Source organism: Brassica napus, chromosome C3 (genome assembly GCF_020379485.1).
Source record: "Brassica napus cultivar Da-Ae chromosome C3, Da-Ae, whole genome shotgun sequence".
Taxonomy (NCBI): Eukaryota; Viridiplantae; Streptophyta; class Magnoliopsida; order Brassicales; family Brassicaceae; genus Brassica; species Brassica napus.
The window spans coordinates 42,350,149-42,486,087 of record NC_063446.1 but is presented as its reverse complement, the minus strand read 5'-3'; the positions used below and the strand labels follow the sequence as shown (position 1 = coordinate 42,486,087).

Here is a 135,939-nt window from a genome sequence, read left to right as displayed (position 1 = left end):
GCCTGCAATGATTAGCTTGTCCGGCGGAAATCAACCCATGAATCACGGAATCTGCAAATAATATTATTCAACAAAGAATCAGGAAATCAATTAAAACAATTATGTTAAATAAGTATGATAGTTCAAAGATTGACTTACCTTTTCATCAAGGAAGATAACCGTGATTCCCAAAAACTCAGTGTCTTTCTTGAAGTTCAGGGAATCCCAGAAGCGGATGAGGCCAACAGCTATGCTCTGACTACTTTGACCAAGACGGAGAGACTCAAAGGTTGAGTGATGGATGCCGGGGATGCCACTTTGAGGAACTGGAGAGCAAGAGAGACATCTTCTAGAAGATGGTTAAAGCTAAGATGAATCAATGAGTTTTGTGGAGATGCAGATTGGGTTCACAAAGATGAGAATCATATATATAGGGTTTACATAGGGGCTACAAATCAGGAATATTTATGATCAAGTGATTTAAGATGGGGAGATGAATAGTTCATAGGTGAAAAAATAGATTACGAACAGACACACGACACAACTTTGTAGCTCAGACATATCTGAGACAATGATGAAAAAAACATAACTCGTGTTAAACGACGACGGTTTACAATATGGGAAAACTATATTTGTTGCAAACTTGAGTTTTTTCTTCATATAACATGATGAATCCCATTTAAAAATGAAACTCATAATACAGTTGCAGGCCCGACCCTCAGAGGAACCCGGAGAAGCAAGGGCTTCCGACCTTCATAAATATATATTAGTTTCGGCCATCAATGTATAAATTATCCTTTAGTTTGGTGGTATAAATGTTGGTGTTTGTATCTCAATAATCCAGATTCGAACCATGGGTTTGATACTTTTTCACATTTTTTTTAATTTGGACCCACCTGATGCTGACGTGTCGCCTTCATGAAAGAGTAATTCTCTCATTATAATATATATATATATATATATATATAAGATTTGCATAGGAGTTTTTTTTGAATTGTACATGGGAGTTATTGATCCAAGATTTCTATCAATAAAAGATAAGATGTGAACATGTCTTTTTCTATTTCATAAAGAGTATTATTTTGTTATACAAACAATGTCATTTTACAATTTCAATCTAGTTTATACTTATTTTAAGTTTAAAATTAAATTTAAAATATATTATTTTTTTAAAATAATTTTATTTATTTCAAATACTATTGGTTAAATATGTATAATTAACAAAAAACATACATTGTAATCATTTTTTAATTTATGTGAAAATGTTAAAGTGACATTTTTGCGAAACCAAATGGGTAATAATGTATTCTAGGTAGCACGGAACCTTCATCAGACATCCACTTTCCGCTTCGGAATCAGAATCGGAAGCTTTCGGAATCTCAATTCTAAAACATTTTCAAAATAACCTCTTTAAAATACGTTGGAAGCTTACTTCCGTTTTGGAATCACGCTTCTGTTTCTAAAACCCAATATCATAAATAAGTAAAAATATAAAATTATGTTATTATGTTTATACTTTGTATTAAATCTAAAAATTAATATTATTAAATTATAAAGAACATGAAAATATTAAAACTAATACAAAAAAAAATATTTGTGCATAATAGTATTTAAGAGATCTTGCATCTATATATATATATATATATATATATATATATATATATATATATATTCAAAGTAGTGTGTCAATTATTTGTGAGATATTAAAAATAAGTAATTTGATTAGTTGGATAATTTGTTATTATAAACTTAAATTGTTAATATTTTTACAACTATGTATGAAATCAGCTTAAGGATATAAAATTACTAAAAATGAATTAGTGATTTTTGTTTTTAATTCAAATTATATAATTTTTTTGTCATATGTTTTATAAAATTATTCTTATATTTTTAATATATATAAATATGTGTTTCCAATACGAACATGCTTCCTAATCTTCTTAAAAATCTTGCTTCTGTGTTTTCATACGATTCCACTTACGTATACATGGTTCCGATTTCATGTAACATAGACGGTAATAGATAGATGGCTAACAACTATGATTTGGAAACATTATCAAAGACGTATAAATAATTAAAGAGTATAAATATTTGATATTTGCCAGTTAGCTTCCCAGGAGCAGTTATCCTTAAACAACTTTGTAAAATTTAGACCAAACAGGTTTTCTATATCATTGTTAATAGTCTTAACTCATTGATAATGTTTTCCTCATACAAACTTTATAAATACCACACCAACATAAAAAAATGCGTCCACCAACACTAAGTCCAAATACATATGACTGCAACGAAAACATGAGAATATAGTTTCATAAAATTATTGGATAAGGGTTTCTCAGTTACCTTGAGTAAGCCGACTCATGCAAGTGGGTAGAAAGCAAGTCTGGCCAAACCACACATTCCTTCTGGTGCATCAACGTCTCTCTTGATTCTCATGTAACCATTCTCTCCCCAAGATTCTCCCCATGAGTTCTTCACCAACCAGTACTTAGTCCTTTCTTCACTTATCCCGTAACCAACAATCGCAACCGCATGACTCATCTCCGTCCCGCATTCACCATCAAACACCCCACCTGAGTAGTACTTAAACGCATACCCTGGCCCATCTATCACCGTGGAAACAGGCTGTTGCGACACAGCGTTTAGCAATGCTTCCTCGTCATTACTTGGAATGGTTTCGTATCAGCTGATTGTAGCAGCAAGGTAATCAGATGATTGGGTGTTTGAATCACATGTATGTTGTGATCCCTGGTAGGGATAGCTATCTTCTGTGGCGATTCCTTGATTGTTGATTATTTACTCGAAAGCTTTCGACATAATCTGTAACGGCCCGATCCTCCGGCGTCTGACCGGGGTTATCGAAAGGGCGTTATGGACACGTGTCTACTCATTTAGACAACCCTACGTGTCCCGTTACTGGTCCCAGGAGTCGACAGATGCATAACCTTCTTTGAAATACCGTCACACCCACATCCATATACTTCTACTTACAGTCCTGCGTACAGAGAAAAGGAAAAGGAGGGATGAGCAACAAGTTACTCAGTGAAGTGACTCTAGACCAGCCTGCCCGCAAGACACTCTATACTACTCTATGCGGGAACTAGGACTGACTAGCCACCACAATCAGTTAATGCAACTAAACATTTCATATCATCATCATTTCCAAGCATTCACAATTCTCGACGTTTCTAACAACCTAGCGATCAACCAATACAATGACCTCACTCATTGCCACACACATCAGACCATAGACTTAACTGACTCGACATACAAGACTGACTCCATCTTATGACACCTTTAACACCCAAATACCCGACCATGAACTAAGACACCTACAATGCACGTTTTTATATCCTGCCTCTCGCGGCTAGCTCGTCTTCTCGTTCTCCGTGGGTAGCTCTCGCTAGACCACTACCCCATATTCCTGTGGGTTTCCACAGCTCCTATGGGTGCCTAGCGTAGAACTACTACCCCACGTACGCCCTCTATACTCTATATGATCACCCAATCCCATATTTATCCTTAACGTCATTCACTTATCCATTCACATCACGTCTCATTCTCATTCACTTTCTCATTCCTTTACACTTAGACTCGTACTCATACTCGTTCACTAGACGCCACCCGTTATCGGTGTCACACACAATACACATTGCACTCAAGTTCTACTTACAATAACATTAACAATCAATACTCACCTATCATCTTAGCATTCGCTTCTTTCTAGCATCCTAGCTTTAATCACAAACAACACATGGGACTACACATCCAATCATACAAGCATCACCCATCAACCAATCAACATCACAACAACATAAATCAGTTCATTAAGTCCCGTTAACAATGTGAGGGTCCTTATGCATCATGATCCACTCATCTATCATCCTAATCAGTAAACATGTTCTATTAACCTAGCTCTCAAACATGGACTACTAAATCCTAACTCCAACATAAAGGAGTATACATAATCATGAGAGAAAGTTGGGTTCAAGACACTCCACCTTAGCCTAGATCTGGATCTGGATCTGGAACAAGAGACAAGGGGGATGGGATCTGAACAGATCTGGAACAAGGGAACAAGAGAGAGACGAGATCTAGTCACCACCACCAATCGGCTGCAACCACCACCACCACCATACGGCACCCGCGAGGAAGAGGGAGAGAGAGCGACAGCAAGGAGAGAGAGAGACGTGAGAGAAGAAGAGAGAAAAGGAAAAGAGAAGCTTGACGGCTAGGGTTTCCTAGTTTCTCTAAATCTCTGCAGGGCTTCGCTCAAGTTTCAAAATGAGAGAAAACAGAGAGGAGGCAGCTTTATTTATAGAAAAAGGAGGGAACCCTAGGTCATTTACCCTAGTGGGCCGCAATCCCAACGGGCTCTCCTTAAGAAATTTTTGGGCCAGAAACTGGGTCGTTACAATTCTCCCCCTGTTAATCGGAATTCGTCCCCGAATTCCAAGCCCTAGGCTTCCGAACTTAACTTCCGAAATTGAAATGGACTCACACAATCACACATCAATCAAGGGAGGCATACAAGACGAGAACAACTTTGCTCGGGATCTTTAAAAGAAAACAATGAATGAACTATTCTCGGAAGAAATTCTGCAAGTAAAATGGATCTGATCAAAACCATAATAGACGTACATATATAGTAGGTGGTTTTGAAATCGTTTCACAACTTTTAAAAGAATCAAAACTTTCGCAACTCTTTTTTTTTTTTTTTAATGAAAACATCGGAAATGCTGATCCCTTAGGACAGAACTAAGGATCTTAACCCGCTCTGATACCAATTGTAACGGCCCGATACTCCGGCGTCCGATTGGGGTTATCGAAAGGGCATTATGGACACGTGTCTACTCATTTAGACAACCCTACATGTCCCGTTACTGGTCCCAGGAATCGACGGACGCATAACCTTCTTTGAAATACCGTCACACCCACATCCATATACTTCTACTTATAGTCCTGCGCACAGGGAAAAGGAAAAGGAGGGATGAGCAACAAGTTACTCAGTGAAGTGACTCTAGACCAGCCTGCCCGCAAGACACTCTATACTAATCTATGCGGGAACTAGGACTGACTAGCCACCACAATCAGTTAATGCAACTAAACATTTCATATCATCATCATTTCCAAGCATTCACAATTCTCGACGTTTCTAACAACCTAGCGATCAACCAATACAATGACCTCACTCATTGCCACACACATCAGACCATAGACTTAACCGACCCGACATACAAGACTGACTCCATCTTATGACACCTTTAACACCCAAATACCCGACCATGAACTAAGACACCTACAATGCACGTTTTTATATCCCGCCTCTCGCGGCTGGCTCGTCTTCTCGTTCTCCGTGGGTAGTTCTCACTAAACCACTACCCCATATTCATGTGGGTTCCCACAGCTCCTATGGGTGCCTAGCGTAGAACTACTACCCCACGTACGCCCTCTATACTCTATATGATCACCCAATCCCATACTTATCCTTAACGTCATTCACTTATCCATTCACATCACGTCTCATTCTCATTCACTTTCTCATTCTCATTCACTTTCTCATTCCTTTACACTTAGACTCGTACTTTCTCATTCCTTTACACTTAGACTCGTACTCATACTCGTTCACTAGACGCCATCCGTTATCGGTGTCACACACAATACACATCGCACTCAAGTTCTACTTACGATAACATTAACAATCAATACTCACCTATCATCTTAGCATTCGCTTCTTTCTAGCATCCTAGCTTTAATCACAAACAACACATGGGACTACACATCCAATCATACAAGCATCACCCATCAACCAATCAACATCACAACAACATAAATCAGTTCATTAAGTCCCGTTAACAGTGTGAGGGTCCTTATGCATCATGATCCACTCATCTATCCTCCTAATCAGTAAACATGTTCTATCAACCTAGCTCTCAAACATGGACTACTCAATCCTAACTCCAACATAAAGGAGTATAGAGAATCATGAGAGAAAGTTGGGTTCAAGACACTCCACCTTAGGCTAGATCTGGATCTGGATCTGGAACAAGAGACAACGGGGATGAGATCTGAACAGATCTGGAACAAGGGAACAAGAGAGAGACGAGATCTAGTCACCACCACCAATCGGCTGCAACCACCACCACCACCATACGGCACCGGCGAGGAGGAGGGAGAGAGAGCGACAACGAGGAGAGAGAGAGACGTGAGAGAAGAAGAGAGAAAAGGAAAAGAGAAGCTTGACTGCTAGGGTTTCCTAGTCTCTCTAAATCTCTGCAGGGTTTCGCTCAAGTTTCAGAATGAGAGTAAACAGAGAGTAGGCAGCTTTATTAATAGGAAAAAGAGGGAACCCTAGGTCATTTACCCTAGTGGGCCGCAGTTCCAACGGGCTCTCCTTAAGAAATTTTTGGGCCAGGAACCGGGCCGTTACATAATCCCTCCGCCGCATCCTTTGTTGTAGTCTCTGCTGCAATCCACAAGTTGCTGCTCTGAAAGCGATATGAGCTCTCCTTTAGCAATCTTTGTTATGCCTTCCACAGCCGCCACGGCCGAGAAAGCCCAACAACTTCCTGTGACATTTTCATGATTCGTTTTCTATACATTTTTGAAATGTAAAGAAGAAAGAAAAAAAACGACCATGCCATGTAGCCTAGTGGTTTATATGTCGTTTGTTACTATATTTGGAATTAAAATTGAACTAGGTTCTCATATGCGTTTTTAAAGAGTGAATTATCTTTTTATGTAGAATTTAATTTAATGAAAACAAAATATTTAACTTTAGTTTTTGTTTATATTTATAAGCCAGTTTGATTTTTATGTAACGCTTTCCATATTTTTGAAATGTAAAGAACAAAAATATAATTTATGGACCTACCATGTAGCCTACTAGTTTTTTTTTTTTGGAATGAAATTCATGTTGTTAAAAGAATAATAAAGAGTATTATGATGATTAGTTACCACATTGGCCTTGGTACTTAATGGATGTAACAGCCCCCTCTCTCCAATCCATGCTTTCACCGGTTTCACTGACATCTTCATATCTATACGACAACGTTTTTTCTGAATTTATACTGGTCATACCTTCCGGTACCACTAGCACCATGTACCTCGCCCGAAACTCCTCGTCGGTGAGATCAGAGAATTGGTTGACATCCAACTTGAACGTTATGTTTGTATTCATGTTGAAGTTCTTGACGAACTCCAAGTTCTTCTTAAAGATCTCAAACCTATTTGTTTTTTCAGACTCATCGGAGTAAACACGATGGAAACGAGACATCCATTGCTCATGTTTATCCGTGGCAGCAGAAGCTTCAAAGAGTCCCCCACGAGAAGTGGCTCCTGAAGTTCTAGAACTCAAAATAATTGCTAGGATCAAGAATGTGATCGAAGCCATTCTTGCAAAGAGAAAATGTATGAAATGTTTTTTTTTTATTACAAAAAGGTATGGGTTTGTATGACTTTGCCGATAAAAGTGTATTAGAAGCTGGTGTTATATAGACTATGAACTGCGTGGTGGCATATTTTCTTGAATTTTCTAACGCGAGTTTTGCTACAATTTCGTTGGAATAATTTCTACACGATACGAAGTCAAGTAAATGGCCAACAATTTCAAAAGTGTTAGCGCAATCTGCAAACGTTTTCTGGGGGTTGGGCCATAATTTCCAATGGGTTAGCGCATATCATTCGCATTGTTCGGTCCAATTATTTATCCGACGGTGAATCTTTTAATCGAACCTCATGATAACGAGGCTTGGTAAAGTGTGTAGTCTGATTAGCTGGATTTTTTTTGCTTGGTAAAGTGTGTAGTCAGATGGATTTTTTTTTCTCGGCTGCGTAAGTTTATGTTTATTAAGTTATAATTTTTATTATCTTTATTATGTTTGTTATATGTCTTTTTTTTTTTAAACTTGTTGTTTTTACCGGACTTTTAAAACAAATACATGAAGATTTATAGAAATAACTATAAAATGAGTGACAATTCAGAGTATTTGGATTTTAATGAGTTTTAAACGAATTTATGTGTTTCTCATAAGAATACAATAACATTAGCTTGTTGACATTTAGCACGTAAGCTATTTTCATAAGACAAGAAGAGTGAGCAGGTGGAGATGTTGTTGCCGCCTTTATGTTTGTCAAGATTGTCTCTTGTATCTCTTGGTGTGCCAGTGTTTGTTTCTCTTTTATTTGATGGGTAACATGTAAACAAAAAATTGTTATTAGTTGTATTTATCAGAGTTCGTAACTTACTCTGCTTTTTTGTTTAGGTGATTTTGCTGATCTTGGTTGTTGTTTTCGTCTTCTTCGTAAGCATCTGCGAAAGTAAGTTTGTAAATTGTTAAATAGTTGGTCGTGTAGTTTGTATTTGTTTAGCTGATTCAATGTATGTGTCGTTGAGTTTTAGTTGAGGTGATTGGTTTGGTATATTTGTTTTGAAGTTTATTTGTAAGATTAGACAAAAAGAGAGGTGATCATTAATGATTCATCTTTTTTGAGATTCTAGTTTTTCGTGTTTTGATTGTTTGGACTGTTGTGGTTTCTTTTAAGTTGTAAAATAAAGGTTTGTGTGAAATTAGTTTGATAAGTAAGAGAGATAAATAGACGACCACATGGGTAGGAAATATTTTTGATCATTGATGTTAGCACAATATAGACAGTAATATGAAGAAAATTTGTGTTGATTGTTTCTTACGGGTCAATGAGGAGACGGATAGCGACTCGAGTTGTTTCTTTGGTGAGGTCAGAGCCCTGGACAGAACGGATTTTCCCAACCACATCTGCGAGTTTAAATATCAGTTATAATATAGAAACATAATATAAACTCAGCTGCAATATGATAATATACATGGGAGTTCTAGGTTTGTGTTCGCAATCACTTGGAGATTGTCGAACCGTCTAATCATGACTAGAGATTGATCTCAGAAGCACTCGTGATGACTTCATCAATAATGGTTGGTGGGATGAAATGGATGAGGAATGGATGATCAATTATCTTGTACATGCTTGAGCACCTAGCAACCTCAAAACGAACTACTTTCACAATGGAACCGGCTTTCAAAGATGGCCTGCAATGATTAGCACGTCCGACGGAAATCAACCCATGAATCACGAAATCTGCAAATAATATTATTCAACAAAGAATCAGGAAATCAATTAAAACAATTATGTTAAATAAGTATGATAGTTCGAAGATTGACTTACCTTTTCATCAAGGAAGATAACCGTGATTTCCATTAACTCAGTGTCTTTCTTGAAGTTCAGGGAATCCCAGAAGCGGATGAGGCCAACAGCTATGCTCTGACTACTTTGACCAAGACGGAGAGACTCAAAGGTTGAGTGATGGATGCCAGGGACGCCGGTTTGAGGAACTGGAGAACAAGAGAGACATCTTCTAGAAGATGATTAAAGTTAAGAGAAATCAATGAGTTTTGTGGAGATGCAGATTGGGTTCATCAAAGATGAGAATCATATATAAAGGGTTTACATAGGGGCTACAAATCAGGAACATTTATGATCAAGCAATTTAAGATGGAGAGATGAAGAGTACATAGGTGAAAAAAATAGATTACGAACAGACACACGACACAACTTTGTAGCTCAGACATATCTGAGACAATGATGATAAAAACCCTAACTCGTGTTAAACGACGACGTTTTACAATATGAGAAAACTATAACTTGAGCTTTTTCTTATATAACGTGATGAATCCCATTTAAAACTGAAACTCATAATACACTTGCAGGTCCGACCCTCAAAAGGACCCGGAGAAGCAAGGGCTTCCGACATTCATAAATATATATTAGTTTCGGCCATCAATGTATAAATTATCTTTTAGTTTGATGGTATAAATGTTGGTGTTTGTATCTCAATAATCTGGGTTCGAACCAAGGTTTGACACTTTTTCACATTTTTTTAAAGTGGGACCCACCTGATGCTGACGTGTCGCCTTCAGAAAAGAGTAATTCTCTCACTATAATATATATATGATTTGCATAGGAGTTTTTTTTGAACTGTACATGGGAGTTATTGATCGAAGATTTTTATCAATAAAAAATAAGATGTGAACTTGTCTTTTTGTGTTTCATAAAGAGTATTATTTTGTTATACAAACAATGTCATTTTACAATTTCAATTTAGTTTATACTTATTTTAAGTTTAATATTAATTTTAAAATATATTAGTTTTTTAAATAATTTTATTTATTTTAAATACTTTTGGTTAAATATGTATAATTAACAAAAACATACATTGTAATCATTTTTTAATTTATGTGAAAATGTTAAAGTGACATTTTTACGAAACCGAATGGGTAATAATGTATTCTAGGTAGCACGGAACCTTCATCAGACATCCACTTTCCGCTTCGAAATCGGAATCGGAAGCTTGTGGAAGCTTTCGAAATCTCGATTCCAAAACGTTTTCATAATAACCTCTTTAAAATATGTTGGAAGCTTACTTCCCTTTTGGAATCATGCTTCTGTTACTAAAACCCAATATCATAAATAAGTAAAAATATAAAATTATGTTATTATGTTTATACTTTATATTAAATCTAAAAATTAATATTATTAAATTAGAAAGAACATGCAAATATTAAAACTAATACAAAACAAATTATCTTTCTGCATAATAGTTTTTAAGAGATCTTGCATATATATATATTCAAAATTGTGTGTCAATTATTTGTGAGATATTAAAAATAAGTAATCTGATTAGTTGGATAATAGGTTATTATAAACTTAATTTGTTAATATTTTTATAACTATGTATGAAATCAGCTTAAGGATATAAAATTACTAAAAATGAATTAGTGATTTTTGTTTTTAATTCAAATTATATAATTTTTTTGGCATATGTTTTATAAAATTATTCTTATATTTTTAATGCATACATATGTGTTTCCAATACGAACCTGCTTCTTAATCTTCTTAAAAATTTTGCTTCCGTGTTTTCATACGATTCCACTTACGTATATATGGTTCCGATTTCATGTAACATAGACGGTAATAGATAAATGGCTAACAACTATGATTTGGAAACATTATCAAAGACGTATAAATAATTAAAGAGTATAAATATTTGATATTTGCCAGTTGGCTTCCCATGAGCAGTTATCATTAAACAACTTTGTAAAATTTAGACCAAACAGGTTTTCTATATCATTGTTAATAGTCGTAACTCATTGATAATGTTTTCCTCATACAAACTTTATAAATACCACACCAACATAAAAAAATGCATCCACCGACATTAAGTCCAAATACATATGACTGCAACGAAAACAGGAGAATATAGTTTCATAAAACTATTGGATAAGGGTTTCTCAGTTACTCTTGAGTAAGCCGACTCATGCAAGTGGGTAGAAAGCAAGTCTGGCCAAACCACACATTCCTTCTGGTGCATCAACGTCTCTCTTGATTCTCATGTAACCATTCTCTCCCCAAGATTCTCCCCATGAGTTCTTCACCAACCAGTACTTAGTCCCTTCTTCACTTATCCCGTAACCAACAATCGCAACCGCATGACTCATCTCCGTCCCGCATTCACCATCAAACACCCCACCTGAGTAGTACTTAAACGCATACCCTGACCCATCTATCACCGTGGAAACAGGCTGTTGCGACACAGCTTTTAGCAATGATTCCTCGTCATTACTTGGAATGGTTTCGTATCCGCTGATTGTAGCAGCAAGGTAATCAGATGATTGGGTGTTTGAACTACATGTCTGTTGTGATCCCTGGTAGGGATAGCTATTTTCTGTGGCGATTCCTTGATTGTTGATTATGTACTCGAAAGCTTTCGACATAATACCTCCGCCGCATCCTTTGTTGTAGTCTCTGCTGCAATCCACAAGTTGCTGCTCTGAAAGCGATATGAGCTCTCCTTTAGCAATCTTTGTTATGCCTTCCACAGCCGCCACGGCCGAGAAAGCCCAACAACTTCCTGTGACATTTTCATGATTCGTTTTCTATACATTTCTATACATTTTTGAAATGTAAAGAAGAAAGAAAAAAAACGACCATGCCATGTAGCCTAGTGGTTTATATGTCGTTTGTTACTATATTTGAAATTAAAATTGAACTAGGTTCTCATAAGCGTTTTTAAAGAGTGAATTATCTTTTTATGTAGAATTTATTTTAATGAAAACAAAATATTTAACTTTAGTTTTTGTTTATATTTATAAACCAGTTTGATTTTTATGATCCGCTTTCCATATTTTTGAAATGTAAAGAACAAAAAATAATTTATGGACCTACCATGTAGCCTACTAGTTTTTTTTTTTTGGAATGAATTCATGTTGTTAAAAGATAATAAAGAGTATTATGATGATTAGTTACCACATTGGCCTTGGTACTTAATGGATGTAACAGCCCCCTCCTCTCTCCAATCCATGCTTTCACCGGTTTCACTGACATCTTCATATCTATATGACAACGTTTTTTCTGAATTTATACTGGTCATACCTTCCGGCACCACTAGCCCCATGTACCTCGCCCGAAACTCCTCGTCGGTGAGATCAGAGAATTGGTTGACATCCAACTTGAACGTTATGTTTGTATTCATGTTGAAGTTCTTGACGAACTCCAAGTTCTTCTTAAAGATCTCAAACCTATTTGTTTTTTCAGACTCATCGGAGTAAACACGATGGAAACGAGACATCCATTGCTCATGTTTATCCGTGGCAGCAGAAGCTTCAAAGAGTCCCCCACGAGAAGTGGCTCCTGAAGTTCTAGAACTCAAAATAATTGCTAGGATCAAGAATGTGATCGAAGCCATTCTTGCAAAGAGAAAATGTATGAAATGTTTTTTTTTATTACAAAAAGGTATGGGTTTGTATGACTTTGCCGATAAAAGTGTATTAGAAGCTGGTGTTATATAGACTATGAACTGCGTGGTGGCATATTTTCTTGAATTTTCTAACGCAAGTTTTGCTACAATTTTGTTGGTATAATTTCTACACGATACGAAGTCAAGTAAATGGCCAACAATTTCAAAAGTGTTAGCGCAATCTGCAAACGTTTTCTGGGGGTTGGGCTATAATTTCCAATGGGTTAGCGCATATCATTCGCATTGTTCGGTCCAATTATTTATCCGACGGTGAATCTCTTAATTGAACCTCATGATAACGAGGCTTGGTAAAGTGTGTAGTCTGATTAGCTGGATTTTTTTATCCTAAACATTGTTATACAGGACTTTGGGAAGTGATAACTGAATCACACATTAGTTCATATATACGACAATTGTTGTGTAATAAAGGTGAGATATTTATATATCTGAATATTAATTATATTATTCTTTTATGTGTTTAGTATATAAGAAAGAAGAAGGAAACCATAGTGGGAGATAAGGAGAAATGAAAGTGATGGTTTTATTTGTTACGAGGGAGAGAGATAGGTAAAACTAATTGTTCATATATATTATTACAAGTGAAGATGAAACCCTTTATATAGAAGAGAGAAGTCGGTTAAACACACAAAAAGACAAAACCATTTGATTGACACGTGCAGTGGTGATGGTGCAAAGCTGATGAGGGGAGAAGGACAAGTGTCCAAGCTGGATAATCATCCAATTTCCATATTTATCTTCTAACACTCCCCCTTGATTATCCATCTTGTATTACGTAGCGCCTCGTTAAAAACCTAGTCATGGAAAAACTCATTGGGACAAAAACCATGAAAAGGAAAAAAGAGTACATTGTCGTAATCTCCCCCTGATAATAGTAGACATAGCTTTCTCGTCACAGGTCACGCAAATGCCGCATTCTGATACCATAGACGTGTTTTCGGAATGTTGTAGTCGGAAGAGCTTTTGTAAACAAGTCAGCCGGATTGTCGCATGACCGTACATACTCGATGTCCACATCTTTATTTTTCTCGAGCTCCCGAATATACGAGAAAAATCTTGGAGGAATATGCTTTGTCCTGTCGCTCTTGATGTAGCCTTCTTTGAGTTGAGCAACACAAGCTGAATTGTCTTCAAATATTTTTGTTGGCTCTTTCTCGTTGACTATTCCGCTTGATTCTTGTATGTGGTGACTCATTGACCGAAGCCACACACATTCTCGACATGCTTCGTGAAGTGCAATAGTTTCTGCATAATTTGAAGATGTCGCAACCAGAGTTTGTTTCTGGGACCGCCAAGAGATCGCGGTTCCACCAATTGTAAAAACATAGCCGGTTTGCGATCGAGCTTTATGAGGATCTGATAAGTATCCTGCATCTGCAAAACCAACCATACCAAACTCGGGTTTGCTCTATCTGGAGTTCAAGACAAAACTTTGTCTTGCCGAGATCTTTTATTACGAACTCCTCTTTCATATGAGTTCGAGCATCATCAACCTCCTTTTGAGTTCCAATTATGTTCAGGTCATCTACATATACAGCAATGATCACAAAGCCAGATGACGATTTTTTTATAAAAACGCATGGACATATCGCATTATTTACATATCCTTTACTCAAAAGATATTCACTTAAGCGATTGTACCACATGCGTCCAGATCGCTTTAATCCGTAAAGTGATCACTGTAACTTGACCGAACAAATCTCCCTGTATTTTTCTTTCAATGCCCCTGACATTTTCAATCCCTCAGGGAGTTTCATATATATATCGTAATCCAACGATCCATACAAATATGCAGTCACAACGTCCATGAGATGCATTTCAAGACTTTTAGATGCCATTAGGCTCATCAAAAATCTAAATGTAATTGCATCCATTACCGGGGAATACGTTTCCTCAAAATCAATTTCCGGTCTCTGAGAAAAACCTTAGGCAACAACTAATCGGGCTTTATATCGTGTTACTTCATTTTTCTCATTTACTTTTCTCACGAATACCCACTTATACCCAACATGATTTATATTCTCAGGTGTTATGACTATAGGTCCAAAAACATTTATTTTATTCAGGGAGAGTAATTCAATTTGAATGGTCTTCTTCCGCTCCTCCCAATCATGTCTTTTTTGACATTCCAAAATGGACCGTGGATCGGGATCATCATTTTCATGATCGATCTCTTTGGACACAGAAAAGGAGAACATTCCATCAACATCTTTTATCTTATTTCTGATCCATATTTTTTCATCTCGGACGTAGTTGATGGAAATCTCATACTTTTCTGTTCCCTTCTCGTCATCTGGATCATCTTTATCTATGCCTTCTTTCAGACATTTTTCACTAACATATTCTTCTGGAACCTTTCCATTTATGTCTTTTTTTCAGACATCTTTCAATATTAGGTTCTTCTGGAACCTTACTATTTTGCTCATCCAATTTTTTTTTCTTTCGAGGATTTTTATCTTTGCCGCTGGCCTCCCCCTCTTTGACTGAACCCTAGGTTCATTCATTTTATTTCCATCAGTTTGTTCTTTAGGAACATCAACTCTGGATGGAACATTTTCTGTGGGTATACATGATTTCGTCACCCTTCTCGTATCTGTGAACGCATCTGGTAACTGGTTTGCCAAATTATGCAAATGCACAATTTTCTGAACTTCCAGCTCTCTTTGATTCGTAGGGGGATCAAAGTGTAACAACGACGGTGTACACCAAGTAATCTCTTTAGGAATTCTATTAATTCCTCCCCCTAACGCTGGAAATTCATCCTCATTAAAATGGCAATCGGCAAATCGTGCCGTAAACATATCACCAGTTACCGGTTCCAGATATCCTATTATACTTGGTGACGTATAACCCACATATATTCCCAATCTCCTTTGTGGGCCCATTTTTGTTCTTTGTGGCGGTGCTTTCGGAACATAGACCGCACACCCAAAAACAAGGAGATGGGATACATCTGGCTCTTGTCTAGATGCCAATTGTAGTGGGGAGTACTTATGGTATGCACTCGGTCTTAACCGAACTAGTGCAGCCGCATGCAATATAGCATGACCCCATACAGAAATTAGGAGATTTGTTCTCAAGACTAACAGTCTTGCAATCAACTGCAACCGTTTTATCAATGACTCGGCCATGCCATTTTGTGTATGCACATGGGGAACTGGATGCTCCACATCAATCCCCATTGACATACAATAATCATCAAAGGCTTGCGATGCAAATTCACCATCATTATCAAGCCTTACTTTCTTAATGACATACTCTGAGAACTGCGTTCTCAGCTTTACTATCTGGGCAATGAACTTTGCGAAAGCCTTATTTCATGTCGTCAAAAGAGACACACTTGACCATCTACTAGATGCGTCGATCAATACTATGAAATATTTAAACGGCCCGCACGGTGGGTGGATCGGCCCACATATATCACCATGTATTCTTTCTAAAAACATTGGTGATTCATTGCCTATTTTTGCTGGTGATGGCCGAGTTATAAGTTTTCCTTGAGAACATGCATTACATGTAAACTCGCCCGTTTGCAAAAAATTTCCGCTTTTCAACGGATGACCATTCAAATTTTACACTATCTTTCTCATCATGACTGAACCAGGATGTCCTAGCCTCTTATGCCAAATTTAAAATGTATCAGTAAACTTCATGTTTACCACGGCATAGGACTCAGTCATGGTTATTTTCGTACAATATAGTCCAGAGGATAACATTCTCAACTCTTCCAATTTATGTTTCCTCTCGGACTTAATGCAAAGAAATTCAATGACATCTTTACTCATAGTTTCAATATGATATCCATTTCTTCGGATGTCCTTAAAACTTAACAAGTTTCTATGAGACTCGGGGGAATACAATGCATCACTTATTTCAAATATTGTTCCCCCTGGCAATGAAAATTTCGCTCTTCCAGAGCCCATAATTTCGCTCTTCCAGCGTAATCTCTTATTTTGAGACTGGAGAAATATTTCTTATCTTTTATTATCGTGTGCGTTGACGCACTATCTGCCAAACACATATCTCCATCCAAAGTCTCAAAGTTTGGCATTTTCTGAATATAAAACATATATTATTCAACATGAAACATAACAAACATAACATATATCTTACAACAAAAGATATAAATACTATAATACAGTCTACTTATATCACATCGATTTATATCACTTATCGATACTCTCTGGCTCAACCAGAAAGTCTGATACGTCGAGATGAGTATCATCATTTAAACCATGAAAGGATGGCTCGGGTTCATCAGAGATGAAGTTTGTTTCACCTCTTCCTTTCTCTTTTCCCTTTTGGGATTCTCTATACAGATCGGCTAAGTGTTTTGGAGTACGACAATTACGTACCCAATGATCTTTCATGCCGCATCTGTAGCAAACATTTCCCGTTTGCCTTTTATCATCCCGGTTTTTTTCATTCCTTTCATTTTCGTGGAAGTCTTTATTATTTCTTTCATCATAGGGACGAAATCTTCTTCCTCGTCCTCTTCCACGACCATGATAAAGATTTCCACCACGTCCACGACCTCGTCCTTTCCTATTATCATAACTGGATGATGCAACATTCGCTTCCGGGAATGGAGCAGATCCAGTGGGACGAGCTTGATGGTTTAAAGTCACGAGTTGATTATTCTGCTCTGCTACAAGGAGGACTTGCATCTCCGAATAACGGGTATATCCATTCACCCGGTATTGTTGCTGCAGGATTACATTTTCAGGATGGAACGTGGAGAGAGTTTTCTCGATCATATCATAATCACTTATTTTCTCTCCACATAACATCATCCTCGAAGTAATTCCGAACATCGCGGAATTAAAATCACTAACACTTTTGTAGTCCTGGAACTGGAGATGGATCCACTTGTGTTTAGCTTTCGGTAAGATCACATATTTCTGGTGATCGAACCTCTCTTTTAAAGATTTCCAGAGGTCACAAGGATCCTCTTTCATAATATATTCATCCTTTAAACCATCATGGATGTGGTGTCGTAAAAATATCATGGCTTTTGTCTTTTTCTCATCCGACACCGTTTTCGAACTATCGATAGTTTCCAAAAGCTTGTTTCCTCTCAGGTACAACTTTGCACCCACTGCCCAGGTCATATAATTATTTCCTGTAATATCCAGGGCATTAATTTCGAGCTTTGTCAAATTCGACATGATAACTGTATTCATAGAATAATATATAAATATAGTAAAGACGGGAATTTAAATGCATAATTTAAATGCAGAAATTAAAGGCATAAAATAAAAGCATAAACTTAAATTGCCGAAATTTAAATAGCATAAATAAAATCGGGAGGTTCAGCCTACCACATGATCCGAGGAGTCATAGACTAACATATTGATCATTTTTCAAAGTCCGAAGAGACATGGTCTACCATTTTGACTTTTACTTATTTCAAGGTCCAAGGAGACTTAGTCTACCATTTTTGACCTTTTCTTTTTGTTCACAGAGGCAAAGCCTACCACGTGTGTAGAACCTAAAATCTACACTAAGTATTTGATAGTGATCGGGGTTTGATCTAGGGAAGACAAATGATGTAGGCAACGATATCTTTAGAACACAACGATGTTAAATAGTTTCCAGTAGGTGAAAATGGACTTTATTGATGATTAAGATCGAATACAATGAATTGAACTAGATCGAGTGATACTAACGAGATCGGTAAAGAAAGAATCTAAAAGTGGGAAGACAACAAGATCGATGTAAATGTGTACCTCTCTCTAGGGTTTTCAACGTGTCCTCCTCTGTTGCCACTCCTCTTCCTTTATAGTAAGTCGACTTCGAGATCTCTGTGGTAACTCCGCGATCTCAGCTTCTTGTTGCACGATCTCTGCGACCTCAGCGACTCCTTCTTGAGCTCGTATTCTTGCTACGGGCTCCGGCCTTTTAAGGCCCATACCTTTGATCGTGGCCCATTATGGTATTGACCAAAATTGGATCCAACATTTGTCCCCCAGCCTATTATGGTATTGACCAAAATTGGATCCAACATTTGTCCCCCAGCCTTTTTGGTTTATTAGGAAACTGAAAAGGCGAGAAACTACCGTTACTTTGCGGTATCGCAATTCTCGGAGAATGGGGTGCCACGCGCGTCGTCTTGATTTGACTTGTCGGCCATTTCAGGATCATGTGGTAGAGATCGAAAGTTCGTGGCCGGTTAGATCCTAGCGTTCTCGGGAGCTGTTTTTTTTTTAATTTTATGGTATATATTTTACCTATGTAGGACGGGGACGTCTATTTAGGTGCCGTACCGGTACCGGAAACATTTCGGGGACGGGTACTTCACGGGGACAGCACTGGTACGGCTTGGGGACGGTTAGAGAACATAGCTATGAGTGAGACTAGTTTTCACGGGACATAATGCTTGTGCAATGTTTTTTAACTGTCACTGTTATCTTGCTTCTAATTTTAGTTGGCAAAAGACATATTATAGTAAATTATATCTAATTATGGTAGATTCACTATATAAATTTATTTTTTTATAAATATTTTATATTTTTTACTAGTACATATTTGCCGTACCCGTACCCATAATTTTTAAATTTTCCCCTTTCCCGTCCCCGCTTCCGTCCCCGTTTCTGTCCCCGTATCCGTCCCGGTGCATCATAGTATTTTACTAAGTAGATCGTCTTCTTCGTCACTTCGATCCTTCTTCCTTTTTCGCCATTTTCCTCTCTCTTTCGCGACACTTCTTCTTAATTTGAAACTATGGCTGCCAAAAAATTTGGTCTGCATCACTAGACGATTCTTAATGGGAAAAATATTTACGCCATTTACGAGCTCTGGGAGTCAGCTACGACGTGGAAATCAAACTCCCCGAGGACGATGAGACTCCGGAGAATGTGAGACCGGGGTACTGCGGAGCTTACGCGTCTCATTTCGAGGTCGGCGGCTTATCGTTTCCTCTTCCTCGTTTCCTTCTCGAGGTGCTGGAGGAGATCAAGATGGCGTTTACCCAGATGGCGCCTAACTTCTTCCGGTATTTCTTGGGTTGCTGGGTCCGAGCTCAGGAGGAAGGTCTCGAATTTGGTCTCGGGGAGTTGAGGTAATTATTTGCCATAAAGCGAAACAACGGCTTCCCTGGCACGATGATTCTTGCTCCTCGAGGTGGCGTGGTATCATCGAAGGCATTCCTAATAAGGATGATCGATGGAGGGAGAAGTTCTTCATTTTTAAGATAAACCTGGCGTCGGTCGGAGACTTTGATTTCGAGAGGATCCCTCGGGAATGGTCCGACGATATTGGTCAGTATTTTTTTTATTATCATTATCATTTCCTCTTGGTAAACGATGTCTGTTGTTTTTTTTTTTAAAAGAGAATTCCTTTTATCTATAGAGCCTTTTGGATCTGCGCCTATGTCTCCCGAGCTTCGTGGGTTAATGGAGACTTTGCGTCGAGGTAACACTCGATGGCTCTCCTATACTCCTGACCGAATTCGAGCCGCCTGCGCTCTCCCACCGGGTGCGAATCGTGCTACTCATGTCGCCTTGGTGGCCCCTGTTTGGCCCAAGAGAGGTCGAGGCACCAAAAGTAAGTGACTATTATATTGCTCTTCTTTCTGGCATGATTTGGGGCGCTTCGTTGATATGATCCTAAGTTTGCTTTGAATTTTAGGGAAGAAGGAGAAAGAGGGGTTACTCGATCGTCCTGACGAATCTTATGAGGCCGGGTCATTAGAGCGAGCTCAGAAAATCCAGCGGGGGCGGGTCCTTAGACCGAGGTCGCAGGCTCAGTCTCCTGGTCTTCTTGCTAGGCCAGTGTCGGTCGCTATTCCATCTGGTGGAGCTCGTGAGGCACCAGATACTTCGGCGAGCTCTGCTGGTGATCGAGCTCTTAACGACGAGATCGATTCGTCGTCTCATCGATCTCGACGTCGGGTCTTGGAGGAGATTAACTCTGTGACTTCGGATTGTCGAGCCCGAGACTTTCTCCGCTGTTACGTGCTTCTGGTGGAGGCACTTCGCGGGTTAACCCCGGTGTCCTTCCTTCGAGCATGCCCAAAGCTTTTTCGTGGTCGTTTAAGTATGACAGCGAGGTCCCTATCCTTGAGAACCCCGACTCCCTTGCAGCGATTTGGTGTAAGGTCAGAGCAGAAGGATGCGAGATCCCTTCTTTGGAGCACATGCGAGAGCGCGACGTTTATGTTCGGATGGCGGTCGCAAATGCCAAGGTACGTTGTCTTCGCTTGATTTTTTATGGACTGGGATGCTTAGTTTTGACGCTATCGTTTTGCTTAGGCTATGGAGGCGAGCAACGATTATGCCGCTTTAATGGAGGGACGATTGGCAAATTTTCCTAGTAAGGAAGAGATCGCGGGTGACCTTCTCACGATTCAACAGCTTCGGGGTGAGTTGGATGCTGCTCGGGAAGCGGAGAGACAGCGCGAAGTGGAGATTGAGGAATTGAAGAAGAAGTTGGCGGCTGCTGAGGCAGAAAAGGTCGTTGTTCAGAGCGACCTTGACTCCATGAAGGAGAAGTATAGGCGAGAGATCGAAGGTCGGAATAGGAAAGCTCGCAAAGATCTCCATCTAGCTCGTGTCTCTCTTGCGAAGGAGTACGAGGGGTTTTGGCTGTGGTCAAGGGTAAGTTGGAGAAGAAGAAGAAAGAAACGGCCGCGGAGATTCTTTTGCAAGAGACGCGAGCTTGTATCGAGGCTTTGACCGAGTATAGTGAGGGCGGCTTCGAGCTCGAGGCGGAGTTGGAGCGTCTTAAAGACCTGGAGGTTTCGCTCGACGTCGATTACGACCTTGCTTCAGTGTCAGACCCTTCTCTTGGTCGTCTCGATCTCCCCGAGATCTCCGGAGACTCGGTCAACCAGGATTGATGCGAGGGTTATTTCGATTTAGTTTGAAGTTTGCTATGTTTTATATGTATGTTTTTTTTTTGTGTTTTTGTTGTTGGAGAAACATATATATGTTTCCAACAGAATTATGGGATAATACCTTTTTAATCGTATGTTTCCGATTTGTTTTAAGCCTCATTGAGCTTGTTGTTTTATCCTTTGGAAGGCGTGAAACGGAGACTGATCAGGAATCTGTTTTGTGGGCCTTTATATGGCCAGATAGCAAGTTGGTAAATGGGCTATGCTTAGGAATTAGATGTTCAAAGTGATGAAAGAAAGGCTAACGGCTGTTTGTTCGGTTGTTTGGGCTGCGCTCGGTGACGAGCCGCCTACGTACCCCTTTTGAGGGATCAAGCCATATCGTAGTTCCATTTTTGACTGAGCTGTAGGCATCGATGGCCCCCTAGCTCGAAGCTTTGGTAGTTATGATCGAGGTTCGGGTTTGCGTTATTTGTAGTATTTCTTTAAGTTGTAGGCGTTCCAAGGTCTCATTTCTGGGAGGCCTGTTTTGCATTTTTCTAGCTCATAGACTCCTGTTCGGATTTCTTTAGTTACTTTGTATGGTCCTTCCCATTTTGTTCCTAGCTTTCCTGCTCCCGGTTCTTTCGTTCCGTCGAACACTTTCCGGAGAACTAGTTTGCCTACGGAGAAAGCGCGGTTTCTTACGTTGGAATCATAATAACGTGTCGCGGCTTGTTGGTAATTTTGTACGCGTATTGTTGCTTTTCACGTCGTTCCTCGATCATATCCAGCTGATGGATTAAAAACTCTTCATTGAGTTTGGCGTCTTTTGGACATATTCTTCGTCGCTGACTCGGAACCTCAATTTCGGCAGGGATTACGGCCTCGATTCCGTAAGACAATGAAAACGAAGTTTCACCGGTTTCGGTGTGGGGGGTTGTTCTGTAGGCCCATAGGACACCATGCAGCTCTTCTCCCCACCTCTCCTTCTTGAGGTTGAGCCTCTTCTTGAGATTGTTCATTATAGTCTTATTTGCGGCTTCGGCATGACCGTTGCATTTTGGGTATCGGGGGCTCGCGGCCTTAATCTTGATTTTCCATTTCACGCAAAATTCGTCGAACATTTTGGAAATGAATTGTGGTCTGTTGTCGGTTACTATTTCGTATGGTAGACCATGTCGACAGATGATGTTTTTCCAAATGAAGTTGGTTACCGTCGTGGAAGTGACATTTGAGAATGCTTCGGCCTCGATCCACTTGGTGAAATAGTCGGTTAATCCCAGAAGAAATTGCAGCTGGGCTGGTCTGGAAGGTACTAGTGGGCCTTCCACATCCATGGACCATTTCATGAAAGGGTGTGGTGATGATATCGTAGACAGTTTTTGAGTCGGTTGATGTATCATTGGTGCGTGCCTTTGGCATTTGTCGCATTTTAACGCGAATTGCTCGCTATCATCGGCGATTGTTGGCCAGAAGTAGCATAGTTTCTTTATCCTGACTGCTAGGGATCGTCCCCCGGAGTGGCTTCTGAACGCTCCCCTGTGAGTTTGTTTCAGGATTGTGAACGGGTCCTTAGGGGATACACCTAATAGTTAGGGCTCGTCTAGACTTCTTTTGTATAGTTTTTCCTCCATGATACAATAGCTCGAACTCCGAGCTTTTATTTTTCGAGCTTCCCATCTCTCGGCGGGGAGCTCGCCGTCCTTTATATATTTAAATATCATGGTTCAATCTAGTATGGCTTCTAGCTCCTTCTTGAAGGCTTCGTGTGCCTCGTTGCTGGTTTCATGGACGGCCTCTTCAGGGATAGCTGCGGTGATCGCTGTTCTTCTGGTCCCGACGCACGATGTGTTTGGGGCCGATTGGTTGTCGGGCTCGTCGCTGTTTTCGTTGTCGAGACCCTGGCTTTCTCTTCGTGTCCTACTTCGCTTAGTGATTGCATCAATGCGCGGGGGGCTATTTTCCTGAAGGTCGATTCCCTTACATGGGAGATTTATGCTTGGTTTATCTATTCCTTCAACTGGTATTATTCTTTTTACCGCCGGATTGGAAGTTGAAGCCAGCGCGGCCAGCGCATCCGCTGACGTATTATCTCCCCTTGGGATATTTGTTAGTTCGAACTTGTCGAACTGTTGAGCGATTTCTTGCAGGACTGAAAGGTATGCTTCCATTCTTTCGTTTTTTCCTTTGTATTCTCCGTGGAATTGGCTTGTGACTAATTGCGAGTCGCTGAAGGCACTGATTTCTCGGGCACCGACGCTTCTTGCGAGCCGTAACCCCGCGATCAGGGATTCATATTTGGCTTCGTTGTTCGACGCGCTGAACTCTAGGCGAAATGAATGTTCGATCATTTCTCTCGTTGGGGATTCGAGCTGTATTCTGATTCCGGATCCTTGTTTCGATGATGCCCCGTCGACATGTAATCTCCATTTTTCAGTATTCGAGCTCGAGCTATCCTCTTTTGGGACGAGTTCGATGACGAAATCTGCTAGTACTTGTGCTTTCGAGCTCGTTCGTGGTTTGTATTCTATGTCATATTCGTTGAGCTTGATTGTCCATTTTGCGAGCCTGCCGGATTGGCTCGGACTGTGAAGTATTGTCCGAAGGGGTTGCGACGTCATTACTATGATTGAATGAGACTGGAAGTAGGGTCTCAGTTTTCTGGTGGCAGTTACTACCGCTAGTGCGAGTTTCTCCATTACGGGATATCTGGTTTCGGCGTCAGCGACCTACTCACGTACTATATTGGTTTCTGTTCTCCGCTTTCTTCGCGGATCAGGACTCCGCTCACCGCGTGTTCGGAGGTCGCGACGTATAGAAAGAGGGTTTCTCCTACGATCGGTTTTGACAACACGGGCGGTTCGCTGATGTACGCCTTGAGCTCTTTTAGGGCCGAATCGCATTCGATGTTCCATTCGAATTTCTTATTTCCTTTCAAAAAACGTAGAAAGGAAGGCATCTATCGGTCGATCTGGATATAAAACGGTTTAATGCGGCTATTTTCTCGGTGAGGCGTTGTACTTCTCGGACCGATCTTGGGGGCAAGGTATCGACGAGTGCTGCGATCTGCTTTGGGTTGGCTTCGATTCCTCTTTCGGTTACCAAGTAGCCGAGGAACTCCCCATAGGCTAATCCGAACGTACATTTCGTTGGGTTTAGTTTCATTCCGAATTTGTCGAGGATGTTGAAACATTCTTGTAACTAGGGAACATGGTTGCTTGCTTTCGACGACTTTACTAGCATGTCGTCTATGTAAACTTCCATTGTTTCCCCAAGTTGCTTGGAGAACATTTTGTTTACTAATCTTTGGTAAGTGGCTCCGGCATTCTTTAACCCGAATGGCATCACTTTATAGCAGTATGTTCCTCGCCGTAATGAAGCTCATTTTTTCCTGGTCTTCGGGATTCATGAGGATTTGATTATAGCCAGAGAATGCGTCCATGAAGGAGAGTAGTTCATGTCCGGCTGTGGCTTCTACTAGCCGGTCGATATGCGGCAATGGAAGCTTTCTTTCGGGCATGCTTTGTTGAGATCGGTGAAGTCGATACACACTCTCCATTTTCCATTTTTGTTTTTAACCACGACTGGGTTTGCTAGCCAGTCGGGGTATTGGACTTCGTGAATGAAGCATATTTTCAGTAGCTTATCCACTTCGTCATTCACGGCTTTGGCTCGCTCGGGACCCAACTTCCTTCGCTTCTGTTTGATGGGTTTAAATGTGGGATCGACGTTTAGGTCGTGGGAAGTGACATTGATATCGATTCCTGGCATGTCTCCTGCGGACCATGCGAACGTTTTGATATTTTGTTCGAGGAACGACAAGAGATTGCGCCTTAACTCTGGAGGTAAACCGTTCCCGATGTTAACGCTTTTTTTAGGGGAACTTTCGTCCAGAGGGACGGTACTGGATAGATCTTTAGCGGGGTCTTTGACCGAGAGGTCGCGTGCGAGTGGGATATTCTCCTCCTTCTGTGGCATTTTTCGGAATTCGGACATGTAACAGGCTCGAGCTTATTTTTGGCTTCCGAGTATGGTCGTTTCTCCGGTTGGAGACATAAACTTCACGCATTGGTGATAAACTGAGGGAACTGCCCTCATCTGGTGTAACCAGGGGCGTCCTACAATGGCATCAAAAGGCATGGGAAGATCGACTACAGTGAATTCTTTTTTTCGCTTCAGGTCGCAGGCTTTCGTAGTTAATAATACGACCCCGAGCGAAAGGATCGATCTTCCTTCGAAACTGGCGACGGGGGTCGCTTCTCGTCTGATCTTTGGGGCCGGTTGTTCGAGCGACTGTAGCGTTTCTTGTGAAATGACGTTAACAGCACTTCTGGTATCGACGAAAATTTTCGAGAGGGCGACGCCTCCTACTTCTAATGCGATCACTAAGCCGTCATCGTGGGGCATATCGAGCTTTACAGTTTCATGCTCGTGGAAAGTCAAGATTTCCCCTTTCTGCGGTGTATCCTCGAATGCGGTGATAGTGGGACTGTTAATCGTTCCTCGCGAGGTATGGGAGCGTTTATCGAGATTATTGACCTCTCTTGACGTGATCGATTTGCCCGATCTGAGTAGTTCGAGATCGATAGATCCGAAGCAATCAGGTCAGACTTGGTTGGAATCCATAGTCGCGCTTAGGAAACTTAGATCGGTTTCTTAGGAAAGATGTTTTTCGTTTATCTTCCCCACAGTCGGTGCTAAAATGTAGAACCTAAAATCTACACTAAGTATTTGATAGTGATCGGGGTTTGATCTAGGGAAGACAAATGATGTAGGCAACGATATATTTAGAACACAATGATGTTAAATAGTTTCCAGTAGGTGAAAATGGACTTTATTGATGAATAAGATCGAATACAATGAATTGAACTAGATCGAGTGATACAAACGAGATCGGTAAAGAAAGAATCTAAAAGTGGGAAGACAACAAGATCGATGTAAATGTGTAGCTCTCTCTAGGGTTTTCAACGTGTTCTCCTCTGTTTCCACTCCTCTTCCTTTATAGTACGTCGACTTCGAGATCTCTGTGGTAGCTCCACGATTGCACGATCTCCGCGACCTCGGCGACTCCTTCTCGAGCTCGTATTCTTGCTACGTGCTCCGGTCCTTTAAGGTCCATGCCTTTGATCGTGGCTCATTATGGTATTGGCCAAAATTGGGTCCAACAACGTGTTTCTCTGATCGTGAAGGCATAGCCTACCATAACGATCAGTCGGGAAAGGCAGCGCCTATCATCCCGAAAAATAAACGGAGAAGGCCTAGCATCTCACTCCGGAACAATAATAAAATTTAAATAAATTAAGTATATTGAAATACATAACTTTAAACATTACCTCGGCTGGTTTAAGAACTTTCGGATTGATAAGCTTCGGTTGGTTAGAGCTTCCGGATTGATTGACTTCACCGGTATATGAGAGCTCGTACTGATAATGTGTTGTGTAATAAAGGTGAGGTATTTATATATCTGAATATTAATTATATTATTCTTTTATGTGTTTAGTATATAAGAAAGAAGAAGGAAACGATAGTGGGAGAGAGGGAGAGATGAAAGTGATGTTTTTGTTTGTTATGAGGGAGGGACATAGGTAAAACTAATTGCTCATATATATTATTACAAGTGAACATGAAACCCTTTATATAGAAAAGAGAAGTTGGTTAAACACACAAAAAGACAGAACCATTGGACTAACACGTGCAATGGTGATGGTGCAAAACTGACAAGGAAAGAAGGACAAGTGTCCAAGCTGAATAATCATCCAATTTCCATATTTATCTTCTAACAACAATAACATTTTTCCTTTTGAATAATAAAATCTTGTGTTCCTATAACAATATAAGACGTCGGAAAGGTCAGTTAGCTTTTTATTAGATTAGGCAAGATTATTTATGTTTGATTTGAGTTAATATGTATAATATATACACTTAAACATATAGAGAAACTTCGAATTTGAAACCTTGGGGTTTTTTCACTTCTCTATATTCTAGAAATCGTATAGTAAGCGAATCTGACATATAATCAGTAATGTCTTTGTTGTAGTAAATAGCCCAAAAACAATACATTAACTATATATTGTAAAAGTGTAGCATTGTTGTAGGTCGTCGTCCTATATGGTCGGAGTCCTTACATATGAACCCTTTAAGTATTTTGGGTTTTCTGCAAAAAAACCCTCAATGTGGTTTTTTTTTGCAAATTAATCTGCGAACTCAAAAACCCACAGGTCAACCCTTCAAGTGCCAGTCAAACCGCAATATAACCCTCGGCCATATTTATGTGTATTTGACTGTGTATAATTTTAACATTTTTTCAATACTAGGTCGTTTTGGCGCTAATTTTTTAATGAAAAAAATTTGTTGGACTCCACCTTCATTGTGCATTTACGCAAGCTCCCATGTCTGAGAAAAACAAGGTCATTTCGTTTTAGAAATCTATATAATTGCGTTTGTTAAGTAAACAAATATATTTGTTGGCCGAGATGGTTATATAGCATGCACATGGTATTTAAGGTTCAAATTTCAAACCACGAGTTCAACAAAATTTTTTCATTAAAAAATTAGCGCCAAAACGACCTAGTATTGAAAAAATGTTAAAATTATACACAGTCAAATACACATAAATACGGCCGATGGTTATATTGCGGTTTGACTGGCATTTGGAGGATTGACCCGTGGGTTTTTGAGTTCGCGGATTAATTTGCAAAAAAAAACCACATTGAGGGTTTTTTTTCAGAAAACCCATTTTTTAAAGTCGTGTTCTGTTATTAATCATCTTAGGAGACTTGCATATTCAACAAGTTGCGGTAAGTACCAACTAATTATACGTGTGAGTTTATTTTGTTCTTCTCTTTAGGCCTGGGCGTTCGGGGTACTTGTTCGAGTACCCGTTCGAATTTTCGGATTTTCGGGTTTATGCTCCTAAGTCATGTACTAAAATTTTATTAGTACGGATCGGGTTCGGATAATAACACTTCGGGTTCGGTTCAATTGTATTGCATCTTAAAACCCATAAAGTAACCATATATCGTTCGGATTCGGGTTATATCGGTTTGGTTCGGATATAACCGAAGTAAAAAATAAAATTTTAAAACAAAACATAAAAATGCACCTAAATTAAATAAAAATTAATCTATCACACATAAAATTACTAAAATAACAATAAAAAATTAAATCAAGCATGAAAACAAACATCATTTGTAAACAATATGCATTACCTTATAGAGAATAGACTTGTTATTTTAACGAGCAGATTATAAAGTACTTATTTATAACTAATTATATACTTAAAGTATTTATTAAAATTTTAATATTTATATTTTATATATCATATTACCACAAATATTGAATTTAATAATTGAAATACTTATATATATTTCAAAATATTTATATTGATTATTAATTTTGGATTTTTCGGATTACCCGTTCGGATTCGGTTAATAACACTTCGGGTTCGGATATTTTTTATACCACCCTACAATACCGGTTTAGGTATTTTTACATTTCAGATCGGATAACGGATCGAGTTTTTCGGTTCGGGTTCCGAATTTTATGTCCATGCCTACTTCTCTTCAATCGTCTGGTCAAGGAGCATAGCTATAGCTCCAAAAATGTTTTAGATCCGGTCTAAATCAACCAAAATTCTGTTTGCTGACACTACAGTCTAACAGTAATAAATAAAGCTCTAATATGGGTGGTGATGCCTCCACAAACCTGGAAATCCCGATTAAATTTTCAATCTGTTTTTTCTCCTACTTTTTCAAAACCGGGTTATAAAACTCCGGGGAAAATTAATAGTCAGCGGGACGTATAACAGGTTCGAAGTGGATGTTATATTATTTAAGTTTGGGCTAATCTTTTTTACAGCTCAATGTTAATTCATTAAGTAGTTGTAGGTCATGTGTCGATGTGATCCATTTCTATGAACTCAATCAAAACTTACACCACATGTGAATACAAGTATAGTCTTCGAATCATATTAAGATGCTAGATATTGAAAGCAATCTTAGAAAATGTCATTAAAATGTAATTATGTAAAAAATGTTATCTTGAATAATTACTTATTTTTTATTTTATTACCAAAACATAAAAACAAAATTTAAGGGGAAGATGCTAGATATTGAAAGAAATCTTAGAAAATGTCATAAAAATGTAATTATGTAAAAAGTGTTATCTTGAATAATTACTTATTTTTTATTTTATTACCAAAACATAAAAACAAAATTTAAGGGGATTAGTGATAGTTAGTTGATATTAAAGTTGAGAGATCTGTTAAATTTTAAGAATTGAAAATTTTGTTAAATTTGTAAAGAGTTTCAAAGATTCTTACATATAAAATTTATGAAATTATTAAAATTAATACATTCTGGAATGAAGTTAAACCACTTAAATTTTGAACCACTAATATATCTTTTGGAATACAGTAAGTAGTTTCCATTCCTTTTCATTATAAATCAACATAGATAATTTAATAGAGATGACTTCTCAAAATTTATACATTGATGATGATCCTCTAAACACAATTTGTAAAGTGATTTTTAATCAAGTTAAAATTCTGTGGATAGTTAAATATCTGAAAATTTGGGAGTAAAATTATTAAAAAGTCTAAAGAAACAGTTAATTAAGTTTTCAGTTTGTTTAATTTTCTCAATATCATTTTTTTTAATGAATGTTAAATTGGTATTCATCAAAAAAAACTTTTTTACATCCAAGTGTTTTAGTATCTATAGATTGTTTTTTATACTTACTTTTACTCTCTACTGCCAAATCAAAAAGAAAGAGTTCCTTTAAACTTCTTGGGTCCATTTTTTCTGTTCAAGCTAAGCTTGTTTCTTATACTCTTCTCGACAATCTTCTTAAACACTTGGACCTGAGTATGAGGCTCTCCATGTCTACTTTTATTTCTCTCCCTCCACAACGCATGGATGGCGCTTTGCATAGCATATCTAAGACAAAAACCTTTCTCCACTGCCACAGTATTGTTCGAGACAATCTTCTTGACTTCAATCCACTTAGGAGAGTAGGATCGTTTTAGAATTCCTTTGGTGAGGTACTCCCACACTTCAGAGGAGTATGAGCAATCAAAGAACAGATGATCTCGTGACTCCAGGGAGGAGTTGCAGAGAACACACCCTTGATCCACCCTATTTGTCCATCGCGACACTCTGTCCATGGTTTATAGGCGATCCAACATTACTAACCAAGTGATAAAGGCAAATTTGGGCGTGGCTTTCGAAAACCATACCCCTTGAACCCAATTACATTCCTCTTTCACCTCTCTTATAAGACATCAGGTCTCTTGTGGAGAGAATTGAGTCTTATAACCAGCGTTACTTCTCCATAGACTAGTATCACCTTTCTCCGAATCATGTGTTAGCCTCAATGAACTCAATACTTCTTCGACCTTGTTTAGCATCTGTGTTCTCTGGCGTCTCCTTCTCCCATCAGTAAGTAAAGCTTCTTCCACTGTTGCACTTTTCCTGATTCCCATATCAATAACATCTCTGTCTCCTAACAGCTTGGATACTACACTTAGCTCAGACCAGCAATCATACCAGAAGGAAGTGTTTCTTCCATTACCTATCTCCACTTTATAGAAGTTTTGATCGCTATCCCGAAGCTTTAAGCTTCTTCCACATCCAGAAACCCAACTGACTCTTACCATTCAACTCCCAAAAATTCCTCCATTTGATCAGATTCTTATGAACCCACTTACTCCATAAAGATTTTCCTGATAGTATTCTCCAAATGAGCTTCAACTCATTTACAATGTTTATTTCTTTCAGTGGTCAGAGTCCCAACCCACCCTCACACTTTGGTTTGCAAACCTCCTTCCACGCCACCTTTGCACCTGAAGTCTTTAACTCCAGTCATGTCCAGAGAAAAGCAGAGCATAGACACTCTTTCTCTTTTAAACATTTTCCAGGAAGTCTATAGGCTGACGACCATAAGTTGATTATACTCATTAGTTTAGAGTGGATCAATTGCAGTCGTCCTGCATATGAAAGGCATCGAGTATTCCATGGGCTTATACGAGATCGTATACTTTCTATCAGTGGAAGATAGTCATGGTACGTCATCCTCTTCGTCATCAGCGGTAAGCCAATATATCTCACAGGGAGCTCGCCCTCTGCGAATGGGAATTTCTCTAAGATAGAGATGCGTGTATGCTCTGGGACACCCACCATATAAACTGTCGATTTCTCAATGGTGATATTCAGACCAGACCAAGTGGCGAACTCATCAAAGACAGAGATAGCACCCTCTATTGAATGTTTCGACCCCTCTACAAAGACCATCAAGTCGTCTGCGAAGCATAAATGAGTAAGGTATAGGGACTTACACCTTGGGTGGTACTGAAATTTCTGATCCTCCACGGCTTTGTCGAGTTTTAGTGAGAGAACATTCATACATAGCACAAACAAGTATGGGGAGAGTGAGCAACCTTGTCGTAATCCCCGACCACTCCGAAAGTATCCAGCTAGCTCCCCATTTACCTGCACTGAGAAGGAAGGCATAGTAATGCATAACCTGATCCAGTGAATGAACACTTCAGGAAATCCCATAACCTTTAGACTTTTCAGTACAAAATCCCATTGAACAGAGTCAAAAGCCTTTGAAATGTCGATTTTCATAGTGCATCTTGGACTGATATCAGCTTTGTGGTAATCCTTAATCAGTTCAGTGGCTAGTAGGACGTTTTCCATCAAGAGTATTCCCTTGATAAATGCAGATTGGTTCTCAGTTATCATACTCGGGAGCACCACTTTGAGCCTATTAGCAATAATTTTGGACACCACTTTGTACAACATATTGCAGCATGCAATCGGGCGATAGTCTTTCATACATGGTGCTTCCGTCTTCTTTTGAATAAGCGCAAGAATGGTAGAGTTGATTCCTTTAGGCTAAAATCCCATCTGAAAAACCGACGGAACAACATTAGTGAAGTCATGAGCACGTGACTTCACTGATCATGTTCTGAGCTTGGCGAGTTCTGACTGAGTTATGGAATGTCTTGTTATTCTGATCTCCCACGCTAACCAATGAAGTTTTGATCTCTGTTTGAGAAAATCCTCTTCTAGACTAGAAACCGTTAACCAATTTTCATACGCCTCTGCTTCCTCCTACATATCATCTTGCGATGAAGTAGTTAATGTTTTCTTTTCTTTCTCAAACAGAACTTGATGGGCTTCTCTAGCTCTCTTTGATAAATCCCCCAACTGCTGTCGACCAATATCACTTATCAAAGGTTTCAAGGCCTTGAGTTTTTTCGAGAATCTAAACATGGCAGAAGTTGAACGGAAGAGCTTTTCTCTGGAAGACCAATATTCATCCATTATGGGAAGAAAACTTGGTAGCTTACCAGTGGCATTTACATATTTGAACAGACGTTTAATCTTGGTTGTTCCTGGGATGAGTTTGACTTTGCATCTCATTTGTTCATAGCAGCCCCCAGCCTCAAAGACAGAGTAAGCATTAGCGAATCTGATATATGTCACATCATTTAATAGAACTCTATTCAAATTTTTGCAAATTATTCCTTCATCTCTTTTTTGCACCATGTAAACAAAGGTCCTTGATAACAACTCATATCAGTGAAAGAGCAATATCGAGCCACCCTTTGAAAGTTCTTCATACCAATAGGCAGATAGGATCTTGGGAGTAGCGAGAGTGTTCTTCACCATCCAGAATCTCATTAAAGTCATCCATTAGTATCCAAGCTCTGTTCTGAAACAGAGGGGAGCTTTAATGATTGCATAAATCCTCTCATACCATCTTCCTCTCCTCAACTCCATTACTTGCATACACAAAGGTGCAAAAGACTCCTCTTCATTCTTTAAACATACTGAGCAAGTAATCAGTTGGTCTGACTTATATATTTGATTCATACGGACCGTATCCCTTCACAGAACCAATACTCTCCCTCTTTGATTGTGTTCATAATTGGCCACTGAAGACTGAAATAGACTTTTCAAGGGTCCAAGGTTCAAATCAATGTAGTATTTTAGATGTCAATCCATTTCTAAGTGTTTCAATTCAATGAGAATACAAGTTCATACTTAAGCTAAGTGCATCCAATATAGTGAAGTGATTAGATCAAACTATCAAGACTCTAACACAATTAACTAGCAAACTTTCAAGCAAATGGATAAAAGAGGAATCATGGGTATAGGAATTTGATTTCAAATGACTAAGATTCAATCTAAAATGGCAAGGTTTCAATCAACACATTTCTCTAACTCTAGATAACAATTCTAAGCAAGTTCTTTGTCAAGACAAATGCTCATTTACTCTCATTGATCAAACATCAAATGTCTTTGGTTTGTGTCAATCAAGCAATTATTAAGAACAAATCATTCAACTATCAAAACTCCCCTAACATCAAATGTCTTTGGTAGGGTAAGTTAAGAGCATGTTTAGTTGGCTCAGACATTTCATCGAACACCTTTCAGACAATGAAATATCTAGATTTCTAATCTGAAATGGCCAACTCAAGATTAGCATTAAGATCACTCAATCAAGCAAGGAAACATATTAATCTACTCTAAACATTCTAGATCATCACTTAATCATCCTAATCATCCTAACCCATGAATTCAAAGATGACTACTCACTCATTATCATGATAGACACTAAATCATTAGTTGATCTAAGTCTAAACATGATTAATGATCAAAGCAATCAAGCAAAATGATCAAAGCAATCAAGCAAACACAAAGATAATGATCAAGATTATATCTTTCACCCCAAAAGTGGTTCTGATTAGATAAAACACAAGATATGTCCCAACTTTGGGATAACAAGGCTATTTATACAATCCCTAGAAAATCTAATGGTTTCCATTAAAAAGTCTAAAATCCCTTTAAAAACACTAAAATTCGACCAAGAGAAAAAGCGCCCCTGGTAGAGGTCGGGTCGCCCAACCCGCGCTGGTCTACCCGCGCTGGGTCGTCCTGGGTCGTCCGCGTGGGTCGTACAACCCGCGCTGCTTCTTTCGTCCAGCCTTCTTCGCCCGCGCGGGTAAGGGAACCCGCGGTGGTCTACCTGGGTTCGACCAGAGTTGATATGCCTCTAGTAAATCGATCATAACGCCTCCAATACAGCTTCAAATGACTTGAAACCACTTCCATTAGAAAGCTAACTCAATTTACTATGTCTTCCCAAAATATTAGCAACAGAAGATATTTTAAGACTTCCATCCATGTTCATCTTTCACCCTTTTGCACCAGAAATGTCTCTAAACACCTCCAAGAGCTCCATAGCACACTCCAGCCCCTAATAAGACTCATGTATGCAAAATGCAACCTAAAGATGACTAAATCCTAGTCTATATGATCAAAATGTACAAGGATGAATGACTAAAATCATGCAAATTCATAAGATACCAGCTCCCCCACACTAGTCCTTTACTTGTACTCAAGTAAACTTTTCAAAAACTCAAGAAGGAAAGAAATAAAGATGGGAGCTTATAACCAAAAGAAACACTTTCTAGTACTCAACTTGACATCCTAAAGAAACATAGCAAAAATCATGAGCAAACTCTCTTATTGTACTCTAACTTCTCTAGGCCTATCAATACTCTTAAACCTCTACACAAGTTGCAATGCTTATCAACCAACAAGTTTTTTTTAACCAGCTCTTACATTGATTCACACACACTCACACAAGGTGAATTCTCACAAATGAGCACATGATCTCATTCATTTGGCTAGGTAAGCAAATAGTCTAATGTGAAAGAAGAGGAGGGTTCAAATGCATCATTTCAAGGTGGTTATCACTCAAGAACAAGGAGCTTGATCATTATGCAAAATTTATCTAAGACTAGAAGCAATTCATGCATACATAGATCCATTCTCATCATTATACCCTTTTCCTAAGTGATTACAAGCTCTACCCATTTCATCCCCATCCTAAAACCAAAATAGCACCCACTCACATCACTCACCCAATGAACAACTCTCTTTTTCTTTTGACTCAACCAACTAGGGACTTTTACTCACTTTTTACAACACTAGCTCTAACTCTTTCTCATTTCCCTTGCCACCTTTTCATTGATTCTCTCTCTCTTTTTTTAAGGGGGAAGATTCTTTTGTACACAATCTAGAGATTCATTCTTTTCTTTTGGCCCTAGGGTTTTTCTTTTCTCATGACACTCTTTTTTTCATCTTTCTCATCTTTCTCACTCCCCAAACCCAAGATATTAACATTTAGAACACACAAACCCACTCACCATCCCAAATGCTAGCTCAAATGAAGTCTTATACTAGCAAGAGATGAGAACAAATCTATGTCGCCTCCAATACTCTCAAGATTTTGCACATGACAAGCTATCAAAAGAGGTCTCACTCATGCATATCAATGTTTGATCTCAAAGAATGGCTAGGGTTCAAGGGTGGAAGTGCCATTTGGGTTAACAAGGATAATGAATGGAAAAGATAACCCAAATGTGTATGAGATCCATGATCAAGTATGCAAGTGCCCATATACAAGAGAGATTAAGTTCATTCAAGTCTAGATTCAGGTTGGAGTTGGATTCAAGAACAATGCCAATATCAAGCAAGCAAACATGTTTCAAGAAGAGTTTTCAAGGCTCGAAGCATGCAAGTCTTTCAAGAGATGCTTAAGCTACTTGATATGTTTAGCTAGGGTGTCAATTTCAGTGCAAGACAAGTGTTCTTTACAAGGCATTTTCAACTGCTGCTCCATATGCAAGTGAATGCAACTTATGCTCTATACTCAATCCTAAGAATGCAAGTGATGCAACTACATGCTTCTTTTTGTGTGTTTTTTTTCAAATTTTTTTTTTCATTTTTTTTGTTTTTCTATGCAAATATGTATGTACAATGCAAGACTCAATGCAATATCATCAAAGCAAATATGATCAAATACTTGGTACCTCCCCCAAACTTAGTTCACACAGTCTCTGTGTTAGTAAGTTGAAAGAGATACCTAAAAGAGAGATAAATGCAAAGAAAAACTGGTATATACAATGGAAAAGTGGTGGACTGGTACCTCAAGTGGAGAATGGAGAAGGAGGATCCTTCCCACCTTCAAGAGTGATGATGAGGACCTGAGAGAGGAGCTCTTGAAGCTTGAGTTGATCATCTTGGAGCTGAGGAGTTATGATGGCCCTTGCACTTGAGAATGGTTTAGACTCTCCCTTGCACTTGATCTTGTACTCAATCACTCCATCTTTGATCTTCATTGGATAAAGAGTTAGAATGTGTGAAGATTTCTCAATAGGAGCGGGATAAGGTTCTTTGATCATCTTCTTCTTGTGATGAGTAGCCTCTGTGGCTCTACCCACCTCCTCCTTTGTAGAACTTTCCAAGTGCTCATCACATATCTTGTTAGAGGACTCTCCATCAAGAATTTATTTTCCACTAACAACCATTTCATCCTTGATCTTTTCAGTGGAAGGTTCTCCACAAGTGATAGTTCCACAATACTCAACATTCATCATTGCAGACTTGATTGGGTAGGAGACAGCTTTGTTCACATTGAGGAGTGTGACCTTCTTGTTGGCAAAGTCAATGCAAGCTCCTACTGTTGTTAGAAATGGTGTTCCAAGGATCAATGGGACTCTCTTCCCAGTTGCCATCTTCAAAACAGTGAGGTCAATAGGAATGGTGCAAGCTCCAATCTTCAAAGGAAAGTCCTTGATGAGACCAATTGGAGTTGTAGAAGAGGAGTCCCCCAACATTAGTAAGGATGTGTTTGGCTCCATGTTTTCAATCTCAAGACTCTTCACCATCTCTATTGAGATCACATTCACACTTGCACCAGAATCAACAAGAGCATCATCAAGTGTGAACTTACCAAGGGAGCAAGACAAGGTGAACTTCCCTTGGGTTTCTAGTTTGGGAAGGGACTTTGGTGTGACTGGTGGATCAAGCTGCATAGTAGAGATGTTTAGAAGCTCTCCTACTTCTTCTTTGTGAGCTAGAATGTCCTTGATGAGCATCATTTGGACATGAGCATCATGCATATTCGTTATCTGTGGAAGGTTGACTGCTACATCACCCATGTCTTTTCTAAACTTGGAGATCACCTTCTTTTGAGCCTTTGTGAGAAGCCTTTGTGGAAATGGAAGCTTATCATAGGGTGACTGCTCAACCTCATGGGTCTCTTCCAGCTTAACCTCCTTCAACTTCTTGACAACATTCTCAATAATTGGTTTCTCAGCTTTGAGCTCAGCTCTCGTCACAATCTTTGCTTCAACCCTCTGTCCAACCTTCTCCACAATCTGTGCTTCAGCCGTGGCAACAACTTCTGTTCCATACATGGGTCTTTCAAGCTCATTTACTTCTTTCCTATGATCACTCAACTCCATCTCAGAAGTAGTAGAGAGGATAGCATTGCAATACTCTTTAGGGTGTTGCTCTGATTTCCCTGGTAGAGATCCCATTGGGCGCTTGGAGGTTGAAGGCATAGAGGCAAACTGATTCTTCAAAGCCTTGAAGTGAGAGGAGAGTTGTAGGAACTTGTCGCTGAGGTCATTGTAGTTCCCATCAATCTTGGTCTGGAGAATCTTCAATTCATCTCCAATGTTCTTTGCAGTGTTATTCTGAGACTCCAAGATTTGCTTCAACATAGTATTGGTGCTACTCTCTTGAGGGGCAGAAGTGGAAGACCCAGTTTGGCCTTGTGTAGACTGGTAACCACCTTGTTGGTTGTTGTAGAAGGGCTTTTGCTGGTAGTTGTTGTGGTACTGAAAGTTAGGCTCCTTCTTGTACCATGTCCCATTAGCATTCACAAAGCACAACTCTTCTTGACCTTCTAGACCATCAACTTCATTAACCACAGCAATCTCCTCTTGTTTCTGCTCACCAACAGAGTTCATCTTCTCTTGTTTAGCTCTATCTGAGAGAATCTTATCCAACTTGTCTTGTAGAGCCTTCAATTCTTTCCTTGTGTTCTGATCATCTCCTCCACTCCCTATGTTGCTTCTATGAGACATGTTCTCTACAAGTTTCTCAGCATCTTCTTCAGTTCTCCCCAAGAAGAACCCATTGCTATCAGTATCCAGCTGGCTTCTGAACTTAGGTAAAATTCCTCTATAGAAGGTACTGAGCAGACTCTCCTTGGTAAAACTATGATGTGGGCATTGAGACCAGTAGCTTCTGAACATTTCCCATGCTTCACTAAAACCTTCAAGATTCCTCTGTTGAAACCCAGAGATCTCATTCCTAAGCTTGGCAGTCCTTGAGCTAGAGAAGAACTTGTTGAAGAAGGTTGTCTTGCATTCATTCCAAATGGTGATAGAGTCACTTGGAAGGTTCTTCTCCCATGTGTGAGCTTTGTCTCTCAAAGAGAATGGAAACAATCTCAGCTTGAAGGCATCTTCAGAGACACTATTTGTTTTTGACAGGCCACAATACTTATCAAATTGATCCAGGTGATCAAGTGGATCCTCCAAAGCAAGACCATGATATTTGTTGTTCTCTATCATGTTGATCAAGCTGGATTTGATCTCAAAGTTGTTGTTCTCCACAGTTGGTGTCCTGATACCCAGCCTACTACCATGTATATTGGGTTGATCATAGGTGCCAATAGCTCTAGCTTGGCGCTGATTCCCCTCCATCTCAAGCTCAACTCTGTCCAAATGAGCTTTCCTTTCTTTTTCTCTTCTCTTCTTTGCAATCTCCCTTTCAAAAGCTCTAATATCTTCAACTCCTCAAGTTCATGTACCTGACATTCAAAAGAGCTAGGAGAGAGAATCAGTACCTAGATACAAGAAAATAAGACTTAGTCTCAAGCAAGGACCAAATCTCAATGTCAAAATCAACTTAGAACTGGCAACGGCACCAAATTTGAAATGGACTTTTTAAGGGTCTAAGGTTCAAATCAATGTAGTATTTTAGATGTCAATCCATTTCTAAGTGTTTCAATTCAATGAGAATACAAGTTCATACTTAAGCTAAGTGCATCCAATATAGTGAAGTGATTAGATCAAACTATCAAGACTCTAACACAATTAACTAGCAAACTTTCAAGCAAATGGATAAAAGAGGAATCATGGGTATAGGAATTTGATTTCAAATAACTATGATTCAATCTAAAATGGCAATGTTTCAATCAACACATTTCCCTAAGTTTAGATAACAATTCTAAGCAAGTTCTTTGTCAAGACAAATGCTCATTTACTCTCATTGATCAAACATCAAATGTCTTTGGTTTGTGTCAATCAAGCAATCATTAAGAACAAATCATTCAACTATCAAAACTCTCCTAACATCAAATGTCTTTGGTAGGGTAAGTTAAGAGCATGTTAAGTTGGCTCAGACATTTTATCGAACACCTTTCAGACAATGAAATGTCTAGATTTCTAATCTGAAATGACCAACTCTAGATTATCATTAAGATCACTCAATCAAGCAAGGAAACATATTAATCTACTCTAAACATTCTAGATCATCACTTAATCATCCTAACCCATGAATCCAAAGATGACTACTCACTCATTATCATGATAGACACTAAATCATTAGTTGATCTAAGTCTAAACATGATTAATGATCAAAGCAATCAAGCAAACACAAAGATAATGATCAAGATTAGATCTTTCACCCCAAAAGTGGTTTTGATTAGATAGAAAACAAGATATGTCCCAACTTTGGGATAAAAGGGTATTTATACAATCCCTAGAAAACCTAATGGTTTCCATTAAAAAGTCTAAAAAGCCCTTTAAAAACACTAAAATTCGACCAAGAGAAAAAGCGCCTTGGGTAGAAGTCGGGTCGCCTAACCCGCGTTGGGTCGTCCTGGGTCGTCCGCGTGGGTCTTTTAACCCGCGCTGGTCTATCCGCGCTGCTTCTGTCGTCCAGCCTTCTTTGCCCGCGCGGGTAAGGAAACCCGCGGTGGTCTACCAGGGTTCGACCAGGGTTGATATGCCTCTAGTAAATCGATCATAACTCCTCCAATACAGCTTCAAATGACTTGAAACCACTTTCATTAGAAAGCTAACTCAATTTACTATGTCTTCCCAAAATATTAGCAACAGAAGATATCTTTAAGACTTTCATCCATGTTCATTTTTCACCTTTTTGCACCAGAAATGTCTCTAAACACCTCCAAGAACTCCATAGCACACTCCAGCCCCTAATAAAGACTCATGTATGCAAAATGCAACCTAAAGATGACTAAATCCTAGTCTATATGATCAAAATGTACTACTTTACCCTCATGCAAATTCATAAGATATCAAAGACCAATCCTTGAAAATCGATTTAATAATCCCTACTACTTTACCCTCATTTACCCTTGTCTCCAATAGACAACCAAACAACATATCTTTACCTTGCGTCTACTCTTTTACAACGGAATGTTTAAGATGTTTGTTGAAACCGCGAACATTCCAAAAGAAACTTGACATTAAAGATTTTTGCGAGAGGAGGACCTAGTACTCATTGCCACCGGGGTTGCACCTGATAGCTGAGTTGTGTTCTCCATAGCCTTTGTTTGTTTTTTCCTAGACTCATGTGGTGGCAGTTGATTCTGAACTGCATCAGTCATGGACATGTTCCCCAGCTCCTTTGTTTGAATGTTTGTAACTCTGTGTTAGAGAGAATTGTCTCAGGTACTATTGTCTCTTCATTATATATCTTCTCCTCCTCTTGAATTTCTCCTTCTTCCTCCTCATCTAGAATGAGAACAGAGAATTTTGAAGCTGAGATGATTAAATCTGTTTGTTTCTCCGCAGTATAGCGCAATGGAGAACGTCCAACCTTTCCAGGCGAAACATTCAGCCAATTCTCATTTACTTCTTCTCTTTTTTTACTACTTTCCTGATCATTTTCTTCGATCACTGACCTTTCTTGCCTCTCCAGCTCTTCAATGTTATTTTCTCCAGTGCATGCATCATCTTGCACTTCTCCTTTTTCGCTACTGCCACAGTTGTTTTGACTCTTAGGCGTAGTTACCTCCCTTGTTTTCTCCGTTTCTTTCTTTTTAATCACACATACTTCCTCCTTATGTCCCTATTTATCACACAAACTACACCTCGTGGCAGCCATGGATAGATAAACTCAGCAGTGAATTCTTTCCCATTTTTCTTGAACGTGATTACTCTAGGAAGGGCCTTAGTAACATGAACATTCACGAACACTTTTGCTTTCTCAAAGGATGAACAAGCTATCATATCAAGATGAAGTCTCACTGGAAAACACACAAGACTTGTGACAAAGCTGAGACCTTACCATGAAAACATGTGAAGTGGTACATTTTTGACGTGAACTCACGTGGGGATTGAGTCTTCTTCATGCTTCTCATCTTCCGCTTTAGGCATCCATTTAGTTACCACCATTGGCACACCCGCAATATTCCACATACTCCTTTTCACGATACGCTCACGAGATTTTGGGTTTTTGACCTTAAATCTTATCGTAGTAGAATTGACTTCAAATACCTCTGTATTTTATGAAGAATCACCATAGCTCCAAATCTTATTTAGGATCATATGGACCTTTGCTAAGTGGAGAGCTGAGTCCAAAAATTTTCCAACCAAAAAATCCTCACTTCATCTGGGATTTCCATAAAATATAATTCATCCTTCGTTGACACATCAATTTCATACTTCTTTAAACTCTACTTATCCTGCGCTACTGAAACCCAACTCTACGTAGGCTTTGTAACTTGCACCGACTGAACCGTCACCAAGTCCCCCTTTGGGGCCTCCGAACTTGCCATCGAATCCACCGGAAAGTCTTGCCGGCAACGGCAGGAAGCCTTGCCAAAAACGAAACCTCAAAACTCTAGATCGGTAAAAAAATCGCCAAAACCAAAACGGTGTGTTTTTACTTTTTTTTCTTCCCAATATCACTTTACTTTACATTATCTAACTTATGCAACTCAACTTTGACTCTATACAGTTTACAACCGCTACATAGATTAGTATTGAGCATCTACACTAATAGGAGGATAGTGTGTGTGTTTTGTCGAGAATAGTGATGGTAGTTAAGTTTCCAATGTGTGTAGTGTAAAAGTTGTATTGTATCTAAAATGGTCGATTTATTACACCTCCAATACCAAGGAAACCAGAACCGAACAACAACAACCTATCCATTTCTTTCTATAATCTATACAATCCGGAAATTAAAGAGAAAAATAACTTACAAAAAAAGAAAATTTCTTCTTTTGTTTGTTTGGTTTTTGATTTTGGAATGTTTCCTCTTGGAAAACAAAATGCTCAATACAATAGAGGTACCTTTGTTTCCAGTTCAGGTGTGTTTTGTCTTGAAACGACAGAGTATGATTAGGTTTGAATTTGCAAAGTTAGAAGTCACCTAATAGGTCTCGAGCTCGAGCTTCGAACAGTCACACCGTGCAAGAATTTTGCATATCCCAAGAAACTCAGCTTTCCATCAGAACTCCGGATCCAATCCTTGAGCAGAGGATGCGCATTTGGTCCCAAACTCATCTCCTGCATATGCGCAAAACCCAAGATTCATGAGAATGATCGTGGTGTTACGGTACTATATTGAAGTCTCACCATACCTCAGCGAGTTCTTGGACAGAGATGGCTCGGCTTCCTTCACGTTCGAAGTCGTCAAACGCTATAGTTGCGATCTGTTCCCATTCTTCAAGAGCCTCTAGTTGATAAACGCTAACCGCAGCCGCACAAAACTCTTCAAAATCAAGTTTCCTATGTGCTAAGGGTTGCATCTAAGGAAGAAAAAGAAGAGTATTATGCATACAGTTATACAGAGACTAGACAATGCTGAGACTCAAGAAGATCCATGTGCTAGTGCGTGCGTACCAAGTTCAAAATGTCAGGAAGCCTAGATTCGATCATAGCATCCGTAGCATATCTTGTCAAAGCCTGCATATTACCACAATAGTTTGAAACTAAGCAGTTTGAATTACCAACTGAAAGATTAGTGTAGAAATCACACACTGACCGTAGTGAAATTGCGAAGATACAAGGCTCCATCTTCTGGTTCCAGGAGCATGAACTGTGCTTTAAGGAACACGAGTTCTTCTTCTGGTATAGCTTTGGATAGAGACTATGGTACCAAGTGACATCAAAATAAATATTTACACAAGCAACGAAAGGATCTGATCACATATGTCAGACTGTTACCTTAAGTGCTGCTCTTCTGAAAGGTGAAGCACGGATATAAGACTTCACCAATTTGTATATCGAAAAATCAAGAAGCAAACCAGGGTTTTCATCTCGAAGCCATGGATGAGCTGCAAAATATTTTAATCATACTCATGTTTTTTTCATTTCACCTATCAGTTGTCTCTAGTTTATAACACTGGTGATCAAAGAATTTACCTAAAGCTTGAGCAGCCGTCATTCTTTTCCTATGGTCTTTATTCAGAAGCCTTTTCACAAATTCTTTAGCAATAGGAGATATAGAAGGCCACGGCAAGTCATCAAAGTTAGGGTTCGCTCTAAGCACACAGCGGAAAATAGCAGACTCGGTTCGTCCGTAAAAAGGTCTACTCCCACAGAGTAATATGTACGATATGACACCGATGCTCCATATATCTGCTTCAGTGCTGTAATTTCTGTGGAGTACTTCAGGTGCAACATAGTATGCACTTCCTACCACATCGTTGAGACGCTGATCTGATTAAAAAAGATCAAACACAAACACACACCGTTCCATCCTTTGTCAGTTCCCTAATTACGACTCTACAAGCAGAGAATCAAAGAGGAACAAAGTCATTACCGAATCTGGAGAAATCAGATAAGCCAAAGTCTATGACCTTGAGTACTGCATCCTCGTTTTTGCTGGTAAAGAGAAAATTCTGAACACAAAAGAGTAGAGGGTTTGTTCAGCGACTTGTGATATTCTACATAGTGGTGGAAGTAGAAGATGTACCTCTGGCTTCAGGTCACGGTGCACCACACCTTGAAGATGGAAAAAAGCAGTTGCAGATAGAATCTGAACAAGGATACGCTTAGCATCTGCCTCTGGATACCGACCACCTCTGCAGTAAAAAAGATGTGGTCAGTAAAAGTTTATACATCCATATGCAATACAAAGCTAAGCTAATTAACCTGATTAGGCCAAGATACAAGGTGGAATAGTTTTGTTTACCTCGCCAAAATTCTATCCAATAGCTCTCCACCTTCACATATCCTATAACCATATTACATGGTAAAATATCAAAATCATTTTTCAAAAAACCATTGGTGTATATAATAACAACTCCAACGTTCATTGCTCTACAAGAAACTACTTGAAAAGAGACTGTATGTAACTTCAGCCCAAAAAACAGCCATCATTAGAGAAAATCTTAACCATTGGTACTACTATATAACAACTCTAATCTTCACTGCTCTAGAAAAAACTATCTTAAAGGTAACTGTATGAAACTTAAATTCACAAAAGCAGTCATCAATAGAGAAAATATAAACTTTGTCCTATATAACCCAAAAATTCATTTAAAACAGAACACATTGAAACACATTAATAAACGCACAACAAAGAGACATACTTACTCCATAACAACAAAGACATTGTCCGCATCCTCAAACACATCGTAGAACTTAACCATATGCCTATGCCCAGACAGAGCTTTCAGCAGCTTCACCTCTCGACGAACATCTTCAATGGATAGAGCTGATGTCATCTGAAACAGAACAAAACCTCACTTTATTAAAAAGAACATAAGTACATGTTCCAAAGTCAAGATTTCAGACAGAGAGACAGACCTTCGCTTTAGCAATGATCTTGACAGCTACGGTTTGTCCTTTGATCTTGCCTTTCTTGGCTTTAGCCCAACAAGTATGACCAAAATGCCCTCGACCAACCTCTTTCCCCAGCTCATACTTCCCTTCGAAGTTCTTCGAGAATCCGAAGTTCTTATCTAACCTCTCTCCGCTTCCGCCGCCTCTTCCGTGATCATGTACTTCTTCACTCTCCTCAGGGATCGGACCGTCTCGAGGCTGCGGAGCCGTACCTCTTCTCCGTCTCAGAGCCGCCATGATCGGTTTCGCAGGCGAAGGAGGCGGGAACGGCCATTTGAACTTTCTTCCCGGAGTTCTCGCCGGTGACGGAGCTACTCCCGCCGGCAACGGGCTTTGAAATGGGCTGATGGTGTAAGGGTTGACTTCGGAAGAGGAGGATGCAGCCGGAGAATTGGGAATTGAAGTCCGGTGGTGGTTATCAGTATGATTCGGAAGCTGGGCGGCTCCGGCGGGAATATCTCCGTCGTTATCTTCGACGGTGGAAATGCTCCGGCTGTAACAGTGACCCATCGTTGCCGGAACGCTGAAGTCAAAGAAATATGATCGGTTTAAAAAGTCAAAGCATCGGACGGTGAGGAGAAGAAGTTGAAGAGTAAGCTTTAGAGAGATCAACACGAAAAGGAAAAACAAGGCGATGATTGAAAATTAATTAAATCGGAAAATAAAATAAAAAGGGAGTTGGAGATTTTAAAATAAAAAAAATAACGGCGTTGAATGCCGGTGGTTTGCTAAAACGACAGCGGAGGAAACGTGACTCCTACGACAGCCATGTTACGTGTGACAATTATGATTTACTTTCTGTGTTGCCTTCTGAAATTTCCTGCTGTAATTAAGTAACAAAAGGACAACACAAAAGAAGCGTTATAGTGGTGTTAGACATTGATGGTATCGAAATTAGTAGTAGTAAATAACTATTTATAAGAAAAAAATGTTTAAATACAAAATCACAAATGTCTTTGATAGTTTTTAACTAAAAATGTTTATTTGCTACAATCACATAATTTTGGGAGGGATTAAACAAATGATTATAGTATTAAAATCCTTTTATGGAATAATATGATGTAAAATAGTTTAGTACATTAATTCAAGGAATTTTTTTGCAACTTGTCAATTGTAAAAATATAAACAAAATCCAAAATGGTTCACTGCAATTTCGACGAAGAAGAAATATGAAGAAATATTTCATTTTTATATTTTATTTATTTTATCTCATTCATTTTTATTCTATATACTATTTATAATTTACCAACATAGTTTGACTTTTTTTTTTGCTAAAAGATATTAGTTTGACAACTGTTTGACCCTGGGCACAATTTTAAACTTTTATTGGAATATAAAGGTTTATGTAATAACGTATTATTTACTACATTGTATATTATAAATAAATGTATGTGAGGGACAATATGTGTTTTTTTTATTAAATGGCAGTGCTATGAAACACATGTTATTTTTTTGATAATCATGAACGAAGACTTACAAACTTCCACTTTCAAATAGTGTACATGTGAAAATGGAAAACAAATGAATACGGCTACCTACTAATCCTCTCAAATACAACCGGTTAAGTCCATTTGGTACAAAATTGTGGATGTTAGAATATGTTTGACATCGAAATAGTCACGCTGTTTGAGCATTGAAGAAGTCTAATTTGGTAATTGGTCGGTGCTCACAAGAAAGAGAAAACAACTTGGGTCAAATTAATACATACTCCCTATCCCTATGTTCCCTGAAATCGATTTTATAAAGTGTTCACGTTTCTTAAGAATTCAATAAATGTTATAATTTAATTTTTTTTATTTTATTATACACTTTCCAATAACTTTTCACTAATGAAATTTAATCAATTCAAATATTTTCATTTAATGTTTCTTAAAAATATAAAAAGTACCTTAAACATATAAAAATCTATCTTTGTGTAATAAGTAAAAAAACTAAAACATCTTATTTTCGAGAACGAAAAGAGTAGTATAATATTCTCTCAGTTTCAAAATACATCATGTTTTGGAGAGTTTTTAATGTTTCAAAACGAATGATATTTTCATATTTTTATATTACTTTTAGTTTTATAGTTTTATTGGAAATTGCATGACCAAAAATGCTTTATAATTTTTTCTATGATTGGTCAAAGTAATTTTAATTTATATTTTTAACATTACTTTTTAGACTAAAAATGGATTTCTTAATTTTTGTGTCCTCAACTAAAACTTCAAGGATATAAAATAAACTATCTTTGATCGTCGACTAAAACTTCCAAGTATATAAAATAAACTATCTTTGATCGTCAATCCGGATCAATTGCCTGACCGATTGGCTAATTTAGTATTGCAGAACCTCATGAGCACGGTTTTCTTGTCGTACCAAAAGTAACCATGCGATTGCAGATTGTCGTTATGAAATTACAATCACTTTCTAACCAAATATAATTTTGGTTCGTCGTTATCTAAACTGATCCGGTTTGATGTCTGCCTTGGTACGCTTCGTGGCCGGTACCTAGCCACGGCTGAGGCATGTGCTTTTTTTTTCGGTAGTAGTTTATTTTATTATTTTAAAATTCTTTCTTTAGTAAGAAGAAATATAGAATCATGAAAATAAACTTGAAATAGCTAAATTTCTCAAAATAATTATCGGAATAAAAACTTACAAAACATTTTTTCGGCAGAAACTGTAATCTTTATCCTATGTAAAAGACTCGTGCTGGAAGTTAAAAACAGTTAAAAAAGGATGTGATGCCAAAGAAAATACAAAGAAGAACAAAAATCAAACTAGACCCGAAAGAGACAAGATCAAAGTGAAATAAAGAGAGTAAAAATTGCACCAAATTGTCTTAAACCGTTCATAAAAGAAATATCCAAAAGGGTATTTCGACAATAATAATAACAAAAGGAAAAACAGTCTTTGGTTTTTGAGCGACTCTATAGAAAGGAGAAAGTTAAAAGACCAAAGTTCTTAAAGTTGTTCAAAGATACCGGGCAGGCAGGCAGGGCTCTGCGACTCCGAAGCAAACTTAAATTTAAAAAGACTTAAAAACATTTTGATATATATATAAACACATAACGCCTCAAGTACCTTCTTCTTCTTCTTTAGACTTCTGCTTCTTTCTCTCTTTCTCTATAATAGACTTGATCATTTCAGTTGCACTCATGGGCGGTGAATGTGCGGCCTCACTGGTGTCTTTGATGGGCTTACCCTTTTAAACACACCAAATAAAATGAACACAAAGATGAATACAAGATTCTCCAAATTCTGCTATTAATTTATTAACATATGTAAAAAGATGTCACATTTTATGCAAATGAATCATAAATAGAATCAAGTAAAGGAGCAAGCAATCTAACAACATTTTCATTAGCTTCTATTCAAGTTTGCGTTTAGTGACGCCTAAAAAGTGACATCAAGGGGATACAAAAAGAATGAAAAGATAAAAATCTTTTTTACCTTATTGGGAGTGCGCCCAAGACCATACCACTGCAGTGAAGTGCAGTGATTGCACTATCCGCCTGAGACATCAGAACAAAGTATTGAATTTTCCATTAACAATCATAGTCCATAGCTGAAATGAACCTTTATCAAAGTGAAACTAAAAGATTAAAGTTTGAAGCTTGGACTCCTTTATGCAAACTCCATATTAAAATTTATGCATCTAACTCTTGAGGTTCAGAGAATCTCAGAGACATTATTTTAAAAGTAAGAAGCTTTATGCAATGCAGTTGCAACTGAAACTATTCAATCACCAAAACAAAAGTCCAAAACGGGAACAAGTTAACTGCAAAACTAGGCAGAGAGAGAGTGAGAGAGTTACCATGGCAAACTCAACAAAAGCAATGCGGGTATGGTTGTGATAGTCTCCAAGCCTCAGACGAAAAACCTACAACATATATATATATTTAAAAAAAAAAATTTGATTGTAGAGCAGAAACACAAAAATACACAATGGTATTCCAAAACCAAATGCTTACCTCTCCGCAAATCATTTCAAAGAAGCCTTTCAACTCAACTTGACTAATCTGCAGTATTTAAGAAACAAAAAGACATTGATGAATGTTAGTTTCTCCAAATAGCTGAGCAGTTAATTGTAAAATGTTTACCCGCTTGTCAATGTTGGTACAGTAGACAGTCCTCAAGCACATCTCACGCTCACCCTCAGACTGAGAAAAAGAACCATCATTACGCCTCAAGATTTGACTAAAACTGTTTAACCAATGGTCATGTGAGCTTTTACCCGGGGAAGGAAAGTCGGATTAACAGGGGCGATAGCGGTCTTGGAAGGAAGCACCTTAAGAGGGTAAAAACCAAGCACTGTTCCTGACATGCTCAAAGCAGCTCTAGCTCCCTCTGCAGCAACATTGCGTGATTAGTGGGGGGGAAAAAAAAAAACTCAACTAGTAAAGAGAGGTTTTCAGGCGAAAAGTACCTTCATTGGTGAACTCAACGAAAGCAAAACGGAGGACGGAGTTTGGATCACCGCACACACGACAATCAACAACCTTTTGATTCCCCAAACAAGATCATATGAGGAAAACAGTTACTGCAGGTAATCAAAACATTCTAAACATAGCAAAGATCATTTTAAGTACCTGTCCACAATTAACAAAGACACCTGCTAGGTTCTCCTCGGTAACCTACAGACAAATAAAGTTAAGAGAGGTTATAAAATAGATTCCTTTAAGAGAAAAATAAAATGGTAACGGAAGCCAATAGTTTCTTTTTTCTTTACCTGATGATCGATATCAGAGACATAAACAGTTCTCTTGATTACATCTTCCTTCTGAGCCAAGCTGGTTCTTTTGTTCACTCTTCTCCTCCCTTGCCCAAAGCTCCTTCTCTGCAGCAACCCGTAAAATGAGAAACACAACAATTGATATCCAATCAACAGGAAAGTTTTGCACGTAATAAGACAATCTGAAGCATGTCAACACAGTTCACAAAATGGCATACCAAAAAGGAATTTTGCAACCGTTTTCTCCAAGCAAAAGGAAACAGCAAATACCCTATAACTTAACAAACCCACACACAAAGTAAAAACTGCATCTCATACAATGACTGATCAAGCGATTGACTCATGGAACACGCAAAGCTCGAAACTTTCTGTTATCGGTTAACACACAAAGCTTATTCAAACCAACAAACACACACAAAAGGTCAAAACTTTATATATAAATACCCTTCTGGCGAATTGACCACTTCCATCTGCAACAAGAGGCTGCGCTGCGAAACTGTTAGTAAACCCTAACCCATTTCTCGAAACCCCAGATTGACTTCGAGCCAGCGAAGGAGGAACAAACTCCTTAGCCATCGGATTCAGCTTCGAGAACGCATCAGACAGGTTCTTGATCTCACTCTTTACACCATTTGCGGTCTGACCCTTTTGGACAGTCTCATTGGTCCGATCGTCGGAGTCTGGAGGATCCGATGAGGAGTCAAGAGAGGAATCGGATTTAGGGCTCTGATCATCAGGACATGAGGGATTGGTCTCGGTAGCTGAAGAAGCAGTGTTGTTGTTGTCTAAATTCTGACCAGAAGAGTCCACTTTCACACCAGCATTCTCAGCGACGGCCATGATCGGACCAAAGAGTTGTGAGTCTCCAAAAGAGTAGAAACAAGTTAGGAGCTTGCAGATGTCTCGATCAATGCTACTCCATAGACCCAACTTTAAAGATCAATGAGCGACTGAAACAAAGAAGCAAAAATTGATTTTTTTTTTATCAAAGAAAGAAAGTAAAAATGAGAAACCTTGGAAAAGTCCAAGGGGATGTATTAATTAGTTTATCTTACCAATATACTTTTCTCTCTTCCTGATTAATGTATGGGCTGTAAATTCTATTTCCATCAATATTTTTCTCTCTTTTACTGTTACTAGGAAGCTTCCTGCTTTTCATTTCCAATTAAGTTTTTAATTAAATAAAAATAAAATTAGTTGTTAATTGGAAGTTCTGCAATCCACATTATCAGCGGACTCCCCTCTAAACATAATAAACTAAAAAGATATTATAAATTATTATGTTGAATATCTCGAATTACAAAAATCTCATATCCATATTTTTAGTATTTATAATTAAATAATGATACTTTTATATATTCAAACATAGATTTTTTTTTTCCATCTGAAATTTTATTAAAGGGCAAAAGCCCAACTTCTAAAAGTCCAAAGCAATGGACTAACCAAAAAAAACCCAACAACTAAAAACATGGTCTCCGGCCCACATCACCGATTCGGACAAACCGACGAAAACACGCGCAAACACGTGTTGAAGTTAGCGAAAGAAAGAGACACGTGTCAACCTCTAACAACTAGAGAAGACACGCGTCTCGCAACCACGCCGGACCACGCCGGAATCAGAGCCACCACTCGGAATTCAACCAGGACCTTAACCAGAGGCACCGAATCCATCTCCAACGACAGTATTGGAAGATTGCCGGAATCAGTTTCTTCAAGCGAACGTTTTGGAGAGTTCAATCGAAATCGAAAACGAAATCGAGATCGAGATCTCATCCAAGGTAAGGCCCACGCACACCACAAACTCGTCACTCACCTCGATCACACTCGAGGAGAACAAACGGAACCCAGACAAGGCCGGCTACACGCCGTCGAGAAGACCACCGTGTACCAGAGAAAGCCAGCCGCCATCGCCGGAGAAGAAGGCAAAGACGCTGGAGACAAAAGCCGGATGACCATCGAGAGTAACGACGCGACGCCGGAGACAGAACCGGCCGACCACCGAAGAAAAGGTGCGTCGCCGGAAACAAAAACCGATCTGGAAACTCTCTTATCTCTACTCATTGTGAAAGATTAAATTTGGAAACAAGGAAAGTAATGAGAAAATCCTCTCTCTAAAAGAGAGGAGAGAGAGCCCTATTTTATATAAAAGTTTTAGTTTAGTCTTTATATATTCAAACATAGATATAAGCTGAGAACTTTATGTTGAAAACTTTCCATATAAAATGCACTGACTTTTTAACTGAGTAGTTTATATTTTCAATGCATATGTTTTGATAGTTTTCCTACTTTTATCTTTATTTTTTTATTTCATTGATTAACAAAACCAAATAAGACAATATATTAATCATGAATGTAATAGATTAACAAATCAAGTAGAACGGCTTCTCATACCAAAATTCTTTACCAAAAATGTAATTGAAGATTTTAATAATTTTTTTAGTATGTGAAGAATCTTTGAACAACTTATAAAATAAAATGGATGGAAGTATGTAGTATATCAAGAAGCATATGATCGTTTTGAACAACTTTGTACTATTAGCTGCCCAAACTCTATCGTTGATCTAATGGTGATGTTAGAGCTAATACATCCGGCTGATGTCTTATTCACTTACTATGTTTGAGTTCTCCTTCACTCCTTGTATGCACTTTCGGACATCAATCCCCTCGTTCTTTCGTACATGAGAGCATGCAAATTAAAATATAAAGCAATGTGACAGAGAAGTAGACATCACATTTCTTAGAAATATGCCTTATGTTCGTGCATGAGAGCATGCAAATCAAAACTTAAAGCAATATGATACAGAAGTAGACATCACATTTCTTAGAAATATGCCTTATGCGAACATTCTCGTGTTTATTAACAATATAGTGGATAAAGTCATAAAACTGAGTGAATGTCTTTTTCTCTATCCATGGTGGTCATACAATATGTGATGTTCATATAAACTACATTCATTGTATTCTCCGCACCGTTCTTGAAAGATTCTATTCGCTATTGAACTGTATTTGTTTTTTTTTTTGTAAAATATACTGTACTTGTTTGTAGAGTAAACATATGTATAAAGCAAACGACTCTTTTATCTCTCAGCTCTGTTCCCTCTCTAAAATCTTACACAGAGGAGAGATAAAGCTTTGTTTTTGGTCATCGGAGATCTGTTTCCGGTCTAGTTTCCCGTTCATCGGGTTTTGTTTCTGGGAAGAAGAAGCTTCTACAGTTCTTCTTCGCCGGCTATCGTGATGGTTAGAACTTCATGTCGTGATGTGAAGTTCTTGGGGTATGGGTTGTGGTTTCGGTTTCAAATCCTCTTGGTTAGTCACTTTTGGCTAATATGAGTGATTACGTTTGGTGGTCTGAGTCTGGACGAGATCTCGATTCCAATCGTTTGATTCTCTCGGCGGTGTGATTTTGCCACCGAATCTCCTTTACCTTCAATACAGTTGTTGGAGGTAGATTTTCGGTGGTTGTGATTGAGGACCCGGTGGATTCCGGTGGCGAGTGCTCTGTTTCGTCTGGTGGTGTGTTAAGTCGGAGAAGATGACGGAGGATGGTGTTCCTGGTGTGACGCCGGTGTGGGTCGGTGGTTCCGGGGCTCCGTCGATTTGGTCTCCGGCGTTGAATCTCGAGATGACTGAAGCGGTGGTGGTGAAACGCGCGTGGGTAACGACGTTGTGATCGGGTGACACGTGGGCGTCCTTACGCTCTTGCGAGACGCGTGGCGGTTTAGTGGGTTGGGCTCAACGCCCATTTCGTTTAGTCCCTTTGTGTTCGGGTTTTTTGGATAATGTATGTGGGCTTGCCTTTTGGGCATTTGGGCTTAGTCCCTTAATAAAAACTATTAGATGGAAAAAAAAAAAACATATGTATAAAGCATAACATTTTATAAATAATTTTTCTCTCAACTTTTAAAAATCAACTAAAACTTTATTAAAATGCTAGTTCCACTAACTTTTTTTAGTGTTTTTGGATCATTAATGTTGATATAGAAAGTTAAGAATAATAGTTTTAGCAAAACCAGGATTAGGATTGGTAAATGACTTTTTTACGTTACATGAATGTTCAAAAAAACTACATTAATTTTTTTCATAACGTAAACCTGTCGTAAATATATAGTATTTATTAAAGAAAATGGATCGGAGTACTATATCGCATTGGAAAAATAAAGTTTATTTACACGTGTGTCTATTGGCGGTTTCTATTGCTTATCCATAACTTTCAACACTATTTTCTTTGGTCGTCCGTCTTCACATATGATGACAATTGACAAATTATATAGAATTACAGAAGATATCAAAACTACACAAGAAAACAATGGTATTGTTAAAGATAATGATTCTCCGTCTTTCTACATGACACTTGTCCTTATGCAAAGTAATTTGTGCATCATTATCCTCTAGATGTCATATTTATACTTTTGTCTTTTTTTTTATGCACCCTTACCTTTTGATTTTGTAACGTGAATCAATAAAAAAAAATACAAATCAAATCACTCATATCTCTCTCTCACGTCCTATATCACTTTGCTTTTATTCCTTTTAAATCATTATACAACAATAATTTATACAGAAAATTTCTCTCAGTTATATTATTCACAACAACACGTTATCATCACGAAACTCTGACCAACTGAGGTTTATCAATCCGAAAGTTCTTAAACCAGCCGAGATAATGTTTAAATTTATGTATTTCAATATACTTAATTTATTTAAATTTTACACTATAGGAAATGTGGGTATTAATAGCATCGTAGTATAGCGTTTTTAACATTTATGCTATTGTATACCAACACTGACCTTTTTAATAACGTTTATAAAATTTAAACGCTATGTTTGTTATCGCAAGAAAATAAAAAAATTTAGCCGCGTTAATTTGCAAAGTGTAAATGCCTTACCATTGCAGATCAAAAATTCAGCGCTATTGTAAATAGACACAACACATAATTCTTTTTTCCTGCCAGATACTAAGTGAAAAAAACAAGTGTCTAATCTTTTTCATTTTCCCTCTCATCCTCGTTTTTCACTTCCCTCTCATTCCGTTTCGTTTCTCAACCCTCCAAAAAAACCTAAACCCAAGCTAAACCATAAATCTTATACCCTAAACTTAAAACAGAACCCTAAAGCTCAAGCATTTTCTTATTTTAATTATAAATCTAAGCCTCAAACCCTAAATTATATACTTATATATATCATACCCTAAATTAATCACATCCCCTAAACTCTAACTAAAATTCTTAAAATTCTATTTTTTTTTAATTTAAAAAAATTAATTTTAATTTCAAATCTCAAATCTAATACTCTAACCCTAAACTTAAATATATACCATACCCAAAATCATATTACATATACTCTAAACTTATATTTTAAAACTCTAAATTTTAAATACAAAATAAATGTAATCAATAATTTGAATATAATTTATTTTTTATACAAATAAATTTAGTTAAACAATAAATTATAATCTCTAAAACAATTATTAATAAAAATAGTTTTGGATTGATTAATTTTCGACCACTGATTGGTTTTATTCCAAAGGTTAGAAGTTAATCTTAGTTAATCTTAGTTAATCCTATTACTTTCTCTTTATTGGTCAATGATTTGTGGCCATTGATTGTTTTTCTCCTGAGATCAATCTTCTCCATCACTTGGCCATCTTTTCTCAATCTTCTCCATCCATCCTTGAATCGTTAAACCTAAAATAACAAAGTCTTCAGATCTGCACACAGAGCTTGACTCTAATCAACCTTTTACGATTCAACCTGTCTGGATTCAACCCTCTCTCTCTCTATCTCTATCTCTCTCACTCAGCCATGATGAAAGCTTCGGCGACAACGCTTGACTCGAGTCAGAGATGGCGAGTGACAACAGAGCAGCGCCGGTGGCAAGGCGGAAGACGGATGTCCTTCATAAGCAGAGGAGGAGAAGAGGCTTCGATGGTTCAGCTCGCCGGAGATGAATAAAGGGGAAGTCTCAGCATCTCTTTGCCGTGAACCTCGCCGGTCAAGCTCTCTCAATCTCTCTACAACTTTTGCAAGTCTTTACTTCTGAAATTTTAGGTTCTTTTTTTGTTAAATCTATATGAGCTCATTAGTATTCGTGGAACTAATTGTTTGGGGGATTTAATCTTAACTCATGTAATTATCTTTGTTTATTTATGAGACATGGCTTTGGTACTTAGGTTGAAGGGTTTTGCGCCTGCTATTGTCACCTTGCTCGTTCTTCTAACTTGAGGAAATTAAGGATCTTGTTGTTGACTTGAGGAGTAGTAATGAAGATAGTCTAGAAAGTAACACTTGAATATGTTTGAGCATTTTTACTTCAAATACTAGTCCTCTTTTCTATTTTGTAGCTTGGATTATAAGAAACAGTTTCAAGGTTTGTCCTTTTTGAGTCTAAATAAGTGGCCTGGTTTTGTAGAGTTTGATGATGTTAATGGAAAGGTGCTGAGTAACAAGACTGTTGGCGAAGGTGACGATGCTTTCAACACCTTCTTCAGCGAAACCGGTGCAGGGAAGCATGTCTCTCATGCTGTCTTTGTCGACCTTGAGCCCACCATGATCGACGAGGTTAGAACCCGTACTTACCGTCAGCTTTTCCACCTTGAACAGCTCATCAGTGGTAAAGAAGACGCAGATAACATTACAGCAGTACAATGAGAAAAAATGATGTTTTGGCCCTATCTATTGATACATCTTTTGAAGAAGAAAAACTAATGCATTTATATCTTAAATGGTTTCTCAGCTGTTTACATGGGGTTGGAATCAAAGAGGTACATTAGGACATCCACCAGAGACGAAAACAGAAAGCCAATGTTAAGATTACACTGGTTAAGTTTGGATTGTTCTTTTAAGATGTATTCTCGGGTTTGATTATTGAATTACTTGTTCTATTCTGAGACTTGCATTTGATTCTTAACGTAGAGAAAGGAAGGAATGAGGATTCTAGTCGGAAGAGAGAACTAGAAGGAGAGTCGGAGTAGACTCGTTGGTGTGAGTCCGAGAGAGAGACTTCGAGAGTGAGAGAGTTTTGATTTTTTTATCTAAGTGTTTAGGCTTGTTAGTCTTTTGTGGGATGTTTTGTGCTTTAATGATAAATTTTGGCTAAAAATGAATTGGAGCCAAAACCCCAAAATATTATTGGAGCCAAATCTTATGGAGGAAAATATAACTGGAACAAAATATTATCCTCTTGTAATCCCTAAAACTATGGATTTTAATATTTTAAAGTATAACCCCCTAAAACTATAACCCTGAAGATAGTCATCCTTGTCCTTCTTGATAGACCAATAATAATATTCCTTCATTTTTCAATCATTAATTAATTGTGCTTTTTTTTATTAATTTTACATGTAATATAATTATATTATAGTTTGAGTTTAAGTTTAAAATTTAAATATAAGTTTAATGATCAGATTTATAGCTTGGAGAATAAAACTAGAGATTTAGGGTATATTGTATGGAATATAGGGTTTGGGTTTAAGAATGAGATATATATATATATAATTTAGGGATATATAATTTTAACAAAATGACTTGCTAGACTTATTTTTAACCCCTAATCCCTAAATATACTCTAACCTTAAACCCTAAATATAATCCTAAAATCTAAATTTTAAACTTTTAAACTTTATATAAAAATAAAGTTCGATATAAATATACATATCAACCCGAATCCATCTAATACCCTAAATCTAATACTCTAAACCCTAAGATTCAAACTTAGATGATATTCTAAATACTAAATAAAATCTCTAAATAATTTTTTTTCCAGATTTTAAAGCCAAAATTCAAACTTAAAACTTTAAATCTAAGTATATTTTAACACTCAAATTATACAAACTCTAAATCTACTAAATGCCAAACGTAAATTCTCATTATATATATCATACCCCAAATCAACTATACACTTATATATATCATACCCTAAATTAATCACATCCCCTAAACTCTAACTAAAATTCTTGAAATTCTAATTTTTATTAGTTTAATTTTTTTAATTTTAATTCAAATCTCAGTTCTAATACTCTAACCCTAAACTCTAAATGTATACCATAACACAAATCATATACCCTAAATCATATTACATATACTCTAAACTCATACTTTTAAACTCTAAATTTTAAATACAAAATAAATATAACAATAATTAGAATCTAATTTAATTTTATATAAACAAATTTAGTTAAACAATAATTTCTAAAACAATTATTAAAAAATAGTTTTGGATTGGTTAATTTTTGACCATTTGATTGTTTTTAATCCAATTGTTAAAAATCAATCTTAGTCAATCCTCTCACTTTCTCCTTATTGGTCAATCTATCAAAAACCAGGATTACAATTTGTGGTCACTGATTATTTTTGATCCTGTGGCCTAAGATCAATCTTCTCCATCTATCCTTTCAACCCTCTCTCTCTCTCTCTCTCTCTCTCTCTCTCTCTCTCTCTCTCTCTCTCTCTCTCTCTCACGATTTAGTCTTCTCCATCTATCCTTTGAATCGTTAAACCTAAAATTACAAAGTCTTCAGCCTCTTACGATTCAACCTGTCTGGATACAAACCTCTCTCTCTATCTCTATCTCTCTCAATCGGCCATGATGAAAGCTTCGTTGACAACGTTTGACTCGAGTCAGATTCGAGCCACAAACAGAGATGGCGAGTGACAAACAAAGATGGCGAACAGCGCTGGTGGCAAGGCAGAAGACGGCTGTCCTTCATAAGTAGAGGGGGAAGTCTCAGCCTCTCTTTGCCATGGACCTCTCCGTTTAAGCTCTCTCTCTCTCTCTCTCTCTCTCTCTCTCTCTCTCTCTCTCTCTCTCTCTCTCTCTGATTTTGTTTTGATTTTGGTACATGAAGTGGGTCGTGAGCAGAGTTGGTTTGATTGTTTTGTCTCCGAAGTTTAATCATTTATACGAGTGATTAGGATGTGTTTTTGGATTTGGAAAAAGATTTCAACTTTGATTAAGAAAAGCTATGTGAGTTTCTTGCTTTGCTCATAGCTTTCATTGCAATCTGATGCGTATGGTCTTCTTTTGTTTTGATATTTTCTGCAGGTAATCTGAACAGGCTGCCAAGTCCCAAGCCGAGCTTCTTCAGACCTTGACTAATGCTAATGCTTAACTTTCGAGAAAGAGTGGTACAAAAATTTAGCTGTGACATCTCAAGCCATGGAAGAAAGCTAGTCGGAGATGGCAGAGAAAGCTGGCGGCGGCGGCGGCGGTGGTGGTGTAGGTGAACCCGAACAAGAAAAGAAGAAGAGAAGAAAGAGACGTAGAGATGTAGGTTTTGGTTTATTAGGTTTTGTTTAGATTTTTTGGTTATTAAACTTTTGGTTTATTTAGGTTTGGTTAATTAGGTTTTGGTTTAATTTTTTTGGTTTGATGTATAAACTGATTTTGTGTGTAAACAATTTTTAATTAATGAATAAAATTTAACTTTTAAATTTAATTAATTCTCTATTCAATTATATTTGGTTGATTAAATTTTAAATTATGGTTTTAATCATTTAAATATTTTTTGTTTTTATAATATGATTAATTGCTTTTATTACAAAAATTTGGATTAGATATTTCATTTTAAAAACAAAATCAATTCATTATTATAAATATTAACAATTGCATAGGAATTAATGCTATTGTTGTTTATTTAACTACAACATATGACAAATCCGCTATCAAAAGGGTTGGACCTATTATAACGGGCGCTGTTAGAGCGGACAAAGAAGCGCTATTATACATGACTCATAGCGTTTTTCGTCCGCTATTACTACCCTTATTTCCTGTAGTGTTATTATTGTTCCGGAGTGAGAGGCTAGGCCTTCTCCGTTTATTTTTCGGGATGATAGGCGCTGCCTTTCCCGACTGATCGTTATGGTAGGTTATTCCTTCACGATCCAAGAAACATGTGGTAGGCTTTGCCTCCGTGAATAAAAAGAAAAGGTCAAAAATGGTAGACTAAGTCTCCTCGGACCTTGAAATAAGTAAAAGTCAAAATTGTAGATCATGTCTCCTCGGACTTTGAAAAATGATCAATATGGTAGTCTATGACTCCTCGGATCATGTGGTAGGCTGAGCCTCCTGATTTTATTTATGCTATTTAAATTTCTGCAATTTAAGTTTATGCTTTTATTTTATGCTTTTAATTTCTGCATTTAAATTATGCATTTAAATTATTCATTTAAATTTCAGTCTTTACTATATTTATATTATTATTCTATGAATATAGTTATCATGTCGAATTTGACAAAGCTCGAAATTAATGTCCTGGATATTACGGAAAATAATTATATGACATGGGCAATGGGTGCAAAGATGCACCTGAGAGGAAACGGGCTTTTGGAAACTATCGATAGTTCGAAAACGGTGTCGGATGAGAAAAAGGCAAAAGCCATGATATTTTTTACGACACCACATCCATGATGGTTTAAAGGATGAATATATTACGAAAGATGATCCTTGTGACCTCTGGAAATCTTTAAAAGAGAGGTTCGATTACCAGAAATATGTGATCTTACTGAAAGCTAAACACGAGTGGATCCATCTCCGGTTCCAGGATTACAAAAGTGTAAGTGAGTTTAATTCCGCGATGTTCAGAATTACTTCGAGGATGATGTTAGGTGGAGAGAGAATAAGTGATTATGATATGATCGAGAAAACTCTCTCCACTTTCCATCCTGAAAATGTAGTCCTACAACAACAGTACCGGGCGAATGGATATACCCATTACTCGGAGTTGATGCAAGTCCTCCTTGTAGCGGAGCAGAATAATCAACTCGTGACTTTAAACCATCAAGCTCGTCCCACTAGATCTGCTCCATTCCTAGAAGCAAATGTTGCATCATCCAGTTATGATAATAGGAGAGGACGAGGTCGTCGACGTGGTGGAAACCGTTATCATGGTCGTGGAAGAGGACGAGGAAGAAGATTACGTCCCTATGATGAAAGAAATAATAAAGACTTCCACGAAAATGAAAGGAATGAAAAAGACCGGGATGATAAAAGGAAAACGGGAAAGGTTTGCTATAGATGCGGCATGAAAGGTCATTGGGTACGTAATTGTCGTACTCCAAAATACTTAGCCGATCTGTATATATAATCCCAAAAGGGAAAAGAGAAAGGAAGAGGTGAAACAAACTTCATCTCTGATGAACCCGGACCATCCTTTCATGGTTTAAACGATGATACTCATCTCGACGTATCAGACTTTCTGGTTGAGCCAGAGAGTATCGATGAGTGATATAGATCAATGTGATATAAGTTTATTGTATTATAGTATCTATATCTTTTGTTATAAGATATAAGTTATGTTTGTTATGTTTCATGTTTAATAATATAAGTTTTATATTCAGAAAATGCCAAACTTTGAGACTATGGATGAAGATTTGTGTTTGGCAGATAGTGCATCAACGCACATGATAATAAAAGATAATAAATATTTCTTCAGTCTCAAAATAAGAGATTACGCTGGAAGCATAAGTACAATATCTGGTAATGCAAAGATTATTACGGGCTCTGGAAGAGCGAAATTTTCATTGCCAGGGGGAACAATATTTGAAATAAGTGATGCATTGTATTCCTCCGAGTCCCATAGAAACTTGTTAAGTTTAAAGGATATCCGAAAAAATGGATATCATATTGAGACTATGGGTAAAGATGGCACTGAATTTCTTTGCATTAAGTCCGAGAGGAAACATATATTGGAAGAGTTAAAAATGTTATCCTCTGGACTATATTGTACGAAAATAACCATGACTGAGTCCTATGCCGTGGTAAACATGAAGTTTACTGATACTTTTAAAATATGGCATGAGAGGCTAGGACATCCTGGTTCAGTCATGATGAGAAAGATAATGCAAAATTCGAATGGCCATCCGTTGAAAAACGGAAAATTTTTGCAAACGGGCGAGTTTACATGTAATGCATGTTCTCAAGGAAAACTTATAACTCGGCCATCACCAGCAAAAGTAGGCAATGAATCACCAATGTTTTTAGAAAGAATACATGGTGATATATGTGGGCCGATCCACCCATCGTGCGGGCCATTTAAGTATTTCATGGTATTGATTGACACATCTAGTAGATGGTCAAGTGTGTCTCTTTTGATGACACGAAATACGGCTTTCGTAAAGTTCATTGCCCAGATAATAAAGCTGAGAACGCAGTTCTCAGAGTATGCCATTAAGAAAGTAAGGCTTGATAATGCTGGTGAATTTACATCGCAAGCCTTTGATGATTATTGTATGTCAATGGGGATTGATGTGGAGCATCCAGTTCTTCATGTGCATACACAAAATGGCATGACCGAGTCATTGATAAAACAGTTGCAGTTGATTGCAAGACCTTAGTCTTGAGAACAAAGCTCCCAATTTCTGTATGGGGTCATGCTATATTGCATGCGGCTGCACTGGTTCGGTTAAGACCAAGTGCATATCATAAGTACTCCCCATTATAATTGGCATCTGGAAAAGAGCCAGATGTATCCCATCTCCGTGTCTTTGGGTGTGCGGTCTATATTCCGATAGCACCGCCACAAAGAACAAAAATGGGCCCACAAAGGAGATTGGAAATATATGTGGGTTATACGTCACCAAGTATAATAAGATATCTGGAACCGGTAACTGGCGATATGTTTACGGCACGATTTGCCGATTGCCATTTTAATGAGGATGAATTTTCAGCGTTAGGGGGAGGAATTAATAGAATTTCTAAAGAGATTACTTGGTGTACACCGTCGTTATTACACCTTGATCCCCCTATGAATCAAAGAGAGCTGGAAGTTCAGAAAATTGTGTATTTGCATAATTTGGCAAACCAGTTACCAAATGCGTTCACAGATACGAGAAGGGTGACGAAATCATGTATACCCGCTGAAAATGTTCCATCCAGAGTTGATGTTCCTAAAGAATAAACTGATGGAAATAAAATGAATGAACCTAGGGTTCAATTAAAGAGGGGGAGGCCAGCGGGTTCTAAAGATAAAAATCTCTGAAAGAAAAAGAAATTGGATGAACAAAATAGTAAGGTTCCAGAAGAACCTGATATTGAAAGATGTCTGAAAGAAGACATAAATGGAAAGGTTCCAGAAGAACATGTTAGTGAAAAATGTCTGAAAGAAGGCATAGATAAAAATGATCCAGATGACGAGAAGGGAACAAAAAAGTATGAGATTTCCATCAACTACGCCCGAGATGAAAATGATGGATCAGAAATAAGATAAAAGATGTTTGATGGAATGTTCTCATTTTCTGTGTCCAAAGAGATCGATCATGAAAATGATGATCCCGATCCTAGGTCCATTTTAGAATGTAAAAAAGACATGATAGGGAGGAGTGGAAGAAGGCCATTCAAATTGAATTACTTTCCCTGAATAAAAGAAATGTCTTTGGACCTATAGTCATAACGCCTGAGAATATAAATCCTGTTGGGTATAAGTGGGTATTCGTGAGAAAAGTAAATGAGAAAAATGAAGTAACACGATATAAAGCCCGATTAGTTGCCCAAGGTTTTTCTCAGAGACCGGGAATTGATTTTGAGGAAACGTATTCCCCGGTAATGGATGCAATTACGTTTAGATTTTTGATGAGCCTAACGGCGTCTAAAAATCTTGAAATGCATCTCATGGACGTTGTGAATACATATTTGTATGGATCGTTGGATAACGATATATATATATATGAAACTCCCTGAGGGATTGAAAATGCCAGGGGCATTGAAAGAAAAATCCAGGGAGATTTGTTTGGTCAAGTTACAGCGATCACTTTACGGATTAAAGCAATCCAGACGTATGTGGTACAATCACTTAAGTGAATATCTTTTGAGTAAAGGATATGTGAATAATGCGATATGTCCATGCGTTTTTATAAAGAAATCGTCATCTGGCTTTTTGATCATTGTTGTATATGTAGATGACCTGAACATAATTGGAACTCAAAAGGAGGTTGATGATGCTCGAACTCATATGAAAGAAGAGTTCGAAATGAATGATCTCGGCAAGACAAAGTTTTGTCTTGGGCTCCAGATTGAGCATCTCCGAGAGGAATATTTGTGCATCAATCAAATTATACGAAAAGATTATTGAAACGCATTTATATGGATAAAGCGACTCCTTTGAGTACTCCAATGGTTGGTAGAACTCTCGATGTGGAGAAAGATCCTTTTAGACCCTGTGAAGATAGCGAGAAGATATTAGGTCTTGAAGTACCTTATATGAGTTCTATCGGTGGGCTGTTATATCTTGCAAACTGTACCAGGCCTGATATTGCCTTTGCTACTAACCTCCTAGCAAGATATAGTTATGCTCCTACTCACAGGCACTGGGACGGAATAAAGCATGTATTCCGTTACCTCCAATGTACAATTGATTTAGGGTTAATTTATTTTAGAAAACCCGAGTTTGGTATGGTTGGTTTTGCAGATGCATGATACTTATCAGATCCTCATAAGGCTCGATCGCAAACCGGCTATGTTTTTACAATTGGTGGAACCGCGATCTCTTGGCGTTCCCAGAAATAAACTCTGGTTGTGACATCTTCGAATCATGCAGAAACTATTGCACTTCACGAAGCATGTCGAGAATGTGTGTGGCTTCGGTCTATGAGTCACCACATACAAGAATCAAGCGGAATAGTCAACGAGAAAGAGCCGACAAAAATATTTGAAGACAATTCGGCTTGTGTCGCTCAACTCAAAGAAGGCTACATCAAAAGCGACAGAACAAACCATATCCCTCCGAGATTTTTCTCATACATAAGAGAGCTCGAGAAAAATAAAGAAGTAGACATCGAATATGTACGGTCATGCGACAATCCAGCTGATTTGTTTACAAAAGCTCTTCCCACTACAATATTCCGAAAACACGTCTACTGTATTGGAATGCGGCATCTGTGTGACTTGTGATGAGAAAACTATGTCTACTATTATCAGGGAGAGATTACGGCAGTATACTTTTTCCCCTTGTCATGGGTTTTTGTCCCAATGGATTTTTCCATGACTAGGTTTTTAACGAGGCACTACGTAATACAAGATGGAAAATCAAGGGGGAGTGGTAAAGAAAATGATTCTCCATCTTTCTACACGTATTGGACACTTGTCCTTACACAAAGTAACTTGTGCATCATCATCCTCCAGATGTCATCTTTATACTTTTGTCCTTTTCTTTATTGGTCTGCTATAAATAGCACCCCTTCCTTTTGATTTTGTAACGTGAAACAATAAGAAGAAGTACAAATCAAATCACTCATATCTTTCTCTCTCACGTCCTATCTCACTTTTCTTTTGTTCCTTTTAAATCATTATACAACAATAATATATACAGAAAATCTCCATCAGTTATATGAGTAATTTGGAGATGATGAAACTAATTCAATATTAAAAAAGAAAAAAATGTCATTCAATTAATTTCCGTAAGAAACTATGTGAACTGGTCTTTGGTAAGTGTGTCATCTGCAGATTAAATAGAGTCAATGTTAAACAGCTCTGACTATTTGTTTTGGGATTTTTTGTCAAACTTAAAGGCAAAATATGGCAATATGAACAAAAACAAAATATTTCTTAGTTTTTCTGGTTTTTTGGATTTTTTTTATTTTTATAATATTTTTTGTACAGTGGTTCATGTTGGGGTTTCTTTGAAAAATAAATTACATATTTTGTTTTACTGATATACTAAAAATACATTTTACCAAAAAAACTATGGAGAGATCAATTAGACTTCATGTTTTTTATGGCAGTTTTATCAATAACTAGTAGTTTTCCGATGCTACACGCCGGGTTCGTATATTTTATTATCCAATAAAAATCTTCATTCATTTGATAGTGGTTAGTGATAGCAATGTATTACTTTGTTTTGAAGTTGCTTAGTTCAAAGAGGAGTAACATAAGCGGGTCTAGCTCACTGATTGATTGAATAAAACAAATAGCTGATAGTTGCACTTAAACATAAAGTAAAGTTGACGTTTGGAAAGAAAAAACATGTACATGTATGTGTTTGTTTTGTGATTATTTTGTTCTAATGAAGATAATATAATTCGTTCATCCTCTCTTAAAGTAGTAAACAATCTGCGTATGTTTTGTCAATGTCTTGGATGTGGCAATCTGTTAGGAGATTCCCTGTAGACGTATTGGTTAAATATTTTGTTTTGGCTATGTGTTTTGCCTGTGATGTTTTCAAATTAGGTAGGTTTTGTAAATAAAGGTTTCCTCTCTCATTTTTAGTAATGATACTAACATACTTAACTAAAAAATAAAATAAATAATCTAAAACATGTTTGTGTACCATAAACAAATTTTTCATTTCTTTGTAATAGTAGCAGGTGATACATTTTGTTTGTAAATCATATATTTATTTCAGTATTAAAACATTCATAATAAAATAGAAATGATTTTACGTTCTGTCATTGTTTGTTTTACTTTGATATTATGTTCCAGCGTATGGGACGTTTTCAATTTTTTTTTTTTGAAACCTGACGTTTTCAATTTTTAATAGTCACAAATAATCTAAAAAACTGAGCGTGGTCATTGGTCAAGTCATTATAACTTCCCTTCACTGCATCAAAGAAGGTTTTATTACCAAATGTTTAAGCTTAACTTTTCCGTAGTATGGCATCTTCCCTTTTATGTTTCTTTCGTGTATTGACTCTTTTTTCTTTTATTTTATATGAAAGCCATTTATAGAAATGTATAGAACTTAAATTGTTGATTGTGAGAGTTATACGGCCTGTGTCACATATTGCTTCTTTTAAACAATTTTTTTCCAAAATACAATAATATCTTTAATTTTGTAAATATTTACAATCCATATCACTCATTTTAGGATGTCTAAATTTCAGACTCCAAAAAGTCTGAATTGACATAATATATTCTCTCTTTTTTTAACAAAGATAAAATATTCATATCCACGTGTTTTTCATCGCTTTTATGATGCTCTTGCCTGATAATCACGGTGAACAGAGATTGATGGGAGCTCATCTCTTCTTTCATTCACCATAATTCGCCGACATCAAGAGTGAAGATCCATCTCGTTGATTTCTTTGATTTTTCTTCCTCTTCTTCTAAAAGGAAACAATCATCATTCAAGCTATAATGCTCATGATACACTAAAAATGAATCCTTGCTACTGTCAAGTTAACAGTGGTAATTGTAATATTTGAGATTCAATCCAGAGGACCAGTTTACTCTTTACTCTTATGAGTTCAATAATAAGCTGAGAAACAAGTGGAGTTTTGAGAATTAATTGTGACGCAAGTAACTAGAATACCTAGATGGTTCAAATTCGATTTAAATGAAACCGGCTTAGGGTTATTAATCGGGTGTCAATGCAAAACTGAACAACTATTCAAATGCAATGAGGTGCAGTCTAGAACTCAGATCACTCGGCTAGAACAATCCACTATCGTGGTCTTGCTCCCTTTGCAGATCGGTCTTGAATCCTAAGTTCTCACTTGGAACAAGACGCGATAACAAGCCTTAGAGACAAGATCCGATTAGTTCACTTAATACCCTAATATCTACTCTCGCTGATTAGGGATACAAAGCTCATTCAATATATGTCAATTTATCTCCTAAGCGGTTAGCTAGGTGATTAAATCAGAAATCTAACATTAAGTGATCAATTCAATGTAAGCAGTAAGAACAATATGAATGAAGAACAGTTAAGATCACTTATTTGTGTTCAGTTCATGCGGCTAACACCCTACAACCCTAAGCAAGCTTAGCCTACTACTCAATCATAAAGCAGGATGACACAGACATGGTTTCTGAATAATACTGCAAATAAAATAAAGTAGAAAGACAAGGGTTCAGGATGATCTTCTCGTGAGGATGAAGCCTTCTCCCTTACAAGTTTCTTAATCCAAAGAAAATAGTTCTCGGTCTCTTGCAAAACTAGCGTAAGAAAAAGAAATGATAGCATAGGCCTTTTTATATGGAGGCGCTGGTGGTAAAGAGATAAGAGAGAGTGGAATCTAGGGCAAACTTCCGGAATAGAAAGTTTCCTTAATGATCGGGAACAGTCAGACGCTTGTTCTCTTCGGGAACAGCCTTCGGGTTGTTCTAGATGGCTGTTCCGCATCGAATCCTTCAAAACGACATCTGACTTCCTGAATCTCTCTTCTTTGCTCTTTCACCTGCTCCAAACCTGGAATGATATCAATTAAACACGAATTAGAACTGAGAATTAGCTCAAAGCACACATATAATGGTATTAAAAACACCATATATCAATTCCCCCAGACTTAGATCCTTGTGTGTCCTCGAACAAGGCCAAGCCTCAAGAACAGGGAGAAAGGTTTGAAAGAGTGGGAACTCGCTTTTCCTGAATAACCATGCTCTTACCACACATCTCTGAACCATACAAGCTGTAGACTTAAACCGCACACCCTTACCAGAACACTCACGATCGCTGTTCGAGAATCAGCTCCATACTCTCTATCTCATACCTGAAAAGGTCGCACTATCGAGACAAAACTCCTTAAACATCAATTAAGAAAAGCGTGAGCTTCTCTTTACATGCACTATTCAGGGTAGACGGGTTGATAAGGAACATGCTGTTTTATGGTGGAGCTGAGAGTGTTTAGGGGCTACCGTATTTGAGTGTATGCAGGATATCGCGCAAAATAGCAAGAGATGACGGATCTATTGATGTCCACAACCCTTACTCGTTTCTGCTTCACGGATGTGGTTGTTCTCCACTTCGGGTCAATCATATGACTGTTCTCCAGCTCTTGACTTCTTTTCTTATTCCTCAAAAATCGGTACCAACTCCTTGCTCAACCCTTCCCAGTGGCGTGTATCTTCTGAAGTTACCTTCCCCATCTCCATCATAAAATAAATAAAAGCATACTGTATATATATTATTATTATTATTATTATTATTATTATTATTTTTTTTTTTTTTTTTTGAATAATATTGATGGGGTTTCGAGGGAAAGGTATCGGGGTGAATGTTTTGCAGCCACTGGTGGTCTATCCTTTTGTTTCTCACGGGTCGCCATTGTTCATCTGGTCAGATCATGCACCCTTGAATGTTTTTCATATTAGGGCTTGATCTTGTCAACTGTTCTCATTATGCTCGCTCTCTCTTCTCTAAATGTAAGGCATTAACGAGTAAGGGGCTGCGTCAATCCTATCCTCTCTGACCTTTTTGCACATATCTGCACATATGACATTGAAAAACAGAGTGCATGAGGGTGAAAATAAAGGCTTAGGTACATGGTTGGAACTAGCTAAAGATGAGCTAGCAACTCAGGATCAGCAAGATTGGTAAAAAGAATAAGAAGCCCTGAGCGTGAGTCTCGTTTCCCTGATCTAGTGCCCATAACAAGAAGAATTTCAGTCAGGATTAGGTTCAAGTTAGGTGGAGTTGTGTCTACCCAGTGTAACCTGATCGGATGAGAGCTTCTGGAGAATCAAATGAGATAAGTCAGAGGGTGTTCCAGGTCCAAGTGTGGGTCTTTCATCACTGCTAAGGTCACTGGATTAGAATGTTAGAGCACGAGGTGGTTAAGAGAATATATCACAAGGTCCTAATTCCCACAAGAGTTTTAGCTGACTAGATTCTAAACTGACTCAATAAAACATCCAAATGACATAAGGACTGACTCAAAAACAAAGAAATAAAGTTTCAGCACACAGTGCTTCCCCCAGACTTAATTTACACCATCCCTGGTGTGAAATGAATCTGAGGTCTTGCCTAAAATCAACACAAGGCATAAAAATAAAACATAAAAATAAAGAGTTCAGATGAATAGAACAATGGATAGAGAATAGTCCTCGCGACTCAGTCGGACTCGCCGCTCTCGGCGGGATCAAACGAACGTCTGTTACGCGAGCGATGAACCTCCTCGGTTGAAGTGCCTGTTCCCATAGGCGCCTTTCCTCGCCGGTGCGATCGTGGAGTCTGCTCTGCTGGAGGCTGTCTCTGGTTACTTCCGCCAATGCAGCCTCCAGTGATGAGATGGAGGATCCTCCGCATGAGGCTGTTGTTCTTCCGCTGCGAGTCAACCATCCAGCATCGGTAAGCCTGATCATCGGTCACATCAGCCAGCTCTCCGAGGTCGTATGACGATTCAGCTTCTGGGGTGATGTCCTCAACATCGTCCATGTCCGCGTCAGGTGCTGCAGCACGTGGATCAGTGCAAAGGAGCTCAGGTGGAGGGAGGAAGCTTATGTTGTCGAACACGCTGAACCTGGTGATCTCGGGGTGAGGCAGTTTGGTGAACAGCTGGGTAACGGCCTTATCAAAGAAGCTGTAGGTCTCTTCATCACGCATGATGTGGCATGCCATAAGGTACTTGATGTCAAGGTACTGAACCTCTTTGTTGACGCTGTACTTGCTGAGATCAATGCTAAAAAGCTTGATGAGCGGTTTGAGCAAGCTACCGCTTCTGTCCTTCTTGTTCAAACCGTGCACAAGACTCTGCCGCCTCTCGCAGATCATGGTTATGAAGTTGAAACCGGGGTTCGTCTTGACCTTTTGAATTGGAATGCCGGACCCAGAAGCTCGGATTTCATCCTCAATACCAACTTACAGGGTTTGCATCTCCCGTTGGTGACCTTCGAGGTCAGATCTTTAGCGAATAGGAGGTTTGAGGTGATCTTTGCAATGACCCGAAGTGTCGGGTTCCTGATTTACGACTGGTAAGCCTTTCCGGGTGTGAAGTTCCCATTCGCAATGCAATCCCAAAAGGCGTTAGAAGGAGAGAACTTTTTCGCCACCGCTACTCCTTTCGGTTCATTGGCTGTCTCATAGATCTCATTGATCTTGTCGAGGGATAAGGAGCAGTACTCTCCATCGGCCATGAAAGAGAATGAGCAGTTGGCGGAGGAGGGTGCATTGGAATCCTCGTACGTGATCGTGGCGGTGGCGAGCACTTGGCGAGCAAGGTCTGGGTAGAGATCATGTGTTGTATAGCACAGAGGAGTTATCCCTATGGCATGTAGCATCTCGAACACGTCCTCGTCGATCCCAAGATCAGCCAGAGTCTCCGCGTGGCAGAAACGAGTGGGTAACATGTCAAACCGGAGGAGGGCGTTGTAACGCGCTGCTGTTCCCTTATCCCATCCCTCGCAGTTGAAGTCCAAGAGCAATGGGTTGTCGAGATCAATCGGTTCACCCTCTTGTTCACAGGGCCATGGGTAGGTCGCGGAGGTTTGTTGTTGTGCTTGCGGGGGTGGCGTACTTCTCGTGCAGGTCGCTCGCGTTCTCTTGGCTGATTGCTTAGTGCGTGCCATCTGAAAAGCAAACAAAATAAAGCTTTAGTTCTGTTATGTCGCACATAAGAAATGGAATAGAACAATTTCCATCTCTCCTTATGTAAACCGCAAATTGCCTTGACACGACAACCAACAAATCGAAACTCAACCCAATAACTCCATTCAACTATCCACAAACCGAATCCAAACAGTCCTATCAATCGCAACTCGCAAATGTGAAATGAATCATGAGTTCATCTTCTAAATCAACCCTAACAGCAAAAGGGAAAATCGAAATCAAGTAGTTCAAAAAGAATCGATCTATGAAGCGGTTAGAATGATGAACTTTGCAAGCTGAGTTTTGCGATTTGGATGGGGATTGTCGAGCCTCTTACCTATTGAAAATGGTGAAATGGACTGCAAAAACAGAAAGAACTCGAAATTCCAAATGAGTGATAAGCAAAAACCACTTAAAATGGATGAAAATCTGAGCTTTGGTGGTTGCTTAAAAATCGCAAGGGTTGGGGAACAGTGTACGGCGGAGTGAAAGGGAAAAGTGGAAGGGTGGGGCCTTAAATAGGCAAAGCCCTAACTGCTCTTCTTTTATTTTTTTTTTTGGTTCGGAACACTTACCTGGAACAGGCAATAGGTTGTTCTACCAAAAGAACAGTCATTTGGTTGTTTTGACTGAAGTGTCCGATTTTTCTTGTTTTTGACCTACAAAATAAATCTGAAAAGAAATAAAATAGACTATAGAAAATAATGTACACACTAACCAGTGGGTTGCCTCCCACCAAGCGCTTGGTTAAAGTCATTAGCTTGACTTGGATCAGCCGATCAGGCTGATGGGGGAGCGCTTAGGGGAATTTTTTCGCCCTCTGCGATAGTGGAGTCAGCAAGGTAATGCTTTAAGCGCTGTCCATTCACTACGAACTCATCTCCTTTTCTGTCCAATAACACAACAGCTCTGTAGGGTCGAACTTCCTTAACAGTGAAGGGTCCGGACCATTTAGACTTCAGCTTGTCTGGGAACAACCTCAGCCTTGAATTGAAAAACAAGACCTTATCGTTGGGTTTGAAACGTCTGAAAATGATTCGCTTGTCATGGTAGGCCTTGGTCTTTTCTTTATAAATTTTGGAGCTTTCATAGGCGAGGTGCCTTATCTCTTCCAGCTCATGGATTTGGATCATGCGCCTTTCAGTTGCTGGCTTGATGTCGAAATTCAGTAACTTGACTGCCCATGCAGCCTTGTATTCGAGTTCGACAGGAAGGTGACACGCCTTACCGTAGACCAGGTGATAGGGGGTGGTCCCTAGCGGCGTTTTGTAGGCCGTTCTGTAGGCCCATAGGGCATCGTCCATCTTAAGTGACAAGTCCTTTCGTGAGGTGTTGACAGTTTTCTGGAGAATGCTCTTGATCTCCCTGTTGGAAACCTCAACCTGTCCACTCGTCTGTGGATGATAAGCGATCGCCACCTTGTGCCTTACTCCATTCTTCTTTAAGAAGCCCTGAAATGCCTTGTTGATGAAGTGTGTTCCACCATCGCTAATGACCACTCGAGGCACTCCAAATCTCGGAAAGATGATGGAGCTGAACATCTTAGTCGCCGCTTTTGCATCATTAGTGGGACTCGCCATCGCTTCTACCCACTTAGATACATAGTCAACGGCGACGAGGATGTACTCGTTCTTTGAAGGAGGGCGATGGAGGGAATGGGCCCATGAAATCGACTCCCCAACAGTCGAACACCTCAACCTCTAGAATGTAATTCCGAGGCATCTCATTCTTCTTGCTGATGTTCCCAAGTCGCTGGCATGCATCGCATCTGGCTATGTAGACGTGAGCATCTCTGAATATAGTTGGCCACTTTGAAGGATTTTGGAAACCGTTTTGAATGTAGCGAAGTGGCCTGCGTAAGAAGAACCATGGCAATGATGTAGGATCCCTGGAATATCTGCCTCTGGAACAAACCTTCTGAACAAGCCATCCTTGCAATGTCTGTACAAGTACGGTTCATCCCAAACTTAACGCCTCGCCTCCCTTAAAAATTTCCTCTTGTCGTTTCCAGTGAACTTAAGAGGTTGCTTTTCAGCAGCACGAAAATTCGCAATCTCAGCAAACCACGAGTGGTGAGAGTACTGCTTTTGGATCGCGGCGACTGGCTGTTCCGCGATGCGAGAACAGTCAGGTATCATTCCCTGAGGTTGTTCCGCGATGCGAGAACAGTCGGATGTGATTCGCAGAGGTTGTTCCGCGAAACGCAGACCAATCGCGTTGACGTGTTCCACTGGGTGTTCTTCATCAAGAGTTGTGCCGTCCTCAATCTTCATTCTGGACAAATGGTTTGCAACCCCATTCTCGACCCCTCTCTTATCTTTTATCTCAAGATCGAATTCTTGGAGAAGAAGAATCCACCTCAACAACCTCGGTTTTGCATCTTTCTTTGTGAGCAGGTACTTAAGAGCAGCATGGTCGGTGTGCACAATCACCTTAGATCCCACCATGTAGGATCTGAACTTCTCGAATGCAAAAACAATAGCAAGAAGTTCCTTCTCAGTCGTAGCGTATCTGCATTGAGCTTCATCCATGGTTTTACTTGCGTAATAGATTACATGAAGTTTCTTATCTTTGTGCTGCCCAAGGACCGCTCAAACTGCAAAATCGCTGGCATCAGTCATGATTTCAAAAGGGAGATCCCAGTCTGGCGGTTGTACTACATGTGCGCTGATTAGAGCTCCTTTGATGGTATGGAACGCAGCTAAGCACTCACTGTCGAAATCAAACTTGATCTCCTTGCAGAGCAGTCTGGTGAGTGGTCTCGCTATCCTTGAGAAGTCCTGGATGAACCTTCTGTAAAACCCCGTGTGACCCAAGAAACTTCTGATAGCTTTCACATTTGTTGGTGGTTGCAAGCTCATCATCACCTCGATCTTTGCCTTATCCACCTCAATGCCTTTCTCGGAGATCTTGTGCCCCAGAACAATCTCATCCCTGACCATAAAGTGGCACTTCTCCCAATTGAGCACTAGATATTTCTCCTCACACCATTTTAGTACCCTGCACAAGTTAAACAAACAGACACTAAAGGAGCTTCCATAGACGCTGAAATCGTCCATGAAAACCTCCATAATGTCTTCAATCAGGTCAGTAAAGATTGACATCATGCAGCGCTGAAATGTTGCTGGCGCATTGCACAAGCCGAATGGCAGGTGAACGTCGTCTTTTCCTGATCGTCTGGATGGATAGGGATCTGAAAGAAACCTGAATAACCATCTAAAAAGCAGTAATATGGGTGGTTAGCCAATCTCTCAAGCATTTGATCAATAAAAGGGAGTGGAAAGTGATCATTTCTGGTTGCTGCATTTAATTTTCTGAAATCAATGCACATGCGATGTCCTGTCACTGTCCTAGTAGGGATCAATTCATTTTTTTCATTTGTGATAACAGTGATCCCACTTTTCTTAGGTACTACATGAACAGGGCTAACCCATTTACTATCAGATATGGCATAGATCACACCCGCTTCAAGAAGTTTCATAATCTCTTTCTTAACAACATCTTTTAGATTCAGGTTTAACCTCCTCTAATGTTCGACAGAAGTCATTGATTCCTCTTCTAGGTGTATTCTATGCATGCATAAATCAGGTGAAATGCCAGGTATGTCAGCTAGTGAATATCCTAATGCCTTGCGATATTTCCTAAGCTCACACAAAAGCAATGCAGTTTCCACATTATTTAGTTCAGCGTTCACAATGACATAGTAGGTGGAATTCAGACCTAAGGAAGCGTACCTGAGCCCCTTGGGAAGGGGTTTTAGCTCAACCTTGGGAGCTTTAAGCTCGCTCCAGGGATCATATGGTTGGTTCGGCGGAACAGGCAAGTTCGGTGTAGGGGTCGCTCCAGCTGGAGTGTTCTCGTCCCTGTTGTTTGCCTCCCACAGACTTAGACTCGCTACCATTCTTCCCATACTCCTTGCGGAATCAAGCATCTTGGCATACCCGTCTGCATCAATGTTTACGACACTCTGCTCGGCCTCAGCTCTTACTAGTGCAAGCTCAAGTGGATCTTCTGTAAGAATCTCCTCGATCATTCCTTCGCGAGGTTGCAGCGGGTCAATCCCTTCATCAACCTCAAAGGTCTTCCCATCTAACATCGAGTTTTTTAGTAGTTCATTCATCTCAAATTGCATGACTATGTCCCCAAGATTCAGATCAATCTTCCCTTGTCGCACATCAATGATGGCTCCAATAGTACATAGGAATGGTCTTCCCAAGATGAGAGGATCTTTAGACTCTTCTTCCAGCTCCAGAACAACGAAGTCTGCTGGAACAGAGGTGTTTCCGACTTTTACTTGGAGATCCTCTAGTATACCAACTGGGGATTTGACTGAAATATCCGCGAACACTAAGGACATCTTAGTTGGTTTGAAATGCGTGTATCCTAGACGTCGTGCTACAGAGTAAGGCATGAGGTTCACGCTGGATCCAAGATCAACCAAGGAGCATGCAAAAACTGTCTTCCCAATCTGGATAGAGAGGACGAACTTGCGGGGGTCTCCTCGCTTCTTTATCTGTCTGTTCTGAAGCACTGCGCTGCACTCCTTGGAAACTGTCATGAATTCGCTCTCCTCTGATATTTTTCCTGAGATCAATCCCTTCATAAAGCTGCGCATGGAGGGCATCATCTTGATCGCATCCATCAAGGGGAGTCGGACGGTTAGATCCTCCAGCATCTTCCTGCACCTTCATCTCCTCTCTGTCCTTACGAGTGGCCTTTGCTGGAATAGGGTAAGGGACTTTAGGAATGTATTCGCGAGGAGGAACAACTTCTTGGATCGGGCGAACAACTTCAGCTGGTTGTTCTGGCCCTGGCGAACTTGTTCCAACTGCTGGTTCCGTATTCCTCTCAACTGTCGGGGTATCGGCCGGTAGTTGTTCCGACTCTTTCTGCTTCCCTTTCTCAGCCGTAGTGAACCTCCTCTTCTCCGGCTCGGAAAGTTGCTTTCTGCTCCTCAGTTGAACTGCATTGCACTAGGCATGGGCGTTCGGGTCTTCGGGTCGGGTTCGGACCGGTTCCTTTCAGGTCCGGGTCTTTTCGGGTCCTAAATATTTAGACCCAATAGGTACTTTGAAATTTTCGGTTCGGGTTGGGTCGGTTCTTCTCGGGTCCGGGTCGGTTCGGGTCTATAATTAAAATACCCATAAAATACCCGTAATTTTTCGGGTCCATATCGGGTCCGGGTCGGGTTTGGGTATTTAGGATCTGAAAAGGACATGATATACCCAATTCCATCAACTTTAGTTGAATATTTGTCATATATATCTAAAATTTTACAAAACAATTTAAATGAAACTATTAATAATTAAAATAAAACATTTTAAAACTCTAAATTTTACATTTTAAAGCTTTATATTACTTTAAAAATGTTAAAAAATAATAACAAATGTTGTTAACAAAAGATATTTCAACTAAATCATAAAATAATATATATAAAATAGAACACAAAACATCATAGTTTTAGATATACATGTTTTTAAGTCGAGTACAAATCGGTTCTTATTGGGTCGGGTCTATTCGGGTCGGTTCTTTTCGGGTCCGGGTCTATTCGGGTCGGTTCCTTTTCGGTTCCGGTTCTTTCGGGCAAAAAAAATTTAGACCCAAAAGGTACTTGTAAATTTTCAGTCCGGTTCCGGGTCAGGTATTTTTAAGTCGGTTCCGGTTCGGGTCTTCGGGTCCAGGTTAAAATACCCAGGCCTACATTGCACTCCTTAGGATTTTTGTCTGTTTTACCAGGTAGAGTACCTTGATGCCTCTTGACGCTCTCAGCAGTCTGAGCTATCTGAATGTCCATCTGTCTCATATAGCTCGCGACATTATCGTACTTGGTGCTCAAATCTACGAACATATGGTTCATTCTGGTATTGATCTCGGTAGTAACCTGGTTCAGAGCTTTCCCTTGGAGCTGTTGTCCTTGGAGCAGCTCCTGCAACATGACCTTTGTCTCATCTTGCGGAGCAACGATAGGAGCGGAGGTAGCTGGTTGAGGGTTCTGGTGTTTCTGCATCTGGGGTGTGTTGTTATGCGGTTGGCTTAGAACATAAGCCCGGGGTTGGTAGTTCTTTTGATACCCGGCATACTGACCTTGGTTACTCTGTGCATGATCAGTTGGTTTATCTTGCTTAGGCCAGAAAAGCTGTTGGTTGTTCCGCACGTTGGGGTTTGGGTGGTAGATTTTGAGCTGCCATCCTTGCCCATTCATGTAGCTCACCTCTTGCTGATCGTCCCCTGATAATTCAGCTTCAAACGCCAGGTCACCGGCACTCTTCTCAGGAGTTGCTTCTTCCATTTTGAACACTTGGCTTTGGTTTCCCTTAAGCAGTTGGTCCACCTTCGCAGCGAGATCATCTATGTTGTTCACACTCTTCGAGCGGTCATGCTCCTTGTTCTTGTTCAGTTAACTTGATGCCATGTTCTCAATCAACGCAAACGCACCAGGTGTGGTTTGAGTCATGAAGTCTCCATTACTAGAAGAGTCAAGGGTGTATCGGAACTCATAACTCACTCCATCGTAGAACACCTCCAATATGTAATCATCATCAAACCCATGGTGTGGGCACTCTCTCTGGTATTCCTTATACCTTTCCCAAGCTTCATGAAAAGGTTCATCAGACTTCTGCTTGAAGTTGAAGATTATGTGCCGTAGAGCCGCGGTTTTGGACTTTGTGTAGAAGTGGCTCAGGAATGGTGATCGAACCTGGTCTCATGAGGTGAGAGAACCGGTTGGGAGAGATTGCAACCAGCGAGAAGCTTTCCCTTCAAGAGAGAATGGGAACAACGTGCATTTGACATAATCTGGTGGCACTCCATTAGAGCGAGAGAAATTCCAGATCCTCTCAAAGGCCTCTATGTGGTCCATTGGAATGTCTGAAGTGAGGCCGCTGAACGTGCTCTTCTGTACCAGACCTATCAGTGCAGGTTTGATCTCATAATCTTGTCGAGTACAGGGTGGAGGGTTGATGGGGGAGCGGTTAGTAGCGAAGTTCCGCGGAAGGTTTCGCTCCCCAATAAGAGCATCACGCTCTTCTCGCGCGGCGTTCACGGCTGCTTGTTCCTGAGCAGCTTGTTGCTGATTTTGGATGGTCTGCTGCATCTGCAACATCTGCTGTTGCTGAGTCTCCATTTGTTGTTGAATGAGTGCCAATGCAGCAGTGAGGTCATCCATATTGCCGTGATCACCCATGTTGGTGTCGGTTGTTCTTGGCTGTTGACGGTTCTGTCTTTCTAATCTTGCGAGTTAGTCGTTGGTCAGTTGATGTAGTGGTCCTTGTGCGTTGCTCCGAGTATGTCTACTGGTCATGCACTTGGATCATCTGTTCCAACAAAGAAATAAAGCAAGTTAGATATCTCAGACTAAATATTAAACCGAAAAATAAAGGTAAAAGCTTAGTCCCCGCCGCAACGGCGCCAAAACTTGATACACTAAAAATGAATCCTTGCTACTGTCAAGTTAACAGTGGTAATTGTAATATTTGAGATTCAATCCAGAGGACCAGTTTACTCTTTACTCTTATGAGTTCAATAATAAGCTGAGAAACAAGTGGGGTTTTGAGAATTAATTGTGACGCAAGTAACTAGAATACCTAGATGATTCAAATTCGATTTAAATGAAACCGGTTTAGGGTTATTAATCGGGTGTCAATGCAAAACTGAACAACTATTCAAGTGCAATGAGGTGTAGTCTAGAACTCAGATCACTAGGCTAGAACAATCCACTATCGTGGTCTTGCTCCCTTTGCAGATCGGTCTTGAATCCTAAGTTCTCACTTGGAACAAGACGCGATAACAAGCCTTAGAGACAAGATCCGATTAGTTCACTTAATATCCTAATATCTACTCTCGCTGATTAGGGATACAAAGATCATTCAATATATGTCAATTTATCTCCTAAGCGGTTAGCTAGGTGATTAAATCAGAAATCGAACATTAAGTGATCAATTCAATGTAAGCCGTAAGAACAATATGAATGAAGAACAGTTAAGATCACTTATTTGTGTTCAGTTCATGCGGCTAACACCCTACAACCCTAAGCAAGCTTAGCCTACTACTCAATCATAAAGCAGGATGACACAGACATGGTTTCTGAATAATACTGCATATAAAATAAAGTAGAAAGACAAGGGTTCAGGATGATCTTCTCGTGAGGATGAAGCCTTCTCCGTTACAAGTTGCTTAATCCAAAGAAAATAGTTTTCGGTCTCTTGCAAAACTAGCGTAAGAAAAAGAAATGATAGCATAGGCCTTTTTATATGGAGGCGCTGGTGGTAAAGAGATAAGAGAGAGTGGAATCTAGGGCAAACTTCCAGAATAGGAAGTTTCCTTAATGATCGGGAACAGTCAGACGCTTGTTCTCTTCGGGAACAACCTTCAGATTGTTTTAGATGGCTGTTCCGCATCGAATCCTTCAAAACGACATCTGACTTCCTGAATCTCTCTTCTTTGCTCTTTCACCTGCTCCAAACCTGGAATGATATCAATTAAACACGAATTAGGACTGAGAATTAGCTCAAAGCACACATATAATGGTATTTAAAACACCATATATCAGCTCACTATATGGAACCCCCCCCCCCCCCCCCCCCCCCAATGATAAATAAGTACAGACAGTCAGAGAAATTAATCTTGATGATGATTGAATCTATGTGCATCATAATATATCATTGCAGCTCATAGAGAATGTGTATTACAAAATTTAAGCTCACCGTAAATTGTAATTTCCCCCCTTGGAGTTGGCTTTATCAGATCAAGTTGTTGACCTATCTTCTTGAAGTAAGTCCAACATGAAACCGTACTTCAGTTTTCGTAAGGATTGTTTCATCAAAAACTTTTTTAAAAAATAACTGCAAGGCAAAATAATTCACCTGTGGGGCTAAATTCCAAAATTGTTCCATATTATTCTAAAATTCAAGTTGCCTCTTCAGAAAAATTGCTGAAACAGAGATAAGATCATGAGAGATTGACATAAAAGTTATATAATAATTCTTGAACTAAGCATTGTGGTTTGAGAGACATACTTCCAACTCTCAATGCTGACATAGGTAGAATATGAAGACATGTGGCTTTCACATATGTACAAAGATTCTTTGAAATATCACCCTATCCAAAAGATTGCAGTATCCATCTGCTTGAAGCATTTGCATTCCCTATTCTGAGAAGTGTGAACAAAATCATAAATGCATCCAACTTTGGAATGAAATACAGAAGTTTAACGTATATGCAATAGCGTGAGGATGATTTATTAGTCTTCATAACCTCAGGTGGTGGTGGTGGGTTAAGCAAATCGAGATTGTTTTAATGAATCTGTTAACTTAGCTTATATCAATCAAAACACGAAATTAACAATATTCTGCTCAAGTAAACCTGATTTAAAACCTAAGAATCAAGCTTTCAAATTAGTTTTACGCTCTGATATAAGAGATCAAATCAGAATATATTTTCATATGAATCATAAGACTTTCGTGAGACTCAAATTTCAGTATTTCACTAAGAGATTCATATATCTATAGCCAAAATGAAAGATGAAATGAAATTGAAAGATCAGCCAGTGAGAGAACTAACCATGTTCGCAGGAATCTCAAGAGACGGCATATATAGCAGCGACGAAAACAATGAGAGCTGAAGAGTTATAGTGATTAAGTTCTCTGGAACTTACGGCTGCTAAACTAAGAAGATCGAATGAGAGAAGATGATGTAATCTAATATTTGTTTGGGCTTGAATTTTTTTCTTAAATCCCATAAGCAAGTGAAAATCAATTTTGTTGGATCTTTTCTTAATGACACGTGTCCAAAAACGCCTTTCTCTCTATGATGACGTGGACATAGAAGAAAAGACAAAAGTCTCCTTTATTGTTATAGATATTTTTTAATCAAGTGGTGTATGGCCTTCGGTCCACATAATCTCTCTCCAGGGATTCGACCGGCATTAATACCATTTATGGCATCAAAGCTTTCTTTCCACAGTGGATCCAACCTAGAAGCACAATAGAGTTTTATTAATAGTTGTTCCTCAAGATATAAAACTTTATGGCATCAAAGCTTATGACATGTTTTGGCTTGTTTTTTCTTCTTTGGTGAGTAATATCATTTGACCTGCGTTGATTATATTTGTTTGGTGAATTTATTAGAATATGAAACATATTTCAGAAAATATCCGAAAGAGAAACAACACAAGTTTTTTTACAACGAAAGACTATTCTATTACTCAAACTTGAGGTGGTCTGGGTAACCAGAACAATCAATAAAACATAGTTCTCGATGGAAAGATCTAGCAGTCTTAGCTAAAAAGTTTGATATCTAATTATGCGCTCGTGGAACATGAATGATCTTGAAATCCGAGAAGCATATCTGAAGAGTCTTTATCCTCTCTAATTCCGCTGCAAAGCTTGGCCAAGCATGAGGTTCTTTGATCATGACAATCAGCTCTTTACAATCTGTCCCAAAACTCTGGCATGGCGAATGTTGAAGCATATTCTCCATCGCCCATCGCAGTGCTTCTACTTCTGAGTGTAAGGCTGATTCTCATCGAATGCAATTCCGTGTCCCCATAAGTTGAACCTTCCCAAAGCTATCCATCCACACCCATCCATTCCCACTGAACTGTCCTGTTGAAGTCCATGACTCATCTATCATGCAAATATTACCCAAGCTTATGACTTGAGGTTCCTCTCTACCTTGTGGTTGCAGTGTTGGTGTCACCATCTCGTTTGCATTAAACCAGACTTGACACTCGCTCTCAGCATAACGAACTAACTCCATCGAGTCTCCGTCTATCCCCCTTGAAAAGTTTATCATTCCTGGCTTTCCAGATATACCAAATTATCCAGGGATAAGGATCTATGTCTAATTCTGGCTCAACAATATGTTGTTCTTTCTCCATAAGAGTTAATCCATATTGGTGTAAATTCTCGGCACCGGGAATATATGTGGACTTTTTGGAGGCGCTGATAAGGACCACACTTGTAAAGCTGAAGGCATTCGAATATGGCATGCGTCACAAATTCTTTTGGTTCTCCACATCTTGGGAAATAGTTATCACACCTCATATTACGACGAACCAAGTTTATCGTAACTGCCACATGACCTGTTATCAATTGCCATATAAGATGACATATCTCTTTAGGCGCTTTTATCTTCCAAGCAAAGACTTGAAGCTTAGTGATACTTGGCTCCATCACCTCCTTTTCTTCCTCAGTCTTTAATAAGTTCTGAGCCACCCAATATCCAAACTTGACTGTGTATTGGCCATTCCTAGTGTAGTTCCAGCAGAATGTATCACGACGATGAGTTGAGCTTATGGCCAAACTCCTTATCAAAGGTATGTCATCAGCGCTAACATAATCCTCTAGTAAACCAATGTCCCATTCCTTCGATATCAGATTATTTAGGTCGCTGACTCTCATGTTCGGGTGCAATACTAGAGCTGATGGGATAGTCGGCCTACCATGTGTTGTAGGAATCCACGGATCCTCCCACACCTTAACCTCATATCCAGAGTGTATCTTCTATATGATTCCCAATAGCAGTAGCTTTCGTGCCGCTGAAATGCTGGTCTACACATAGGATGGGCTGTTTACTGGGTTTACTCTCAAAAGCATACTCAGTTTATAGTATTTCCCTTTTAAGACTCTGGCCACTAGCGAATGCTGGTCCACACATAGGATGGGCTGCTTATTGAGTCTCCATAATTGTTTTGCTAATAGTGTCAGGTTGAACTCATGAATCATACGGAAACCAATTTCCCCCCTCCTCTCTTAGTAGACATACATTTTTCCATTTCGTCCAGTGAATTTCCTTTTTTGGGGAATTTGAACTCCACCAAAATTGTGCAATGGCACTTTCTAGGTTCTCACATATCTCCAGTGGGAGCAAGAAGCTAGACATAACATATGTCGGGAGGGCTAGCAAGATGGATTTAATCAACACTTCATTTCCTCCTTTTGAAAGCCATCTCCATGTCCATCCATTCACTCTATGCATTAACTTATCTTTAAGAAAGGCGAAAAGTTTGCATTTGGATCCGCTAATATCTTCTAGGATGCCTAAGTATGTTCCCATTCCTCCTTCATTATGGATTCCAAGTGTATTTTTAATCTTTTGTTTTACAGTTGCGATAATCCTCTTACAAAGAGTAAGGGGTATTTCTCAAAGTTAATACATTGGCCTGATGATTTACCGTATTTCCTGACTACTTTCATCATTTCTTCACATTCACGGGGCTCCGCCTTACAGAAAAAAGGTTATCATCAGCAAAGAGAAAGTGAGATACTGAAGAGCACGCGCGTGTAACGCGCATCCCCGTTATCTTCCCTTGGTTCTCTGCATGATTGAGAAGGCTAACGAGCGCTTCCGTGAATAGAATAAAGATGAAAGGAGACAAAGGATATCCTTGACGTAGGCCTCTTCAATATTTCCCCTCGGTTGCCCATTCATGAGGACTTTGTATTTCACCGACATAATACATCGCATTATCCGGGTAATCCAGACCTCTGAGAAGCCCATCTTGTGCATAACAGCTTCAATAAACGACCACTCCATCCTATCATACGCTTTGCTCATATCTGTTTTAATGGCCATCCTCTTATTGTGTCTGTTTGGTTTGGTTCTCAAAGCGTGAAACAATTTTTGAGCAATCATGATGTTATCCAAAATTTGTCTTCCAGCAACAAAGGCTGACTGGATTTCTGAAATCCTATCTAGTAGGACTTTCTTTAATCCTTGGCATAAGACCTTGAAAATTATCTTATAGCTGACGTTACACAAACTGATGAGCCTAAACTGAGACATCTCATTAGACTTTGTTGTCTTTGGGATGAGACATATATTTGTGTCATTCAGTCCATTGGCCATTATCCCCTCCAAAAGGAATTTATTAACCATAAGAGTTAAATTTTCCTTTATAATATCCCAAAATTTCTGATAAAAAGCGCTGTCATCCCATCTGGCCCCTGGTCCTTCTCTGGATGCGTAGCAAAGAGCGTTTATTTAACCTCCCATTCAGTGACCGGTGCCGTAAGATTGAATTCATTGGCCCGGTAATCGTCGTGGATACTTCAGACAGCGCCTCCTCTATATTTAACTAGTGGCAATGGCCATCAATCCCTCTTCATCCTCGATAACATTTCCATTTGCATCTCGATATGCTTGTTCTTTTTCGCTTTTCTAGCTTAAGAATTTTTTTTTTCATCTTGTTGATGATCATGTTTTACCATTTAATCTTGTGATAAAAAGGCAGAAATCCCTCCAGTGATATAGTTGATTGGATCAATATGTTATGCAAAAAAATGATAACAAATTTGGATACGTAATACCAATTGCAGTAAATAACATTTTATGTAACGCTCCTGACTGCGTATGCCAATGGCCCTTCACAGCCATTTTCTTGACATGTGGGTCTTATTATTCAGCCGACAACCGGTGTATTAATTTTGGAAAGTTTAGAAAATATTGTTATTGACTATGCAACCACTACGTGACCTTTTCTCGTGTCTTGGCTTCCATAATACAATATAGCAAATCAATTTTTGATACGTCACTTATCTTTTTAATATAGTAACTTAAGCACACATAATTTTGTAGTTTCTTCTAAATAAATAACCAAAAATGCAAGTGTATGACAACCATAACCAAATGCATTCTCTTAATATCTCAATATATACCACTTTATACCAACAAAGAAGATGTTAAAATCACCCTTCATAGAACACAGCCTCTTCGTGCATGTCTCAGATGCTTGTTGGATCATAACTGAAATTGTCAACCAGTTTAATACCAAATTGTAACGCCCGAAAACTTCTACCAATGGATCCTCACACCCACTCTCTCAGCCGGAACCCACCACGTGACTGATGGTTATTGCATAAATTGTTGGACTCTCATAAGAATTCTTACATACTCTACAATAACTTCATCATCTTTACTCGTGGTTTGACTTCATTCGCATGGTATTATGAATTACTTCTGGTAAGAGGATCTCCAACTCCACTTCATATTTTACTCCAAAATAGAAAACAAAATGGAGTGGAAATGGAGTGATGAACAAAAAATAAAAGCATTACTCAATAAATAGAGTAATCCTTTTATTTTTTGTTCATTACTCCATTTTTCACTCAATTTTCTCAATTTTGGAGTAAAATATGAAATGAGGTTGGAGATGCCCTAAGTCACCCATCATTCGACTACTCTAAGTTCAATTACGCTTAACTATGAAGTTATTTCTGAATAGTAACCAACAATATAAATGCATTTCAATGACTTAAGATACCCTAATTTATTAATTGACGAATATTTTATAAAAAATATCATTTATGGTTTTATATGTAACCACAATATGAGAAACCAATAAATTATAGACAATTAAAAACCAATATCTATCATAAATGTTATAGATTACAAATCGAACAAACATCCATGCTGACATGTTTGTGGAACCATTATATTCTTATGTTGTAAAGAATTTCATATATCTATTCTATTAAAACAAACACTCGTGTGGTGTACGGATCAAGCTATAGTAATTGTTAAACTTGTGTCTAAATAATATAAAACATTAGGTCTCACCTTTTTAATAATTTTCTTATTAATATTAATACAAATTATTTGATAAAACAAAAAAAAATAACGAAAACACTTATATAACTTATAAAACAAACTTTTGAGGTTTAAATACTAAAATATTTTCATTTAATATGAAGTAAATTAATTAACAGGTTAGTCTATTTATATTTCATATATGAGACACGTTCATTTAAACAAAAAAAAATACATATAAAAATTATAAATAAGATGTTAGAAGCAATAAATTAATATTAAGTAAATTTTATAATAAAAGTTTTCATGTATCAGATTTTTTTAAATAAAATAAATAAATTTACAACAGTTCATTGCGAAAATCCATAGTATAGATTGAAAAATAAAATAGAATAATGGTGTATAATTTTATATTTAATATAAATAAAAGCAATAAATTATATAATATTATTATGTGCCCAAAAAAATTATTTCTTTAATTTAAATTAAATTTTGTTAAAAATATCCCTACTGCCCTTTTAAAACGTATGTTATATTTTACACGTTAAATAGTTGCATGACACACTATTGTTTTGCTTCTCTTGAAAATGAGAATATTTGATTCTTTACATTAAAAAGGGGTGGACACTTCAGTTATTTTATCGGTTCGGTTTGGGTACGGCTCTTGTTGGTCGATTTTCCTTTATCCACATCTACAAACATATTAAATCACTAGTAAGCTAAAATAATAGTTTGATGTTTTCACTTTTCAGTTGTATAAATATATCGTAACAATTTCTTAGAACGTATAAAAATCTCACCTGAAGTTATTTAGAATTGACGGGAGACCCAGAGGGAAGAGACGCTTTGGAAAAGAACTTTTGTGTTTTAGTTAGGTTTTAGGTTTAACTTTTAAGTAGCTGCCGTTTAATTTACATATAAAAATATAAGAGTTCTGATAATTCATTTTGAGTTTTTTTTTTCTAATCTAATCTTTTGATAATTTATATATTCGATTAAAAAATATATGCTATTGCTATTGAATTAAAAAAAGAGAGAGAAATGCGTGGGTTTAGTCTTACAATTTTAGTATATGGATATTACTAGCATGTTTAATTTAAATAACTACAAAAAAAAATATAATGGTTTCTTGGTTCGGTTTAAAAAAACTCCAACCGAATGATTTGATAATAGATTTTGGTTCAGTTTGAATCGGTTTAGGTTTGGTTGGTTCAGTTTTTCTGGGTTCGATATTAAAAGCAATGTTCAAGAAATCGCTAGGCGGTAACTAGGCGCTTTATTGAGAACTAGCGCCTAGGCGGATTATTCGGGGCCTAGGCAAGGCCTAGGCGTTAACGAATTATTGATTTATTTTATATATATTTTATATTTATATGAGATATTTAGTTTTTGATTTTTAATTATAAAATTATTGTGATAAATTATTAAAAATAGATATACAAAACAAAATAAATTAGAAAGTTTTGTGGATTTATACTAACATTATTGTTTAATTTAACATTTTAGACCAATTTAGGTCGATGTTAACCGCTTTAGAACAACTTAAACCGATATAATTCATATAAATTGGATTTTTGGAAAATCGTTTCGGATAGGACCGAGTTACCGCCGCCTAGACCGATTTTTAGAACCTTGATTAAAAGTGTGATATTAGTAAACAAAGCACTTAGAGAGGGACCTAAAAAAAAGAGGATAAACTTGAGGGATCGCGGAAGGGTAATTCCGGCAATTTACATAAGTTGATGAATATTAACAAAACAAACCCTAGAAGAAAAAACTTTCACGGCCGACATATCTATTCTCGATTCCCGAGTCGCATTGGCTTCATCCAGGGGCTAAAGTTCTCCTCCGGCTCTGCTGCTTAGTCCAACTGGTACGAACTCGTTCTCATCTCCCTCTCTCGATTGATTATATGTCTTTGAACTTGGGTCGCGTGGGTGGGAATATACTCTGTTTTGTTTTTGTTGTTTCCGAGAAGCTTGTTGTCAATTATGATTAAGACAGTGAAAAAAAACTTAGGCTTTGGTCGTGGGGTTGCTTTCTTGACTTAAACTTTTAAGTTGGAACTTTGATGTGTCTGTGTAGAAGTCTCCACTCTTGTATACAGCTTTCATCTGTTGAATGTTGCTGAGATTCTTACTGACGACTCTTGAGGTGTCTTCTGTATTGTTAGAAGACTCTTAGCTATGAAGTTTCGATGTCTTTTTATTTATTCATCGTAATTGTTAGTTCTGGTTGCGATACTATTAACTTCGCGTGAACTATGAATTGGAGAGTTAATTTCTCCTGCATAGGTATAATGATTTGGTAGGTTCCATTATATTTATTTAATTGGCCTTGAAAATGTTAAAGTTGAACACATGTAAGGAAATTTTATTTGAAACATATGCTATCTACTGTGCGAACATGCTCTGCAAATCGTAGGTATGTATCCAAATTAACAGGAGATTCCCTGTAGTGAGCGATTTGTAGATCAATTTGTTTCTAGAAAAAATCAGTAACAGTTGTGCTATATGTTTGAACGGAATAATGTTTTGAGTAAGGAAGCTGAACAAGGTATAGATTGCATGAGGTCTTTGTTTCATGATGTCATGACACAAACTTTCTTTATGATAGATGGCAAGCGCTTGGAACATGAGCATTGCAATGGTTCATAGGGATTTAGAGAGGGAATGGGAGATCAATGTTGGACTTGTTTCATATTCTGTTTTTTATTTCATTATTATTGGAGATTCTTGCTCCAAAAAATATTGTGAAGATCTAGAAAAAAAATAGATTTTCTTATAGTAGCTTGTGGAGCACATTGGAGCAAATAAGCATGTTTGGAGCTTGTGGAGCACTGCTCTCACCAAGGATTGCTCTCGCTTGGTTTGCTTCATACATATTTTGGGATGGAAAGCTGGTCTGAGTGGAGATTCTTTGTCAATAGCAGCGAACTTTGGTCCTTTATTTATTTGTCTTCTTTTATTCGTATCTGCAGTTACACCTCTCTACTTTGTTTTAACAACCTTTGTGAACAATGAGTGGTCGATTTTCTCGGTCCATCTATGTCGGTAACTTGCCCGGCGACATTAGGGAGTCTGAGATTGAAGATCTCTTTTACAAGGTCAGTTCTGCCTACCTTTTTTTGATTCAGTTGGTTTTTGCATGACATCCCAACTGTTCTAAGAGAAGGGTATCTCAATTGCAGTATGGCCGCATAGTTGATATTGAATTGAAGGTTCCACCTCGTCCTCCATGTTATTGCTTTGTTGAGGTGCGTTTCTTTGTATTAAATTACATGGTCTTAACCAAATTTTACAAGATATTAGTTTTAGTTAACCAAGCTCTGTTGAGTGTTTGTAGTTTGAGCATGCTCGGGATGCGGAAGACGCCGTCGATGGCCGTGATGGCTACAACTTTGACGGCTGTCGCTTGAGGGTAATAATGACATTCATTGCCTTGCCTTTTGATGTTTTTTTTTTTAATTTGTTCTCGTTGTGTCTAATCATTATGAATGCAGGTTGAGCTTGCCCATGGTGGTCGAGGGCAGTCTTCAGGTGATCGTCGTGGTGGATACCGTGGTGGGGGTGGCTATGGTGGTGGAGGTGGTGGTGGATCTGCCCGCTTTGGCGTCTCACGACACTCTGAGTTCCGAGGTTTGTGTAATTAGAAAATTGGTGTTGGTAAAGTTTGGTTGAATCTTCACATGTTTCTGATGGTTCATATGTATTCCTGGACGGCTTTATGCAGTTATTGTGCGTGGGCTTCCATCATCTGCTTCATGGCAAGATTTGAAGGTGTTATGACTACTACTTCGTGTTTTTTTTTTGCTGCAGCACTTTAGTTGCTTACTTTCTTTTTTTTTTTTATTTTTTTTGAATATCAAAAACCATCATTTCAGGATCATATGCGGAAAGCTGGTGATGTGTGCTTTGCTGAGGTCACTCGTGACAGTAATGGTGCGTTAATCTCCACGTTCTTATCTTTCCTCTTTCAGCTTCGAGCAGCGTTTGTGTTTGGGATATTATCGTTATGTCTTTTTTTTCTTACACATGACTTAATCTTGAATAAATATGGTCAGGAACGTATGGTCTTGTTGATTACACCAATTATGATGACATGAAGTATGCTGTAAGTTTCCCCTTCTGTTCTTCTCTCTTTCTGTATATCAAAGCTATGAATGTGTTTAGTTTCCGATGCTAAAGGTTTGTGATTGTTGGTCAGATAAGGAAACTTGATGATACAGAGTTCAGAAACCCCTGGGCCAGAGGCTATATCAGGGTATGCTCTCTTCTTACAGACTTAATCGTCTCCCATCCTTGCCTGTATGTAATCCATATAATGAGTATGTGTTTTCCCTTTACATGCAGGTTAAGAAATATGAAAGCTCCCTGTCGAGGAGCCCAAGCAGAAGCAGGAGTCGAAGCCGTAGCCGAGGCCGTGGTCGCAGCCCTAGCCGTAGCATTAGCAGAAGCAGGAGCCCAAGGAAGGATCTTAGGTGCGTTTGTTTTACACTGAACCTTCTGTATATCTTCCCATTATGAACAAGTAGTTAAAGTTGTGTGTTTATCAAATCTTTATTGCAGCAAATCACCAAGACGTTCCCTTTCAAGATCGATATCAAAATCTAGATCCCCATCTCCCGACAGGAAGAAGAGTCCTCCTAGGTAAACTTCTCATCCCTACCCTTTCTGTATCAAAATCACTGATGTTTCTAATCCTTCTTTTACTCAGGGCAATGTCGAGATCGAGGTCTAGGTCTCTTTCAAAATCACCTGCCAAGGTATACAAATAAGTTGCATTTTAGTTTATGGGAAAAAGGCCAAGCAGAGACTAATCTGAAACTTACTAATCTGAAACTTGTTGAAAATGGTCTCTTTCTCAGGTTCGGGAAGGCAGTGAATGATTGCTAAAGTTGTCAAGCCAAAGATGGAACGAGATAAGACTTGGAGTTTTATTATAAAGCTCAAAGTTGTAGTTGGTTTCTCGGTTGAATACTTTTTTTTTATTTATATGTGCCTACTTTGTGTTTACAACATGTTATTTTAGCGGTTCTTTGAAATATTTGTGAAACGATAATTTCATCACACTTAACTTTCATTCTACTTCTAAATGTCTTGCTCAAGAATATTTAAGAGACGAACTTGCGTGCATGAGCTTTTTTGGGGTAAATTGTCTAACACAGAGGAAGATCATGTTAAACAGACATATTCAGGGGTTCTTATTTTTTTTTTAATACTTTTAAGTAGTAAAAGTGAATTAAGACACAACATTAAAAAATCCAAATATTTTTATGTTCCATTGCAAGATTCTTAATTAAGGTTCTTAAAAAAAAATTATTATACATTTTAATTGCATGAATGTACCAGTTTTAATTGCATGAATAAAATATGATTCACAAAAAAAAAAACAACACATGTAAGAAATTAATAGTTCTAATAGTGTTAATGCATATGCATATACTATTACTATAACATGACAAGAGGCTAGCTAAAATGGGTTTCCTATATTGCAACCAAATACAGGAGAAGATTTTAAAAGAGTACATACCCTAGTTGCAAAGTTGTGTCTGAGTTGGTGTTCTGGAGGCTGCAGTTAATGTCTCCCAAACAAGTGTTGTTTAAAAGTGAGGTCTTGGAATCTATAGCGAAGCATCTGATGTAGGATGGAGCATAGTGTTGGTTGATCGACGGGAGAAAACTCCTCAGTTCTTGTACCTATTTCAAATAGAATGTGATTAGAACTAGATAGTAGAAAGAAGACTTGGTGATAAGAGATGATTCAACACAAATTAATGGTTTTGTTCACCTGTCTATGTAAGGTTTCGTTTTCTAGCTCTGCTCGCTGTTCCTGCAAAGTTGAAAATGTTTTGTATGATCAATTCTTGCAGTAAGTCTCTATGTTATTGGGCACATACCACAACATTAACCTCTCAAGTCTCAAAAGATACAGTAGGCATGAGTTTTAACACGGTGCATCAGAGATGTCTCACATAAACTTACATGAAGTGACCATAGAAGCTAAACATGAAAATCACATAACCTTTAGCCAAAAACGAGATGTTTCATATATATATACAACTCAAGAGTTACCTTCAGGCGTGATTCTTCAAGCTGTTTAGTCAACATTAGTTCCTGAAATCACATAACCTTTAGCCAAAAAAAACAAATATGTTTTATGAAAAAGGAATGGGGAAGAGTGATATTACTAGTCTTTACCTTTCGCTCTCTCACATATATTAATGCGACATCTAGCTGCTTCTCAAGGTGTTGCAGCTCTTTCAAGCTCAGAATACTCAAACGCTTACCCTGAAGCTGTCTACAAAACATGCAAAGACAAACCATATAAGACATAAAAGTGGTGGATGGTTGGGGGAAACAATAAAAATAAGAACACAGTTTGGATTAGGTTGCATACAAGTGTTTCTCTTGAAGCATTGAATTACCACCTAGTACTTGAGAACTCGAAGAGCTTGCCAGACTTGGAGAAGACAATGACTGCAGACGGAGAATCGAATTAACCTTACCATCTCCCATTACAACAGAGCTCTGGACGAGCTTCTTCTGAGATCTAGCACAGAGCTCATCTAGATTTAGCCCTTGTGGAGAAGCAGAGAGGAATGAGAGTGAGCGTCACGATGGGTCGCAGGAAGAATGATTCGAGAAGAAAGGAGACGAGGAGTGTTCAAGAGCTGTCTCTTCCATAGCTTGATTAAGAAACGTCGCTTAAGGTATTTGCTATTTTTCTTTTTTTTTAATTTCAATAATACTAACAGACTGGCTTAAGCAACCCGGTTAATGATGCTCTTTGCGCTGTTCCGTTTTTAGACTAGAGTCAAATAGATGTTAACAGCTAATTTGTCTGGTAACAATTATGAGGTGTGAAATGGATGTGTGACACATGCTCAAAATATAATTGTTTATTATAGACAATTATATTGTTCATCAGTAGACACACACTAAATAATTTAAATTCTAGCTCTAAATTGATCTAGACAATAATCATCAATGTTCAAATTAAGAAAAGGTCCATTAGACATGACCACTTAGACATGAACACTCCAAATAAACATGAAGAACTCTTTTTTTTTTTGGTCAAACCTTTCATTCATAAAAACTTAAACGCACGAGACAGAGTTCATCATCTCTGAAAGAGAATTAGAGAGCAAGAACAAAGCATCTTTTGCCCTCCTATCAGTATCAACATTACAAAGACGAGAGATAAACTTAAACGAGATAGAGTTAAGGGATCTACTCAACATGCTGATGTCATAGAGGATTCCTTTGAAAGCAACCACATAAGATTTTCCTCTGAGGAGGCCAACTAGACATTGAGAATCTGAAACACAGATAATGTCCTTGTACCCTAGCAAGACAGCCATTGAGAGGCCTGATTTTAGTGCTATTGCTTCTGCCATTAAGGTTGAAGCAATAACGCGGCGTGAGGATGTTCCTTGACACCTGATGAGGCCATCTGAGCCTTTCACCACCCAACCAAACCCTCCATCACCGGAAGAGCTGTTCCATGCAACGTCAGAGAAACAGAGGAGGGCGTTAACTGGTACATGTGGTATTTGAGAAACTAAGTTTGCTTGTGGTAGATAGTCTTTAGACGAAGCAGATTTAGATGTAGGACTGGGTTGAGTAGCCTGCCACTCCTTCGCTAATTTAATAGCTCGCAGGATCATCTCTGCTTCAGAAAAAAAACTTATCTTCAAACATTAATTGGTTACAGCTCGTCCACAAAACCCACATGATCCACGGGTACGGAGGAGAGACAAGATCCATGGGAGGTAAATTAGTCATTCGGAGACCCCGGGAGAGCAAATCACTCACATACGTGCATGTACTGAGGTTTGGGACTAAGCACACAGGAGCAAGCTCCCATACTTTCCTAGCCACCGGACATGAGAACATTACATGAAATGTTTACTCCAATTCACAACCCCTTTTACACTTTCCTTCGGCGAGGATTCCTCTACGCAACAGAGTTTCTCCCACTGTCAAAGCATTGGTCTTCAATTTCCAGAGGAACTTGCGTACTTTAGGTGAGCATTTGACATTCCAAACACATTGCTTCCAGTTGAAGGTAGATGGAGTATTGCTTACATTCAACTTAGCAACAGCATAACCCGACCTTGTTGTATAGCTCCCATTCTTCTCAAGTAACCATACCCGTTTATCTTCCAGTGAAATACAGAGTACAAGCTTTCTGATCTGTGATTTATGGTGAGGTAGGTGCAACTTGATTAGCTCGATATTCCATTCAGCATTAGGGAGCAGCAGGTCTTTTATCTTCAGGTTACAAGCTTGTAGGGAAGGCGGGCCCATAAGGCTGCATTGGTACTCTGTAGAGAGCCAATTTTCTCCCCACACTTGAATAAGGTCTCCAGACCCGATCGACCATCCCAAGCCTTTTCTTAAGATGTCTCTTCCCGCAAGGATTCCTCGCCATCCATGAGAGGCTGAATTTGGAGCTGAACAGTCAAGTAAACCATCATATCTGCAGTATTTATTAAGAAGAGTATGTCTCAGCAGAGATGAAGGATCTTTAAGGAGGCGCCATGCATGCTTGGCGAGCAAGGCATCATTAAACTGTTCAATCTCACGGAAGCCAAGGCCCCCCGCACTCTTCGGGAGAGTGAGCTTATCCCAAGATACCCAACATATCTTCCGCAACTCTGGTTTCATGTCCCACCAAAATCTAGTGAGTATCGATTGAATTTGCTTACACAGAGATTTCAGTAGTTTGAAACAACTCATCGTGTACGTGGGTAGGGCTGCAAGGACTGATTTCAGCAGAATCATTTTCCCAACACTCGAAAGGAATCTGGCCGTCCAACTGTGTGCTCTTTGGCGGATCCTATCGACAAGTGATGCAAAGATATCTCTTTTTCTCCTGCCAAAGTTTTTCGGAAGCCTGAGATACTTTCCTACACCCCCCCCCCCCCTCATTAGTGATGTTCAGGTCGCGTTTTGCTCTGGCTCTTGCTTCCGGTTTTGTTTTCGAAGAGAAGGTGATCGTTGATTTGGCTTGGTTTATACACTGTCCGGAGACGAGCTCATATTTCTCAAGAATTGAGACTAGGGCTTTACAGCTCGACGAGCTCGATCTTCCAAAGAACATAGTGTTATCGGCGAACAAGAGATGATTAATGGGAGGGCAGTTGCGCGCGACTTTAACCCCCGGGAGAGACCCATTCTCAAGAGCTTGCTTACACAGTCCCGCCAATACCTTCGTACACAGGATAAAGAGATATGGCGAAAGGGGGTCGCCTTGTCGAAGGCCTCTCGATGGTGTGACACTTCCCTGGGGACCACCGTTTATGAGGAATGAGTAGGAGACTGCGGAAACGCATTCCATTATCCACCCAATCAAGATTTCATGAAAGCCCAATCGCTCAAGAACTTTGCGCAGAAAGTTCTATTTGATCCTATCGTATGCCTTGCTCATATCGGTTTTGACAACCAATGCCACATATTTTTTCGCCTTTGATTGTCTCAGGAAGTGCAAGATTTCATGCGTGATCAGTACATTGTCCGCAGTAGAGCGACCCGCTACAAAGGCGGATTGTGACGGTGAGATCAGGCTGTGGCGGTGCGGTCTGAGTCTCTTCGATAGGATCTTCGCGATTATCTTGTACTGAGTGTTGCACAGCGCTATAGGTCTATAGTCCACGACCTTCTTTTCTCCCGTCATTTTCGGTATGAGCCTAACATGTGTCTCGTTCTGTCTGTGATGAAGGTGGCTGGATTCAAAGAAGCTGCGGATATCTCGATAGATATCCTCACCTATAATGTCCCAGAGAAATCATCAGGTCCCGGGGCTTTATCCGGGTTTATTAAAAACACCGCTGCTTGGACTTCGGCCATATCCGGGATAGAGATCAGGGATTGGTTCATTTCCGGTGTCACTTTAGGAGAGAGAGCTTCGCGAACCACATCCAGCGGGTTCGGAGTTCCTGCAGTGAAGAGCGTCTTGTAGAAGGAGACAAAAGCATGGACAATGTGATTTTCTTCATAAAAGGCTCTCCCTGTCTCGTCTTCAATAATGGTGAACTTGTTGCAAGATCGTCTTCCTCTAGTTACCGCGTGCAAAAGCTAGTGTTTTTATCCCTAGCGCTTAACCATTGGACACAACTTCTTTGTCGCCAAAAGGCCTCCTCCTCCGCATAGGCTGTTTCAAGGATCGTTTTCAGTTCTTCTATTCTTGCAGAATCTGGAACACTAGCCGAGAGGGATTATTCCAAGAGTCTTTGGTGAGAGACAATCCATTCCTTGCTGGCTGCTGTTTAGGTTTTAGCCCATTCCACTAGGTTTCTTCGCACTCTGTTGATCTTAGTCAAAAATGATTCAGGGTTAGATTTCTCCCAAGAGTTCTCCACCAAGGATCTGATTTCTGGTTTATAACTAAGCTTCTGATCATAGCGGAATATCCCTTTCTTATTTCGCAGGTGTTGATCAAATTGGGTCAGTAGGGGTCGATGATCAGACCCCTCAAACCTCAAGTACTCACATCTAGCTGCTGGGAAGAGTTCCATCCAATCGAGATTAGCCACAGCTCTATCAAGCTGAGACTGGATGAAGTGAGTATATCTCGTTCCTCTCCACGAGAGAGAGTTCCCAGAAAATTGTAAGTCCCATAGACCGTTTTGAGACACAAAGTTACGGAAGGACAGAAAGGATCCCTCCCATCTCAAAGGTCCACCTTCTTTTTCATCGTTGTCTAAGAGGTTGTTGAAGTCGCCAGTGATAAGCCAGGCGGATGTTCTTTGGGTGCCCAACTCAGACATTAGTTTCCAGAACCGCAGACGATCCTCACGATTCGGCTCACCATAGACATAAGACATAAAAAAGGTTTTATTATTGAAGACAATGCTTGTATCAATTACATTCGGTGATGAGTAAAGAATATCCAACTTGATATTGTCTTTCCACGAGAGAGTGAGGCCTCCACTTAGACCAATGGGAGGAACGATGAAATGGTTTGTAAAATCAGTGCCCGATACATCTTAAACACCTCCTCGTCTTGCCTCTTTGTTTCCATCAGGAACATTATATCCGGAGAATTTTTTGAACGGAATTCCCGGAATCGACGAACTGTCAGGTCGCTCCCGATACCTTGACAATTCCAGCTCATATTGACTAAGGAAGAGGAGCTGGACCAGACCGAAAATCCATTCCTTTCTTCTTAGTGGCTGGAAGTAACTTCATACGGGGTTGATGACCACTCTTTATAGTAGCAGCTGTTTTACCGCTCGTCATTGCGTCTTGGAGGATCTTCCTCCGTGGGGAGTATTGAGTTTATTAACTCTCCTGCCCTTAACACCAATCGCTTGAGCCGGGCTCTTTTGTTCTCTCATGTTGGTGTGAGAGGGTCCATCAACTTTGCTACTGAGCAGAGGAGCAGAGGAATTAGTAGCCCTGGTTCTCTTTTTTGCAATAGGAATTGATTCCATTGGTTCATCTGGTTCACGGAAAGAACAAAGTCTGAGGGATACATGGAGCCTATCTTCACTCAAGGTTCTAATCGTAGACCGGTCTTGTGAAGGGTCATATTGATCCGGAGTTACTCTGTTTTGTTTCCTTGATGAAGACGGTATGTTGCTCCCACCAGGTTGATGTACCGTTAGGTTCTCCTCCAAGTACTGAATGTCTACTTCTTGTAGACGTCCTGATTCAGCGTTTGCGACTCCATCTTATAGGAGAGGAATCCTTTCTTTGGTAGAGACAGTTTGTCCAGAGCTGATCTCCTCTCTTGAAATGGGAGGCTTTCCTCATTTGATTTCTGGTGAGAAGTCGGAGTGTGAAGCAACTTTCCTTCGCGCTGAGGTCTAGGTGAAGGAGTATGAGACACCTGCGCAAGAGAGGTTTTCGAGTTTGTTCCAGTCTGGGATCGAGTCTGGACTGGTCTCCATTCATTTCTCGAGGTACTCATGTTATGTCACGATACAAATAGACCTTGCGACTCTGAGACCACTACCTTTTCAAAGGAAAGTCTTTCTTTGGCAGAGTGTCTTCTTGCAGGAGGATCAGAGTCTCTGGTTGAGTTACGCTGAAAGTGGGGATCTTTCCTAGCTCTATAGGTAAAGCGGAAGTTCTTATCATTCTTCCAATCAAGACCATAAGTAGCTTCCCCGTGAGAGGACTGCTGCCAAGATCCTGAGTTTTGCGCTCTCAGGGGTTGGTAAGGGAGTCTGAACGTGCTAGTTTCTTTTCAGCTTGTCGACGTCTATCAGACTCCAACCTATCCCGCGTTCGGTTCTGAGAGATTCCCATGGCTTGAGCTCCAGAGAATCTGGTATTAGCTTGAGCTTGCTGGGACGGACAGTTATCTTTGTCATGGGAGAGATAATGGCATATAAAGCAGTGTTTTTCCAGATTCTTGTATTCCAATTCGACTTGCTTTATTTCTCCTGATGGTAGGCTGATATCTAGAATCATTTCCAGGGGGCGGAGACCATTTACCCAGACTCTGATTCTCGCTTTTTCCACTTCAAAATTTTCCACTGGTCCCAGGTCATTACCAATGGCTTCATCAGTCCAGTAGTGCAGGGGGAGTCCATGGATAGTAAACCAGAAAGGGATCAGAGCAGGAAAAATGTTCAGACTATGGGTTTCCAACGTTGGAGAATTATCATCCATCTCTTGAAGTGATAAGGGCCCTGAGCAAGGATCGATTGCAGATCTTTTTTCGTCTCAAACTTGAATTGGAAGAGATGTGGGCCTAGGTCCCTGCCAGTTATCGATCATGTCACCTTCCAGTGTTGAAGAAAGAAGTCCACAAGGGCTCTTGTCTTCTAAATAGACGGGTTTGTTACCCTACCAATTAGGGTAAATTTGTGCTCTTCTATAAGGGCTTTGTTATCTACTGCCGGATTTTTTACCGGAGGTCTGCGCGAAGATCTTGATGGGCCTGTTACCCATATCCCTTTATCAGCTTGTGAAAAACGTTGCGCCATTGAAGATTGAGAAGCTACCCACAGCAGTGAACCGAGATGCAGTGAAAAAAGATTGATCCCAACACTTGGGTAAAACCCTCAGAGACGAGGTAAAACTGTAGTAGACAGTAGGGTAATAAGTAACAGATTTAAGAGTTGTTCCCTTGAAGGGAGTCGGTCTTAAAACTCTGTCTTTTTGTGGTCCATTCTCCTTTCCAGATATGCATCAAATAACCCATATGATTGCTGATTGCTGACCGTAGGGGAGAAAGCCGAGCTCCAAGGAGCTCAAAAAGGAAAGAAACTTCTTCGCCAGAAAGTAGTTGCGGCGGAGTTACTGTGTATTGACGGAGGAGGGTGAGGTTTGCGGTGGTTGTATCAGAAAGTCAACTCTCAACAGTAATCTTGGAGAACGTGCCTGAGAGTATTTACTCTATCTGGTTAATTAAATAGAATATTTTTTCATACATGCCATAAATGATAAATTACTAACATGAAGAACCTATTTTGACACATTTAGGTTACGATGTCTGAAGTAGTTGAAACTAACCACATGTACATAGTGATTTATGTAACCATTTATGATTAACACGCACACAAACACACATAATGTGGTTTGTACTTGAAAAAAAGAAATATAATGTGCGGTTTCAGGGCCGGCTTAACATTGTTATGGGTCCTAGGGCAAAAAAAAAATTTGTGATGAGAATAAAATTATATGCATATCAAATATTTTTTGGACCCTTTTCAATTTTATTTATTATATTTATAATTTTTTCTATATAAAAATATAAATTTTTTTAAAAAATTGAACCCCTTAACTATTAATATACGAGGGACACGGGCTTGGGTCCGGGGCGGTCGCACCGCTTGTCCCCCTCCTCAGCCGGCCCTGTGCGGCTTGTAAGACAAACGTGAAACACATAAGAACGAAAGTCTGTGAGTTTGAAGAGTTGGTGAACTTTTTTCTTCCAGCAATTTATACCTATATTATAAGCACATGAATGTTTGGAAGATTTGAAAGCACCTAAGTTGAAAGCACGTGAAGGTTTGAAACTTTGCAGAGATATACCTACGCACAATTTTTTTTTCATTTCATTTACAAAAAAAATATTCATTTCATTTTCTTTGCAAAGGTATGCTTTGAAAGCACACGAAGGTTTGATATTTTGAAAAGGTACGTATACAAACCTTTTTTCTTTTCAATATTTTCTTTATTTATCATGGCGATATGTGACCTTAATTATTCACTTATATGTAGAATGAAGCTCAAGGATTATGTCCGACACAATTGTTTTCACCGTGGCAAAAGAAAGTGATTCTGATTTTTCTATAAATCTAGACAAATATTATCTCGCCAATTTTGACTATCCTAATAAACAAGGGTTTCTACCTCTTTATAGGTCATCACATAATAGAGTAGTGAGATATCAATTTAACTTCGGTCCCCTTCCAAAAAATAAAAAAGAACTCATCAATGGACGTTATGCTTCTTTACGTTCCGGAACCAAGATGACTTTTGGGGTTTAGAAGAAGAAATGTAGGATTCTCTCTAATTTTTCAAAGATACGACATTAATATAAAAAGAGTTATAATGGCTACAATAGTACAATGGGACAGCAAAATTTTGCAGATGCAGATTTTGCTAAAGTAGTGATAAAGAAGAGAATAAACAACACAAAATAGGAGAACGATTTAGATGACATATAAGCATCAAATGCAACAAATGCACTAGGTGGAGAATATATATATGGCTCAAATAATAGATAATATTGCAAATACATTGTGAAAAATTAAAATTATTGATAGTATATTTGTTTATGTTATGTCATAAAAAGAATTTAAATTTTATATATTTATTAGTAATATTTAGATTTTGTTATATTAACATATATTTAAATTTAGTTTGTAATCCGCACCGCTTATAATATTTTTACTATTCTACTATTGATTTCTTACCACATTTCAGTTTTGTTACCATTCACATTTTAATATGTACCTTTTTTTTTCTTTAACAGCTAATATTCTATAGTTAATAAAACTGTATTATATTATATTATCTGCTTTATCCGCACTGCTTATTACGATGTTATCATTCGAAGCCTTAATTTATGATTTGTATCATGTGAATAGTCGAGCTAGTCATATATATATATATATATATATATATATATATATATATATATATATATATATAGCTAGTCATATGTGTCATAAGTCATTTGGAAATTCTCCAAGTAACATGTGTCATCAAATTGTTTTAAATAATTTTGTTTGTGATTTTTTTTAAACAAACGAGAGCAAGCTTTTGAAACAAAAATAGGTTATCACAACTACTACTTCCCATGATCTTCGTAACGGTTTTATGTCCACTATCTCAATTTGTGAAATTATATAAATAACCATAACTTTTCTCTTGGAAATCAACATCAACGAACTACTTTGTTAATTATTCTGTGCAAACAAACAGCAAAAGTACTCATACTATTTTCATGGGTTTGTTTGACATATCATAGTTTAGTTTCATGAAGATATCCAGGTTAGTTGGCATTTGTGCCTTAAGTATCTTCTTTTATTGAATTTGAAGTATTTAAAATATCAATTGACTCTCTTCCCAAATTTGTAGACGAAACCGATGATTATCAGGATCCCACAGTATCATGAGACCAAACCTTGTTGCCATATCAGGTTTCATACATGTGTTTTCTTTTCTCTTAACGTTACTTACTGTTTGTTGATCATATTGTGAAGTTTGTTTGTTAATGTGTTTAATTGGAACAAAATAATAACATTGTGTTTAATTGCTATAAATGTTAACATATATTTTCTCTACAAATGTGTAAGTTTTTATTTTTAAGATTTCTAACTATTTAATACTTAATAAAATATTTTATATTTTTATAGATTTTTATTTTTAAGCATTCATAAAAGTCAAGACATATAATATTTAAGGAAAAGTAGATTTATACAATTATATGCTTAAAATAATAATGTTTTTATTTTATTTTTGTAAGACATTTATGTTGAAAATACAGTGTGTTCCTCTATACTATAAAGCATAAGTCATTTGGAAATTCTCCAAGTGACATGTGTCATCAAATTTTTTTAAATAATTCTTTTTGTGATTTTTTTTAAACAAACGAGAGCACGCTTTTGAAACAAAAATAAGTTATCACAACTACTACTTCCCATGATCTTTGTAACGGTTTTATGTCCACTATCTCAATTTGTGAAATTATATAAATAACCAGAACTTTTCTCTTGGAAATCAACATCAATTAACTACTTTGTTATTCTGTGCAAACAAACAGCAAAAGTACTCATACTATTTTCATGGGTTTATGTGACAGATCATAGTTTAGTTTCATGCAGATATCCAGGTTAGTTGGCATTTGTGCCTTAAGTATTTTTTTATTGAATTTTAAGTATTTAAAATATCAATTGACTCTCTTCCAAAATGTGTAGACAAAACCGATGATTATCAGGATCCCACAGTATCCTGAGTCCAAACCTTGTTGTCATATCAGGTTTCATACGTGTGTTTTTTTTCTCTTAACGTTACGTACTATTTGTTGATCATATTTTGAAGTTCGTTTGTTAATGTGTTTAATTGGAACAAAATAATAACGTTGTGTCTAATTGCTATAAATGTTAACATATATTTTCCCTACAAATGTGTATGTTTTTATTTTTAAGATTTCTAACTATTTAATACTTAATAAAATATTTTATATTTTTATAGATTTTTATTTTTAAGCATTCATAAAAGTCAAGACATGTAATATTTCAGGAAAAGTAGATTTATACAATTATATGCTTAAAATAATAATGTTTTTATTTTATTTTTGTAAGACATTTATATTGAAAATACAGTGTGTTCCTCTTGCAGAGCAGGGGCCATAATACTAGTATATATATTTTTTACTTTGAACAATCAATATCCAAAAATAATATCCATGTAAACAAATTTATTTAGATGTAGACAACTCATTTGACACTCTTAGTAACAATTATGATTCTTCTTAGTTCTTGCGGAAAATGGCCAAATGTTCACCCCCGGCTCAACACCATTAAAAACTTTTGTGTAGATATTTTTAATACTCATATGATTAGGCATCTTCTAAAATACTACAATAAAAGTAATAAATATATTTTTCTTGAATACCTGCTTTACTGCTTATGTTTTCACTATCGTATAATCTAATAATTTAAATTACCTTATTTTCTATCACTATGCAGATCTAAAAAAAAAAATTAAAGGCAAAATGAATCTTCCAACAATTGGATTTGGTGATGGATGTACCGTTTGTCCTCTATAATAAGCTGGCTCTGTAAGTGTTGCCATGTAACTTCTCTTCCTCTTAACTGCCTTTTGTCTATATTGCGATGGCATGAGCGCATACAATTTTTGAAGATTTTGATGTATTTCTAATGATTTATATATTTATATATATTTATTTATTAGTCTTCTTTATTTTTAGCATATATTGATTGCAAAAATCAATATTATTAAAAGAGAAGAAGTCTTAACAAATCTACCTATGAAAATTGTTTGGACCTTTTCATTTTTAGCCCACCTATTATATTTACATTATACGACATAAATACTATTTAAATGTAATCTAAGTAATGTTGTTAGGGTATACGGTAATAACTTGGACCTTATGGACTGCTTAAGCCTAATGATACCACATGAATCCAAACTGTTTCGTTGCTTTTGCACTGTTCATGATTGATGTATTCTTTTTTTTTTGAGCAACGATTGATGTATTCCTCCATCTACTTTTTTCTTCGTTATGATTTCTAATCGGGTCTGCTAAATTGTTACAATTTATAATAAAAATTTGTTATTTTAGTCTATTTAAAAGCCATTAAAAACCATATAAATCTATACTATTAAATTAGCCAAAAAACTGCTAAGTAAATCTTAAATCTCATCAAGTCAACAAATATAACTCTTATAAAATGCACACAAAATATAACGAGAGAGATATTAGACATGTGCATTTCGGTCTTGAGGTCGGGTTCGATTGGTTCCTTTCGGGTTCAGATCTTTTAGGTCCTAGACATTTAGACTCAACTAAGTATTTCAAAATTTTCAAATACGTAATGGGTCCGGATATTTAAGACCCAAAAAAATTTGAAATATGTGAAAACTAAAAAATACCCGAAAAACAAACAAATACCCGAAAATATTCAAAGACCAACTATAATAAAAATTTATAATAAAAATTTGTTATTTAAGTCTATTTAATTAAAAGCCATTAAAAACCATATAAATCTATACTATTAAATTAGCCAAAAAACTGCTAAGTAAATCTTAAATCTCACCAACTCAACAAATATAACTCTTATAAAATGCACACAAAATATTACGAGAGAGATATTAGACATGTGCATTTCGGTCTTGAGGTCGGGTTCGATTGGTTCCTTTCGGGTTCAGATCTTTTAGGTCCTAGACATTTAGACTCAACTAAGTATTTCAAAAATTTCAAATACATAATGGGTCCGGATATTTAAGACCCAAAAAAATTTGAAATATGTGAAAACTAAAAAATACCCGAAAAACAAACAAATACCCAAAAATATTCAAACAAATACTCATCGAATTCAGCCAGTAAGGATGGCCATTTGTCTTCGTCGTCTTCTTCCAGGAGGTTGACTAGCTGGAGGCAGTCTGTCCTGAAGTTCATAGTGCTATGGTCCAACTGAATGGAGGATTTCATGGCCCACAGTAGAGTTTGGAACTCAGCATGTAAGGGGGTTAAGACTCGGTTACTAGCAAATGAACCGTAAGTCGTCACCCCATCCTCAGTCGTTAGAACCATTCCCCCACCAAAAAAGTTGTCATCCTTGTGCCAGGCTGCGTCGATCAAGCATTGGGGGCTGGGGTCTTGAGGTGGAGGGGTAAGGGGAGTGTCGTCGCCTGTCTCTTCTTGGGATTGTTCGATGATCTGGGCTGTGCGCCAACTCTCTGCCTCTGCGCGGGCTATTTGTATGGTCTCTAACGGTGAGATATCTTTGCCGTTAAAAGCTTTGTCGTTGCGAGCTTTCCATATGTACCAAATGACCCACGAAACAGTTGCAATGATATTTTCCGGGATTGCAAGTTCCTTTGCGCGCCATAATACGTGATCCAGATTACTAAAGATCGAGTTGCTCGGGAATAGCCCCGGAGAGTGCGGCAAGTCCGCCAGAGCCCAGGCTTGGACTGATGGCAGACATTCGAAGAGTAGGTGGTTCCGGGTTTCTTCTTCCGCTCCACATCTCGGGCAGGATCGATCAGTTCCGCAATGGCGATCGGAGAGCGAGCTACAAACCGGAAGGCAGTTGGAGATCGCTTGCTAGATGAAGTGTTGTATCTTCTTGGAAGTCTTGAGCTTCCAGACTTTGGCTTGGAGAGTTGTTATACTAGGTTCAAGGACCTGATCATTCTCCAAGTGCTCCTCTGTATCCATGGCCAAGGTATACCCAGATTTGACCGAGTACACGCCAGATTTGGTGAGGTTCCAACAATAAGCAATGCCTCGGGGAGATCGAGTCGGCTGGAGACTTTGTATATATGGAATGTCCTCAGGGACTACTAGTTCGCGTAGGAGCTCGTGTTTCCATTGGTGCAAATGAGGGTTTATCAAGTCACTAACCCGTAGCGAGGGGTTGAAAGAAGGGCCACATGGTATGGGTGGGCGTGCTGGTGACGTTGGGAGCCATGGGTCGGACCAAACCAAGGTCGTTTGCCCAGCTCCGATCGCTTTCCGTAGGCCGGCTTTCAGGAGGGGTTGAGCAGCCATGAGGCTACGCCACACGTATGAAGGATTGCTCGCCTTGTTGACCTCTACCGGGTTTGATAGTCTATAATAGTGCCCTTTTAGTACGCGAGCTAGGAGAGAGTTTGGGTATTGTATGAGCCTCCAGAGTTGCTTCGCAAGTAATGCGAGATTAAAGTTTTTAAAATCCCGGAAGCCTAAGGCTCCCTTATCTTTTGGGGAACAAATTTTTTTCCAAGCAATCCAATGAAGCCCACGATTATTATCTTTTGTGCTCCACCAGAAGCGAGAAATGGCACTTGTGAGCTTTCGAATGATATCCTGTGGGAGAAGGAAGCATGACATAACGTAGGTCGGGTGGGCTTGGGCTACTGATTTTATTAAGACCTCTTTACCACCTTTAGAAAGCAATTTCGCAGACCAGGAGTTTATACGATTCATTAGACGTTCTTGAATGAACGCAAAAACCTGTTCATTCCTTCAACATATTTTTTCCGGTAGTCCTAGGTAGACGCCCATGCCCCCTTCTTTTGAAATGCCTAGTGGTTGCTTTATCTCAGCTTTTAGGTCAGGAGGAACTTTGTTACCAAACAGAATGGAAGATTTATCTACATTTAGTTGCTGTCCTGAAGAGCAACCATATGTATGTATGATCTTCATAAACTCCGTACATTGCGGGATTTATGCTTTACAGAAGAAGAGGCTATCATCTGCGAACAGAAGGTGAGAGATTGGTGGACTACCTCTCGCGATTTTCAGGCCCGTGATTCTTCCTTCCCTTTCCGCTCCTTGAATCTGGAAATAAGAGCTTCTGTGAGGATGATGAAAAGGAAAGGGGAGAGCGGGTCGCCTTGTCGAATGCCTCTTGAGGGGTGGATGCTGCCTTTTGGTTCTCCATTTAGTAGTACCTGGTAAGACACTGAGGAGATACATAATTTTATCCACGATACCCATTTAGGCGAGAAACCCAGCTTGAGTAGGAGTGCTTCAAGAAAGAACCATTCAACTCTGTCGAAAGCTTTGCTCATATCCGTTTTGATTGCAACAAATTTAGCTTTACAGCTCGGGTTTGTTCTCCGGCATGAAAGACTTCGTGTGCTACCAGAATTTTGTCTGTAATCAACCGCCTAGCCACAAAGGCTGATTGAGTTTCCGAAATTAGGCTGGACAGACAGCGCTTGAGGCGTTTACTAAGGATTTTGGAGATGATCTTATAGCTTACATTGCATAGGCTGATTGGTCGGAATTGTGACATTTCACAAGGACGATCGGTCTTTGGGATGAGGCATATGTTTGTCTGGTTCAAACGGGGATCTAAAACGTTGTGCTGGAAGAAGTCTTTCACCGTTTGGCACATCACCTCTGCTGTGATACCCCAGTACTTCTGGAAAAATAGGCATGTCATTCCATCAGGGCCAGGTGCTTTGTCTGGGTTAATGTCATACACAGCTTTGCGGATCTCATCATCTAATGGAGGTTTAGTCAGAGCTTCGTTCATGGCCGGGGTAACCTTCTCTGTAATGTATCTTAGGGATTCAGCAAAATCAGAGGGTTCCGACGAGGTGAAAAGGGTTTGGAAGTATCCTGTCGCTACCTCCTCGATATCTTCTTCCGTTTCTGCCCAGGTACCACTCGGCCTACGAAGTTTTGTCACCCGGTTTCTGGCTCTTCGCTGCTTTGTGGTAGCATGGAAGAACTTAGTATTCTGATCTCCTTCTCTGAGCCAGTTAGCTCGACTTTTTTGCTTCCAATAGAGCTCCTCATCTCTAAAGGCGGTACAGAGGTTCCACTTGAAGGTTAGGATAGCTTCCTGCGTGAAATTATCATCTACTTGCGCTTGTTCGAGTTGGTCCTTGATTTCCTCTATTTTTTGCTTTGCGTTTGATGGGTTGGCGCGCTTCCAGCGAGAAATAAATTTACGGCAGTGAGCTATCCGTGCGTGAAGGTCCTCCTTGCTAAAGAGAGATGGGTCATTCCAACCTTGGAGAATAGAATCGCGAAAGCCATTTTTGCCTAGCCATCTCTTATCAAATTTAAAAGCTCTCTTGTCCTGCTTCTTTATGGATAGAAATCGGGTGAAGATGGGACGATGATCACTTCCCCCAAAGCCTGAGATACTCCACATTCGAGTGGGAAAAATTGTGGTGCCAGTCTTCATTGCCTACTGCTCGATCTAATCTACATTGGACTTATATATCATGTTTTTATTAGGTTTTAGCTAAACCATTGATTTATTATTAGGTTTTAGTTGAGTTACTAATTTATTAATTTAAGAAAATACCCTTATTGAATCTTATATATAATTTAAACGAATTTTATTTTAATAATATTAATTTATATTTTATATTAAATATTTAGTTAATTTTTCTTATTTGTCATATTTTTATTAGGTTTTATACTTTTAGTTGGGTTATTGATTTATTATTAGTTTCTAACTTATTCACTAATTTATTAATTTAAACAATACCCTTAATGAGTTTTATATATAATTAGAAGCGACTTTTATTTAATAATATTAAATTTATATGTTATATTAAATATTTTATTATAAAATAATATAATATAATTATCAAAAAACATATTAAAAATAAGATAAGTTATATATATATTGTGTAGCTATCTGGAAACAATATTTTTATTATAACAGTTAAAAAATTAAGATACCAAATAATTTATAACTTATACTATTATTTGAGAAGTGAATTTGCTTATTTGTCATGTTCTCCATGATTTTAGGCTTAGTCATTAAACAATTTTAATTTTAATTTGACTAATTAAAGTTTTAATATCTAATAAATAAATTATATAATTCATTATTTAACTGATTAAAAACTAATATTATAAAAATATCTCAAAAATAAATGAAAAACGTTTTTGAAAAAAGAAGAAGATAATTCCATGTATTTATTTTGTGTTTATCTACATCTTTATTTCTTATTTATTTATTTTTATAATTAGTATTATATATACACATATCATAATTAGATTTATCATTATACTAAAATATTATAAATAGTTTTATAAAAAATAACAAAAATTTATTTATATTTGTTTGTAAACATAATATGCCATGTCATGGCATATTTTTAAAACTTAATAAATTTATTTTAGTATTAAAATACTAAAAAGAAGTATATAAACAATAACAATAAATTTGATTTATATTTGTTTGTTAACGTGATTTTTCGTGATGTTTTCAATTTTATTAGTATCATTCAGTTGCAAGAATAACTTGTATTTGTTATTTAAGTTAAAAATTTAATATTTCTTTGTTTTTATTTTTATTAAATATTTATTGTTATCATCCAGTTGTAAGAATAACTTTCAAAAAAGAATATTTTCAAGATATTGTTTTTTACAACAAGTACCTTATATTTATGAAAATTTAAAATTTACTTTATTTTCTTTTAATTTTTCAATAGTTTTAAAGAATTATAACTTTGTTTAAATTAAAATTTTCTCAAATATACATTACATATTAATGTTTTGTTTGTCAACGTAGTTGTTCTGCTTGAGTGTTTATTCAATTATTATAGGAAGTATTTCACAATATAATTATACATATATCAATATTCTTATTTACTTTGACTAATATAATATGTAAAGCTGAGTTTGGTTTAACATTCTTGTGCTTTTGATTTATTTTGAGATTTTGTAGGTTATGCTAATTCCTAGAATTTGGTTTAATAACATCACTTTATATTAACAATTATATATTTGTTTATTTAATTATATCATTGTTTATAAATTAATATAATAAAAATTTGTTCAAGATACCAACATATTTACAAGATATTAGTGTTGTTATCCAAATTAATGTTTTTAAATCAATAAAAATTAAGAAATTAAGAAATTGAAAGATTCATAAAATAGTATAAATTTAATGTTTTATTTAATTTTTTTGATCTTTAAACTAATAATATATTTATTAATAAATATTTATTAAATAACTATGCCCACATGTGCGGGCAAAACTCCTAGTTGAATACAGTATTAGTCAAGAAAAAAATATTTATATAAAGATATTTTCTAAACTATTTCTAAGATATGAGTATTTTTTAACATATATTTTGATGTTTGATCTATGAAAAAATATTTAGCATATATCGATATTTTGATGTTTGATTTAACTATTTGAAAACATAAATAAAAACTTATTATGTTGGTTTTAAATTAGTAAGACAAAAACTAATAAGAAGATTCTACCCGCATGTGCGGGCAAAACACCAAGATGATTTTAAACAAAGAGAAAAGAAAGTACAAAAAGCAAATCAAGCTTATAGTTAATCAATCTCTTCCTTGGCCATGGAAAAATACAATCAATCCTTAAGAAAATAATTGTTACGAGCATATATTAGTGTTTATAATTGTTAGTACATATATCAATAAGCTTATAACTGGATTGAAAGATGGACATCAATACCTTCTTTCTTTTTTTCTCCGTAGCTGATGAAACCTTAAAAGCCTAGCACTTACATAGGCTTTACATCCTCAGCGTGGTCTATGAAGGTGTAAATGTATTGATTCTTAACAAAATCAATTCCCTGGATCCTAACTTTCACGGTGGTGTTTCTCTCCGCATTGTAGTAGAAAATATAGAAAGGATCAGAAAGAATGGAGGGTGAAAACACAATTTCACTGTCACCAGTCATCCCGACAACATTTAACCTAGTATCCACACCAAGATTTTTCCAAAAGGGTGGCAATATGTAGGTTTTCTTCGACCATTTATGTTGTTCAGCATCATCTAGAACCATCAAACCAAGACTTGTAGTTCTTCCACTGTAAAAACCAACCGAATCAAATTGAATCGCACCTAATCTACCCTTGTAATTTATCAGGGTTGAAGAGCAAGTTAAATTTATTTCCAGAGATTTGAACTTTTCAGAACTAACATCAAAGCAAATAACAATAAAATTTTGTACAACTCCAAACCAGTTGTCTTGATAGGCTGAATAATACAAAACTCCATTGATACATATCCCACCACTCTCAGGGCATCGTTTTAGCTAGGGAACACTCAATCGTTCTCCAAAACAGTTTTCCTGTTCCTAACGTCAAAACTTGATGCTCCTCAGAGATTTTAGGGTATGTTCTATAAAGCGACATGCACAGTACCTTATACTCCTTTTTTATGGGATCATACCCTAAGTAGGTTCTCACATGAACCCTTCTTGTTCTCGCTGCAGGTAATTTTTTGAACTGTCCTGTGCTAGGGTTACATATCATCATCATCTTTGAATCATTACATCCACGTTTTGACCACAATTCACTAGGACAAATCAAGCCACTGACAGGGCGATGTATCAGAAAGGACCCCATTCTGGTCGGGATAGGCATATGATTATCGACAACTACATGAGATAAGTCCTGGTCTGGATTTCGAGGTTGAGGTGCCGAGTAGGAAAACAACTTACCGTCAACATAGAACGTGAACAAGAGACGCGGACGTGCGGAAGACCTCGTCAAGAACGAATGGGTGAAGTTTCTACTACAGAAAATAGAAGCCCATTCCCTGGACAAGCAACGAAATCTCGATAGAGATTTTGCGGTTAGCCTCGAGAAAATCTCAACGATGAGATCAGCTGGGATCGACTCTGAATTCTCAACTGATGTCGAAGAAGATCAAGTTTTGGGATCCGCCGTCTTTGAGACATGCTTCTGCTGTTTTCTCATGGTGGACAACCTATTGAGAGCAACTTCTTTTTCTATAATAATGTTGGTAAGGAGGAACTGGTCAATAATATATATATACTACAATGTTCTTAGGTTATGGCCCAACTTCTTAAATTAAGGTTGCTACGATGCATGGAATCAGAAATCAAACTTGTGATCAGAGACGCCATTCTTGGCAAACGAAACAGGAAACAATTCAACGCTTTAATGCAACATTGCCTTGCCTATGATGATATCATGTGTGACTTGGTCTTCACTCAGGCTGGAGTTCACGCAGCAAAGCTCTGTCATGGCACTCAAGGGTGTCGATGGAGACATTGTTAGTGCAATAATGAATCTCCCTCCCTCTTGCTTTGTAAAACTTAGATAGGAACAACACATCAAATTTAAAGACAGTAAATACCACTCCACACAGTTTCATTTAATGTCAGTCACACAAAGCCGTTTTATTTATACACAAACAAAGCAATTAAAAAGGATCGAAACTGCTTGTCCAAGGAAGTTCCAGTAATCAATCATCCCTGAGGACATGTTCCCAGTCCGAGTATCCAGATGGTTCAGCACCGACGTGCATCTCGTTCTGTGAATCTCTACCTACTGTCATCATCGAGTCTGGCCAGAGGTGATCACAAATTTGCGTCTTGTTTCTTGGCTGATCGTCTTCTGAATCTGAATCTGTGTCCAAGCTGTCGAGAGACTTCTGAACTTGCTCAGCTTCTCGGCGTTTTAGTATCTGAAATCTATCCATCACATCAGTCACATGGCTGCTTCTGCCAACTTTAGCCATCTCCGAAGGTTGATGATCTGGATTATCCTCTCTCGTCTCTGTGAAGTTCTGAGAATTGAGTTTGCAATCTGTTTCCTGCGGCCTCAGAATCTGAAGCCTGTCCATAACACCAATATCTGAATCCGGGCTGATCTGAGATTTGAGTTTGCGCTTCGTTTCCAGAAGCTTCAGAATCTGAAACCGGTCTATAACATCATCGTATTTTTCCTCTGTTGTGGATGCATGCCAATCCTGCCGTACAGTGTCCAGTTTCTGAGCATCAGGCTTGACGTTCCTATGATTTTCCTTTTCGGTAAAGCTTCTGGACATAAGTGAAAGTACTGCATCCACGGGATTAGAGTTGAATATAAGGCTTTGTGATGCGTCACGACTAGTTGTTACTACATTGTTCCCACCATGGCTTCCGTGTTTGATGAGTGATTCAGTCGTCTCCTGTTCCTGCATAAAGGTTGATACATCTGCAGAGACCTCTGTAAAAAAGCAACAGATGAACAGTTAAAACAAATACTTTTGAAGCGTACTCGCAAGATAATGTGCAGAGTAAGTTATAAAGTTATTAACCACTATTCTGCAACTTGAGACTATCAATCTCGTTCTTGATACGATGGTAGCGAGCCATGCAAGTCGAGGAACATAAGGCAGCTTCAGTTTCGAGCCAGAGATTCTTGTACAAGAGAGTTTGTGGGTGGCATTCTTCACCATCAGGAAAGTTGGAAGCAAGTATGTTCTTAATACTCTGCAAAGTTAAGAATCCGTATATAAGAAGAGTTCACAAATATTGCACAAATATTATGCAAGTAAAAATACCTGGGTCATCTCAGTCGTATCCTTATCCACCGGTTCTTTGAGTCCAACGCTGTCTAGTGGCTTGACATTAAATCCTTGACAGTCTTTAGCAGCTACATTTGGGGCCTGAAACGTGTATTCTTAAGCAACTAATAGCAAACAAGATCAAGATTTACCTATTCTCATGTGAAAACTCAAGTTATCACGACTCATAAGAAATAAATGATCCGCTCATAGAACATGCAAATAAGTATCTTTTTAACTTCCACCTACGATATAATTCACAAATGTCAGGGTCGAGCTGCATCACATACCTCATTAAGATCAACCACGTTTGGACAGGATACATTCATAGCTGGAGTTGGAACTGATGCTTCCCCTGCTATTGTCTTGTTACTGGTGATTTTCTTTAAGCACTTGGTGAGATTCTCTACTACTTTATCAAGGTTCTCAAGTTGTTCCGGCATCAGCCAGCTCCCATTGTTGAAGCATTCGTAAACAAGCACTTCTGACAGATTATGCAAGGCATTAATCACGGAAGAAACTCTTGGAGAAGAAGGCGGGGATGGGAAATCTCCTTCATCACTTAAATGCTTTTCAGGTGATCGGCCAGTTGAGACATCATCTCCATCCGATCTACTACTCCCTTTGATACAAACGTCTGTCAACAAACTGGTCTTCTTAGCTCTATTCATCGTATCAAGCAGTTGTTCCTGGAGCTTACATGTCTTTGCACTGGCTTGAACATCTTCACTAGGTTGATTAGCACTACCTTCGGAAGGGGTTTTATAGCCATTATCCGCTTTCATTGCACCACACGGCTCACTTCCAGTAGGAGCTGAAGGTCCCTCAGAAGATACCCTGAAGTGGCTCCAGGATCTATGCTCTTTGCAATACAAATCATCAATCGCATTCTTCAAAGAGCTCTCAGAAATACCATTCTCAATGTCAGCGACAAAAGTATTCGGCATCTGATAAAGGGAGGAGACACCACTACCTTCTCGTTTTTCCTTGAACAGTGAACCCGAGGACTCGACATTGAAATGTAGAGGGTTGGAAGAACGGAGACTCCTTGAACTAGGCGAGCCAACAGTCTTATCGGACAAAGGCTTGACATGACCAGTGGCTTCACCATATCCAAGCAACACGTCGAAATTCACCGGTTCAACAGAAGAACCGTGCAAGCTGGACTGAATATTCTCAGGCGCATCACCGAAGAATGATCTCCCATCTCCTACACGAATTCCAGTCTGACTTCCATCAAAGAGAGCTTCCGTTTTCATGCTAGACACTGGTAACGACGGAACAGGTACGCAAGGCTCCATGGAAAGACCAGGGGGAGTATTCATACTCTCAGGTTTATCATAGCCATGATGGTAATATCCAGGACGTTTATCAACAAAAGCATTGCTAGAAGCATTAACACCAGAAGGGGGAATAGGCTTATAGAACGGTTCCTGGGAATTTCTGATAAGCATATCTGCTAAAGAAGCTGAGGTATAAGGCACCCACTCATAGCGTTGATTATCAGTGGGAAATGGAACAGCATCAGATGGTGATCCCCTTGAAGGGTTAAATCCACTCGGCGAGAACAAGTCTTTATGAGAATCTTCAGCCCTGGGACCAAGGTTTCCTGCAAGAACACAAATCCGTACTGCGTTAAATCTTCGAACAAAGAACTAAAACATTCAGGTCAACATTAACGAAAAAAAAAGATCAATGTGTTTCACGAAGAACCAATGATCCAATACACAATAAACTCATCATCTTTTTCTGTAATCCAAGATCATTGTCATATCATAATTAACCAGAGCAGAGTGAGACGAAACATTAGCATGTACTGAATCAAAAACAAACATGGCGGGTGAAAATTCTAAAGCCGATAACATCAAATTAAATAGCAAACATTAGATCTCTCTCCTCGAAACCTATCACAGTAACATTTAAACACTAAACAGTTAAACCCCCAAATATGATTTCAAAAGGGGATTAAGATATATACCAAAGGATGAAGAAGGCGTCTGAGAGCGAGATTTATCACCATACGATGGATAATTGGACCAATCAGCCGGCGATCGGTGATAAGAGCCATGAGAAATCATCGGATCAAACCCTCCTTGGGTTGGATCATAGGAGGACTCAAAAGGTTGGATCGGCGGCGCAGAAGTTGGAGGATGAGGAGACGGAGAAGTAAGAAAGATCGGGTACGGTACTCCAGAGAAACCGCCGTAGCCGTAGCCGTAGCCATCTGCCATCCTTTTTCTCTCCCCCCCAGAAGCGTCTGGTGTGATAGAAGAAAAAAGCGTCTCTGCAGCTAAGTGCCGTGGATATCGTACTTAGTTAGTAAACATTGTAAGTTTCTTAGTGGGCCGTTTTATGGCCCAGTGAAACCATGTAATTATCTTAATTAATTTAATTTAAAAGATGTTTTATATCTTGATTGTTTTACTTTTATAATAGAAAAATATTATTTCCAGATAACAACTCAATACATAAGAATTAGAGAAAATCTCTCAAATAACTTTTTTTTCCAAATTTTTGTCACAAAAAAAAAAAACTCTAAAAAAGAAAAATGATCAAAATAGATTTTACTAAAGAGGTAAAAAATCATTATACCTCTCACTTTATATATATATATATATATATATATATAATAAAGTAATTTAAAAATAAAAAAAATTAGAATTTCAGATTATATGTTTTCAAATTCGATTTTTTAGATTTTTTAGATTTTTGCAAAAAAAAAATTTAAAAATTTCTTTTTGAATTTCGAAAATGCCTTTTGAAACTATTTGAAAAACAAATTAAATTTAAATATTTATTATATATTTTTAAAATTTTTAAAATGCATTCTCAAAACCCATCCATTAACTCTAAACTTAAAGTGTAGGTTTAGTTAACTCTAGAAATATAAAAATATATTTACTCTTTAATAAAACTTTTTTTTTTGTGAGCACTCTTCAATAAAAACTTATTTAAAAATATATTTACTCTTTAATAAAAATTATGTAATAAATTATACATAAAATTTATTAAAGGTATCATTGACTTTAAACGCTCTAACTTTTAATGTGTGAGATCTACTGCAAGAAAATAACTTCGCAAATAATAGTATAAATTGATAGACATGTTTCCTTTTATAGTAGTTTATTGTTGTAAAAAAAAAGATCTTCATTAGAATATTTTTCCTTAATCAACCCAAATGTATGAAAAAATGAAAAAAAAAAACATATTCACATCTTCATCCCTTAGACATTTTTTTACAAAGTAATTTTGACACATGTTATCTTTACAATCAATTTCACTAAATAAATGCGACATGACATGCTAGAATTGATGAAATGACTTATGATTAAATGTGACATGGACAACTACATTTAATGATTAATTAAAATTTTGATAATCTTTGTAGAATATTGTAATAAATTATATATCATCGTTAAATTATATCTATTCAAATAAGACATTAGATAATATAATAATAATTTACAAATTTCGAAATATTATTATTTATAATTACACAATTTATTACTAAAAAGATTTTCAATTTTTTTTACAGTTTTCTAAATTATAAATTTTAATCGTAATATATCTACAAATTTTAGAACTACTGTTTAGTTTTACTTTTTGATAATTATAAAACTTTTATATCAATTTTTTATTAATTTTATACAAGTTGATTTTATATATTTTTTCCAAAAGAAATAAATAAAAAAAGTCTTTCTAAGATTATAATCTTAAATATAATTTAATTATCTTAATTTAATCTTCAATTAAATCAAAATATGTATTAAAATATTAGTTAAAAATAAGAAAATCTACAATAATAATAAATTTCTATTTTTAAATATAATTAAATTTAAAATTTTGATCACTGCACATAGTCCACGAAAACACATACTTTCTTTTGTCTCACATGTAAATCAAACGCCAAACCAATTTCGTATAGAATATCAAAATACATAACCAGAAGAAAAGCCAAGTAGCTGAGCTGTGTAGATAGTAAAGGGCAAGCAGTTTATTTCCCCATCAAAACATAGAGAGTTTCAGAAGAACACAAAGCACATCCAAACTAGTTATATTAATAAAGTTTGAAGTATCTGTGAAATTCCACAGATGCATGTCAAAATGAAAAAAAAATAGACTTGTTAAAAACAAAATCCTTAAATATTTAAGAATACTGCTGATACAAAGTCGAGAAGTAGCCATTACATTATACAGTATACGCAAGTTACCCTCATAAACTGGCCCCGGATAAGGAGAAAACCGAAACCAACAACAACAACATGCAACAAAGAAAAAAGGAACCACTATATAGTATATACACAACAAGGTTTTCCAGTTTTCAGATCAACACCGAAGCTCTGAAGTCTGTGGTTAGACTGCAGACTGATATCAAGAACAGGACCGCAACAACGGCCGCCCTAAAAAGTCCTCCGTATGAACATCTCACGGACATAATCTTCTTATACAAGAATCCTGTTCTGTTCTTTGATCTCATTAGCTTCCCCTTCTTTAAAGCTTCCCCGTCCGTATCCTCAACCTGTGTAGTACCATTCATTTGTTACCGTACTATTCTCAGAGTATTAATTCATGTGAAAATGGTTGTTGTTCTCACCTCTTCTCTCTTGATAATTTGCAGACGTAGCCTTCTTGCGGCATTTCCATGGATTATATAGTCAGTGGAACAACCTGAGCGCCGAGGCTGTAACTTGATACCAGTTCTTGAAACATCATCGCTCATGTCACCTGCCGAGCGCTGTTGCTGATACGCTGGTACAGTCTGCAACGAATTATATATATATATATATATATATATATATATATATTAATAAGAGTTAGTTAGAGATACTGTTTTCTTAATGAACAACACAAAATGAAGTTATGAGTTTCGAACCTGATCTGGCACTGCACCGTCGAACTCAGACGGGAAAACAAAGTCTTGATCCTCTAAATCGTCTTGGAAATCAAGAACCGAATTGAGAAAGCGGGATACATCTGTATCTTCTTCGTTTGTACGGTACTGAGTCTGAATCCGGAAGGTGTTGTCATGGTTCCCAGAGAAGTCACTAGAGCTAGGCTGAAGAAATGCGTTGAAAGAGGAGGATCCAAGCTCGTGTAATGGAGAGAACACTGTCAGGGACTCCAGCTCTGGAAAAGACAGCCAATCAAGATCTCCAAGCTGTGACACATCAAAATAAAAATGTCGTTTAGTTTACAAAACCGAAGCAATGACGATGAGTTAAGAAGAAAACTATGCAGTGATCTCTCTCACCTTGGAGGTTGTAGCCTCTCTGCAAGCACCATTATGAGAATCACCCGAGATCACAAGAGAAGACTCAGGCTTCACCCCTTGTGCTTTAGCGACCGCTTTAGTCTCATCTGGGGAAGATGTTGGAGACGAGGCAGCTTCATCCACTAAACTCGGGTCTTGTTTCTTGAATAATTTGCATATAACAAACGGATTCTGCATTTATCAAAACCAACACATCATTAAGTCACTAACATAACCAGTTTGGTTTATCACAGGTTACTTATTACACCTCTACATTTAATTACCTGTCCAGGGCTGGTGCCACTCAGGTCCTGCTCGGTGGCGCGATACTCGTGCATAACCCAGTTCGTTCGCGTTCCCTTAGGAGCACGACCAGAGTGGAAAACCAGGGTTCTCTTCAGGCCGATAACGTTGTTCTTGCCGGATTTGATCTTCCGGTCTTTTCCTGTGGCCTTCCAATGGCCTGCGATCGTTGACCGGTTCTGTCTACTTCCGTTAGGGTACTTCCGGTCCAATGGGCAGAAGAAGAGCCACTCTGAATCTTTTGTTTTGATCGCTGAAAAATCTACAACACCAAAAGCTTTGATTTCGTCCACACACTACTAAAATTTGAATCAATTCAAGAAGAAGAAGAAAGTTAGGTGTACCAGGTAGATCCCAAGGTTCGCATTTGCAGATATCGATCTCTCGAATGGCTTTGACGTCGTCATCGTGACCGTTTATTTTCCTGCGGAGATAGTAACGGACTAGCTCCTCGTCCGTTGGACGGAATCTCAATCCCACTGGTAAGGAATCCAGTGATAGTTCTTTAATATTCTGATTCATTGATGCGATTTCTTTTTTAAACAGAGATGCTATTTGGTAAAGTGAAGAAGAAGAAGAAGAAGAAGAAGATGTGAAGTTTGGTTTTGATTTTTTTTTTTTTCTTTGGGTTTATAGAGGTGATGAGAGTAGCGCATGTAGGAAGTGCACGCGCCTAACCGAGTACATTACGCGTATGGAAGGAAATAATTGAAGTACGACTTTACCCTTTACGAGAGGTAAATAAGAAGTTTGTTGACTCAGTAACATACTAACAATTACAAGATTTAGGGGTATAATAGGGAATTAGTATGACAATGTTGATAAGTGTTATGTCAGATAACAAATGGCATGCTGACACGTGAAAGATGTTGAGTTTCTCGGAAGGTTCGATTTCTTGATCTTGACTTTGGGGAAGTAGTCCTTTTTTTATTCTCTGAATATTCGAAACTTTCCACGATCTTTACTTTATTATGAAGCACGCAGCAACCACGTCTGGACGATTGTAGCGAAAACGTTAATTAGTTTTTTTTCAACGTTAATTAGTTGTAATAACGTTCTAATTTCCCCAGATTAGAAGAAACTGAAGTTAGTGATATTACCGTTTCTTATATACTACCAAAAAAGGACCTTGACGACAATGAAAGAACAAAAAAATTGTTGCAGACGTGGTCACGTGTCTTGGCTTCACAAAATTTTAATTATGGACTACAACTTGCATGATGAGGAGAGAAGACATTGACTCAGTCATAGACTCGTAGTCCCCTTCCTTCTTTCTTCTCAACTGGCAAACGCCTCTTCTTCAACTTCCGGGAAACTTGATTTTTTCCGTTATGCCCTAGCTTTTTTGGTTATTGCTGAGTCTAGCAGACCTTAACGATCTTGTTCTCGAAATTCTACACGAAGGAGCCATAAGGCATGAGTTTCCTTCCTTATTGCAGGGTACGAGCAGCTACGCAGATTCAAGTTGCCTGGAGATACAGAAAGAGACGGCTCGGGGAGTTAACTCCATTACTCAAAAGAAACAACAATCTAACAATAATAAAAGGAGAATAAGCTCAACAAAGAGAAGGTCCACGTCGGCATTAAAAATCAGCCAATCATATGCATCTATTATGTCATGTCATTACTCGACACTAGCAATTGGGTCGAATTATATGGGCTCTACAGTTTTGGTTATGGCCCATATCAAACCTACCTCTCTCCTTCGGCTCCGACTCTTCTTCTCCATCACGATCGTTTCCACTCTCCTCAGCTCTCAGCTACTTTGCAATAACCAACACCCACTCTGAATGATTGATCCATGTTCTTAACTCCTTCATTTATGTCAGATGTACCCTTCCACTTCTCATTTGTTTTACACCTATATAAATTCTTTGTTGGTTAAGCAATTTACCAAAATCTACATCCTCCACAGTCGAAGATCAACCCTCATTCTTTTTTTTGTCTGTTTCGAAATCTAGATCTAAAACGCAAACAGTTAACTCTTCCACATCCCCTCTCTCTCAGTAGTCGGTTGTCTCTTTTGATTGAAGGAGTTATACATCGGAGAAGAAGATGGTCTCCACCAAAGAGATAGAAAATTAGTGACTTCGAGCTATTGGGTGGTGTCTCTACCAGTGAAGGACTCTGCTTGGAAGCATTCCTTTGATACTCCTGTTTATCGGGAACTCAAGAGTTTCATCGATTCCATTGAAAATTAGCAAAGATCTCTCGATTGCGTTCTGACGATCTGATCTCTTCCATTACACAGCTTAAATTCCTAATCTTTGGGTTGGAACATTAAATCTCTTTCGAAGATGGTCTGCTCAAAGGTAATATTTTGCGTTTTCATCTCCGGATTGGATCATATTTGGAATTTGTTCTAGGTGATTATGATGATGATCATGATCTATTGAGATATGCAAATACTGATGATTAGTTTCTTTTGATGTTTTTCACAGAACAAGGAGAATCACCAAAAAAAATTGCTCCACAGGGTGAACCGCAATAATAGAATATGGGAATCTTCTGAGGTATTGTTTTTGGAGCAGAATTTTAAATTGGATTCTACAGATTTTAATGATTTTGATACTATTAATTAGCTTACGATTGTAGCCTCACCAATGTAATATTGTATATCCTTCAGATGGTGCTATTCTCCATCTCAATTAACCAAAGAGGTAAGCACATTGTCCCATCCATGATGTGTAGTTTTTGTTAAGACAGCCAATGTTTGGTATCAATGTGTCCACATGATTATCTCATGTTTAAGATTTTTAAGACTGAGATGGAGTAATTCAAAAGCACATATAGTATTAATGTTCTTTGATTTGCATATAATTTATAGTGATAAAATTATTTTAATTAAAAAAATTCAACAGAAAGGCCACGATCCAACAAAGAAGTTAAGCTTATCTCACAACAGTCCTTACAATATTTTTTGCTAAATTGCAGGCCTACTTGATGTTCTATGTGATTTTATGTTGTCTTTTGTTCGAAAAGCCGTAACTTTCTCCTCTAATCCTTCGGTAGAATTAATAATGGGGAAAATGAAATGTTTAGTCTGTGATCAGTATGTTCTAAAAGGAAATGAAAACATATAGTAGTCTTTCTCTAATTGCTTGCGTTTGCAGGAAAATACATGATCACCCTAAAGTATAGCATGTTTGTGATTGTTTTATACTAGCAATAATTGTTTAGGAATAAGAAGGCTAGAAGAAAACTGTTTGTTTGATAGATTTTTGGATGGATTTGTTTTAGCTGTAGAGTATGGAATTATGCGTTTGTGTATTACTATTTCATAGCTGGAGACTGGATTGTGGAATCTTACAACCAAGTGTTTTCACTGCATATATATAATATAAAGAGTAAAAATCCTTGTGATGATACTATTTTTTGTTTGGCGTTACCTTTCAGAGTGCGTTAAATATTTGTCTGGCTAGTATTGAAGACACGACGGAGCTTTTGGAGACGCAACTACACTTTTGAAATATCAAACATGTTGCTAGAGGAAGCACTGACACTGGCTCGTGCCTTCAGCCACTTTCTTAACATGATAGGCGTTGCCAAAACCCATCATAGGCTAGCTAACTACACTTGACATCCGTGTCACAAAAATAAAAAGATTTAATCAATTTATGTTTTCATACACTTGGAAGATTGTTTTATCATTTAGAAATTTGTTTTCCTATTTTCAGAGTTAGTAGAGACTGCAACCTTCCACACCTCATGAGGTCATGCAATGATGTATTCACTAAGCCGAGGCAAGGTGGTATTTCCCCATATGAGCTTCACTACTTAGTTTGCAAACAGGTTATGCTTCATTGTCCTACTCACTTTTACAGTTTCATCATTGCTAGCTCTTCTCAGACGCCTTTAATTCTTTGGTAGGCTCCTAAGTCCTAATTAAGTACGTTTTTCATGAGCCATATTCAGTGTAGATGATGAAGAAAGATCAGAGCAGCATCTTATAAATGCAGCAGACAAAGAGGTTGTGTATCTAAAAATAAACCAATGGGACTTACTAAAGAAGATACCTAAGAAGCCAACCAGCGATTACTTCCTTCTGAAAAATCATAAACAAAGGGAGTAAAGTGGCATACGTCTCCTAATTATTGTGATTGAACTACCCGTAAAATTGGTTCAGTATTCTTCTCACTCTACGAATGTAAAAGAAAACATATATATATATATATATCAGTCTAGGAAGCGATGTTCTCTTTGAAGGAATGAGACACAGTTTAATCTATGAGCAAAAGCCACTACCAAGTTTTTTGTTTCTTGATCTGAAACATTTTATATCCTATGTAAATTATGTCTCCTGGTGACCTGAAGAATATATAATATGTATTTTTTTAATTTTTTTTTTTTGTGTTGTGAATTAATAAGAAATAAATCTTTGAATATGAACAAGTTACCGAAGACTTATTCATTTTAGTTTTTACTGCATGTGAGGTTGGGTAAAATAATACACGGTTTGTAACGTAAAAGAATACCAGGTCAGGTTTATCAAAACTGAACCACCATTTGCAGTAAAACTTTGAAGTTTTCTCCGCATCTTTCATATTTTACTTCTTTATGATATTTTGTCCGAACATAAAAGTAGAAATATTCTTTTTTTTTTATTTAGTAGCTTTTAACATTCTATTAAACATTGCATGTTAACTTTGTTCCGTTTTCTATGAGCGTAAGTGTTTATAAATCTAAAATTATTTTATTTGAAACCTTTAATAAATTTTACATAAAATATCAAGTCATGTGTAATAATACTTCCTCCGTTTCAGTTTAATTTTTGTTGTAGAGTAAAATTTTCGTTTCAAAATAAGTGTTGCTTTAGAATTTAAAGCAAAATTTATTAATAATATTCTCCAGATTATTTTTATATTGGTTAAAATATGGTTAGGTGTATAAATAATGGTGTTTTTTATTTTAAAAATATGCAAAATTAAATATTTTCTTATTCGGTGTACATAAGCCTCCACAATTAAAATGAAACGAAGAGATTACATGTTTGTAGATTTATAACTTCTTATAAAACGTATATTTATTTGATTATAAGTCTATGCAGACATTGTTATAAATGATTTGTTAAATTTTTATAAATAATTTTAAAATTCTTATAAATGATTTTGTATACTTTTAATAAATGATATATAGACTCTTATAACAATTTGTAAATCTTATAAAATTCTTATAAATGACTTTATAAATCTTAATATTGAATTTATAAAAAATTATAAATAATATTATAGTTATATTAAGTATGAATTTTATTAAAATTAGTATATTATGATAATGCTTTATATAAAATGTAAAGTCGTTATATTTGTTGCCACAACTTATTCTTTTAAAACAAATTGTATAATTTATAAATTCCTAATTGGTAAAAAGTAATTGATGAAAGATTATATATATACTTTCCATAATTTTATATAATTAGTTAAAACATGTATATATGAAATATAATTTTTACATTTCTAACATACCCTCCATCTTATATAAAACTTATAATATACACCAACGATTGTAAAGCTTTCACAACAACTAAGCATCTATGTTCACATAGCTAAAAAGCATAAATAATGAAAAATATAAAATTATTGTGGTGGAAAAGATTACATGTTCAATAAATAACTGTCAAAACAAGAACCCAAAATGTAATACATTATGATTAATATCTCTTATTTACAGGGAAGCTAATGCTCATTTCATCGCTAGCGACACAGTTTTACTTTGACAACATAATAAAAATCATCAAAAGCATCTAAGGCAAGATAAAATTCAAGTTTAATGTATGAATTTGAGAAAAAACAAATAAAACCTATACAATTCATAGGATGATCTTCAAGAAAACCCAACTAAAAGCAACTTTTTCGATCTGTCTTTCAAACAGTTTTTGTATTCTAAACTTAGTCTTAATATTTTAAAAACTTATAAAATACAATTTAGAAGAACAAAAATAAAATAAAATGCAACATTTAAACAACCAAAATCAGCCCATGTCATCCCCCCCCTCCCCCCCCCCTCCTTTTATACTACTCCATCCGTTCCATTAAGATAGACTTTTTAGAAAAAAAAATTTGTTTCACAAAGATGTATTTTTTGTGTTTTCTATGAAAAAATTGTAAACTTCAAGAAAATTAATTGACTTGAAAATTGAAAATTACATAAAACAATACATTTATTATGGTAGTTTGATGTGTTTTCTTAATATGTGTGAAAATATTAAAAAGTCTATATTTTTGGAACAAATAGAGTATATGTTAGGGGTTAAAAAATTGTAAAATTGTTAACTTTAAAAGTAAATTATCCGCGCGTAGCGCGGAAAACGAACTAGTACTCCTAGTTATTCAAAAGACATTGACAAAGCTTTACACATAAAAGAACAGTAATTACTTTATTTGACTAAACCCGTATTTTATTTGAAATATTTTCACTCTAGGACACATTCCTTCTTATTTATTACACAATAAGACACATTTTTCTACTCACACACTTTCTATAACTATTCTTTTCATTCTTAACTAAATTAGTTATCTCTTAATTCAATCATAAAAGCCTAGTTTACTTATAAAATAGATAAGTGGCGGGCTTTCACCACAACCATTGATCTGTCTCCAATTTCGACGGTCAAGATCTATTTTTCCAGATCTTGATTAGACTTATATCTACCAATATTCCTAGCCATTATATTAACTCAGGTTCTTTCATCATCTACGACCAAGATTATTACCATTGTATTAAGCAAAATCATCATCTCCCTTGTTCTTGTTTATTTTTTTTCTTCAGATTGCATCTCCCAAATTTCAGAATTGAAAATTTGGGTCACTACACAGTTCGAATCCGCTGACAAAAAGTCTCCAATTTCTACTACACTCATCGAAGAATCACTCATCTATACAACCTCACCACTGATTCTCAAACCAAGTCTCATGCTGCAACCATCGTCGCCAACAACTTCCGTGGAAAAGGTTATGAATACCGTGCTCAAGGTACTTCCTTTTAATCCCAAAGTTTGTACCTTTAGCTCCAAAATGACTGCTACAATGGAGTTTTTGATATGTTACTATGTTGATGTAGAGTCTCGCATTAGAGAGATGTTAGAGTGTGTCTGAATGGCATAAGAGAGCTTACCGTCCAATGTTGATGAGGACATCCTATGCAAGGCCCCAGTAGCTGAGAAGTAAAGAGTTGATTGATATTGTACAATCAAAATAGTATCTACGCGTAATATAATTTTCGATGTCCACATGTACACATAATTCATGCTATCCATGTGTACAATCAACATCCATATGTACACATATTTTTTTGTACATGTGTTTGTGTACCACTACAAGAAATTCTGTAATTAGCCATGAAAAATGTTGTGGCTATCGCTTAATATTTGTGGCTATTTAACGCTTAGCCACAAATCGCTACAAAAAAATTTCGTTGACTACGGGCTTGTGGCAATCGAATAAGCGTTGTTATTTGGTGCTGTGCTTCTACGACTTAGCCACAAACGGTTTTTGTGGACAATAGCCACAAATAGCGCTAACTCGGATTCGTTGCAATTTTTGCTACAAAAAGCCACATTTTAAACCGTAGAGAATATTCTACAAACAGCCACAAAACTAATCGTGGATGTAATACGCAAATAGCCACAATTTTTTTGTGGTTTTATTAGCCACAACTCGTGCCACTTAAAATCGTGGCTTTATTTCTACTGATAACAACAAAACGTTTTGTGGAAATTTAGACACAAAATAACCACAATTATTTGTATTTGTGGCTTGTATAACTACAACTTATTATGTGGAAATCTGTGGTTTTATTTTAAAAATTGCCACAAATTTATATGTGCTTTTCTGTGGCTTTATTATTTATTTTGATTTATTTTTTAAACTGTACTGATTAATAGTTTGAAATCAAATTTAAAGCATTAAACAACATAATAATTAATTTAAACATTCAAATACCATTAAAATTATAAAATTTTTTTACAAAAGACATCTAATGATGTTCTTCAGAAGTTACAAAAGACATCTAGTGATGTTTTTACAAAAGACATCTAGTGATGTTAGAGCTTAACTTAGTATAAACACAAAAGACACCAAGATCAGAGTTAATGTACGGGAGAATTTTGTTCAAGTTCTTGGCTTGATTGGGGAGTTCGAACAGATGCATCGCTCTCACGCTGAATAGGTTCAAAGGTAACAGGGTCCACTCCATTCATCTTCATCAGAACCTCAATGCCTCGCTTAATACCAATTACATCCTCCTTCAAGCCAGAAACATCATCCTTCAAGCAAGTTACAACACCCTCCATGGTGGTCAAGCGTCCATCAACTGCCACATGTGTAAATAAAGATGCTGGTGCATTCTCACTTGGTTCATCATCAATATCCTGAATTGAACCAAGCCCATAAACTCGCCCTTTGCCATTGGTTGCCACCTACAAGAAAAAAAAATTGAAAAGACTCATGGATATAGACAAACAAAACAGTGTCGATCAATTCATTATGCAAAACTAAATTCATTCTGCTATTAAAATAGATTATGTAAGTTAGATTAGGAGATTCTTACTTCAATGTAAGCAGCGTTGAGCTGCTGGGTAGAGGGTGCTGATGGGGTTTCATCAGTCAGACAGGAACCTTGTGATCGCTCCAATGCAAGAGCCTCGGCAGCCTTCACAAAACCTTCTGCTCTTTTGTCAATGAAAGTGCCATCCTTGCGAGTATGGGTCATACGCACTACTTCAGTGACTGGAGGTGCTACTCCACCAGCCTTAACAGTCTGCAAATGGTGTTAAAAAATTTATGTAAGTTACAGAAGATAAAGCTGATGGAATATAAAAATTGACTAACCAAGTCATAAGCATAACGCTTGTGGTTTTTTGATCCTGAAGTATGACGGTGAGTGCCTAAACCATCTGGGTTTGAGGAAGCATTCTCAGAATTCGTTTTGCTCCTCTTTTGGTGTGGCTCCTCCTGCCAAGTCTCTAGCATCAAGTTCCAATCTGCTAGGCCAATAAAATCTGGCTTCTTTTTTTCTTCTGGTCTCCTCCTCTTGCTTACAAGGTCTCTGATTGAGCTTTTCAGAATTTGTTCCCACTGAAAACGAACTTGACTGTGATGCTTAGGATCCCAATAGTATTGTTGCTACAACAAAAACATAGTTAATTAGAATAAGGTGAGAGCTTATACAACTATATCAACCAATAAACAAAGTAAATCTAGAGAAGCTACCAGAAAACTAGTCCACCAAGCGACCTTCTTCTCATCTGGCACCATTCTGTAGGTCCACCATGGTCCCCAAAAGTTTGACTGATATGTTGACACTACATCTTTCCGGATGCAATCGTCTATCCCAAACCTATGAAAAAAAAGCACCAAAACATTTTGTTAGATGAGACAAAGACCAATGTAAACTCAAAGCATTACAATAGCCCTTAGACCTAGTACAAGACCACTGTCTGAACCATAGCTCAAATACAAAACTTAACAAATAAATTAAACACTCAAACACATAATTAAAAATACAGTCGTTTTAAACAGACGTTATCAAGTCAACAAATCATCTTTATCCTTTAGTTCCTGTCTGAACTAATAACTCAAAAGACAGAACTTTAAAAATAACTCAAACACTAAAACGACAAACAAATAACTGAAACACTGAACTCACCATAAAGTTCCATTGGGCCTTTGTGGATGGAGAAGAGGCATGTTACGTCTCTCTGGTGCACTCCTCACAGCAGCTAAGCTTGGAAGTGGATGTCGAGACGCAGACGAAGCCGGCCTGGTCGCTCCAGGAGGAAGAGAAGCGGACGTAGCAGGCCTGTTCAATCCAGGAGGAAGACAAGTTTGACGGCTCCTCTTAGCTGGCCCTGAAGAAGAACCACGTAGGATATTCATCTGCAAAAGAACAAAAAAACATTACAAATACTTGAACATTACAAATATGGGTTGTACATTGACCCCAACCCTAAAACGAAACAGAACATGAAAATTAAAAACCCAGAAGATTGACCCCTCAGATTTCAATATACGAATCTAAAAGGGAAACAAATAAGAGATTTCTGACCTTAAACAGAGGAACGTAAGGAAGAGAGAAAGGATACTGAGGGTTAGCTTCTTTTTTTTTTTTTAAATTGACTGTGAGAAAGGATAGAGATTGACTGTGAGAAGAGGACAAGATAGATACGTAATATTTGTAGGCGGAGCAAACAAGTAGATTAGCTTCCTTTTTTTCAATTAATAAATCAAGTGGCTGATATTGGTTTAGCCGGGAAAACAACCCGGGAAGTGAAAAATTTCGTGATTACTTTCTAATTTTTAGATTGTTACCAATCTACTTGTCGCTATTTGTTTCTACGGGAGTTATATACCCGGGAAATTACTCCCGCCACTTAAGAATTTTGTGGTTAGTATTTTACAATAATACTATTAATAATTAAATAGGAATTTTGATAAAGTTTAGCATTCAAAGATAAATTAAAAACAATATTAAAACAAAGGAATTAAGTTAAATACATGACAAATTATTATTTGTTTTTTTATTTGTTTTAGAACACATACATTATTTTCTTAACCATTTATTCATACAATATTAAATACATTACAAATTATTATTTATCTTCTTATTTGTTTTATAACACATACATTATTTTTTAACCATTTATTCATACAATATTATTAGTCCGAATGCGAATCTGAATCAGAATATTCGTCATACTGATCGATAAAATCATTTTCAGATAAATATTCATCTTCTGGATTAATCATTGGCATCGGTTCGTAAATTGAATCATCTTGGACTGCATGTGCTTCGACTCGCACAATATTAGTGGATGGTATCACATGATCAACAATATTGTTTTGTATTGCATTTTGAGAAACTGATGTGCCCTGGTTCGTGGATCAGTCCATTGGAGCCAACCAGGATGGAGATCAGGACGTTCTGAACAATTTGACCGAGGTTCGTTCATCCGACCGTACCGATCAGACTGACCGAGCCGTCCCGCGTACGTCTCGATTGGAGCTTCGGCTGGAACCACGTCCAGACGACCTAACCGACCGAACCACAGCCCGTCTTCCCCGACCAACTCGGCATTCTAAAACCCACGGTCGAGCCAGACTTAGCTTGGGTCGTGAAGAAACCAAAGACGGACATGCATTCTTATCTGGCGGACCATCCGGACAGTCCCGCAAGCGTCCTTATCTTTACCCCGTGCATCCATCTGGTTCGGATGAACCTGGACAGTAGCCGAAGGGTTTCCTTGACCAGAACGTGAACCGAATGGTCATCTTTGACTAATCTGCATGGAAGACTGAGTCTTTGACTCATTAATAATATTCTAGTCAATGTTTCTATTTTCTATGCCTTGTTTTCCCACAATTCTCTTTAATTCTCTTTGACTACAAGTAGTATAAATATGTAGTCCCTTTGATGAATAAAATCAGTTCATTTTGGTTGTTTATTTTCGATTCTTCTTTTCTCTGAGTGAGAGAGAGAGTTCTTAGCTAGTTCATCGGTTTGAACCGGCTTGTTGATTTGGTGGTCAGCCAATCATCTTTTGTGTCGTTTGGTGGTTAGCCAACACACCTTCATCGTTTCTTAGGTGGTTAGCCTTAGATCGTGGTATATCAAGAGTCATTCCGCATCTCTTGACGATCCATTCATTCCATTCCAGTTCCAGAAGTGCCATCGCCTTCTCGGTTCATATCAAACACCCGGCCAAAGCCATTCTTCCTGTTTTGGGCGTATCAGAAACTTCTTTAGTTTCAAAAAATCCTCTCGGCATAACTTTTATTGTTGTCCACCATTCTTCTCTTCTTGATCGTAGACGAGGATAAGGAACATAACATACTTGATCACATTGTTCTGGTAATATAAAAGGATCGTACTTGTCATAATGCATTTGTGGGCAAACATCAACAATGCCAGATGGATGTCTTCGTATTCCTTGATCGATGTTGAACCAATGATATTTAAAAATCATGGCTTTTAACCCAACGGCACCATGATACTCTATCATGAATATTTCTTCGATAAGTCCAAAATACTCGGTCTCAGTAGTTCCAGGAACACAAACACGAAAATTCATTGTCTTTTTATTTTGTCCATGGCTTTGTGTGTGGTAATGATATCCTCTCGAATAATACATAGGCCATGACGTGATTTGGTGCTTTGGACCTTGTACAAATTCCAACATCCACAATGGAAATTCAAATGATTTGCTAGCATTGTTAATCTGCATATATTTCTTATTTAATAGCTGAGATAAAAACATGTATATAATATGTTATAACATGTATATAACTTTCGCACTTACGTAATCTTTACACCACATTGCAAATTTTTCATCTTTTGCTCTTGTCATATCTTTAGAAGTTATGTTTGGGTGGTTATCCATCATATAATCTTCAAACATCCTGCATATATATTATTGGTTTTCTAGATATCCATTATATATTCATAACCATCTACGTCATTATTAATTATAAATAACATAACATACCTCTCATATGGTTCAAATACTTCACAGTTGAGCAATAAAAATGTCTGAAGAATATTATAATCTTCATCATTTAACCATGCACTACTTGATTTTCCACTGATTCTTCCTTCTTGCTGGAACATTATTGGAACATCAAGATATTTGTAAGTGAATCTGATTTCGTTGACATCTTTTTCAGGGACTTGAACTGTTGAAGGTGCAATATAATTATTTGTCACGTAAGAAATTTCTTCATTCACACACTGAGCCACTATTGATCCTCCGATCCTGGCTTTGTTTTTAACCTTTTTTTTCAGATGATACATGTATCGTTCAAACGGATACATCCACCTATATTGGACCGGACCACCTAGTAAAGCTTCATCTGGGAGATGGACAGGTAGATGTTCTATCACATCAAAGAATGCCGGTGGAAATATTTTTTCAAGATTGCAAAGCATAATTGCAATATTTTCTTTCAGTCTAGCAACATCTTCAATCTTCAAGATTTTGGCAGATATATCTCGAAAGAAGAGTGCGATATCTACACAAATTGAACAAATAAGAATATTAATTAAAAATATTCAGCAAGAGTATTATATCTTTTTGGCAAAAAAAAATAATAATTATTTCAAATATTGAATACCTGAAATTGCTGTATGAACAGGTTTTGAAATTGCCGTATGAACAGGCTTCACCATCATTGTATTGCCAATTTTCTCCGTGATGCGTCCACAAGTAATAATTTTCTGTAAATCCTTTCAACATAAGATGTTTCGTCACTGTATCAACATCGCGATATTTTTGATTCTTGCATTTTTTACAAGGACAAAACAACTTCCCACACTCAAGAAAAAATGCTTGATTACAAGCAAAAGAAATAAAAGTGTTTACACCCTCAATAAATTTCTCGCACAAACTATGATCAGAACGTTTTAATCTTTTATACATCCATTCTCTTGATTGAAAGAAATCTCCCATTTTTTAGAAAGTTTGTTTCTTGTGTTATGAAACGATGTCGAGCTTGTTTACAATTTATAATCATCTTAGGCTTCAAATACAAATATTCCTTACCCCATCAATTATTTATGGCTAAAGAGAATATATTCTTTGCTCCATCTAATGTATATATATACAAGGTGATTCTCCCGTGATCATGCACGGATATAAATATTTATAAAGATAATATATTATAATTAATTGATATTTACTTTTGGCTTTAACTAAATTTATAATTTATTTGTATAATTTGTTTTGATAATATTATATTATTTTAACTAGACATATGATTTTGGATATGTTTTATTTAGTCGGTTTGGTTGTTTCTGGGTAAACAATCGATTTGTTTATCACCTAGGTATGTTGGATTGCATCTATTTCTCCGAACTGGACTATAATATTTTATTCTAAATATAGTAAATTTTGATTAAATTCTTATTTGCATTTAGATTGGTTGTTTTTCCAGATATGTAAATATATTTTAGTAAGATGATGTATAACATAATATATATTTTTCTTAAAATTAAGTAAAAAATAAATGAAGTTTGTATTGAAAATTACATAAATGAATATAATGATAATATTCTGAAGACTCATACATATATATATTTAATTATATTGTAACAATTAGTTAATATTTTATTTTTATTTATTAATATATTTTGAGTCATCCTACAATAAATATGTATAAAAATAAATATATTATTATTATAAATTATATATTTTAATTGTGGTTAGATCTTTGATTTAGGATATAAATTGGATTAGTCGAGTTAAATAAATTCTGTCAAATTCAAACTCAAGTAAAATTATTTTTTATTCTAATTAATTCAAATCAAATTAGTTTTATTTCTCGGTTATAAGTATATTTTTGTTCGGTAAAAATATGTTTTAAACGGAATATTACTATTTTGGGAACTTTCCTTTTTAATGAAATCATATTTTATATACATATATTTTTGTTTTTAAATTCGTTTTTAAACTTTATAATTTTTTTCTTTTTATATATGTTTTGGAAAAAACTAAAAAGAAAACTAAACAAAAAAATTAATAATAATATATTAATTCAATATTTTAATTCATTAAGGGTATCTCTGTAAATAACCGTTGTAAAGATTAACGTGAGCATGACACGTAGAAAACTGACTTCTCAAATAATATTATAGAGATATATTCTTTTCCCCATCAAATATACATATTCTTTACGTAGTTATATTTGAGGCTAAAGAAAATATATTCTTTGCTCCATCAAATATAGATATTCTTTAGATAGCTATATTTGTGGTTAAAGAGTATATTCTTTGCCCCATCAACTATTTGTCTGAACCAATAAATATGCATCTTACAACCTTATGAGAGATTGATTATATGACTTATATTTAATGTACAACATGTGACTTGTTAATATATGATTCTTCTTTTTTTGTCAATAATATATGATTCTTCATTACTCATTTTTTGTGTTTACTCTTTAATAGTGTTGCGATGAATCATTTATTTTTCGGTCCCAAAATCTAGTTAATATCTTTTGTAGTTATGATGCTAGTCTATGGCTACTTCTTAAATATTTAAAATAATTATTTTCCGAGCTTTTTTATAATTGATGCAACTAGTCTTTCACACATTTATCTGGAACCAAAGAACCAAATTAAACTAAATCAGAAAATAAGTTCGGTACGAGTTTGAATCCCAACAGTTATATTAGTGGACCATATATATCTATTGAACCAAAAAAAAAAAACTGAATTCGAACCAAACCGAGAGCCAAATAAGTACCCAAATTTCTATAATATAATATATCTATATATATATATACTAATTATATTTATTTTAAAAATAAAAATAACTTAAAATTATTTATAAGTTAAATAACCAAAAAGTTAAATGACTAATATAATTTTGATCCAAAATAATTAAAATTATCTGAATTATTCGAGTTTTTATCTGCAACCCCAAAATATCTGATATTAATCTCAAAAAATTGTTTTTTTTTACTTTTAACCCAAATTAACAAAAAAAAAATCAAAACCGGATAGAATCTTAAATTACTTTGGAAATAAGACGGATTTCAACTTGGTTACCCAAACCAAACAAAAAAAAAACGAAATAAACAAAACAAAACCAAACTCAATATTTTAATAGATCCTAAACCTTTAGAACCTTTAGAACCAAACCATGAAGCAAACCGAGAATTGAAATGCCTAGTGATATGTGAAATTGTTTCACTTTGTATCTTCATTTTAAAAAAAAAAAAATTCTTATCTTTTTTTTTGGTAATATAAAGATATGTTCTCCCTGCAACCTAAAAAAAGTAAAAAATGTATAACATATTTAATGTATCGTACAAATCCTAGTACAAGCGTAGATAGTTAATGTAATTAATTATGGAACCAGATTTGAACATGCTGATATGTTTTCTTAACATTATAATCTTTTAAATATTATAACCACAACCACATTTGTGACCACATGCAATTTTAAAAATTATATTTCTACGGATAGCTACAATTTAAGTCTGTGGTTAAAATGTTAACGAAAAATTCTGTGGATATTTACGGATAATATATGTCCACAATTTATTCTGAAGCGTATTGTGACTTTTTATCCTCGAGATAGCCACAAAGTACATTTTGTAGCTATATAACAACAATTATCCGCGAGTAAAGTTGTGGATACGGAAGCCATGAATCTTGTGGGGGATTTTTGTGGAAATGTATATCCACAATTTATTTTTGTAGTTAATTGTGGCTGTGTTTCTTCGAATAGCCACAAAAGTTATTTTGCTGCTATGGAGCAACAAAAAAACAACAAATGACCACAAATTTTAGATTTTGTAAGTAGTGGCTAATTTTGCGGAGATTTTGTAGCTGTTTTATACTGTCCACAAAAGTTTTGTGGCTAAGTTGTGGCTAAAAGCAAGTTTTCTTGTAGTGTACATGTATTTTTATACATCTATACAACTGAATATGCGTACACGTGATACGTACACATGATACATCATAAATTAGAAACCATTACTTTTGGACATCACACTCATAAGACGTACTTATAAATCATGACATCTGAAGATTACTCTTAAAAACGTGGTCAGTGTGGGTACTCTACTACATATGCCTTTGGCAGTTATGAATCAATTACTTTATGCTAGACGATTTCAGTTGATATTAGATGATATTGGGCCTTCAAACATTCGAACTCACAATTACATATTAAAATCGAATAGATGTAACGATGAACTGATGTACATATGGACAACGAAATACATGTGTACACGTTGACACTATAGACCTTACAAATACTTAAACTTGCAAATGTATGAAAAATAATTGGTGTACAAAGAAATCATTGCACAAATGAACTTGTGTACATGTGAATCATTGATCATGATAGTAAATTTTTTGGTATTTGATTAAAGAGAGATCTTACAATTTACCTACATTAGCCATTACTTTGTACAATTTTAGCTGACATGTACACTACAAAAATACATTTTCAATGTGAAGAGTTTTAGTTAGAATCAACAGTCATCCTGCTACTTTACATTATATACCTAAAAAATCTAAAAATATCATAGTATCATGCCAAAAGTATTCATCCTTCAAAACCAACAAACATGTCAAAATACACCATTTATGTACACGTCCCAAGTTGTACATATAATCGCTTGTACACATGTACGCACTCCGTGTTGTACACATGTACATACTTGTTTGTTCACATGTACTTACGCTCAGCTGCATCACCTACTCTCCACTCTTGATTTTTGTATTTGTGCCCAGCCTTCAGAAGCTCAACCATATTGGCAATTTTACGATTAAAAATCTCTGTCAAATTTCCCCCAAAGATCCTCCTTATCTTCCCCATACTCCATCACATATTGCCCAATCAGCTGCAAACATAGAAACAAAGCAAACCAAATAAAAATCAATACACACCTCTACTACAAACCATACAAGCATAATATGCAAAGTAAATATGTACACATGTAACGTGTACAACATTAAACGTTTGTACATGTGTACAACTAGTTACCTTAGGATCATGCTCAGCCTCTAGCACCTCCGCCAAAATCAACTGAAGCACCAACGGGAATCCGACAAAGTGTCTGTATCATATCGTTCCCCGTTCCTCATATGTTTTTGCTACCTCTGCA

General features: G+C 37.5%; 16 protein-coding genes, 2 long non-coding RNA genes and 2 other non-coding genes across 26 annotated transcripts; 6 read left to right on the top strand and 14 right to left on the bottom strand.

The window, feature by feature from the left end:
* Positions 1 to 3,023: 3,023 nt before the first annotated feature.
* On the bottom strand, positions 3,024 to 8,478 carry LOC106421864 (thiol protease SEN102-like). Its single transcript, XM_013862704.3, has 2 exons — positions 6,937 to 8,478; positions 3,024 to 6,548 (listed from the first exon to the last, which is right to left on the bottom strand). Exons 1-2 carry the CDS (start codon positions 7,370 to 7,372, stop codon positions 6,406 to 6,408), a joined length of 579 nt encoding a protein of 192 aa, XP_013718158.2. The 5' UTR covers positions 7,373 to 8,478; the 3' UTR covers positions 3,024 to 6,405.
* A 2,658-nt stretch (positions 8,479 to 11,136) lies between these two features.
* LOC106421905 (zingipain-2-like) lies at positions 11,137 to 12,928 on the bottom strand. The gene is made up of 2 exons (XM_013862739.3): positions 12,316 to 12,928; positions 11,137 to 11,920 (listed from the first exon to the last, which is right to left on the bottom strand). The coding sequence occupies exons 1-2, from the start codon at positions 12,752 to 12,754 to the stop codon at positions 11,325 to 11,327; spliced, it is 1,035 nt and encodes a 344-aa protein (XP_013718193.1). The 5' UTR covers positions 12,755 to 12,928; the 3' UTR covers positions 11,137 to 11,324.
* Positions 12,929 to 16,989: 4,061 nt separating this feature from the next.
* On the bottom strand, positions 16,990 to 17,934 carry LOC106421863. Its single transcript, XM_013862703.1, has one exon. The coding sequence runs from the start codon at positions 17,932 to 17,934 to the stop codon at positions 16,990 to 16,992; it is 945 nt and encodes a 314-aa protein (XP_013718157.1).
* Positions 17,935 to 18,913: 979 nt separating this feature from the next.
* LOC106421862 lies at positions 18,914 to 21,662 on the top strand. The gene is made up of 9 exons (XM_013862702.2): positions 18,914 to 18,994; positions 19,062 to 19,153; positions 19,632 to 19,883; positions 19,946 to 20,082; positions 20,174 to 20,368; positions 20,453 to 20,804; positions 20,870 to 21,008; positions 21,076 to 21,334; positions 21,391 to 21,662. The coding sequence occupies exons 1-9, from the start codon at positions 18,914 to 18,916 to the stop codon at positions 21,660 to 21,662; spliced, it is 1,779 nt and encodes a 592-aa protein (XP_013718156.2).
* Positions 21,663 to 23,368: 1,706 nt separating this feature from the next.
* LOC106421861 (uncharacterized protein Mb2253c-like) lies at positions 23,369 to 24,340 on the bottom strand. Its single transcript, XM_013862701.1, has one exon. It carries the CDS (start codon positions 24,338 to 24,340, stop codon positions 23,369 to 23,371), a length of 972 nt encoding a protein of 323 aa, XP_013718155.1.
* Positions 24,341 to 26,461: 2,121 nt separating this feature from the next.
* On the bottom strand, positions 26,462 to 27,983 carry LOC111204041. The gene is made up of 2 exons (XR_002656463.2): positions 26,975 to 27,983; positions 26,462 to 26,869 (listed from the first exon to the last, which is right to left on the bottom strand). It is a non-coding gene; the product is annotated as an uncharacterized LOC111204041 (long non-coding RNA).
* A 2,416-nt stretch (positions 27,984 to 30,399) lies between these two features.
* On the bottom strand, positions 30,400 to 30,804 carry LOC106421860. The gene has a single exon (XM_013862700.1). The coding sequence runs from the start codon at positions 30,802 to 30,804 to the stop codon at positions 30,400 to 30,402; it is 405 nt and encodes a 134-aa protein (XP_013718154.1).
* Positions 30,805 to 36,645: 5,841 nt separating this feature from the next.
* LOC106421859 lies at positions 36,646 to 39,216 on the bottom strand. Its single transcript, XM_048749648.1, has 3 exons — positions 37,452 to 39,216; positions 37,021 to 37,388; positions 36,646 to 36,945 (listed from the first exon to the last, which is right to left on the bottom strand). The coding sequence occupies exons 1-3, from the start codon at positions 39,214 to 39,216 to the stop codon at positions 36,646 to 36,648; spliced, it is 2,433 nt and encodes an 810-aa protein (XP_048605605.1).
* On the top strand, positions 38,723 to 38,829 carry LOC125584671. The gene has a single exon (XR_007321581.1). It is a non-coding gene; the product is annotated as a small nucleolar RNA R71 (small nucleolar RNA).
* A 3,385-nt stretch (positions 39,217 to 42,601) lies between the features above and the next one.
* On the bottom strand, positions 42,602 to 46,132 carry LOC106421950 (CDPK-related kinase 6). The gene is made up of 11 exons (XM_013862783.3): positions 45,301 to 46,132; positions 45,088 to 45,218; positions 44,684 to 44,725; positions 44,465 to 44,573; positions 44,312 to 44,390; positions 43,912 to 44,208; positions 43,714 to 43,823; positions 43,532 to 43,636; positions 43,390 to 43,452; positions 43,128 to 43,295; positions 42,602 to 43,053 (listed from the first exon to the last, which is right to left on the bottom strand). The coding sequence occupies exons 1-11, from the start codon at positions 45,844 to 45,846 to the stop codon at positions 42,913 to 42,915; spliced, it is 1,791 nt and encodes a 596-aa protein (XP_013718237.1). The 5' UTR covers positions 45,847 to 46,132; the 3' UTR covers positions 42,602 to 42,912.
* A 1,993-nt stretch (positions 46,133 to 48,125) lies between these two features.
* Positions 48,126 to 51,080, bottom strand: LOC106421951 (polyadenylate-binding protein-interacting protein 10). The gene is made up of 10 exons (XM_013862784.3): positions 50,498 to 51,080; positions 50,051 to 50,158; positions 49,911 to 49,955; positions 49,748 to 49,820; positions 49,556 to 49,668; positions 49,422 to 49,481; positions 49,293 to 49,340; positions 49,136 to 49,201; positions 48,772 to 48,833; positions 48,126 to 48,523 (listed from the first exon to the last, which is right to left on the bottom strand). Exons 1-10 carry the CDS (start codon positions 50,891 to 50,893, stop codon positions 48,475 to 48,477), a joined length of 1,020 nt encoding a protein of 339 aa, XP_013718238.1. The 5' UTR covers positions 50,894 to 51,080; the 3' UTR covers positions 48,126 to 48,474.
* A 3,640-nt stretch (positions 51,081 to 54,720) lies between these two features.
* LOC111204040 lies at positions 54,721 to 59,484 on the top strand. The gene is made up of 4 exons (XR_002656462.2): positions 54,721 to 56,046; positions 56,465 to 56,613; positions 56,789 to 56,873; positions 56,968 to 59,484. It is a non-coding gene; the product is annotated as an uncharacterized LOC111204040 (long non-coding RNA).
* Positions 59,485 to 60,626: 1,142 nt separating this feature from the next.
* On the top strand, positions 60,627 to 61,277 carry LOC106421858. The gene is made up of 2 exons (XM_013862697.1): positions 60,627 to 61,088; positions 61,146 to 61,277. The coding sequence occupies exons 1-2, from the start codon at positions 60,627 to 60,629 to the stop codon at positions 61,275 to 61,277; spliced, it is 594 nt and encodes a 197-aa protein (XP_013718151.1).
* A 10,787-nt stretch (positions 61,278 to 72,064) lies between these two features.
* On the bottom strand, positions 72,065 to 72,865 carry LOC106421857. Its single transcript, XM_013862696.2, has one exon. It carries the CDS (start codon positions 72,863 to 72,865, stop codon positions 72,065 to 72,067), a length of 801 nt encoding a protein of 266 aa, XP_013718150.2.
* A 4,962-nt stretch (positions 72,866 to 77,827) lies between these two features.
* On the top strand, positions 77,828 to 77,934 carry LOC125584831. Its single transcript, XR_007321738.1, has one exon. It is a non-coding gene; the product is annotated as a small nucleolar RNA R71 (small nucleolar RNA).
* A 9,551-nt stretch (positions 77,935 to 87,485) lies between these two features.
* LOC106421963 (serine/arginine-rich splicing factor SR34A) lies at positions 87,486 to 90,898 on the top strand. Of its 5 annotated transcripts, none has more exons than XM_013862799.3 (14): positions 87,544 to 87,684; positions 88,428 to 88,713; positions 88,792 to 88,917; positions 89,002 to 89,067; positions 89,157 to 89,231; positions 89,314 to 89,449; positions 89,544 to 89,590; positions 89,695 to 89,752; positions 89,875 to 89,924; positions 90,018 to 90,074; positions 90,164 to 90,291; positions 90,380 to 90,460; positions 90,528 to 90,576; positions 90,679 to 90,898. In XM_013862799.3, the coding sequence occupies exons 3-14, from the start codon at positions 88,831 to 88,833 to the stop codon at positions 90,697 to 90,699; spliced, it is 855 nt and encodes a 284-aa protein (XP_013718253.1). In that variant the 5' UTR covers positions 87,544 to 87,684; positions 88,428 to 88,713; positions 88,792 to 88,830; the 3' UTR covers positions 90,700 to 90,898. The 5 variants fall into 5 exon arrangements, with proteins under 5 accessions (XP_013718255.1, XP_013718253.1, XP_048607605.1 ...); XM_022699812.2 differs by having other exon boundaries at positions 87,589 to 87,684; positions 88,602 to 88,713; XM_022699811.2 differs by having other exon boundaries at positions 87,599 to 87,684; positions 88,599 to 88,713.
* A 429-nt stretch (positions 90,899 to 91,327) lies between these two features.
* On the bottom strand, positions 91,328 to 92,329 carry LOC106421856 (agamous-like MADS-box protein AGL15). Its single transcript, XM_013862695.1, has 6 exons — positions 92,211 to 92,329; positions 92,012 to 92,111; positions 91,886 to 91,927; positions 91,796 to 91,813; positions 91,602 to 91,643; positions 91,328 to 91,510 (listed from the first exon to the last, which is right to left on the bottom strand). Exons 1-6 carry the CDS (start codon positions 92,327 to 92,329, stop codon positions 91,328 to 91,330), a joined length of 504 nt encoding a protein of 167 aa, XP_013718149.1.
* A 19,214-nt stretch (positions 92,330 to 111,543) lies between these two features.
* Positions 111,544 to 115,089, bottom strand: LOC106421935. 2 transcript variants are annotated; one of them, XM_013862762.3, is made up of 5 exons: positions 114,752 to 115,089; positions 113,064 to 114,382; positions 112,771 to 112,875; positions 112,525 to 112,699; positions 111,544 to 112,433 (listed from the first exon to the last, which is right to left on the bottom strand). In XM_013862762.3, the coding sequence occupies exons 1-5, from the start codon at positions 115,002 to 115,004 to the stop codon at positions 111,688 to 111,690; spliced, it is 2,598 nt and encodes an 865-aa protein (XP_013718216.1). In that variant the 5' UTR covers positions 115,005 to 115,089; the 3' UTR covers positions 111,544 to 111,687. The 2 variants fall into 2 exon arrangements, with proteins under 2 accessions (XP_013718216.1, XP_022555531.1); XM_022699810.2 differs by having other exon boundaries at positions 114,791 to 115,069.
* A 1,805-nt stretch (positions 115,090 to 116,894) lies between these two features.
* LOC106421953 (NAC domain-containing protein 62-like) lies at positions 116,895 to 118,971 on the bottom strand. The gene is made up of 6 exons (XM_048751647.1): positions 118,672 to 118,971; positions 118,309 to 118,589; positions 118,025 to 118,216; positions 117,647 to 117,931; positions 117,368 to 117,532; positions 116,895 to 117,292 (listed from the first exon to the last, which is right to left on the bottom strand). Exons 1-6 carry the CDS (start codon positions 118,847 to 118,849, stop codon positions 117,095 to 117,097), a joined length of 1,299 nt encoding a protein of 432 aa, XP_048607604.1. The 5' UTR covers positions 118,850 to 118,971; the 3' UTR covers positions 116,895 to 117,094.
* Positions 118,972 to 126,250: 7,279 nt separating this feature from the next.
* On the bottom strand, positions 126,251 to 133,993 carry LOC106421901. 2 transcript variants are annotated; one of them, XM_013862738.3, is made up of 9 exons: positions 131,434 to 132,718; positions 130,809 to 131,331; positions 130,623 to 130,722; positions 128,372 to 130,541; positions 127,973 to 128,202; positions 127,537 to 127,663; positions 127,156 to 127,449; positions 126,875 to 127,084; positions 126,251 to 126,743 (listed from the first exon to the last, which is right to left on the bottom strand). In XM_013862738.3, the coding sequence occupies exons 5-9, from the start codon at positions 128,200 to 128,202 to the stop codon at positions 126,414 to 126,416; spliced, it is 1,191 nt and encodes a 396-aa protein (XP_013718192.1). In that variant the 5' UTR covers positions 128,372 to 130,541; positions 130,623 to 130,722; positions 130,809 to 131,331; positions 131,434 to 132,718; the 3' UTR covers positions 126,251 to 126,413. The 2 variants fall into 2 exon arrangements, with proteins under 2 accessions (XP_013718192.1, XP_048607603.1); XM_048751646.1 differs by lacking the exons at positions 126,251 to 126,743; positions 126,875 to 127,084; positions 127,156 to 127,449; positions 127,537 to 127,663; positions 127,973 to 128,202 and having other exon boundaries at positions 128,433 to 130,541; positions 131,434 to 133,993.
* Positions 133,994 to 135,939: the final 1,946 nt, after the last annotated feature.

Excerpts from the sequence above, each read along its gene's own strand:
- LOC106421856 (XM_013862695.1), bottom strand. The coding sequence starts at position 92,329 with ATGGGAGATGGTAAGGTTAATTCGATTCTCCGTCTGCAGTCATTGTCT. Across the intron at positions 92,112-92,210 it reads ATGCTTCAAGAGAAACACTT|ACAGCTTCAGGGTAAGCGTT; the intron begins GTATGCAACCTA and ends CATGTTTTGTAG. Across the intron at positions 91,928-92,011 it reads TATATGTGAGAGAGCGAAAG|GAACTAATGTTGACTAAACA; the intron begins GTAAAGACTAGT and ends ATGTGATTTCAG.
- LOC106421905 (XM_013862739.3), bottom strand. The coding sequence starts at position 12,754 with ATGGCTTCGATCACATTCTTGATCCTAGCAATTATTTTGAGTTCTAGA. Across the intron at positions 11,921-12,315 it reads TAAGTACCAAGGCCAATGTG|GAAGTTGTTGGGCTTTCTCG; the intron begins GTAACTAATCAT and ends AAAATGTCACAG.
- LOC106421862 (XM_013862702.2), top strand. The coding sequence starts at position 18,914 with ATGGGGTGCCACGCGCGTCGTCTTGATTTGACTTGTCGGCCATTTCAG. Across the intron at positions 20,083-20,173 it reads GGAATGGTCCGACGATATTG|AGCCTTTTGGATCTGCGCCT; the intron begins GTCAGTATTTTT and ends TTTTATCTATAG. Across the intron at positions 20,369-20,452 it reads GAGAGGTCGAGGCACCAAAA|GGAAGAAGGAGAAAGAGGGG; the intron begins GTAAGTGACTAT and ends TTTGAATTTTAG.
- LOC106421863 (XM_013862703.1), bottom strand. The coding sequence starts at position 17,934 with ATGACCTGGGCAGTGGGTGCAAAGTTGTACCTGAGAGGAAACAAGCTT.
- LOC106421951 (XM_013862784.3), bottom strand. The coding sequence starts at position 50,893 with ATGGCCGTCGCTGAGAATGCTGGTGTGAAAGTGGACTCTTCTGGTCAG. Across the intron at positions 49,482-49,555 it reads ATCCGACTTTCCTTCCCCGG|TCTGAGGGTGAGCGTGAGAT; the intron begins GTAAAAGCTCAC and ends TCTTTTTCTCAG. Across the intron at positions 49,202-49,292 it reads TTGAAATGATTTGCGGAGAG|GTTTTTCGTCTGAGGCTTGG; the intron begins GTAAGCATTTGG and ends TATATGTTGTAG.
- LOC106421864 (XM_013862704.3), bottom strand. The coding sequence starts at position 7,372 with ATGGCTTCGATCACATTCTTGATCCTAGCAATTATTTTGAGTTCTAGA. Across the intron at positions 6,549-6,936 it reads TAAGTACCAAGGCCAATGTG|GAAGTTGTTGGGCTTTCTCG; the intron begins GTAACTAATCAT and ends AAAATGTCACAG.
- LOC106421857 (XM_013862696.2), bottom strand. The coding sequence starts at position 72,865 with ATGGCGAGTCCCACTAATGATGCAAAAGCGGCGACTAAGATGTTCAGC.
- LOC106421963 (XM_013862801.3), top strand. The coding sequence starts at position 88,831 with ATGAGTGGTCGATTTTCTCGGTCCATCTATGTCGGTAACTTGCCCGGC. Across the intron at positions 89,232-89,313 it reads TTGACGGCTGTCGCTTGAGG|GTTGAGCTTGCCCATGGTGG; the intron begins GTAATAATGACA and ends TTATGAATGCAG. Across the intron at positions 89,925-90,017 it reads ATGATGACATGAAGTATGCT|ATAAGGAAACTTGATGATAC; the intron begins GTAAGTTTCCCC and ends ATTGTTGGTCAG.
- LOC106421859 (XM_048749648.1), bottom strand. The coding sequence starts at position 39,216 with ATGGAGGGGAATCAGCGCCAAGCTAGAGCTATTGGCACCTATGATCAA. Across the intron at positions 37,389-37,451 it reads CACCTTGTCTTGCTCCCTTG|AGATGGTGAAGAGTCTTGAG; the intron begins GTAAGTTCACAC and ends TGATCTCAATAG. Across the intron at positions 36,946-37,020 it reads AGATCAAGGATGAAATGGTT|GAGGAGGTGGGTAGAGCCAC; the intron begins GTTAGTGGAAAA and ends AGTTCTACAAAG.
- LOC106421953 (XM_048751647.1), bottom strand. The coding sequence starts at position 118,849 with ATGAATCAGAATATTAAAGAACTATCACTGGATTCCTTACCAGTGGGA. Across the intron at positions 118,590-118,671 it reads CGAACCTTGGGATCTACCTG|ATTTTTCAGCGATCAAAACA; the intron begins GTACACCTAACT and ends TTGGTGTTGTAG. Across the intron at positions 117,932-118,024 it reads GAGAGGCTACAACCTCCAAG|CTTGGAGATCTTGATTGGCT; the intron begins GTGAGAGAGATC and ends GATGTGTCACAG.
- LOC106421860 (XM_013862700.1), bottom strand. The coding sequence starts at position 30,804 with ATGGACAGAGTGTCGCGATGGACAAATAGGGTGGATCAAGGGTGTGTT.
- LOC106421861 (XM_013862701.1), bottom strand. The coding sequence starts at position 24,340 with ATGGAGAAACTCGCACTAGCGGTAGTAACTGCCACCAGAAAACTGAGA.
- LOC106421935 (XM_013862762.3), bottom strand. The coding sequence starts at position 115,004 with ATGGCAGATGGCTACGGCTACGGCTACGGCGGTTTCTCTGGAGTACCG. Across the intron at positions 112,700-112,770 it reads ATACGACTGAGATGACCCAG|AGTATTAAGAACATACTTGC; the intron begins GTATTTTTACTT and ends TTAACTTTGCAG. Across the intron at positions 112,434-112,524 it reads TCTCAAGTTGCAGAATAGTG|AGGTCTCTGCAGATGTATCA; the intron begins GTTAATAACTTT and ends GCTTTTTTACAG.
- LOC106421901 (XM_048751646.1), bottom strand. The coding sequence starts at position 131,491 with ATGATGGTGAAGCCTGTTCATACGGCAATTTCAAAACCTGTTCATACA. Across the intron at positions 130,723-130,808 it reads GTATTTGAACCATATGAGAG|GATGTTTGAAGATTATATGA; the intron begins GTATGTTATGTT and ends ATATATATGCAG. Across the intron at positions 130,542-130,622 it reads CAATGTGGTGTAAAGATTAC|ATTAACAATGCTAGCAAATC; the intron begins GTAAGTGCGAAA and ends AAATATATGCAG.
- LOC106421858 (XM_013862697.1), top strand. The coding sequence starts at position 60,627 with ATGTTCAGAATTACTTCGAGGATGATGTTAGGTGGAGAGAGAATAAGT. Across the intron at positions 61,089-61,145 it reads GCGGCATGAAAGGTCATTGG|GGAAAAGAGAAAGGAAGAGG; the intron begins GTACGTAATTGT and ends TAATCCCAAAAG.
- LOC106421950 (XM_013862783.3), bottom strand. The coding sequence starts at position 45,846 with ATGGGTCACTGTTACAGCCGGAGCATTTCCACCGTCGAAGATAACGAC. Across the intron at positions 44,726-45,087 it reads AATGTCTTTGTTGTTATGGA|GATATGTGAAGGTGGAGAGC; the intron begins GTAAGTATGTCT and ends ATATGGTTATAG. Across the intron at positions 44,574-44,683 it reads TTGGATAGAATTTTGGCGAG|AGGTGGTCGGTATCCAGAGG; the intron begins GTAAACAAAACT and ends TTTTTACTGCAG.